Below are 144,179 nucleotides of genomic sequence, written 5' to 3' on the forward strand. Positions count from 1 at the left end.
GGTACATTTATTATTATTATTATTATTATTATTATTATTATTATTATTATTATTATTATTATTATTATATGTAAACCTTAATCAATGACAAATTCTTAGGTGCTCTAAACTTTTGCACAGTAATAATTTATGTTGGGATACATGCCAATAAATAAATAACAATTATAGTTATTATTATTATTGATATGAATAATAATAATACTTTTCTGTACATGCAGGCATACGTATAATTGTACAAAGACTCTGAAAATCTTAAATAAACTGTATTTTGCTCGAGATTTTACATTCCAACTGACAGGTGGAGTGAATCAGGGAAAGGGAAATTATATTTCTGTTGCATTGTATTTAGTGCCGTAAGACTGTTGCACAATCCACATTCATCTGAGAATATTATTTTTCCATACCCTGCATTTAAGAACTTAAGAACATGAGACAGTGTCCAATCGAGAGGAGGCCATTCGCCCCATCGTGCTCGTTTGGTGTCCATTAATAACTAAGTGATCAAGGATCCTATCCAGTCTGTTTTTGAATGTTCCCAAATTGTCTCTTCAGCCACATCGCTGGGGAGTTTGTTCAGATTGTGACGCCTCTCTGTGTGAAGAAGTGTCTCCTGTTTTCTGTCTTGAATGCCTTGAAGCCCAATTTCCATTTGTGTCCCCGGGTGCGTGTGTCCCTGCTGATCTGGAAAAGCTCCTCTGGTTTGATGTGGTCGATGCCCTTCATGATTTTGAAGACTTGGATCAAGTCCCCACGTAGTCTCCTCTGTTCCAGGGTGAAAAGGTTCAGTTCCTCAGTCTCTCAGTAGGACATTCCCTTCAGACCTGGAATAAGTCTGGTTGCTCTCCTCTGAACTGCCTCTAGAGCAGCGATATCTTTCTTGAAGTGTGGAGCCCAGAACTGTCCACAGTATCCAGATGAGCTCTAACTAGTGCATTGTACAGTCTGAACATCACTGCCCTTGTTCTCAATTCTACACTTTTGACAATATACCCTAACATCCTGTTTGCCTTTTTTATTGCTTCCCCACATTGTTTGGATGGAGAAAGTGAGGAGTCCACGTAGACTCCTAGGTCTTTCTCATGCGTTACTTCAACTAGTTCTGTTCCTCCCATAGTGTAATTATAGTGGACATTTCTGTTACCTGCATGTAATACCTTGCACTTGTCCACATTGAATTTCATCTGCCAGGTGTCGGCCCACAACTGAATATTATCTAAGTCCCTCTGAATAGCCTGTGCTTCTGAGATTGTATCTGCTGAGCCACCTATTTACATACTTTGTCAGTTTTACCCTAAATTAAAGAGACAGTTCCAGGGTTTTTCAGTTTTTTTTTTTCACTTTTTCACCCCTAACAACATTACACAAACTTTCTTCACCTTTTGAATGGAAGGTACGAGATAAGGCCCAGATCAGTGTGAGCATTCCTGCACACAATCCTATCCTCTTATCACTCATGTTTTAAACCTCCTTCACAATGCATAGTAAGTATGTAAGATGTTTAATTATTTGTTCAACTTTTGCTACACAGTAGATTTACATGTTTCTCAGCATAGCCTACATGTTTCTTAGTTTTAAATGAGAGAGGTGGGAAATATTATGTCATATGTCATATTTTTTGTTGTACTTCAAATTCAGCCAAACTGTCCTAATAATAATAATAATAATAATAATAATAATAATAATAATAATAATAATAATAATTAAAAATACGTAATTGAAGCACCATTGCACAACAATGAAAGTATTTCTAAGCATTGCAATGAAAAAGAAAGTGTAGAAGAAATGTACATTGTTTTTTTTCAATCTTCTTTGGTACAGTAACATTTCATTCTACACAGTTTTAATGAAAAAACAAAAACTAACACACAAAGCATTTCTTAAACCATCATCAGCTGTCTAACACAATCAGTTTTTCCTGTGGGTGTCTGGGATACAGGCAGAGGTATGAAAACTGAAAGCACAGGAGTGAGCGATGTGCCCTGCTTTGTTCTGTTAGCTATTTAAGGGAGCTATTCTTCCGGCCCTAAAGCACACAGTAATTGTGTACCCAAACACCACGTTTAACCTGGAATGGGGCAATCCTTTGTTGTATCCTTACTAAAGCAAACACACTTCATAAAACTATCCAAAACAGGTTGTGTTGATGATTCTGCTTGTTGTTTGCTTGATCAAAAGCTACATTCTTGGGCTTTGTGTACATACCATTTTTTGTTTGCTTTTTTAGATCTTTAATCTTACATATGTCCAAAATGAATCATGCCGCACGTGCCATTTTGACTCGAGCTCGATGCCTGAACACACGTCACTCTTTGAACGAATTCCAGCACCCATATCACATAAGTGATCTATAGCATGATTCACCGGAAAACTGGCAACACTTCGAGGGCCTTTGGATCTTGTAATTTGTTCTCTACCTAAACCATTAAGTGATTTTGTATACTGTACTTACAGGTCCATAAATATTTGGACAGTGACACAATTGTCATCATTCTGGCTCTGTATGCCACAATGAATTTGAAAGGAAACAGTGGAGACTTTCATCTTTAATTTGAGGGCAGTTACTGTACATCCAGATTGAGTGAACGGTGTAGGAATTACACCCATTTTTATGTATGTTCCCCCCAATTTTAGGCGCTCAAAAGTATTTGGACAAACTAAGATAATCATTAATTAAATTGAGAGTTTCAATGCTTGGTTGCGAATCGTTTGCAGTCAATGACGGCCTGAAGTCTGAACCCATAGACATCAGCAGATGCTGGGTTTCTTCCCTGGTGATGCTCTGCCAGGCCTGCACTGCAGTGTCTTTAATTCTTGCTTGTTGTTGGGGGGGATTGTTTCCTTTCAAATCCATTGTAGTGGTGTACAGAGCCAAAAAGATGACAATTGTGTCACTGTCCAAATCATTATGGACCTAACTGTACAATACCTATAATATATAATATCTTCATCGTTTACTGACTCTTCAAGAGTTCAGACAACCTTAATAGACGTATGTAGAAGGTGGAATGGACCAAGGAAATGCTGCAAAGGTCGTGTCTGGGGGGAGGAGGAAGGCAAAGCAAAAATGCCGGGAAAGTGTTATTTGTTGTTGGATGCCATTGCTGGTCTTGTCTCTAAATCTGTATGTTTGTTGCTGGATTCTTAGTCAGGTGGAATTCAAGCACTAGATAGCGATTGTCCTCCCTCTGACCTTACAACTCATTAGTTGTGGTGACACATTATATGATCAATAGGAAATATCCATAAATGCACAGCTTTTAAAGTGGAACAAGTTATCCAGACACATCACTGAATCACACACCATAGCATCCTTCAAGATACAGCCAGAGGAAAGCCTTGGATCAATTAACTATTAGCTGGGGTTACCTCCCCCCCTGCAATCTTTCAAATTAGGATCTCAGCTACCATTCCCCTTAAGACGCCCTGATCTTCAAACAAGGTTTTGTAACAGGATTCTGGTGGAGAAAAGCACGTCCCAGTGTTTCCCAGCATTTGACCAGAACACCAATACACTTATCTGAAAGACTGTATGATATATCCTCAAATCCATAACCTTCAACTCTGGGACCAATGAAAATGTTGTATTCATCAGTGTATAAAGCAAATATTAAAAGGGGTTTTATTTAGCATATTGTACAATTAAATGAATACTAGGACAATATGAACAGCATTGTTATTTTTATTATATTATGTTTACTATTTCTACTACTACTACTACTACTACTACTACTACTACTAGGTTTGTCACCTAATGGGTAAGGCAAAGAACTTGTCAGTCAGTGACTCGCTTTGCATTTTACTTCAGCTTGCTTCATTTGCATACGAATACAGAGGAACCAGCCCATTACACCCAAAACGGCACAGCACACTTTCACAGCTACAATTACGCCCCGTATCTGACGTTAATTAATTATGTTTTATATATATATATATATATATATATATATATATATATATATATATATATATATATAATAAATGCACTTGTTACAATTCGTTTGCAAAGCATTTTATTCTGTCTGTATTTTGTCCAAATATATGTAAAACACAGCATTCGATTTCATATATAACAAACATCAATATGCAATCATTATAATTATTATTGTTGTTATTTAAACACATGTATTACTACATGTATACTTCACACCACTGGTAGTATTGGGTTGTGTGTCTATTAGTCGTGCATGGAAGACGTGTCGGATCTGAGGAGGCGACACCAGTAGCGGAGGCTCCCGCTGAGGAGCGCAGCAGACAGGGCGGCGTGTCCCAGGAGGCGCAGCGGCACAGCGGGGTGTCACACCGCGGCTCCGCGCTCCGACACCCCGCCCGCCACTCCCCGGCCAGCCCCCTGGATGTGCGCGGCTCCGCCTCCGCGCTCAGAGCCCGACTCCTCGACCTGACCCCCGGAGTGGGTTTGGAGCGCCGGCCCGGACGCGAAGACACAGCGGTGACGGGTCAAGCGTGATCCCGGGATTTAACACACAGCCGCCCTTCACCTTTCCCCGACTGCTCTCCACTGCTGCGGTCTTTGCTCCCCTCAAGGGTAACTCCAGCCCCGGGCGGATAACCAGGTAGGCGAGGGGGCAGATGCGCGGACACAGACACGCACACACTCACACACACAGACAGACAGACAGACAGACAGACAGACACGCACACACTCACACACACAGACAGACAGACAGACAGACAGACAGACTGACACACACTCACACACACAGACAGACAGACAGACACGCACACACTCACACACACAGACAGACAGACAGACAGACAGACTGACACACACTCACACACACAGACAGACAGACTGACACACACTCACACACACAGACAGACAGACTGACACGCACACACTCACACACACAGACAGACAGACAGACACGCACACACTCAGACAGACACACACACACACACAGACAGACACACACAGACACACACACACACTCACAGACAGACAGACAGACACACAGACACACACACACACGCAGTTGTTACTTTGTTTCGTGTGCCTGGCGTTCGGACACCTGCGACTGTGACATTACTGCCCCAAGAGTCTGTGCTTTTAGGCAAACCTGTTGCAGGGCATGAAGCTGTGCGTTTGATGGGGTTTGGTTTGTGTAATGGTTTCATTAAGCCCCGCTGGAGATGCGTGATGCGTGTTGTGTGATGTAAGATGCGTGTTGTGTGATGTATGATGTGTGATGCGTGTTGTGTGATGCGTGTTGTTTCGTGCGGTTTCTCGGTCACCTGATGCGGGTTTGCACGCCCGTGTGTCAGTCAGTACGTCACGCAGGTCTCTCCTCTCCAGAAACACAAGCCCGTCCCGACATAAATATATACATAGTAATCAATATATACATACAGATCGGGTTTCCGCCCCTGCTGGCACTTGTGTTTTGTGGGTGCACCAGGACATACTGATGTCACTTTTTCCTTCTTCTCTATTAATCTGAAACTATTTGAAATACCTGTGTAAGCAGACAGCACTAACATATGCTTTGTGCGTCTCTGCACGGATGTGTGAATCAACTCCCTCAGTACAGTGACTCACACACATACCCTAATAATTGTGATATTTTAGATGATTTATACACTCTTACAAATTATTATTATTATTACTATTAATATTATTAATAATAATATTACTGTTGTTGATGATATTTCAGAGGTCTCTACCTATTATTGAATGAGAGACAGTCATTTGACCTTATTTGACATCGTTGCCGTTTTGATTAATTGTTGATATGAACATTGATAATTTGCTTAAAGCCTCTATTATTTTAATAACTCTTATCAGAAAGTCAGTTATTTGGTTGTCCATTCATTATGTTGAGCAGTACTGCGTGTTGAATGTGGAGAAAATACAGGTTTTCTCCTAGTGGGACAAAGGACAAATGTCAATGCTGGTCATGTCTCTAAATCTGTGTGTTGAGACGTATTTTTGTAAACAGCTGAATCCTCTCCCTGTGTTGCATTGTGGTAATGGAATAAATTGTGTATGTGGTCCCGATCAACTTTAAAGTGCATCTTTTTAAACCGAGGAGCCAACAATGTTATTTTCAGACTTGGATAGAGTCACAAAGTAAAAACCAAAATTAAAACAAAGTAGTAAGATCATATCAGCGGCTCGGCTCATGATGCCTGAGCGGTTTCACTCCAGTGCACTTTGAGACACTGGTGAGGCGCTGTGGGAATGGTTCAGCAAGGTGGATAAATGGGTAAATCCAGTTTTACTAGTTTGGGAGGCTCAGTTTACATACTCAGGCTATGCAGGAGTGCCACTGTGCCAATGAGATTGGCCTCTTGCAGGTGTTCTTGCAGAAACGGTCTGCCAATCAGGAGAGCTGAGGGGAGTTAATCTGTGCCCACAGAAAGGTGTGCATATTTGTGTAACGGAGAGTCAAGAGGGAAAGCAGATTGGTCTTCTGTGCTGAAGGGGGCCTTGAGATCTAGGCTTATCAATCTTTTTGTAAATAAACAAAAATTATACAACATAGCAATAAAACAGATGCTTTTAGATGCATGTATTATTCCACTGGTTAACAGTACATCATGCTGCCACTGTTATAAGTGTGAAGTACAATTATGTTTTATTCAGTTTTATTCAATTACAGATTTGTTTTTGTTTGTTTCTTTTAATGAGAGTATATATTTGAGATATAATACATTCCTTAGTTACACACTGGATGAATGTAATGATTTGTAATTCCTCTTTGTAATGAATATGATGGAGAATGATTAGACACATTTCACTTTGAATTTAAAGTATGGATCTATGAAGTCTAGAGATAAGAAGTGCTTCACAGGAATACCAAGCTGTGAATAGCATTGCAGTGTTGCTCTAGTGAAAATAGTGCATCGTGACAAAGAGAAATGTTTGTGAGAAGAACAAACGTTGTCTGGAGAGTAGAGGCTGCGGGCAGCGGAGTAACGTGCTCTCGGTGGGATGATGCCACTGTGCCACTGTGCTCCTTATTGTTTCTATAGGAACAGCTCCGAGCTTCCCCGCTGATGCACAGTTTTCCCTTTCAATTAATTAACATCATCTCCCACTTAAAAATAATATGTTTCTATTAACGTACCCACAAAATATTGTGGTTCGGGTTATGATACAGAGGTAAAGTTTGTAAACTGTTTGGTATTTGTTTTTATGTCAAGAAGGGGATTGATTAATTTGAAATTAATGGCATGTTATTATTAGACAATGTGGCATTAATATGATGATTACAATAAAATGAGAAGTGTTTTCTTGGGAATATTGATGTAAAATCAAAATATAACTAGTATATGTCTGCTTATGTTTATTAATAGTATTTCATGTTTAATTTATTCTATTATTATTTATTTCATATTCTACATTGAGGTTTCTTAATTGCAGGTTTGCACTAGTATACAATGATCGCGTGTATGAAATAGTCCAGCATGCTTGACTGAGAGATCATCCCGCTTTCACTAGTGGAACCGACACAGCGCGACTTTGCATGGGGCGTGGTGGGAGATTATGTCTGATGCCGTTCTCAGCAGTAATCTGAGGTGAGCTGAGTCTGCCAGAACTCGTTTATAATGCTCATGATATCACTTAACAACCCCGGGGCTGGATGGTAATCAAATACACTCTTATTCTAAATAACATTAAAATGAAAAGAAGAGAGAGCAAAAAAACACAACAGTACTTTTAATGAGAAATCGATCATTATAAAAGCTAGTTATTTTTTGAAGCATATGTAGATATAAACTCAGCTCATTCCCTAAACATATTTTTAGGCTTTCTGACTTTCCTTAGAGTTGCTCTATGAGTTGACTCAGTTCCCTACTGTAACCCTCTTGTGTATACATTGTGTCTTCCAGATGTGTGCGCACGTTCGCGTGTTTACGTGCTTTAAAAGAATAATAATCTGATTCAGAAGCAGTCTTCTAAGGATAGGGTAGGGAAGCCCACCTTGTCTTAGAGGTACTCCGCACGGTGGCCGAGCTGTGGGCCGGACGGGGTCGGGATTCTGAAGGCCGTTCATGTGATTATAGCAACAGCATGTGATTTTACAGTAAAACTGAACCAGAAGAAAGGCTTATTTATCTCAGTTTGTGTAGTATCTCGCTAGCTAGTTTTCTTCCTCAGGACATGGATTTGCCTCTGTGGAAACCTGTGGTTTGCATGTGATCTGTCCAACATCTCTAGGGTTATAATTATTATTGGATGTGATATTAAGAGTGTTAATATTAAAATTACAATAATAACCTCAAGCCATAACAAACCTGCAAAACCTTCAAACGTCAAAACGTCATATCGTTGTGAATTTGTGGGAAAATAAAAAGTAATGCAACTATTTAGACGGCAATCCAAGCAAGTGTCCACTATCCACTTTCAAAGATATTATACTTGACCTACATGTGCTTTACAAAGTGTTTGAAAAGTCATACAAAGTGCCCATATCACTCCCAGGGCAGGGCAATATTGATAACATCGAGAAGGCCCCGAACTCAGTCCCACCTAGAGGGCTTTCAATAAGAACGGGAACTGTGAGAAGACAAAAGGAAGGCCACGTTCACATCCCCCAGCATTCCTGTTATAAAGAGGACATTAAAGCGCTTGGCAGAGCTCCGTGCTGGGGGGGGGCGTGAGCGAGTGAATTGAGCCTTTCAACGGCTGTGCTCTTGGGTGCCCCCCCTCCCCGGGGCTGCCGTCGGTGGAGGCACCAGGCTGTGCAGAGTGTGTAAAGTGTCCCAGCGAAGCTCGGTCTCAGGGTGGAGGAGGATGAAGGTCAGAGCAGGGAGGTCTGCAGGGCCCGGGCCCAGCTGGGAGGAAGAAAGAGCCAGTGCCCAGCGGCAGTGGCTGCCGGGGTGGGGCGGTCTGTTTCGGGTTCTCACAGCCCCCAGCCTTGACAGTCTCCCTGCCCAAATGCCACGGCTGAAGATTGGGCCTTAAACATGCAGACCCCGTGTCTCTCTCAGTGGGTGTTGTACTCACTCAGGTCAGGGTCTGAAGAGGAGCAGTGGTTGCAAAATAACATTAAAAGGACAACATGCCAGTTTCCTCGTTCTTTCACCCCCTCCCAGAAAACACCTTGTGAAACGCTGCAGCATTGATCAGCGTGCAAAAGACATTATTTGCAGCAATTCAGACTGCCTATCGCTTCTCTAGCACAGCCACGGTCCTGGAGTACACCTTTCCTGTCCTCGTTAAAGACACACTGTTACTTCAGTGAATAATTTACCAAACACCTTCACCTTTTAAACAGCTGACAAATACTAAAACGGTCACATTTGAGCTCCGTTCAGTGTCTAGTTTGGAACAAAAACCCAGAAGACACCGGGCTGCTCCAGAACCAGGCTTGAGAACCGCTGTCCACAAAGTATCTCCTGCAGATTCTCTGCTGGGTAAAGTAAACGCGCTCATTGTTGATCTTTACAACACACAAAATGTTGGTGTGTATTATTAATTTCTGAGGCAGGGCAATTGACCTGAGTGACTCAATGTCTTTTTCAGAAAAGTGAGAACAGATACACCTGAATTGGACTTTGGGTCTGTCTTTATGGCAAATGGGACACATCGAAAATAATGCACACATTTACACGATAACAGGGATTAGCGTTGAACATAAATTGGAGTGTGCTTCTTTAGTATTTAAGTAAAACTGAAAAAGCTTAAAGAATATTGATAGACAGTGTGTGTTTGTTAAGGGTTAGTTTTACATTCCCCCACATTTACTTTTCTTGTTTAGATATGTTTTTTCTTCTCAATAGTCTTAATAAGTAGCCTACATCATTTCTGAGAAATAATAAAAAGCCTAAAAGTATGAAAGGGATGTAATAATAATAATAATAAGATAATTCTGTTCAAAATCTGGATTTAAACAATTCAGCTTATTTAGTGAAAGTGCCTAAAATAAAAATAATTCAGTACAGCAGATCGAAGCAGATTTGTGATGCTAGTTTTTGAACTTTGTAAAAAGCGTTTAACTTCAGTACAGCATTAGCAGCATCTGCACAGAAGGAAGAGCGCAGCATCATGTCCCCGGGGCATTCAGGAGACAAACATCTTCAAGAAGCAGATCATTATGTGGAGTACTCATGGGAAAGGCCATTGTTTTAAGAGCTTTAACAGCCTCACCTCGACAGGTACTATAACAAGCTTCAGTCACTTTGGTGTCGCCCGCTCTTTCCCCACAATAGAATGAACCGATTGTTCCAGGTACATTGTTCTGAAGCCCATTGTGCTTTGTGACCCAATATCCGTCTTGTTTAATTAACAGCAAATATACACTTTACACAGGGTACCCACGCATCCTGGAAAACATTGAAATTCATTGACTGTTTTTCCAGTCATGGAGAACTCGTGGAAAATGTGAAAATCTGTCGAATGTCTTGGAAATATTTGAAAGGTCATGGAAAATGGTGAAGTTAGGATACAAAAACATATTTAGCTGGTGTTTCCTTTCATCTCCTAAGTAAGCAAATTGAAAAGCGGCACACATGGCAACATTAAAGTATGTGGTACGTTCACAGCAGTTCATTTGTTTTTTGAAATGCTCCACCCAGATAGCTGTTGTGAATGGTGGGCTGTGATGTCAATCACAACATAAGAACATAAGAAAGTGTCCAAACAAGACGAGGCCATTCACCCCATCGTGTTCCTATCCAGTCTATTTTTAAATGTTCCCAAATTGTCTCTTCAGCCACATCGCTGGGGAGTTTGTTCAGATTGTGACGCCTCTCTGTGTGAAGAAGTGTCTCCTGTTTTCTGTCTCGAATGCCTTGAAGCCCAATTTCCATTTGTGTCCCGGGTGCGTGTGTCCCTGCTGATCTGGAAAAGCTCCTCTGGTTTGATGTGGTCCATGCCTTTCATGATTTTGAAAACTTGGATCAAGTCCCCACGTAGTCTCCTCTGTTCCAGGGTGAAAAGGTTCAGGTCCTCAGTCTCTCAGTAGGACATTCCCTTCAGACCTGGAATAAGTCTGGTTGCTCTCCTCTGAACTGCCTCTAGAGCAGCGATATCTTTCTTGAAGTGTGGAGCCCAGAACTGTCCACAGTATCCAGATGAGCTCTAACTAGTGCATTGTACAGTCTGAACATCACGGCCCTTGTTCTCAATTCTACACTTTTGACAATATACCCTAGCATTGTGTTTGCCTTTTTTATTGCTTCCCCACATTGTTTGGATGGAGAAAGTGAGGAGTCCACATAGACTCCTAGGTCTTTCTCATGCGTTACTTCATCTAGTTCTATTCCTCCCATAGTGTAATTATAGTGGACATTTTTGTTACCTGCATGTATTATCTTGCACTTGTCTACATTGAATTTCATCTGCCAGGTGTCGCCCACAACTGAATATTATCTAAGTCCCTCTGAATAGCCTGTGCTGCCGAGATTGTATCTGCTGAGCCGCCTATTTTAGTATCATCTGCAAATGTGACAAGTTTGTAATTTCCCAGAGGCCCTAGTACGGCATTTCACCCACATGAACAGACCCCAATGGTGTCTTGTTTCCCAGTGTCATTCTCCAGTTTAAATCAATTAAATCAAGCCTCTATTTTGCTGATCATCCGTGCCTCCCTCTTTATAAATATATATATTTTTTCTCACTGAATAAACATTTCAAATTGTACATATGCAAAATGTAGTCAGGTAATTTATGTTGATGTTATTGATTAATTTGGGGTTCACAACAGGAGACTTTCTTTCACCTAGAAACTCCTACATCAGCGGTGGAAATGAAGATGCATATTTCCAGCAGCGCACAAATGGAGAGTTGTGCATCCTCAACCGTCTCAATCACAGAGCTGCAACAAAATACATCTCTGTGACGAGCACCAGACCCCGAGTCTAGTTTGCTGCATAATGTCAGTTGATGTGTGATTTTTCGCTGGACGTGTCCCATAGTGATGTGTGGTTGGGAAGCAAAGATTGAGCCCTAGACTGATAGAGACTTCACTTCAGTTGTGTTTTGTTATCCCTCCTATGTGAGTGTCGTTCTCTTCCTTGTGCTGGTACTTTGTGAATGTGTCCCTGAATCCGTGCGTCAAGCTGACAACACGCTGTTCCCTCTGCTCTGTACAGAGACGAGCTGCACTTATTGATTTGTGTAATGAAGCAACCTCGATTTCACCCTCGCCTGATTGTTTTTTGCAAGAGTGTAACAAATTGTTTGATTCGCGCATTTCAGGGCTCCGATTTTATTAAAAAATATGGGGTACACCCTATGTGGGCTCACCCCGGTCGCTAATCCCTGGCTATGCAACTGATAGTAGCTTATACTAAATGATTTTATAAATTGATTTATAACTTAAAGTCAAGTTCAACCACTACAAACAAGCATCATCATAAACATCATGTATTCACAATAGAGTTGTTGAAAAATAAACCTAATTAATATATTGTTTAAAAAGCTAAAATTCATATTTTAGCATTTTGAATTCCTGTAAAATGTCCCTGGAAGTTAAAATAATCCTCAGGCATGCAAACTTTGCAAGTAGGCTTTTTGTTTAAAATTGATAATGTAGACTGCATGATTAAATTGTATATTTTTTAATTGATATTTTGCTAAATTATTATTATAGTTGCAGGAGTGTGCTGACAACAATCTTTATTATTGTTCAATTGAATTATGGTTCTTTGTTTAAATACACAATTTTCAATCTACTATTGTCTAGCAAATGTAAAACTTTAGAAAATTGACTGATTATACAAGGAAACAATATTACGTAGTTACTGTAGGAAAAAAAAATATGTAGTTGCCGGTGCGAGCTTTTGAGATATTCTGGGTGAATGTTTGAACTGACAGGTGGTAACTTTAATTGTTAAAAAACATCTTTAGTTCAGTTTAATTTACAAAAGATATCTTAGCCAAAATGAGAGGATTTAGGTTTTATTTTATAATTGTTTCAGAAAACCTCAGTGGACCTCTTAATGCTTTAGTGAATGAAGTGGGTCCTTACCTCAGAACAAGCTTACCTCTACTTGTGGGTCGGCCTATACTGTAGTTTGATAATTGATATTTCAGCAAAAGGCAGCGATCAAATCATAATTGTGACATTGTTTAAGTTACTGTATTTGTTGCAGGTCTGTGTGTGGGTGTCAAGTCAGTCAGTCAGTCCTTATTATACTGCCAGTCAACAACCAAAGGAATATAGTTGGGGAATAAAAACAATGGTTTTCTATGCTGGTGGTAGATGAGGGGGGCATTATAATGGTGGACGGTATAGCGAGCAAGCACTGTATATCCATACGCCAGTCATGCAAAATGTCCTTGAAAAGCCCTGGAAAATTATTTCCTAATAAGAGTGGGAACCCTGTTACACTCAGCGTTCATTATCCCAGTATTGCTTTTAATATTTGATTCATTCGATTATCTCTTCAGTCGAGCACAATCAAATGATCTTCCAGGTCTAAACAATGACATCACCACCAGACTCGCCTCAGTTTGTACACTTATGTTTCTAAGAATAATTATGACGCATTTTACATGGTTCCAGTTAAAAGGAATACAAAAATACGGTTTCAGTGGAGTAGAAATGATCAAATACATAAGTTTTACTTGGAAACTAAATAGGGTTTCCAGTTAATTTGATGTTTGTCAGTTCAAACAGATCACAGGGAGAAGTCTTCTTGGTTCTCACTTTACAGGTGTATGTGAGACGTTTCAGAGCTGACACGAGACGACGTGCATTGTTTGCACCACCCCGCCTGTTCGCTGCACTTACAACTGGAACAGCTTTTCTTGAAAAACTTGTTGCCACCCTCTGTAGTTTCTGTTGTGATGAAATCAAAACTGTTTTGACTGGTTTTGACCGCACACAAATATACACTCACCTAAAGGATTATTAGGAACACCTGTTCAATTTCTCATTAATGCAATTATCTAACCAACCAATCACATGGCAGTTGCTTCAATGCATTTAGGGGTGTGGTCCTGGTCAAGACAATCTCCTGAACTCCAAACTGAATGTCTGAATGGGAAAGAAAGGTGGTTTAAGCAATTTTGAGCGTGGCATGGTTGTTGGTGCCAGACGGGCCGGTCTGAGTATTTCACAATCTGCTCAGTTACTGGGATTTTCACGCACAACCATTTCTAGGGTTTACAAAGAATGGTGTGAAAAGGGAAAAACATCCAGTATGCGGCAGTCCTGTGGGCGAAAATGCCTTGTTGATGCTAGAGGTCAGAGGAGAATGGGCCGACTGATTCAAGCTGATAGAAGAGCAACTTTGACTGAAATAACCACTCGTTACAACCGAGGTATGCAGCAAAGCATTTGTGAAGCCACAACACGTACAACCTTGAGGCGGATGGGCTACAACAGCAGAAGACCCCACCGGGTACCACTCATCTCCACTACAAATAGGAAAAAGAGGCTACAATTTGCACAAGCTCACCAAAATTGGACAGTTGAAGACTGGAAAAATGTTGCCTGGTCTGATGAGTCTCGATTTCTGTTGAGACATTCAGATGGTAGAGTCAGAATTTGGAGTAAACAGAATGAGAACATGGATCCATCATGCCTTGTTACCACTGTGCAGGCTGGTGGTGGTGGTGTAATGGTGTGGGGGATGTTTTCTTGGCACACTTTAGGCCCCTTCGTGCCAATTGGGCATCGTTTAAATGCCACGGCCTACCTGAGCATTGTTTCTGACCATGTCCATCCCTTTATGACCACCATGTACCCATCCTCTGATGGCTACTTCCAGCAGGATAATGCACCAGGTCACAAAGGTGGAATCATTTCAAATTGGTTTCTTGAACATGACAATGAGTTCACTGTACTAAACTGGCCCCCACAGTCACCAGATCTCAACCCAATAGAGCATCTTTGGGATGTGGTGGAACGGGAGCTTCGTGCCCTGGATGTGCATCCCACAAATCTCCATCGACTGCAAGATGCTATCCTATCAATATGGGCCAACATTTCTAAAGAATGCTTTCAGCACCTTGTTGAATCAATGCCACGTAGAATTAAGGCAGTTCTGAAGGCGAAAGGGGGTCAAACACAGTATTAGTATGGTGTTCCTAATAATCCTTTAGGTGAGTGTATATATATCAGTGCCTATAGAAAGTCTACACCACCTTAAAACCTGGAATTAAAATGCATTAAAATAGTTTTTTTCTGTATGTTTATTTCAATTATCTACACACCCTCCCCTACAACTTCCAGTAGAAAAATGGCTCAGGTGTCAAAAATCCCACACACAAAGTTAAGTGGCCTCCACCTGTGTTACAGTGTAGTGATTCACATGATTTCAGGGTAAATTCAGCAGTTCCTGTAGTTCCTCTGCTGGGTCGTGCATTTCAAAGCAAAGACTCAACCATGAGCACCAAGGATCTTTCAAATGAACTGTGGGACAAAGTTGTTGAAAGGCACAGATCAGGGGATGGGTATTAACAAATATCATAGGTTGAATATCCCTTAGAGCACGGCCTAGACTCTTATTAAGATGTGGAAGGTGTTTGGCACCACCAAGACCCTGCCTAGATCAGGGTGTCCCTCCAAACTGGATGACCGAGCAAGAGGGAGACTGATCAGAGAGGCACCAAGAGGCCAATGGCAACTTTGCAAGACCTACAAGATTTGATGGCCAAGACTGGTCTTGTGTGCACAATGTCCCAGGCACTTCACAGGCACCTGTATGATAGCATGGCAAGAAAGAAGCCATTACCCAAAGCCCACCTTGAATCCCATTTGAAGCTTGCAATAAAAAGGTTCGGGAGATTCTGTAGCTATGTGGTAAAGTTTTGTGCTCCGACAAATTAAAATGGACTTAAATGTAAATCTAGGAATGCAGAGTTGGTAGAGACAGATCCCATTAGACTCACAGCTGTAATTGCTGTAAATGTGTGTTCTTATACTTCTATATATACAGTAATCTTGCAACATGATACCACAACATTGCAAACAACCAAATAATTGAAGGCCAGACGGACAAAACTAATCATTAATCCTTCGAAGAACGTTCTGTGTCACAAACCGATTTACTAAACATAATGACCAATGATAAAATATCCCAACAGAGTAGCACCGATTACACAGATGTAAGAGTCAATGCAGGCCTTTATCTATAACATGACATGTAGGAGGAGACGGTGTCATCACATCGTCTTACAATCGTCATTTAGCTAGTGTGAGGTCTATAGTTGTGGTGCGTCATTACAGTATAACTACATGAAGTATGAAGGTGTCGTTTTTTAATGCATTGCTGCTGTGTCATCAATATTTGATTCAATGTTTTACATCACGGTCCTGTTTTGTCATGAGGCAATTTAAATAAATATATTTGACATTGTACATTTTCTTCCAGGATGTATACTGATTTCTGTACTGTCAATATGTATGACGGCCATTGCAAATAGGAATGCGGGCCCTCGAGGATCCTTTTAAATTGCTCACAGATATGTCTTAACAGGAGGTAAGACTTGTCAATGTTATTTGACAAACAAGATGCGTCCCAAAACCCAGCGCACACCTTCATTTTGATATCATCAAAAACGTAAAAGCCTAAGACGACGTTTGATTTGTCTACTGTGTGAGGTTATGTGGATCAAGCATTAAAACGCTAAAATACTTGAAAAAGCAGGTGCAAATCATTTCAACTGAGTGCGTCGGAGGCCTGGCCTCCATGAAGCAATATCTGTCTGATGATGAGCATTGCGGAGGATCTGAGTGCGTGCCTGGATAACGGTCACCACACCTCGCTGCCCAGTGGATATATTTTGCACTGTGTCTTGACTGCTGTTTGTCTAGTTATGACTTTGATGGGTATTATTTAGTTGTGTTGTTCAGGATGTTATCATTGGGTCAAGGATATTTGGCTTTTGACTGCGCTAATAGGCTGTCTTCTGAACTGTTCACTTCAATCGGACTGGACTTCGCTTGGACATGAGACTTCATATTGAGTTTTTCACGAGGTTGATAACTCTCATCTAAGGTAGGGGGTGTGATACTTACTGGGGTCTGTGTTATATGTTATTTATGCATTGATAAACTTGATCAATTGACTGTTCCATGATTTTCCACACAGAGTTGCCTATTCACAATTGTGTCTTTATGTCCCATTAAACCGTAAATGATGTTGTAAAGCAGTTATCAGCTACAATCAGTCATAGCTGAATAACTCATTAAGTTGTATAACTTGTTACTGTTTAAACTTTGATAAAGAAGGTCTGACACCATGTTTTACCATCTGAATTGTAAGAATTATTACTCGATTTCTTAGCAGACACCCTTATCTAGGAGCAATCTAGGTAAAGTACCTTGCTCAAGGGTACAACAGCAGTGTCCCACACCCACAACCCTCCACTCCAGAGTCCAGAGCCTTAACCACTATTCCACACTGCTGCCCATAATACATATAATCATGTGATACAGATGTGCGTTTCCTTATTAGAATATTATTATTACATTATAATTGTATCTTCTAATCTAATAAGGTAAAATACATCTGTGTCACAATAGCATATGGGGACTGTTTATGTTTTGTAAGCAAAATGTCATTACAGCATGTTTTTTGTTTATACATGTACACTCACACACACTGGTAGATGCATATTGGTATATGTTTTCCTGTGCTGTTAATATATGCATTCTACACTGGGCTCAGTCGCTTTTGTTCAAGTCCAATTCGAATGACTAAATTCAAATCACATTTCTAGTTCCCTTTCCAGAAATAAAACTCGGAATTGCCCCCAGCTCTGATACACACACACACACACACACACACACACACACACACACACACACACACACACACACACATACATGTTGGTGCCACTATCATTATGAGGACTTTCCATAGACATAATGATTTTTATACTGTACAAACTATAGATTCTATCCCCTAACCTTAAACCTAACCCTCATTAAAAACTTTCTGCATTTTTACATTTTCACAAAAACATAATTTAGTATGTTTTTTAAGCGATTTGAATTATGGGGACATTGGTAATGTCCTCATAAACCACAGTTTTTGCATAATAACCTTGTAATTACCAGTTTGTAACCTTAAAAAAGTCCTCGTAAACCACATAAACCCGCCCACACACACACACACACACACACTGGCATACTAACACACTGACACACGCACACACACTGACATACTAACACACTGACACACGCACACACACTGACATACTAACACACTGACACACGCACACACACTGACATACTAACACACTGACTCACACAGGTGTGAAACCTTGCTTTACTCTTTCTCTTTTCCCCCGTGTTCACTCCACAGCCATGAAGTTCAGCCCCGCCTTCGCTGCTGCCTTCCTGTGGCACGTTGCTGCTAGCCTGACCTGGGCTGCCAAAATCGTGATTGTGCCTCCTATCATGTTCGAGAGCCACCTGTACATATTTAAGACTGTGGCGGCCGCTCTGCACCGGGAGGGCCACGACACCGTGTTCCTGGTGTCCGAGGGCCGGGACGTGCCCCCATCCGAACACTACCGCCTGCAGCGCTACCCGGGCATCTTCAACAGCACCTCCGCGGACAACTTCCTGCAGTCTAAGATGAAGAACATCTTCTCCGGCCGCCTGACCGCCCTGGAGCTCTTTGATATCCTGGAGCACTACTCCCGGAACTGTGACGTCATGGTGGGCAGCGAGGCCGTCATGTCCCGGCTGCGGGAGGAGCGCTTCGACCTGCTGCTGGTCGACCCCAACGAGATGTGCGGCTTTGTGATCGCGCACCTGCTGGGCGTGCGGTACGCCGTGTTCAGCACCGGGCTCTGGTACCCGGCCGAGGTCGGGGCGCCGGCACCTCTGGTCTATGTCCCTGAGTTCAACTCCCTCCTGACAGACAGGATGACTCTCTTCCAAAGGATTACAAACACGGCCGTGTACGTGGTCTCGCGCTTCGGCGTGCAGTTCCTGGTACTACCCAAGTACGACCGGATAATGCAGAAGCACCACATACAGCCCGAGGTGTCCATGCACGACCTGGTGCAGGGGAGCCGCCTGTGGATGCTGTGCACCGACATGGCATTGGAGTTTCCCCGGCCCACCCTACCGCATGTGGTGTACGTTGGGGGGATCCTGACTAAACCTCCGAGCCCGCTCCCTGATGTAAGGTTTGACACTTTTTGTTTTGTTTGACTGTTGTGTGGGTTTCTGTATGTTTTCCTGTTGATGGCAACTCCATCAGTTTATGGCAGGGTTTGATGTTGTTGTACGTCTAAATAGGTGCTCCCCAGTGCAGTGATTGGTCAGGAATGGACGGTCATTAGAAGCAGAAAATGGCACAGAATGGAAGAAAATGAATCGAAGGAGGGGGCGTAGTTGTTCCCTGATTATTCCATCACGTATGGTGCAGCCCCTTGAGAAATCTCAACCCACACCATTAAATGTAAAGGGCTACGTGTCATCTGTCAAAGAGCACCATGTCAAATAGTTCATGTCTTTACGCTTTACGTCTTTAGACTTTCTTGCAATTGAAGAAAAAAGTCAGCATCCAAGTCAATATTTTGGACGTCTGAGTGATGCAAAGAGTTATGTGTGGGGGATTGAAAGTCCATGCTACCTGTTTCCTAAATATAATACACTGCATCAAATACTGTGTTGACATAATTAACTTTCTTTCCTGTGAGAGAGTACCGAGTACAGGTGACATGTATCAGGAACTGGCAGTTGAACATTATTCAGATTCCTTCAGGAGAAGAGGCCTTGTTTGCCCTTCTGAAACATTGCACACATGGACCACAAACCCTGACCTTTCTGTGGCATTTTGAAATTTGCATGGATGTAGTTTGCAGTACAAACCGAAATGTCAAACTATTTATTTGAGACGTTGGCTAACTTAAGGAGAGGGTGTGACCATGGTCGACCTCATGGCATTTCTATGCATTTACATCTTGATCTGATTTAACCCAATCATAAATTTGTGTTGGTATATATGGAGTATAGTTTTCGGATCTGCAAACTGCAGTTGACACAGACTAATGTACCGGCACATTAATATTTGAGAAGGGCTTGCTGCAGTGTAAACTGTATGTTTTAAATCAGTCATCAATTATAGTTTTCTCTGCTGTTCTCTCCTACCTTCTTTTCCAAATTGGACATGTCTAATTATGTGGGTTTTTATCTGATTTCGAGCTCCTTTTCATCTCAAGCAGTGGTCCTTGGATGGTCCTTTATACCAAATGTGTATTCATGTTTGAATGGCAAGTCTTTTCATTCATAAAATCGCATCGCCCCACTGGAGCTGCGGAGAGCACTCTGCCTAACGTGCTGTCCACTAAGGGAACTGCTTTCCTGTGGCATGTACTTATAAATATATAAATAATAAGAAATTATAATTTAATTAAATCCTTTAATTGGGCTTTTACATACAGGGAAAAGCCACCAGTGTAATCTGCAACCAGCATGAAAAGCCTGCTGACAATTCCATGAGTAACACTCATGGAGTGCTTCTTCAAATGATGCAAATATTTAAGACTTTAAAAGACAGTGCAGGGGTTAAACTTTGTCCCATCGGGCCTCTGATTGAACTGGACGCACTTTTGTGAACATCCCAGGCAACAGGCACGGGCCTCACTCTGCTCCCTCAAACCCCGTCTCGTGGAGATATCATTCTGCTCCCTTACATTTGGGATTTAACTACCAAATTGCAGTGATCTCTATTCAGGATTCGAGGGATTAATGACCATTTTGTGAATCTCCACTGACAAGCTCATGAGCTCACGAACAGCGCTGTCCTGGATGAAATGATGAGTGTAAGGTAATTCACAATAGTGATTACTTGCTCTTCTGCTGAAACCGGTCTTGTTTGTTTAGATTTGACTTCTTGACTAGACTTGTTGTAAATCGCTGATGATCCTAAATACTGATATTGTTGAAAAGCCCACGGCTCTTGTCTCAGATGACCACACATCGCATAATGGTCAAGACAAGTGGGTTATTGGGGAATGTGGGGGGCGATATCCACGACACAGCTTTGGATGCCAAAATCCAAATCAAGTATTGTAAGATCCGTAGGCATTATGCAGCTTCCTCTTAAATGTGATCATTGTTTATTTTGTGCAGCGGACACAGGGGCCAGTGTCCTGTGCCAGTCCTCAGTGCCAGCCGCGCCGTTGCTTTACCACTGCAGCTGTACACTCGATAACATTCACTCAAATTAGCCTTTTTTTTTCCTCTTCCTTTTTTAAGGCAGTAAAGCTATGCAGGGCATTAATGCTGCATGTTGCTGTTGTACCCAGTGGCTGAAAGGATGAAGCGTTTGTATATTAATTCAAATTCTAATAAATAAGTACAGGCACACTTTTTACAGAGCGGCTGAATCATTTAAGGAGCTGAACGAAGTAACCGTTGCAGGTATGCAAGATGGTATCATGACATGGCAGTGAAACAGAGACAGCCACGACATCACCACACAGACCGTATGAGCGAAAGCCATTTGCAGCACAGTGCCATAACCACGCCGACTATAACAGCACGGAGACGAACAGCACCCTGCCATCCCAGCCCTGGATTTTACAATGCGGAAAAAAACAGCGCTTGACATAAACAGCTCAGTGCCAAAACAGTGCCAACAATAACATTGCCTGTCCAGTAAAGAGCATTGCTGTCTCAGCGCACTCACCCTGTTACGAACCAACAGCTATGCACCCCCACAGTATCGGTAGGCTACAGTTACCGGCTTTAGTCTGTATACCTGATCCACCTTTGCTTGGTTTATTTTAGGCATTCCAATATGTGACTTATTTAAATAGTTTCTGAAGTGTAACCACCACCTCATGGTTCTCCCAAGGGCATGAAAAATTGATGGTTTTTCAAAGTGATATCCTGTGCTCCACTGGGCTTGATAAGAACATGCAATGATTAAACTGTTGGCAAACAGTTTATTTTATGTATCCTGTTCCTTGAAAAACAGTGCATGGGATTGCATATTTACCTGTTTTGTTGTTTATTTGCCTGTGCAAATAACTAATACTTCTATGCATTATTTTATGCAGACAACATTTGCACTTCTGTGCCAGGTTAATTTCTCTCTTCATCTATTCATATCACTCTTTCTTCTGAGTGTTGCATTAGATTGATATGAAGCTGCTGTGTATAATGTATCACCAGGTTGTATTGGTATCGGTGCGATATCTGTTTTTGTAAGATTTAATCCCGCGGGCGGTGTCTTCTTTCTGTCAGGTGTTAATGTTGCACGTATTAGCAGATCCTTTTGTCAGAACCACTCAGAATATTTACACAAATTTAATAATACACAATAACTTTGCTGGAAGTTGAAGTTTAATTTAAAGTTATCCTTTAAATAAAAGCAAGCGTTTAGTTTTTGATGAACAGGCATGTTAACATTTCGATCTGGTCAAGGTCTGTTTCTCAGTAATAAGTCTTTTTTCCTCCTTCACTTTCAGGATTTTCTGTCGTGGGCCAACAGAGCCGAGGAGAACGGGTTTGTGCTCGTGTCGTTTGGTGCCGGTGTCAAGTACTTGTCTGACGATATCGCGAGGAAACTGGCTGGAGCTCTGGGCCGACTTCCTCAGAAGGTGATATGGAGGTGAGTGTTGCAGGTCTGACTTTGTTTGGCAGGGCAGCATAAATGACATCCATTCCCACTGTTATGTTCATGGCGAGTGTGTGTGTGTGTGTGTGTGTGTGTGTGTGTGTGTGTGTGTGTGCTTAGTACCTGTCCCCTTGGCCAAAGATTTAAAGGTAGGCAAATATGTATCAAAAGGAAGATTAGAAATGTGGAAACTCCCTAAATACATTATTATTAAGTCTTTATTTATTGATTTAATTATTATTAATTTAATGACTTTTTCACAAGCGTAATATTTGAAACAACAACATTCGTATCCTACACTTGTCCTGATACTGTATTTGTACAAATACACGCTAATATACATAAAAACATCCATTGCTAGTTTCACAAAGGCCATCTGCGAATAAGGTCAAGACGAGGCATATGTTTTATTGAATGTCTAAGACTGATCTCGGTGCACAGCATGCATCCTGAGATCCTGAATTAAAGCGTGACTCGCAGAAGGAGTACTTCTCATTCACTCACAGTTCTTCAGCAGGTTTATTCTCCTCTTCATGCCACAGACAATAGTAATATTACAAAATCAAATCAAATGATTAACGACTGGCTGCTATCTCAAAGGTAGATTCCAGTTAATATCCTATGACTGTTGAATTCAGGTCCATCTTATTTCTATATATTTAATCTCACTCTTGGCTTTGAATTCTTAATCCTGTCAAGTATCGTATGTAATTGCGCACAGTGTGGAAAAGTCTGAAATGCATAGCCGGATGGGCAATGTTTGCAAGTTAGAAGAAAATGAAATGAAAAATAGGCGTATCATTTATGCCCCATACTTACATCATTGAAAGAGGACGTCTACAAAGGTTGCATTGTTGCTGGACAGTTATTTAAAAGAGATGCATCCATTGAGTCCTAACTGTCCTCAAAGAGATACCTATCTAGAAGTGAATTAGGCCAGGGAAACAGAGACTCTTTGATTCCTGACCAATGGGGTGCGTAGCAGGTGCTGCGATTGAAGAGAACAGGAAGTGTGTCTGTAGTCCGCCCCCGGACACGCAGTGCTGTGTCAAGCTTGTGCGGCTGTCACAGATAACGGCACACACACAACCAGGGCAATGATGCTCCCCTCACACCTCCTCCAAGTCTGTCCTTTTACTTCACTGTCACTGGCAAAGGAATCAGGGAAATGTAAACAATGACACATAATATAAACAGACAAATATAAGATCTGTAAAATATGAGTGGGTAACAAGGTAAAACAAACCGTATCAGATCAATCAAGAAAATCAGTCAGAGCCTGATTGTTAGTTACCAAAACCTGGGCCTCCAATCAATCTCGCAGCATGAGGTCAGTGAGGTATGGTTCCCTGCTCCCGTCCAAGTCTGATATCTATACAATATCACTTGATACACCGATCAGCCATAACATTATGACCACCTGCCTAATATTGTGTAGATCCCCCTTTTGCCACCAAAACAGCCCTGACCCGTCGAGGCATGGACTCCACTAGACCTCTGAAGGTGTGCTGTGGGATCTGGCACCAAGACGTTAGCAGCAGATCCTTTAAGTCCTGTAAGTTGCGAGGTGGGGCATCCATGGATCGGACTTGTTTGTCCAGCACATCCCACAGATGCTCGATTGGACTGAGATCTGGGGAATTTGGAGGCCAAGTCAACACCTTGAACTCGTGACTCATCAGACCAGGCCACCTTCTTCCATTGCTCCGTGGTCCAGTTCTGATGCTCACGTGCCCATTGTAGGCGCTTTCGGCAGTGGACAGGGGTCAGCATGGGCACCCTGACTGGTCTGCGTCTACGCAGCCCCATACGCAACAAACTGCGATGCACTGTGTGTTCTGACACCTTTCTATCAGAACCAGCATTCACTTTTTCAGCAATTTGAGCTACAGTAGCTCGTCTGTTGGATCGGACCACACGGGCCAGCCTTCGCTCCCCACGTGCATCAGTGAGCCTTGGTCGCCCATGACCCTGTCGCCGGTTCACCGCTTTTCCTTCCTTGGACACTTTTGATAGGTACTGACCACTGCAGACCGGGAACAGCCCACAAGAGCTGCAGTTTTGGAGATGCTCTGACCCAGTCGTCTAGCCATCACAATTTGGCCCTTGTCAAAGTCGCTCAGATCCTTACGCTGCCCATTTTTCCTGCTTCTAACACATCAACTTTGAGGACAAAATGTTCACTTGCTGCCTAATATATCCCATCCACTGACAGGTGCCAAGATAATGGGATTATCAGTGTTATTCACTTCACCTGTCAGTGGGCAGAATGTTATGGCTGGTCGGTGTATAGATCACTTTTTGAATACATCTATTGACGGCTCGGGCGCATTCTCAGACATCCTAATGGATCTTATTGAATCAAGGCTTTGGCATTGTATTCAGGGGAAAAAAAAGGCGTATTATAAAAAGTGGAGTCCTGGATTTTGTTTAGTGTGTTACTGTATATTGGGTTGTGCAGTTATCGTCATTGTTATTGTCTTCTATGTTGGCATAGACTACAGCCAACAGTAGTCTGTGTCCTGTTCACAAAGAAACCGTTCATTCGAGAGCTGTCACTGGGCCTCTGTGCCTTCCTCTACACTACAATGTTGCCTGTATTGAGTTTCATTCTTCAAAGATCAATATAGATTTCAAACTTTTATCTATCTGTATCAAGTCTGTTGTGTTTATATATATCAGACTTCCTGTTTGGCACCCCATTATATTTATAAAGAAATCTACTCAGTCGGACCAGTTGAATGTGTGTTACTTAGATCTTTTCTGTGTTTAGTTTAAAAAATGCTGTTGATGGCAGGTGAGGAAAAGCAGACGTGAAGCTGTTGCTTTATTGGAAACCAACATGGTCCTCGTCCCTTCAGAAGTTCATGGCAATGCCCCCGGCTGGCCGTTTTGACCATGTAAAGTGGAGAATAAAAAATTCAAATGACTGTATCCACCAAACAAAGTGGTGCATAATGTAGCCTGAAACCTGGGCTCTGACTCCTGCATGAATCCATGCTGACCTCACACGACCCTTCACAGCTCTGTTTGTTCATGAACACACAGGTCATAGGTTGTGTGGGTAAAAGAATTAAAAAAATCAATGGACATCTCTACCTGTGTTGAAATAGCTGTCGCTCAACCCTGGACTGTTTATTGACCATCTTCTCATGGGGCAATTCAGTTCAGATGTTCTGTTGAGGAAGTGTATAGGCAGACCATACAGTGAGGGAAAAAAGTATTTGATCCCCTGCTGATTTTGTACGTTTGTCCACTGACAAAGAAATGATCAGTCTATAATTTTAATGGTAGGTGTATTTTAACAGTGAGAGACAGAATAACAACAAAAAAATCCAGAAAAACGCATTTCAAAAAAGTTATAAATTGATTTGCATGTTAATGAAGGAAATAAGTATTTGATCCCCTATCAATCAGCAAGATTTCTGGCTGCCAGGTGTCTTTTATATAGGTAATGAGCTGAGATTAGGAGCACTCTCTTAAAGGGAGAAGAAGCAATCAATCAATCAGATTCCAAACTCTCCACCATGGCCAAGACCAAAGAGCTGTCCAAGGATGTCAGGGACAAGATTGTAGACCTACACAAGGCTGGAATGGGCTACAAGACCATCGCCAAGCAGCTGGATGAGAAGGTGACAACAGTTGGTGCGATTATTCGCAAATGGAAGAAACACAAAATAACTGTCAGTCTCCCTCAGTCTGGGGCTCCATGCAAGATCTCACCTCGTGGAGTTTCAATGATCATGAGAACGGTGAGGAATCAGCCCAGAACTACACGGGAGGATCTTGTTAATGATCTCAAGGCAGCTGGGACCATAGTCACCAAGAAAACAATTGGTAAGACACTACGCCCGCAAGGTCCCCCTGCTCAAGAAAGCACATGTACAGGCCCGTCTGAAGTTTGCCAATGAACATCTGAATGATTCAGAGGAGAACTGGGTGAAAGTGTTGTGGTCAAATCGAGCTCTTTGGCATCAACTCAACTCGCTGTGTTTGGAGGAGGAGGAATGACCCCAAGAACACCATCCCCACCGTCAAATATGGAGGTGGAAACATTATGCTTTGGGGGTGTTTTTCTGCTAAGGGGACAGGACAACTGCACCGCATCAAAGGGACGATGGACGGGGCCATGTACCGTCAAATCTTGGGTGAGAACCGCCTTCCCTCAGCCAGGGCATTGAAAATGGGTCGTGGATGGGTATTCCAGCATGACAATGACCCAAAACACACAGCCAAGGCAACAAAGGAGTGGCTCAAGAAGGAGCACATTAAGGTCCTGGAGTGGCCTAGCCAGTCTCCAGACCTTAATCCCATAGAAAATCTGTGGAGGGAGCTGAAGGTTCGAGTTGCCAAACGTCAGCCTCGAAACCTTAATGACTTGGAGAGGATCTGCAAAGAGGAGTGGGACAAAATCCCTCCTGAGATGTGTGCAAACCTGGTGGCCAACTACAAGAAACGTCTGACCTCTGTGATTGCCAACAAGGGTTTTGCCACCAAGTACTAAGTCGAAGGGGTCAAATACTTATTTCCTTCATTAACATGCAAATCAATTTATAACTTTTTTGAAATGCGTTTTTCTGGATTTTTTTGTTGTTATTCTGTCTCTCACTGTTAAAATACACCTACCATTAAAATTATAGACTGATCATTTCTTTGTCAGTGGGCGAACGTCCAAAATCAGCAGGGGATCAAATACTTTTTTCCCTCACTGTATAGGTCTGTTAAGTGTGACGTGCTACCTTAAACACCCACCTGGAAACGTCCACAAATATATATTGTGTGTCGTGTCCATTCAAACCGACCCATCAGTTCTCAGATCGACCCGTTGGATGTGGTTTTGAGGTTCCACAATTATACTTAACACATATTTTGAATTCATGGTAAATGTCAATAAAAACATCAACAAATAAATGGCAAGTGTAATCACAGCAGTCACCATCACATCACGGTTACTCTGCCAACCAGAACGCATCCCGTTTTTAAGCTCTTGTGTTTCAAAGTTCAGGTTAATCATTAACGATCTACAAACAGCCTTACACTTATTTTTAACAATGCCCTGATTTAAGGGTTAACTTGTTTTTATGATCATCATTGTATAATTGGTATTTGTACACATTTTGTTGACATGATATGAACCTTGCATCTTAGGTTATCATTGTAGACAAAAATGAAAGTTTAGACAGAGCCAACCTCCTTGGGCTGGAAGTTGTTCTCCTCAATAAATGGCTTTTTCGTGTTTGCCTCCCTGGGTGCTGTCTATATGAGCCGAGGACTGTCTCCGCAGTGTCTCAGGGCAGCAGCTGCCCCTTCTGAGTCTGACCACGACCGAAAAAATAAGCGTGTGTGAATTGTCTCATTGTTTCATTCTGCACTGAATGTTGTCTTTGTTATAGCGGGAAGGATAATGTATGCAGGAGAAATGTCTCATCGGCCTCTGTCAAGGGATGCTCGTCTCCACTGCTGTGCTTTTAAGGCATGGGAAGTCATTTTTGTTCACAATTTTGCAATACTTCTTGTCGCAGAAACCATATGCCTTCCACAGCTAAAGGAACGGCCAACTGTAGCCCCTTGAGATGGGAAGTAACTCTGGAAAATTAAACCAACGCAATGAAAACAGCTCAGTACTGAATTATGAGCCATTTATGTTGTAGCCACATACATATATACATCCTTTTGGTTCATTCTTTACACATTTTACATGTTTCATTGTCTTTTAAATAATATCTCACAGATTCATACCAATTTACTTATATATTTATTTATATTCCTATCTGTCTATATTTGTTCCTGTACTGGAAGAAGCCGTTTTTTGAAAATAAATGGATGGATGATTTATTTACTGATTTAAATCACGTTGTGTCTTTAGGTTTTCTGGCATCACACCCAGTAATTTGGGAAACAACACTAAACTGGTGGAGTGGATGCCTCAAAATGACCTTCTGGGTAAGTATGTTTTTTCAAACTAGTGTTTGCGGGTTTTTTCTCAGTTCTTTGTTCTTTTTGTTCAAAGCGGTATTATATGAGTTCAAAAGCACCTCAGCTGATTAGGAGATTTCATTTTAACGTGCCCTGGATGAGTCCCATTGACAGACCAGACACCGTATTCACAGTGTGCCAATATCTAAAGGATAACAAGCAAGACGAACAATACCAGGAATGGGCACTGAGTCACTGAGTACATGCTAGTGCTGTTACGTGGAACTGCACGCTGCACATACAGAGCTACATTTCATATTCCCGCAATGAGGATGAGGATGGAGATGTTTTGTCCATGCCTGTTGTTGAAACTACCCCCCAAATTTGTATTGTAGTTCTTCACAAAGTCACATTTTATGTCTGTAACCCTGGTTAAAACAAGGTAACATATGTACACATTTAAATGTATCCAAACAGTATTTAAAATGCCAAGTTATCGAATCAATGACATCAGTCAACCCTGCACATTTTACACAATATAACAGTTCAAATTTACAAAACGTGGTCACAAAACGTAATAGCTTAATTAAGCATCTGTTTCTCAAGTCTTTGCAGAGCAGCATAGAGAGCAAGATATTCCACTAGTCACAAATCACAGGTTGTGGCTTTTAGTCCATTAAAAGTGAATACATCACCCATTACATTCACTCCCATTAATGGTTAGCTACGAGTGACATAATGAGTGGAATAAAGCCGTGCCCATTTGGGCTTCAAGAGTACTTTGTGACTAAAATAAAATCTTGTGTGCATTAACAGCCCTCAATTGGATGCTTTGTTTTTTTACGCCTCCAGCTAAATATACCAACTGTGCTTGTGTTCACCTTACGTTCACGGTAAACAGTATTACCCAGTTGCCAACTTTGCTGGTCTTTATGAATCCGTGTGCCCGGGCCCAGAGGGACTGGCATGGTTCCTGTGTTTTATGTGTATTTACGTGTTGCAAATTAAGTTTTGGATGTTAGATATATGAGATTTTTCCAGTCATATATGCAACTTTTAACATTTTAAAACTGTAAACTCGCCTCACAATGCCGGATGTATGCTTTTTCAGGGTTTGGGGATGTGTCGTGTCAGAACCACCCGGATACTGGAAACTCAGTGGAAAAACGACAGGAGCGCCGGATTTGTCTTCCCCACGGCAACACTAGTCATTATCGTGTCATTATTGTGTCATTATAGTGGTGGCGCATCATGGTCTCACCCCTTGTCCGTAGATAACATGAAGTGTTGCTGTGTGCCCGGCTGGGGGTAAAACATGGAAGACCGTTATTCTTTTCTCCTTTGCAACAGCAGAGGAGAATCGTTTGCTGCGGATAAAGTATAGTGTACAATTCAACATTCATAAAGAGAAAAATATAGGCAATCTGCAGTGATCACTGTTCGCTGTGGTGCCGTGTGGTTTTGCACTTTTGGTTCTGCCGGTCTGGCGAGGAGGTCTCAGGCTTGGCCGGGGCCGCATGGAGGGAATTAGACCGTTCACACCCACTGCCCCGTGTGCCTGGGGGGCACAAACTCTATGGAGACACATTGTTCTCAGCCTGTTCCTTTCCTCTTTGTCTGTTTCTCAGCTCTTGTGTTCCGAGACTCGTGTGTGTCTCGAGTGCCGTCCACGCCTGGGTTTGCTATTGTTGTGCTGCAGTTTGTTACCTGCCCCCCCCCGCCCATTTCACCGCATATAAAGGATATCTAGGGGCCAGGCTTTTGTAGAGGAAACAAAAATATGGTTATGTGAGACTCACCGGTGGCACATTCCAGGACAAACCTCCACCCGATACCAGGATGGGTTCCTGTGGCCTGGATCCTGCTGGCATATAATCCTGGCTATGGTCTTGTAGGCTCCCAGGGGGCAATGCTCAACTGTCTGTGGGTACTACACAGCAGGGCGATCCTCAGTCATGCTCACCAGCATTCTCCTGTGGCCTGATTACCCTTCACACCTCGGAGATATATACCTCATGCCCCCCTCCCTTTCACTTTATAACGCGCTGCCCGGGGTCCAAAGCATCACATCGCGGTATAAGCGGAAACAACGGTATCAATTCTGGCATTTTTTTGGCATTCAAATTTCCTACATCTACTCAATTCGAATTAGAATTATGGGCGATAATTGCACAACTGAATTGTAAGCACAATCACACTCTATTATATGCAATAGCATTCTTTAAAACTTTTTATTGATACAATATACCATTATGTCTTTTCAAAAACAAACAAAGCACTATATAAACCCCATAAACACATTGTGTTGCAAACAAGACCCTATATGTCAACAAACAATAAACTAATAAACTTGTCTTCACCTCGAGATAATAGCAACTTACCAACCTTTTTTAGTAGATTTTGACAGAAGACAGGATTACAAATTGATCCTAAAATGCCTTCACAATTTATCTCTGATGGAGTTGTCAGACTCGTGACTTATTGAACTTGAGCACCTGTGTCCTAAAACCAGGCCTCAGCTCTGCTCTCACTGGAAGAAGAGGAGGCAGATGGGACCCAGGTGTCATTTCAAGGGTGTGATCAAGCGACTTTCCATTTTGGTTTATTGGTTGTATCTTTGTGTTTAAGGTCACTCAAACATCAGAGCCTTTCTCAGCCATGGAGGCCTCAATAGTATTTACGAGGCGATGTACCACGGCATCCCTGTGGTGGGCATCCCCCTGTTCGGAGACCACTACGACACCATGACCCGGGTGGAGGCAAAAGGCATGGGCATCATGCTGGAATGGAAGAAGATGTCCGAGGACGACCTGTACGAAGCCATGGTTAAAGTGATAACAGACGGGAGGTGAGGAGTGCGTCCGTACGGGAGCGGGCAGAGCAGAGACACACAGATAGATAGGAGCCACACACCTGCGCTAACAGCACAGCTGTAAAAAGTGTTTTATGTCACTCAAAATGATTTTGACATGGGAGAGATCTTCAGCAGCTCATTCTCTTCTGAAGCATCATACAGAAGTGTCCAAGGCATGAGTTTATTTACCTGGCACCTGAGGTTTAGAGCGCGCTCTCGCTCTCTCTCCCTGTTAGAAAAAGCTCTCTGATGCCCTCTTGTGGTTTATGTATAAATAATATAGGATTGAAATAATAATGGCAACAGACTACAATTGTAATGTCCGCTAAGAACACTTGCCAGTAGAGTAGTTTGAGAAATGAATATGAATGTAAAAGTGAATCATTTGTTGCAAGTACATGTACATCAGTGTGTTTATATAAAAACATAGCCTGAAAATAGTGGTGTACAGACCTTAATGTGTTCACAAAGATCTGTTCTGGATCTGGGTAATCCATGCGTTATAGCCATGGTTCTGAAACAGTGTCTGCGTGTGTTTGTGTACCTTGTGGCCAGGCTGCCGTGCACAGTATTGCCCGTGGTGGTGGGGTTTACCGTAACATTTCCATTTATTTCCCTGTTCTCCTGCTGTCCCTCAGGTTCAGGCAGCGTGCTCAGGTGCTGTCCAATATCCACAAGGACCAACCCGGACACCCCATCAGCCGCGCGGTCTACTGGATCAATTACATCCTCCGGCACGACGGCGCGGACCACCTGCGCTCCGCCGTCTACGAGGTCCCTTTCTACCAGTACTTTTTGCTCGACGTGGCAGCAGTGCTGACCCTCGCCATCCTCGCCATCCTCTACACCGTGTACCGGATAGCGAGACTGATCACGGCCAGGATGTGTCCCGCCTCGGTGGCGCTTAAGGCCAACGGACACTGTTACAACGGGATCCCCAACGGGAAGCACAAAAGGAACGGCCACATCAAGCACGACAAGAAGGTAAAATAGGAGCGTTCGCAGGCGCTCCGCTGGTGTGAAACTCAATGCAAGGGACAGCATCCGACATCTGTCATGCACTCGTAACAAAGCTGGTGTTTAAAGGGGTGGAGAAAAGTGAAGGTTAAAGAGGAAAGGAAAACAGTGATTCGGAGGCCAAAATCCATATCTAAAAATCACTCATTCAACTTTTTTCCTTCAGAACACCTTTTCCTGTAGAAAACCCGACTTGTTGCGGCCGAGGCGAACAGGCGAGGTGTCTAACGAATGTCGACTCTGTCCTTGAAACTGAGATTTAATAAATTAATTTAAATTATCTTTTTTTTTTTTTTTAAGTGATACTTTATAACATTAAACTACTGTACTGCTGAACATCAGGTAAATATTTAAAACAGAAAACCAAATCTCTTCTATTTATTACTATTCCACTAATGTCCTTTAAAATATGTTGTTTTGGTTTGAGAAGCACACTCCCCCCCGCCCCACCTGCATCTGTTAGTTTGTTTTATTTTTTCACTTTTTAAAACCCAAAAGGCCTTCCTTTAAATATATACCTGCTCCCAACCCCCTGACACACAGGTGCATTGTGGGTGTTCACGTGTTCTTGCAGCTACTAGGAGCCAACGACACTTGAATACATGGGATCCAACGAGAGAATCCACACTTTGCAGTAGCTGTAAAAATAGTGTTTTGCTACAGTTTTACACTGCATTTGTTAGAAGAAGAGTAAACCATCAATGAAATAGACGAGTGGTGTCTTACTGTGCACCACAGACGCAGCAATTTTACCTCATGTTTAAAACGATGCTACAAGTAGTTTAGGGGAAGATACGTTCGATAAAACTGTTCTAATCGTAGTAAATAACAAATGTCTCAGTCTGCATTGGGAACTGTCAATGTCTACCTTGTATGTGTCTGTTTTATAGAGTGAAAACTAGCAATAGTTAATCATTGACATTTCATTTTAACTTATTGCATTTTTGTAATTGCTACAGTTGTTTAAAACTGTCAGTTTTTAACATATTTTCATGCGGTTATATAAGAATGGCTCTGCTGTTGTCCAGTACTTTGGCGTCAAGTTTCAGACGTTAAAGGAAAAAAGGACATTTTGAGAGATTACTTTCTTATACTTTTCAAGTTTCTTCTTTTGTATTGTGTCCCAGGTTGTTTGATGTACGCATGCTTTGCTTGACTTCATATCCCAATTATAGGTATGTGAATAAGTAAAATGCCCAATTTGTGCTGTGAACATACTCATATGTAAAGAATATCAGTCATAATAATAGACAAAATAGTTACTATTTTCATGTCAGTATGTTATATACACCAACTTTAAAAGCTGCATCTTTACAAAAGCCATTTTAAATTATATAAACATAGAATCTAAGTAAAAGTAATATTTTATATTTATATAAATATATATATGTGTGTATGTATGTATATATATATATATATATATATACATATACACACACATATAGATATAGACATATATATTTATGTATGTAAATTACATTTTTACAGTTAAAGAAAACTTGAATATGAAAGGAAAACAAATCTGAAGTCTCTTTAGAAATGATTGTGTGCAAGTGTGTGTGTGTTATATTGTGTTAAACTAGGTTCGTTTCTGTCCTTAAGCTGCTTATGAATATAAAATCATGCCTAATTAATACTTATTAAAATGTACACAAAAATGTCTTAAATAAATACATATGAAAAGAAAGATAAGAAAACAGTGAAGAAGCAACATTGACAAGGTTATGTTTATATAAAATATCTTATCAATAAAGTCTTATGAATAAATACTATTTTAACCATTTAGAAATAAATCAATTGGGATTAATAAATCTGTGGAAATAAATATATATGTTTTATGCAGTGATAATGCAGGGCAGCTTTATGTGTACGTTCCTGCCACTCCTGGGTGACAGTTCTGGTTCTGGATTCGGTCTAGAGTGATTGTAATCGGTGCCGAATAACTCTCAGCTGGTGGCTGGAGGCGGGTCAGATTGTTCCTTCGTGTCTGAGGGCTTCAATGCTAAGTACACATCTGACTCGAGGAAAACCGAAAAACGTCGAGTATTTTACAGATTCACCGTCACCAAGCTGCCTTGCTCAAAGAGGAAAAAGACCAAGTGAATTTTCCAGAACCACCCTCAGCAAAACATCTGGAGCCGAATGCACATTTTGCCGGGCGGTTTGTGGGTCATCAGGCACTGATCGATGCGCTTACATCAAGTGTTTTTTATTTGCTTAGTTTCAATTTAAACAATGTTTGTATTATATTCGCTTTCAGCTGCTCAGTTTGTGGTTTGATATTGGACATATTTCTGCTATCAGTCGGTCTAAACCGCTTGCGATGGCATGCGACTCTTCCTGCTTCCACATTCCTGAGGCTCACCTTCAGTACAATATCTCAGCTCCTCTTTCACAGGCGCTCACGCCCCCACGGCAGTCCCGTGGGTGCACGTGAACTCTCATCTCCCGGGCACAGGACACGGCTCTTGAACCTGGTGCGGGGCCTGACACCGCTGTGTCACAGAGCGACGGGGATGAATCGTCTTCTGTGCTCTGAAATGCTTTAACGCACACGGAGTGATCACAGGACTCCAGATGAGCGCTGGAGATTCCCCAGATTGAGTTAAGATCAATCGATTCATCCTGCGCTGCAACCGGGCATGACAGAGCCAGTATTGGGGGTCAGTAACGGTGAACTGTGATTGTAGCCCCCACAAATTGGGCATCCCAGAGTCGGCACATACTTGATGAATTGCCTGACCCAGACACAAACAGACCGCCCAGTAAAATGTGCTTTACACTCAGCTTGTGGCTCTGCTATACAACACTGTGCTGTCAAACGTATCTCCCTGAAACCCTTGTTACTGTCAATTGTTAACCCATTGGCTGCTGCTCTCCGCCTGCTCTGTGCGCTGTGTGTGACATCCTGGGCAGATTGAGTGGAGGCATGAAAATACTGATCTGGATCAATGAAAGATGCAGCATGTTTATTTATATCTCTGTGATTATTTATTTTTTATAGAGAAAAGTGTTGTTTGTTGCGTTCGTAAAGGGCATAAAGCCCACAGAAGAGATCATAACAGAAAATCCCATGAAGGTTAGCTACTGAAGTTGTCCTCTCTGCTCTGCGTTTTAAAATCGCTCGTATCCCAACCAGCTTTGAAGGTGTGGACCGTGTGCAACCACCTGCTTGATGTCTCGTGTGGTGTATGTAGAAATGTCATGTCTTTGCCAACATTTTGTGTTGATTTTGTGTCTTTAAGTCATTAGAACCATAAATCATCTTGGCACAGAAGCTAGTGGTCTTGCTGTCGTCAGTTTCCCTTTTCAGATGAGGTTTGCGAAGGCTTGCCTGCCAGAGTGTCACACACATTGTGAATGTCCTGAAAAAAGCTCTTCTGTGGTTCAGGCCCAGCTGTCACTTTTCAATTTGCATAAGTGGTTCTGTGGTTTGGTTTTGGCTCCAAACTGATGAAAGGTGCGATAGATAGAGCGGCTGTGTTGTGTTTCAGTCAGAACCAAAATAATGTTGTGTTGTTGTTTTTTCTGTTTTTGTCATCTTGAATAAGCTTAATAAATGTTTCCTCTTCATAGGATTTCAAACCCTGGGACACTTTTTATTTTCCGACTTTTTAATTTTGTTTTTAATGCAGCTGATTTCCTTTGACTTTTTAAACGTTTAAATGTTTAAAAGTGTTTACTTTTAGTTATTGCACTAAATCTTATAGAGACTATTTATGTGGTATTATAATACATGACTGACACGAGCTACGGGCCATACCGAATAAACTTTAATTGTGCTAAGTCAACACCTGCTTTTTCTGATCTACAAAAGCCTAACAAACATATATGTGTGTGTGTCTGTGTTAATCAACAAAACTGGAAGAAATACTATGGTAGAAAATACCATTTTATATCGATCTGTCTATCTGTATGTATGTATGTATGTATGTATGTATGTATGTATGTATATATGGTGTTTTTCATCTATTCAAAAAGGGGTGGTCAACTTAACATGCTTTTAAAGTTTTACGAACATGGCCCTAAGCCTCTTTAATAAACTGAGGGGAAGCAATAATATACATACCTGTAAAAAAACAAATGACAAAACAGAAACACACTTGTGGCCTTGTCTTTGTAATATCATCTCACTATGAGCCTTGTTCAAACTAAATCTGCAACAGCAACAACAAAAAAGACTTACTGTCGATACTTGAATAAGTGCATTTGAATTGAATCGCGCTTGCAGATGCATGTAGGCTATGAACAGAGAGATGAGCAATACAATAAATAAAATCTTGTGTACGAATGTGTCCTGGTTGATGTTTTTTTTTCTTATAACTTCAGTATTAATCATTCAAAGGGGTGAGCAGTTACAATGGTGCTACAAACAGCGCTTAAGAGCATAAGAAGTTGCCTTCTCTCTTCTCTGTACCATGTGACCACAGATGCCTGTCCGTCGCTCGGCTACACTGTTTCTTCCAGACAGCAATAGTCAGATAATCAAAGAAAGGAAGCAAACCAACATCCGGTCCATAGCGCTTGCTGTGGCCGAGCTGTGAGCTGAGCAGTGCCACCGCAGCGCCACCTCGTGGTCCCCAACGCCAAGCTGTCACACAAATCGGACTGTTGAATCGATTTCATGGGTGCTGGCTTTGGATTTCTTTTTCTTTTTCTTTTTCTAATTGGTATCTGTTGATGTTTGTTCAGACTGTAAATATAATATGTAATAATTATAATGCTTATAATAAAGAAAAATAACTAATGCTTAATAAACATTTACATATTTTGTTTGCATTTGTGTTGATATTCTGCTTTATTGATTCTGTGGCATTTGGCTGGCCCTGTTACTGTTGCATTCTGGGATGTGGAGGGATAGAGGAATGGCATAATACTGTCAATCAAAATACAGAATCCCATCTGTAGGCCTATATATACATGAAGATTTGAATATCAGGCAAAGTTAATACCTGATTTCGCTAATGGGGGGCGGGGGGGCAAGGGAATGTCACGCATGACTTTTAGAACATAAATCAACATCAATGGGTATTTAAAAAAAAAATACATTGGGTGCTGTTTTTTCATGTTTAAACCTACATGAGTTATGGATTGGTTCTTGGTTCTTGTGCCATAACCTCCTGCTGTGTCTATCCATGACAGAGCTCTAGGGCTGTGATGTGTCTATATCAGCGTCAGCACCGGACCCTAGAAAGAGCTCGTTTAATGAGCAGGGCGTTGCGATGCAGGACTTCCCTGAGACAGCGAGGGGATGAGATACTGCAGCCCCCCGTCCCACAGGACTGTGTTGTGTGACACAGATGCTGCACAAACCAGACCGTGTTTTCTGCGTTACAGAAGGACACTGGAGCGACTGATGGTTCTGACCGAAGAAACGGCGGCAAGAGATTGGTTTATTTCCCCATGTTCTGGTAGGAGTATCAAAGTGTCTTTCAATTATGTAATTTTAGCAACTTTTATGTAACCTTCACCACACACATGGTCTGCTGTCACCCAAACTCATCATGGTGTAAACAGCAATAGTTGAAGAAAAAATAGGTCTCAAGCCCCAACCAAATTAACTGTAAAATGCTTCACCATAGTAATCATTATTTTTACATAAAGCATAACCAACATGAATGCTATAGCTTTGATATTTCTGGTTATTCAAACCAAAACAGTCAATTTGTCTATGCCACGTCCCTGGTCATGTGACAGAGGGAAACCTATTTGTGTAACCTGCAACACAATAAATAGTTGGAAACTAAATTGTACTTTATGTTAAATGTCATGTTTATTCATTTTTATACTTAATTAGACTCTTGTTAGAAACTAAAGCATGTAAAAAAAAACGAATGTACTTAAAAAAAAAAAAGACCACAGAATCAGATTTGGGTCATTTGACATTTTAGTTTCCAGTGGATTCTCAACAAAACAAAAACAAAGTCTGCCAGACAAGATAGGCCTAGAAAACACCCAAATCTACACACAGTACATTCACCTGTAGCGTCACAAGCTTGGGTTTATGAAATAAGACACTAATCTGTGCTCCCGATATAACTAACTAAAGCCTGGCTTCCACAGGGGAGGGATGGATGTCTCTGCTTCAGTCCACACCAGGTTGTCATTTATTCTGCCAAGTAAAGGAAATGTGTCTTCACTCTAAAACAAAGAACATTTAAATTGAGCAAATAAAATTCAAGAAAATGTTTATAAAAAGTTTTCATATATATAGAATTAATAAATGATCTATGTTCATGTATTTATTGGGAGAGTGAGAGAGAAGGAAAGATATATATATGTATATATGTACACATACTGTATAAATATACATGTGGTATTTTAGGTTACCAGGGCTGGGATTAAATAACGTTGACCCGCTAATAAAGCTGCAAAACGATGATCAGTGCGGCTTTGTTTTTTGTAAAATGCTACTTTCATCATAAATGTAACTGCTTTGGTGGGCAGGTTTGTGTTTGGTCATCAGCTGTGGGTCACAGTTTTGATTTAATCCAGCCCCACATGCTGAATAAATGATACTGTATGCACAGATCCCTGGATTACAAGCCATCCATTTTCTCAATCAGAATCAGAGCATTAGAAAATGATCCCTAAAGCACAGTTCTCTCGGTCCAAATCGGGTCGTTTTACCTGTGCGCCCCTGTGTTCGTTTGATTTCAGCCAGCGAATACAGACTGTCATCATTCGTGTCAAACACCTTGAGTTCGGCCTCCCCCGGCGCCTGCTGCTTGAGCACCCGAGCGATTTCTTGGTAGGATAATGAGCCGTCTTTGTTTTCATCCGCTTGGTGAAAAAATAACTGCAGGTCTGCAGAAAGGTCAAATGAAAAGATGCTGGAGTATGACATTCATACTATTTCAGATCATAAGGTGTGTTGTTCGTCATTAACACACTAAACAAACACATATACACTGTGTGTGTGTTTTATTTACAGAATAATTCATTTAGTTATCACATTACTGTCCGTGTGTGTATTTTTTCATCACAATGATTATGTATTAAAAATCTGTTGGAGTTTGTATGAGTGGTTTCAACAGCTGAGCAACTGACCAGGGATATCGTTACGCATTGTGGAGATCAAATCTATTTACTCCCTGGCTTAACTCTTTTTAAACCTTTTTTATCAACTCATGAGATATTTGTGTGTGTCATCCTTACGCCTGTGATTTATAATAAGTTCGAGTCAAAGTTAATAACAGGACTTTCCAGTCTGCTGCTAATAATCAGATTTTACATTTCTAAACACAGATACCATCTCTGCACAGGATGGCATTCGTACACAAGACAGGAGGGGGATGTGTGCCATGCTGCTCTGTGACTGGCTGGTTCCTCGCAGGTGAGTTTCAGCGTGTTGAATAAACATGGCCAGGCTGGTGCGTGTGATCTCATCAGTGCAGGCAGCAGGTGACCGTGCTGCTGTTAAACCGGACTGTAAGGTACGGTGTGTAGCAGCTCATGCAGACTTTTCTTTCATACCTGACACTGTCTGTCTCAGAGGTCTTTCCAGGATGTTGTTGTTGTGCTTGCCAGAGGCGGTGGGCTGCACTTTCAGGTCCGTCAGTAAAATCCCATCGGGTGAAGGTTCTGTATCTGAAAGAAAACACATCATTTGCTACATGCTACATTTATTCTGTGATACATCCCCGTAATGCCCGAAGCATCTTGTGCCGAATGGTTTGATTCACTACTGCCTTTTATGTTCTTAAAATGTGTTTTGTAGTGCAGGACTTACATTCCTGAACTTGGTCGTATAATCTCCAGTATAACATGTTACACTTGTACTTAAAGGAAAATACCTGTAAAAACAACAACAGAGAATCACGCATAACAACATACTGTAGGGAAAATAAAAAACAGAAGTGTATGTATTCACATTCATGTATAACCTGTAGTTGCCTCCTGCCCAGCTCTTGAAGTGCTTAAGCAGTGCTGCCTACAGTACCAGATTATCAAATAAGGGGACACACACAGCGCCGGTGGTCTACCTGCAGCGGGCCGCTCGGGAGCTGGGGTGAGGGTGGCGCGCAGCTCCGTGGTGTTGGGGTAGCTGTGTGCCAGGCCCATCTCCTCCCCAAGGGTCTGGATCTGAGCGAAGGCGCTGTCCAATTCCTGCGGAGGACAAGCCGGCGTCTCCTCACTGCAGCAGGTAATGAATACTGCACCGACCGGGGAGGAGAAGTAACCGGATACCAGCAGACGACTGACAGCACTCCTGATATAAAATGTGCGATGTATACCTGTGCTCTTAGCTACATGAGCCTCTGGAGCGCCACTATTGAGGGGACAGCATCGTTATGAAATGTATTGGTTTCATTCATAACCTGTGCACTGAATATACAAGTATATATTTTCATTTATTGGAAACTGAATTGATTAATGTTAGGTTTGTGAAATATAAATACAAACGCACTCACGCACATATCTCTCATTTTATTAAAGTAATAACTGTCTTTCAAAGTTTAACCCTTAAAAATCCAGTGTGATGCATATGTCACATTTACCAGGCTTGATAAAAGTATACTGTCCTAATTTACCATGCCTCTGTGTATGCAACATAAGCCACGTTGGGTTGCTAAGGGTTAATCTTTGCCTTCTGAGCCAAATTATAAAACCTGTAAATCAATGTGTCAGTAACGTTATCAAACCACAGAGCCATTTAACACCCTCAGTTTATGGCTGTGGCATTTTATACTAACCATGTGGTCTAATCTCAATGATGTAGAGATTTTTGTATTTGTTGCTGATACTTAATAAAGTTATTATTAATTAAGTGTTAAGCAATCTAACCTAAAACAGAATTGCCATATAAACATTATTATTTTATTTCACTATTCAGCTTACAAAGTGCTCTGGGTTGTCTGACCAGGCAAACCTGCATTGTCTAATAAACCCCATGCTAAGGGCCGTTAATTGAGCTCCAGCCATGTCATCCCTCTCTGTGCCGGTGAGTTAAGACTCGTAACTAAATACCAGACTGTTGCTCTCCTGTGTGGAGTTAATAATTGAAGGGCCAGTGTGCCGATAGCTATGTGTCTTTTGTAATCTTTATTCACTATCGTCATGGTCTAGTTTATTCTTCTTTCTTTCTCTCTCTCTTCCTATTAGAATAAAATACAGTACCTTGTTCATTCTGATTTCAAGATTCGCAACCATCCCCGACAGGCTGGACAACTCAGCCCTCATTTCTTCAAATTCAGCAGAACGGGGGCTCTGTGCATTAGAAAGACATGGTGAAAGATGTATAAGGTAACAGGCCTCAGGATTGAACAGGATGCACCTGGCCATTTTATTGAAGTCCCATGTGTGAGATCACTGAAGAAGTGACTGGATGTGCTTATTGAATCAGTACCTTATTGTAGCTACCAAACAAATATATAATTGGTCAGCTGGTCTGCAATTGTGAGGCTGGTTGGACGTGCTGCCAAATTCTCTAAAACGACGTTGGAAATGGCATATGGTAGAGAAATGAACTTTCAATTCTCTGGCAGCAGCTCTGGTGGACATTCAGCAGCCAATCACACGCTCCCTCAAAACCTGAGACCTCTGTGGCATTGAGTACTGTGACCTGCAGGTCTCTGGACAGACGTTCGCTCAGGGACCCCAGTCTGCGCGTTGCGTTCGTCAGGGCCTTCTCCAAATGCATCACATCTCCTCTCAGAGACACGAAATTAGCTGAAGCGGTTCGGTTGATTTCAAGAACAAAATCAAAGAGGGGGGATGCGTCCTGTAAAATAACATTCAATCAAACAAACAAATCCAGTTTTTGCTTTTTTTCAAAACATGTTTTTCCCAGCAAACAACTTGTGGTGTCCATGCATATCCTACTATAGAAATAATCAAACAAACACAGAGATGTTTGCTCTCCAAACTTAGCCAGGCTTCAATTTGTTAGGAAAATGACACCATAATCAGACAATACAATAAGCATAACTCACAGTGACAGTGTGAAAAGCACATTAATACATAACGTGCTTGGAATCATGTGCCGCCTACATCCTTCAGAAGTGTTACAGGCTGTGTGTGTGTGCATGTGTGCATGTGTGTGTGTGTGTGTGTGCGTGTGTGTGTGTGTGGTCTTTGTGGTTCAGTAGCTGGAACTACACTTCCCAGAAGGCCTTGCATTTCCTTTAGATGGCCAACAATTAAAGACAGGTTTAACAAGACACACTGTTCCACAGCTGGAAAAAAATCAACAATGTGTGTGTACAGTATGTAGGGTGGGGCTGCCTTGACCTGGATCTGTGTGTCGCATTTGGCAGTGCTGCTGGTGGGGGAAGTCTTAAAAGTCTTGAGTTGGGGGGTCTTACCTGTGTCCGAGACGCATCGAGGCCCACGTCGTGTTTCAGTTTCTCATAGCTAGACTTCAGGGAGATGACGTACTGATTGATCCGCACGAGGTTGGAATCCATGTTTGCCAGGTTCTGCACGATGTTACAAAAGTGTGTTTTTGTTTTCGTTCAATTCAAGATACGCTGTGAAACACACAACTGCACTTTCACACAGAACACGATAAGGACGATTCTTATTCTTAGCATTATAATTGTTTGGCAGGACCGTTTATCCAAGGTTACAATATTAAAACACAGACAGTGAAGGTTCTGCTTATTTGTGGTTTCTCTCTCTTTTACTTAAGAAAATGTACTTTATTTTTGTATAAATCATTTATTTATGTATTCTAAAAGTCCTACCTGCTCATATGCGTCGAATCTGGATTCCTTATGGACGTTCTCCTGATTACACATTTTATCCTGCATCTGTTTCTGCTCAAGGCTGTTGAGCTCGGCTGTAATAGACAAGGAAAACTTATAATAATATATATTGGTCAAAACCATGTCGAGCCGTTTGTGTGAACATTAAAACTCATTGAGATGTTTTCTTGTTCCTGTTAACATCTTTCAAAACTGGGCCTCTCAACAGGCAAGGAAGCAAAGTTTGCCTTATAATGTCATTAACAGTTTTTGTGTTTTGTTTTTCTATTCTGTGGCGCCTGTGGAGCTGCAGTTCAATGTTTGTGATGTTTTCCTGCCGCACGTTTTCCTCTATGCATAATGAAGAGACTGTATTATGTTTTATATTAATAAGAGTATGTAGACCGAGCAAAGTAGATTTATTAAGCTGCCACTAAGGCAGTTGTTCAGGGCATACCCTCTAGACATTCCTGTCAATAATAAAAGGATCAAACGAGAGAGAGAGAGAGAGAGAGAGAGAGAGAGAGAGAGAGAGAGAGAGAGAGAGAGAGAGAGAGAGAGCAGCTGTTTGTTAAAAGTTTGTTTGTGGACTTTGTTAATGATTGAGGGACAGTTGTAAAATATGACCGTTCGACCACACTTCTCGGCAAAATATCAAAGAAAGCCATTAGGTTTGCAGATCCCACATCTCCCCTGGGAAGACGGATCGTAAACGGACTCGGGCTTGCACCTTTTGATTGGATGAACGGCCACAACATTCTACGTCATTTTCTGATACAGCTTTTTATTGTGTGTACAGTTCTCTCCACGTGTCTGTTTGACTAAAGCCTTCAGTTATGTTGACAACCCCATCTAGGCCCTCTGCCATTTGTGCCACATATCTCTGAAACACCTCTGAAGCAGACGTGACCCCAAAGGGCAGAGGGCCTAGATGGGGTTGTCAACAACAAGCTAAGAGCTTTCATTGTCCAATTGGACCTGCCAGAACCCTTTGTTCGCGTCCACCTCTTCAACAGTGAGCAGTGGATAGTGATCCCATTTGCTTGCTTTGTTGAGGTGATCTATACATATCCAGATCTTGCTTGGTTTGACCACTGTAATTCACCCAGTCTGTCGTTCTGTTTGCTTTGCAATCACTCCCATTTGTTTCATTCTGTGTAGCTCCTCTACAGTCTTGTCTTTGAGAGCAACTGCAACCTTTCTCAGGGCGTGCTCAACTGGTGGAACTGTGGAGTCAACTTGGATATGATGGTGTCCTGGTAGGCATCCTTAACCAGATAATAGATCCTCAAAGTCTTTCAATAAGTCATTGCTCAGGACCTTAACATCATATATTCTTCACCTAGTTTTAGACCTGTTACTCTTCTGAGTATGGCTGGCACATCTTCCTCAATGATCTGGAACTCAACTTTGTGTTTCTGTCTTCTATGTATACAGGTAAGTGATATTTAACCCAATGGGGCCATCTGGTGGCCAGAATAGTTAACCAACTTTTCTATCAGCTGAAGTGCGTTAAACACATTACTGTGCACTGGGTGCCAGTGCAGTGGCACAGCATTGTTATTAATCCTCAGTTTCTCAATGCACTTTTCTCTGTCCTCTTCCATCTCTGCAGTGGCCGCAGACTGAACATGTTGTCATTTTGTTCAACTACATGCATGTTTCGTGGTTGTCTTTGCTGGCTCTGTGTCTTTCAGTGTTTTTTATTTTGGCATGATTTACATGTTTGACCAAGCTGTGCATTTTCTGTGCTTCTGTTTATAACCACATCTTTTACAGCTTGCCAGTCTTTACTAAACTTTTTATCATGTTTGACACTTCTTATCTTGTGTACTTAATCTTCAACAGTACTTCAACTGTTTCACCTGATCGGACGTGATTTCACTGGCACAGCACACATCCATGGCTTGTGTTCATGTTAAATTCGCCTCTCTCAGCTGCCTTCTTTCTTGGTTGTCTCTTTTGCCACAAACAATTCTATCCCACCTCTCACACAATGTAATATTGATGAGCCTAACAAGCAGAGCTACAGTTCAATTCACCACTTTTTTCATGATGTTTTCCTGGCGCATGTTCCCACGTCATCACATTTTTCTCTACGGATACTCGTGAGGTACATCACAGCGCTATCTCTTGGTCAAAAGGTGCTGCACAGGGGGGTTCGGATACAGGCGGGGAACGGCGCCCTTCGGACTAAATGGTGAACCACAGGGACAAAAGGGAGGCTGGGATGGCAAAGTTATAAATAGTTGTGTGTTACGGAGTTAATGAATGAGTGGTGTGTGGTGTGTAAAAAGTCTTTACTTCACTTCCAAATCTCAGACTGTAACAGCTTTTCAAGGAATATCCTCTAGAAGACCTAACAACCAATACAAGTCTGCTCTTAGGATTAGGATACATTATTAACATATAATCCCTAATTATGACAATTTTTAAGACATCTAACATCTTTTAAAATGTTTTATTTCACCCAAATACTGAATGTTTACACTGCATATCAGTTTTCCTGTGTTGCAGCCTGAAGCATTAAATAAGCCATTAAATGTATCTGTTTCTTGCTGACAAAGAATACATTTAAACTGATAGGAGTCTCATGTATCCCCTGGTTTTAATGGGAACTTCAGTCACGCAGAAAACACATAAAGCGTCTTTGAAAAGACCAGAAAAGTACAAATCTAGCTCTGTTCGGTGTTCCCGGATTGCATTTCGGCTTGCTCATGTCTTTTGTCTGCCCAAGATACTTCTTCAACTAGGCCTTCCAAAGCATTCTAGCAAAACTGCATTTCTGAGCTGTTTATGAATTATTTTTGCTTAATATATACTATACACTACAAATAACTAATGAGGTTGTTCTGGTTGATGTGTTAGTTAACTGTGGACACTTAAACTGGAGGAAATACATATGAATGGCCCTGTGTAATGTGCTCTTCAGCAGGGGTTATACATTACACCAGTGTTGTAGTCAGTGTTGTATAGACTGTACCTCTCTGCTCCTCCGCCCGCTGCCACGTCTCCAGCTCCTGTATCCTGCTGTGCATCCCCAGCAGCAGAGCTATCAGAGTCACCTGCAGAGTCATCAGCAACACAGCGATGACAGACGCGCACAAGCGGTGACGTGACAGACAGGACTGACCATGTTTTCTCTTCAAATGTCTTTTGTTAAGGGAGCTGGAAAATAATATAATTCAAGTTCTGTTAATAATTAGCTCTCTGAGGGCAGCACCTGGGTTGGGTTTGGAGACAGGAATTGATGTAGGCTGTGCATGTATTGATCTGTCTCCCATCTAGTGATCCAATAAGACTGAAGAAGTATAGCTAATAAACTGCTGAATGGATGGTTTTAAACAATGCAATGCTAATGCTAAAAAAAAAAAAAACCTATTTTAAAATTAAATACCTGGGTATGGGATCACATGTGTTGGCAAAAACAGTTAAGTTATAACCTTTAAAGATTAAGTAATTTAAACATCATATTTTAGAAGGATATCAATGAAGATCTTAAGTTACCCTGGTGTCTGGTCTTCAGACGTCTCCTCGTTATCCTGGTGGTCTTCAAAGTCAGACTCCTCACCCAAGAGCGCACATTCCTCCTTCCTGTCGTTGTTCATTTCCACACTTCAGGGATGCTGTCCTTTTTGTTGTAGTTATTTATATTGTTTTTGTGTCCTTTGTTTCCTAGAAATGTTTTTACCCTGTGAACAAAGTGATCTGGTGTGCGTCCTGCTCTGAGAGTTGCGATACCTTTCTGAAACAAATCTGACTGACTGGGCAGTCCTGAGGCCACCTCCTCCTTGTGCCAGTGAACCCAAACAAATGAGCCCTGATAAGAGACGCCTCGAAGTAAAATGAGTCTTTCTGAGGAGAAGAAATTGACACCACTGTAGATTTCTAAAACGTACTGATGAATGACACCATCTTACTGTAGCAGACTCGGAGAACCCCAAATGTATGAGCAGCCAACGCATCAGAGACTCAACTACTTTATATAAAAACAGAATATATTGAACTTGAGCCTGACCGATATAGGTTTTTTTGGTCCCATACTGATACTAATAATTGGGAAGCTAAATTTCCCAATTACCAATCGCTGATATTTACTTATTTTTGTTAGCATGCAAAACATACATTTTCTAAGAAAGTGTCCAATCGAGAGGAGGCCATTCACCCCATCGTGCTCGTTTGGTGTCCATTAATAACTAAGTGATCAAGGATCCTATCCAGTCTGTTTTTGAATGTTCCCAAATTGTCTCTTCAGCCACATCGCTGGGGAGTTTGTTCAGATTGTGACGCCTCTCTGTGTGAAGACCTTTAACCTGCCTTACTAAGCCCACAATGTGTCTACAGAATGGAGCCGCAGTGACAGATACATTGGTGGGAAAAGGAAAGTGAATATCAAACACATAAAGCAGTTGTAATTGTGAGAGCATGGATTGCACTTATGTTGTAAGTCGCCCTGGATAAGTGCGTCTGCCAAGAAAAAATAATAATAAAATAATAAAAAGGGAAATGCAAGAAGAAAGGGACATGTCATGTTCTAAAACTATGTTGAAAGAGAAAGATGAAGATGTGATTGAATTGCAGAAAGAAATTACATGTTTGAGAAAAGAGAGAGAAAGAAATGTGCTGCTGTCTTTGGTGCGAGTCTCAGTGAGAATGATGATGAACTGGGATGACTTAGATCGGAAGGCATGGGAGTATGAGAGGGAGTGTTATGGGGAAAAGGGCAATGCATCGCCTCCTTCATACAAGCCTCTCTGTCGACCCGTTTAAAGGGCTCCAATAGAAACCAGGATTAAAACAGAAAAGGGGGATGCAGATGAAGCAGACAGTAAGGTGAAGACTAGCATACATCGTCCATTCACATCAGGAGAATTACACACTCTCCTAAAAGATTTAACAAAATTGAAACCAGCCCACTGTAATGTGGACTTTTGGGAACAGTTAGAGGAAATTAAGGAAATATATATAATGCACTTAAAAGATGTACATGTCACAGTGAAAGCTAAATGCCCAAATTACATATGGGAAAGTATTAATGTGGCGTTTAGAAATGGTTCATGGGCTAAGGGAGTGTCCGAAGGGAATTTCGATAATAAATACAAGGAGTTTAGGGCAGCAAAAAAGGATGCCCTGGGCTCGGGCAATGGAAATTGGGGGGCTATAATGGAAGTGAAACAGCGCTCAGGTGAAACTCCTCATGAGTTGTTGAAAGGAAATTCAAAGCATTCAAAGAATATTCAGGGCACCCAGATCCTAAGCGCAGTGATGCAATTGTTTTGAAAATGCTTGAAAATGGTTTCGGTAAACCCCACACTGACATACGAGGCTGCTTTGCAGTGGGCAACCGAGGTCAGCACAAAAGCAGGAAAAATGGGCAGTGTAAGGATCTGAGCGACTTTGACAAGGGCCAAATTGTGATGGCTAGATGACTGGGTCAGAGCATCTCCAAAACTGCATCTCTTGTGGGCTGTTCCCAGTCTGCAGTGGTCAATACCTATCAAAAGTGTCCAAGGAAGGAAAAGCGGTGAACCGGCGACAGGGTCATGGGCGGCCAAGTCTCACTGATGCACGTGGGGAGCGAAGGCTGGCCCATGTGGTCCGATTCAACAGACGAGCTACTGCTGCTCAAACTGCTGAAAAAGTGAATGCTGGTTCTGATAGAAAGGTGTCAGAACACACAGTGCATCGCAGTTTGTTGCGTATGGGGCTGCGTAGCTGCAGACCAGTCAGGGTGCCCATGCTGACCCCTGTCCACTGCCGAATGCACCTACAATGGGCACATTAGCATCAGAACTGGATCACGGAGCAATGGAAGAAGGTGGCCTGGTCTGATTAATCACGAGTTCAAGGTGTTGACTTGGCCTCCAAATTCCCCAGATCTCAATCCAATCGAGCATCTGTGGGATGTGCTGGACAAACAAGTCCGATCCATGGAGGCCCCACCTCGCAACTTACAGGACTTAAAGGATCTGCTGCTGACGTCTTGGTGCCAGATACCACAGCACACCTTCAGAGGTCTAGTGGAGTCCATGCCTCGACGGGTCAGGGCTGTTTTGGCAGCAAAAAGGGGACCTACACAATATTAGGCAGGTGGTCATAATGTTATGGCTGATCGGTGTAAATAGGAAAAATAAGCAATATGGAAACAAAAATTAGTCAATAAAAACACTAAGCTCACTCTAAACATTTTCGATGGCGCTTCTCTCTCTCTCTCTCTCTCTCTCTCAAATGCGATTATACAGCGCTTTCAGCACAGCGTACGTGCCACGGCACCTTGCAGGCGCACGCCTCGGCCTGTCTCAAACTGTTGGACACATCAAACATATTAGTTGACTTAAGTTCCCCTTAATTTATTCATTAAACTAGAACCCCTGACCATATCATCAAGGTAATACTAAATAAGTAAAATAATAAATGCCTTTTTGTGTCTGTATTTTATGTGGAGCTGAAATTAAACACAAACTCAGTTATACTGCATTATCTATCCATCTTTGAAACCGCTTGTCCTGGTGAGGGTCACAGGAAAGCCAGAGCCGATCCCGGCAGGAATGCACCCAGGACGGGACGCCAGTACTGCATTATTATTATTTATTTAGTCACATCATTTGTATAAACTGAAGCAACCTTGTAGAGCCCCCAGCTCTCCCGGGTCCCCATGCTGGAAACAGTAGCCACAACAGTGTTACTGTTAGATATCTAGAAAACATATATAGAGAGTCCAAACAAGCACTAGTTGTGTCGGCCAGATTGAATTGAAACAATATTGTTGCGGAGATATCCACTGTCTTTCACTTCCTTCTAACCCTTTAAAGAGTCGGACTGGTGACTGATGAGTGTTTAATGTCTAGTAGCCCACTTTAGTGCCTATAACTATTCTTCCTCATTGTGCCTATGCTTTGTTTTAGCAAGAGTTTCTGGTGGCTACCGTGATATGGAGGTGGAGGTCAGAGGAGCTTGTGTTGTTGGCCTGTGTGCCCCAGGGGACTGCAGTGTCAGCCCAGGAGGAGACATCCAGTGAGGAGGAACTGAAGCAAACGAGGTGAGGCGTGAAAAGCATGTTTAATAGTACTGTTGCACTGTGTTTCGGGCAGGAGGTCATCTTAGCCTTTCATCTGCGCCACTTTGCCAGTGTTTGTCCCAGCTCCCAGCTGTTTGTCCCAGTATAACCGTTCACAGACTTCAAATTCAGGAGAAAGATGAATTGCTGGCTTCAGCCAGGGGGGACCTGGAGGACATGAGGAATGACTTCAATGCTCTGGAACAGGAACTAAGCAGTCTGACTGAGAGGCTGGATGAGAGCAGGCAGCAATAGAGGTATCCAGGCCGCCAGTGCCAGGGGAGCACGAAGGGATGATGGGGCTGAAGTGGGAAGAGACTCTAGCATTGACACTGGGCTTCTCAGGACTTCCACAGTGATATGTAGTGTTAAATGATATTGAGTCCCACCCCCACACTCTTTAGATCAGTGGTTCTCAAACTTTTTTAACCCAGGAACCCCTTTGCTGCCCAGATTTTGGCTGAGGATCCCCAAAATTTGTGAGAGCGGGGGTGGAGGGTTTGACAGTGAAATTTCATGAGAGCATGGTGGGGGTAAAGATTGTGAATGTGAAGATGCTGCTGCCTTCAAGAACAATTCCACTCTGAATCGGCAAAGATGTTCTGTAAAAGCTTAAACCTGTGACGAAGTTTAAACAAGCATCCTCTATCCTCTGGTCGAACAGAGGACCAGCCATCAGTCCCAACTCCAACACCTCACTGCAGAGCTGCAGGAAGAGAGAGAGAACTCCAGGATTGTGGAAGACTTGCGCTTCATCATTTACAACCAGAAGAAGGCTCTTGAGGCCAAGAGACAGAGGTGTGAGGAACTCCTCTCTCAGAAGAAAAATCAGCCTGAGAAGATGGCTGATAAGGCCCAGATTCTGGTGAAGATCTGTGAAGCCTGTAGTGAAAGTATGAAAAAAGGAAAGAAAAAAAGCCCTGTATGTAAGAACATGAGAAAGAATCCAATCGACTATCCAGAGTCCAGATAGGGTTCCCACTCAATTCAGGTTTCCCTTTTCCATGACTTTCCACCATAATTTCCATTATTTTCCAGGAAAAATTAAAGTTCAAACTGAAAATGTTCTATATCGCAAGACATTGTCCTGTTTGACATATTCAGTCAATGCTGAAAAATAACTCACAGTGTGCAAAATAGGTCAGTGTGCATAATCATCATATTAACTGCTGCCATCACTAAAGGTCTACATAAACCGCTCAGGTCAGGTGCGTGTTACTGAGCTGATGCCAATACTAATCTCGCCCTGCCAGACCACTTCAGCAGGACAGTAGGGGTCAGTCCATGTCAAATGATTTGCACCCTCCTCACCTCAGAGCCATGCAATTCATTTTATAGTCACAAACAAATATGGTAAGCACTCCTGCAATATTATGTTGTAGAAAGAAAAATAACCTCAGAGAAATTAAATGAGTTAACGTTTAGCAAAAAATATATGGAAGGTGTATATTTGTTTAGGATGTATTTTGGTTCACTTTATGCCTTTTCTTTACAGACATTTAAAGTAACTTGAAAAACAAAGAAACAACATGTACGTTGTACGCATTTCCAGAAGTCCAACTGTCATACATGGGTTTGAACTGCGAGATACATGTTTTATATACATCTGTATCCAATGTCTACGCAATACAAAGTCAATAAAACTACATTTGACTGATAAAGGAAACTACTTTCCAGCAGCTCAAAATAAATGTTGTTTATAAATAGGATGTCAGGAACGTGTTTGAGGTCAGGTTTCTGTAACTGTTGTACATTATATTACATTTGTTTCAAACTGTCTCTGCAAAGCTGCCCTGTTTAAACTGATGTAATGAGATCGAAATGTCAGCCTTTATTCCTGAAATTTGCTAAAGATCTGCTGAAGTCATGAACTGCGTGAGACTGCGATGATTGCAAATACACACCTTAACACCGACAACACACACGACTTTAGCCGCAATAAAGGCGCTAAACACTCGCATTGCAACGTCACTGCGGCAAGCGTTTTCTTTTTAATGTGGAAAGACACAATATTACATCATAGTTATTATGTTTAATATACACACTTCTTATAATGCTTTATTTATCTATTTATTATTATTATTATTATTATTATTATTATTATTATTATTATTATTATTATTGTTACACGTTTATTGTAACGGATGTTGCAGTTTTATATATTATTAATTATTGATCTGTGTATTTGACATAAACATTGAGTTCATTTGGTTTTTAGTTTTTGCTCTTTTTTATTTTTTTATTAATTTGCACCAAAGAAAATGAAAGACAAAAACCGGGCAAAAATATGTGCAAGTGTTTTTATATAAACCATGTTCTACATGTTTTCTAAAAAACGCTATTATTAAACACCGTGCGGTTCTTAATAAATTGCTTATGTATATGAAAATATGTATTAATTATGAGGGTGTATTTATTAAAAGGTTATGATAACTTATTGTTACTTTATTAATAGTTATATTTAATTTATAGCATTACTGTTTGATTCGTACTACACATTATGAGGATGTTTATTTACTATTTATTTATGAAACATGCTGATTTCATGTATATTATTGCCATGCTTTATCTATGTTAGCATTTTAAATTTTATTGCACATTATTATAAAGATATGTTTATTCACTTCATTAAGACTGCTTATGTTTTATTATTGTAATATTCATATTTATTTTATATGCATTATAATAATCAATTAATGTATCAAGATTAAGATTTTTATTATTGCTAATATTATTTTAATTGTTTACTAATATTATTGTTAGTCATTAGTATGTTTAAGATACACACTTCTGCATTCTTTGTATCCTATGGATGTGGCTAGTTTTATATATTATTAATTATTTATATGTGTATTTGACATTTATAAACATTGATTAGGTATAAGTTTGTTTGGTTTTTAGTTTTTGGTTTGTTATTTTATTAATTTGCACCAAAGAAAATGAAAGACAAAAACCTGGTAAAAATATGAAGATTTGTGCAGGTGAAGTGGGAAGCCCTGAAGGACCGATATGAAAACCCCATCCCAAAACATAAATACAATAAAATAATTAAAAATTAAATACAGACTTTCAAATCCATTCTAATATACATTCAGTAAGTAATCGTTTACACAAAATATATACTCTTTAAAATAAAATGAGAAAAAGCAGGTTAGTGTGTGTGATCAATTTGCACCTGAAGGGCCACATTGTGTGACTGAGTAGATGGGTCTCCAGGTCGGGCCCCTGTGTTTGTGTTTGAAGTTCGTGAGGCATAGGAATGTGGAAGTGTGCGTCCTGCCGGCTAACCAGGTAGGCCGGGCTCTTCCTGGGAGGCGGGCCGGAGAGGCACAGATACACAGACAGAGTCTAGCAAGTGCTTCTCCAGAACCAATGGACAGCATCACACAGCGCGTCAGATCTACAGATGCTGCTGGATCACATGAAGGAAATGTCATGCAACCCTTTTTCATTGATTCAGTTCACTGTAAAGATGAAGGGGAGTGTTAGATGGCCTTCCTTGACCCTGCATCCCGAGCCGCCAGACGTCTCTCTGCTTCATCTGCTTGCGTTCTTACGTTTCCTATTGTCTTGTGTTCTGTTCCTCAAACTCATCCCTCCCTCTACCACCCCTCTCCTCTTCCTTCTGTTCTTCCACCCTCCCTCGTGTCTGTAGAACCACATGGAGAAGGAGTTCATCTCGCAGCACGCTAGTGCTTTGTTCTCCTTGATCGATGTGGACGGCAGCGGCACCATCAGCTTCCTCTTTAATATGACAGGGAAATATCTCACAAAGATCTTCCATGAATTTGACGTCTCTGGGAACAATGTTGCTCTTGCCACGCTGGCAGAGGGGTTGGCCAGTACCACACACGCAACTACAGGCAGTTCAGAGTAGCCAGTCAGCCTCAGCAGCCTGTCGCTGGGCTGGGGTGAGACCAGACTCCAGAGAAAACCCAGGCGGACACGGGGAGAACAGGCTGCCCTACACAGGCAGACCCCACAACTGAATTGATCCTGCCTCTGGGGAGCTGTGAAGCAGCATTGCTAACCTATTGATATGTAATTGTTATACTAAACAACAATACCAACAACACAACACAAACAATAGCAAATGTAATAAATCGACAGGTGAAGAGGGGGAGAAGTTAACCATTTTGAAAGATAGAAAAAGCAAAACCAAAACATATTCAATTTTTTTCATTTGTCAGAGGCTGAGCTGCACATAATTCAAATTGTTTGCCCTGGAATGCATAGACAGGCAGGTGGAAGAGGAGAAGAGGATGAAAAAGGTTTAAAGCAAACAGAAGATCCTGAAGCTGAGGGGAGAGCAGCTGACTGAGGGGAAGGCAGGCAGGGAATAGCGATGGGACAGAGAGGAGTGAGACCCGGCTCACAACCGGGGCCTGTGGCGGAAGATGGGGGGGCCTGAAGTTTGACTGATGCTTATGCGTCTCTGTGAACATGCGTGGGCGTCGTACGCAGACGTTCCCATAGGTGTCTGCCACCATACTTACATGTAATTTTGACGCGTGCACTAGGGGGCAGTGCCACATTTACCACATCACAATCTACAGAAACCAAGAAGAAACGCAGAAACGGAAACCCGTTTTCTATGGTTCTTCGTTTGAGTCAAACATAATTTAATGGACCAAAGCGCTTCTGTGCATGAAATACAAATTTCGTGACCTGAAATTAGCAATATCTGTGTTGAACCCATCTTGGAAATAACTGGAAAAGTCGTTGAGATAAAGCAGATAGAAACTTTATTAACAAGCCGGCTTGGAAGCAGCACGTCAGGGAATTCCTTCAGTGAAAACGTAGTTTTTACAAACACGAGTGAAGCTTTATAGGAAGATGATGTAGAATGTTGTGGCCGTTCATCCAGTCAAAAGCTTCAAAAGGTGCAAGCATTGCAAAGTTTGTTGGACACTCTTCCGGAGGGAGGGAGTCATCATGGAAGCAGATGTTTTCCTGTTATGGCATACAAACTGCCCAATCTCACAGTTTTCTTTCACAATGGACAATGAGGTAATCAATCACTATAATGTAACATCTTCAGTGTTGAGGGAAGAACAGGAAATCTACAAACGGATACTAAGCAAAATGGCAGATATCTGTGGACTATACATCCGTGGGTTGTTCTCTAGATAAACAGAAAAGAATTTCAACAGGATGTATCTTTAACAACCACTTTGTTGGTTTTGCTAGCTAGATAAATCCAATCTGCTATTATTTCTAATGCTAACATTAATATAAAACATACAGTTAATATAAAACACTTTCTTCAACTTTCCAATACAGGTTCTTCACCCCCTTCTTCTTCCCAGCATGGACTGTCATCTGGGAAAATATAGATTTATATTTGTGTGAAGGTATATATATATATTTGTGTGTATGTATATGTATATTGCATTGATGCTATAAAACTGCTGAAGACAATTGGAAATGGCACAAACATCCACAGTATTGGTTTTATTTCAAAATGACAAAATCTAATGTTGTGATGATGTTAGACATATGGTATTGTTTTTGTGAGATTAATAATTCATAGTGTAGGATAAATATTCTTAATGGAGAACAATACCCTTGATTTATTTTCAGTGGTTAAATTGGAATGAGGAGTGAGGTAAATTACAGTATGATTATGAAATATCATCCACTGTGACTTCCCATCGAGTCATTTCAGATAGTGTGAGGTTACCTTATCAAAAACGTATGCAATGTATTCATGATGCTCACAAAAAAGCTGTTTCATTCCCAGAACAACAGAATCTGCTTCTGCAGCCATTCGTTTGCTTTTCCTTTTGATTTTTAATCCTCTTTGCATTGTCAGGGTCTGGTACAGGCAGACAGCTGAACTGCGCTGCGGTGCAAACAGAAGCAATGTGTTTAAAGTAGTCAGGGTGTCTGTAAACACTGGGGTGGAAACAGATTTGGGGCACTGGTGCCACTTGTGAAATTCAGTCGACTTCCTGCCGGGAGGACGACTGCTGCTCCCGAGTCGGACGCTGATTCAATCCAGAAGGTCACACTTCCAGCTCAACCTTTGACCCGTGGACTGGACTTCAGAGCAAGGGCAGCTTGATTTCCAAACGGGGGCAAAATAAGAAGGGGGCGGCTGAGAGCTTTCCAAACACCTCCTTGGGGTCATTTCAAAGGGTTTGTATAAAATGTTACCAGTTAAATGCTTTCTGCACACGTGGAAAACCCAGCACTGTGATTAGACTCTAATTCAGGCCTCGATAATCACTTTGCATCCATATTTTTTTGTCTGATCCCCTTTTAAATGTTAATTAAATGAACACATGCCAGGGTTCCTGCGGCTCCTTAAAAAGTCTTAAAATGTCTTAAAATAAAATCCTGGAAATTAAGTTCATAAATTGTCTTAAATTTACCATAAATTTGCTGTAGGTATTACATTTGCAGATGGTGCGTTTAAGGCTGATGGGAAAATTGTCATGCACAGTGGCAGGGTAGGTAAAACGTCTAATTAGCGTGTAAAATTCGGGCATCAATTACAAAGTAATAATTATCTGCGAAACAAGATTCTGCTGAAAAGAGCCATGTGCGGTTTGTTTACATCGCGCACTTCCTGGTTTTAGAAATTCAATGTGCAAAGCACCACATGGTGCTCGAATTGCCCAATGGAGAGGATGTCACTGTGTGTGTCATGTGCCATGGAGATATAAGTGGAAAATGTGCAATAAAGTAAAAAAAACAGAATTCGATTTTTTTTTTTTCAGCAACGGAAAACAGAAGCTGATTAAGATTGCGAGGTCAGCAGAATATATAACAAGACTCCCTGGCATGCCAGGTGCCCTTCTGCCACTTCCTGGAGGCCCAGCTTTGCTCAGTGGCATGTCTGAGGGACTGAATAACTCAGGGAAAACAAAATCTCAATGTCCTCCTGGGTCAGTTTGCAAAAAAGGTGCATTATTTCAGTGTTATGTATATAGTTTATTGAAATACAATGCATATTTCAATACCTAAGGCTTTTAAGAGTATGTTTTAAGTGTCAAAACTGTTCACTATTACTGTGTGGGGTGTCAAATCAATAATAATAATAAAAAAATGAATTCTGTTATTTTTTTATTGCACATTGTTCACTCAAATACTGTCTTATAAGTACATTATACATGAAAAATGCATTTAGCAGAGGTTGTTCTGAAAAAATTGATAGAAAACACTGTGGTTTATAAGCAAAGGCATATTGTGTATCAGCTAGAATGTAAAAGTGGTAAAAACAGGAAAAATTGTCTCAGTCCTCTGAGGGTTAACTCTGAGGGTGCCAGAACCCTGCATACAGTAGATGACATCAATGTTTCGGTGCTTTTATCTCACAGGAGACTCACGAGAGGAGGAGCCGGCCGGTACCTTGGGCTTGTCTCTGGCCTCGTGGCCTTGGCGTTCATCATGACGTGAAGCACATTTATTGCTTTGCTCTGGAACAGTCAAGGAGTTGTCCCATAAATAACAGATTAAACCCTCCGTGCAAGCTAGCAGTAAAATGAGTAAATAAACCAAAAACCAAACCTATATGCCAGTGCTTTTGGATATTGGCAAACAAATTAGTCAAATAGAGTAGCGGAGGCCATGTTTTATTATCATTATTAATATTTTACGGCTCCCGTTCGGACATGGGAATGTCTAAACCATGACCGAAGCAGATAGATTTGTTATAGCTTTCAGAATGATGTATCTTTTTCTATAAAATATAGGGGGAGGGGTTATATAATGCATTTAATTAATCAACAAATTTACAGCTGTCGTCAAATTGACTATTTCATCAAGAAGGATCAGTCCATCTGAGTCCACAGGTGTGAACTTATGGTCTGGTTGGTGGGGCTCCATCTCTTCAGACAGTTGGACTGTTTCATAGTTCGGGCAAGAAAATTAATAATTTTCTCTGAGTTGTGCACTTTCATCAACCCTCCCTCACGCTGATTTCTCTTCAAATATATATGTGTGGGAAAACTGACATGGAAATAAATGTCATCGCACTGGTTTAATTGGTATTTGCCAGATAATGCATTCTTTCAAAGGCCCTCAAAATCTGAATGTCACATGTCATCCCTTTCATACACGCTGCAGCTTTTGGAAAACACGCCTACATTCCCTCTTCAGGATGTTACGAGGGACACAAAGCCTTGTTCAATGTGTTGTTTAAATTCTCTTCTATAGCTAATTCTGTATAAAAGGTGAATTTGTTGTGTTTTGACATCTTTTGAACCCCCCAGTTAAACTGGTGACTGCGGGGGGGAGAGCGCAGGTGACAGAAATCTGCCTCGGGGGAATGGGGGGGATTTCTCAGCCCAGATGCAGGGGCGCCTCGTCAGGTGAACTCAGTACCAAGATAAACTGAGGGAAATAAACCAAACTTTAACCAAACCAAGACGCAAAACACACACATGAATACAAATACACAAATATACTCTGAACACAGCCCAACAAAATGAGTGTTCAAGCTGAGCAGTTGTCAGCTCCCTGTGTCTCTGTCTGGCAGCTCCTCCCTCAGTCAGCTCCACTCACCTCCATTCAAAATGCTTTATTGCCATGATTGACATTAGTGTTGTTGCCACAGCTGTGCACAAAACACCAGAGCAAATATACAATAAAATAACACAATAAAACAGAAAAGTGATGCATTTATGATGGGTTAATACTAAAGGAATAACATTCCCTATAACAAGAGTCTCTCTGTGTCTCTCTGTTTCATCCTGTCTCACGGTGTCTCACTGTCTCTCTCTGCAGTGAAATGCTCCACTTTCTCTCCGATTCCCTCCACTGTCAGTCGCAGTCTCTCCAGTGTCTCTCTGTAACTCTGCAGCTCTCTGGCCTGATCCTCATAGCGCTGCCTGAGCTCCTCAGTGCTGAGCCCCAGTGCTGCTGCAGGGAGCTGTGCCGTCACCACCACCTCCTGCAGGGCCTCTGTGTGTCTCTCTGCCTCGTCTCTGGCCTGTCCCTCATAGCGCCGCCTGAGCTCCTCCATCTCCCTCCTGTGTCTCTCCTCCACCTCTTTCCTCTCCCTCTCCCACTCCTCCCTCAGCACCTCTCTCTCTCTCTCCAGCCTCCCTCTCTGCTCTCGCTCTCTCCTCAGCTCCTCCTCCAGCGCTCTCCTCCTCTCCTCATCCCTCTCCTCCCTCAGCCTCTCCTCCAGCTCTGCTATCCGCTCCTCCAGCGCTCTGATCTTCTCCTCTCGCTGCTGGAGCTCCCCCTCCATCCTGCGGAGGAAGTTGTGCACTTCCTTCTGCTGCTTCTCCCTCAGCACTTCCTCTTCCCTCTGTTTCCTCTCCTCTCTGTCCCTCAGGATCTGCTCTTGCCTCTGTCTGATCCGGGACTCTGCCTCCTGGTACATCTGGCTGCTGTAGTGGCTGCCATTGTTTGCCGCCACCACCTCCTGGATTTTGGCCAGGAGCTGTGTGACCTGAGTGCCGTCGCCCCTGTTCTTGTTGTCCAGAGCGAGGTACCTGTTCCCGCACTTCTCCACCAGCCACCGGAGCTCCTCGCCGCCCGTCTCCACAAACTCCTGGATGCTCTTGCCGTTCAGCTGGTCGGCGTGGGTGAAGAGGAGCACGGTGCGCCCCGCAGCCCCCTCCCCGAAGATTTCCCGCACCCTCTCCAGCATCCTCCTCTCCTCCCCTGTGGATCGGCCCAGCGGGGTCACCAGGAGGAAAGCGTGGGGTCCCGGGGCAGACAGGTTGATACAGAGCCCCATGTCCCGTCTCATGTCCCCCTGAGAGAGAGGCGTGTGGAACCAGTCTGGTGTGTCCACCACAGCCACCCGTCTCCCAGCCACGCGTCCTCTTCTCCTGACGCTCTCCTGTGTCACTGCAGAGCTGCTGGCTTCAGAGGGAAACTCCTCTCGGCCCAGGATGGTGTTTCCTGCCGCGCTCTTCCCAGCCCCAGTCCTCCCCAGCAGCACCAGCCTCAGCTCAGGGGGAATGGGAGGCGCTGGGGCGTCTGGACTGGGAGTCTCTCCTGGGCTTCTCTCTGGAGCGGCACCTCCACTCACTGCAACACAACACAACACACAACACACAGTCAGAGCTGACACGACAACACGGCACAGACACACTGCTGAGATGGGCTGAGTGTGTCACTGCAGTAGAGCGGCAATGAGCCAGACTGGGATACTGTCTGTAGATGAGAGGAAATATCAGGACAACAAACAGAACAACAATGACTGATCACATTAGGAGAGCAGTAATACATACGGTGTCCATTTTAGGACATTATCACGCATCAGTCGTCCTCGAGTCAAGAATCAAGCATCACTCACTCAAGTCTCCGGTATCAGGATCGTTATTCACACTTCCCTCAGTCAGTTGTCACTGCTCCTCCTCACATCTCCTCCTCACGCCTCAGTGCTGTTTTATTTATAGTACAAAATCACTCTTTACCCCCTGATTCAGTTAAGCTTTACATAATAATTACAAAGGGGTCTTAGTGATGCAGTTTGGTCACTGCACTATGGTATGGGAGACCTGGGTTTGAAACTTGTCCCTGATACAAATTATTATTATTTACATTTCTTAATTAGTAAAAACGCATCTTTACTGCAATGAAATGTACTGTGTTAATTTAACAACCTTGTGATTTGCTTAAATTACTGTATTGATTATTCCTTTAAATATTTTAAGAATATGTGTGTCACAGTTCAAAACGCATCCCAGTTCTACACTAGATCACCCTTCTTTCCCAGTCACCTCTCCCAGCTCCCTTCATTCAATTATTCAATCACATCCCTGAAACCCATGTGCACTTCTGTGATCACCCCCTGCTCCCATTCACCCTGCACCTCTCATCCTGTCTCTCTGCTCCACATTTAAACCCTGCGCTCACTCCCAGTCACTGTGAAGTTTTGTCAGTATTGTACTACATCCCCGAGCGTTACTCCCCGTGCCTTGTTATTGCCTTGTTCCCTGGATTCCTTGCCTGACTTCCCGACCACGACTCTGGACTTCCCTCTTGACTCTGTTTGCCTGATCGCACGACCCTTGCCTGTGACCACGTCTCTGCCTTGCCCTTGATTGCCCTGTTCTGCCGGTACCGACCCACGCCTGTCTGACCTCCTCTACCAGCAGCGCAACTGAGTCTCCTGTTCCCGTGCCCGCGGTACGTCACAATGTGATGGAAATCCAAGACTGTGTCCTTTAAAGACAAATAGTAATTGCTCATTTGGATTTTGAAATACCAGTAACTTACAGCAATTGCTCATTATCCTAGGTATTTGCATACCTTTACTCTTATGTAGTGCCCTATTTTAATTGACATGTTATGTCCAGGTGGCAACCCTATAAATTTAAGTATATTGAAAGTAAATAACATTTGTTGGTGTAATTGTATAAAGAAAAATAAAATTAAAATGCAGCCACATAGTGTAAAAAAGGGGGTGTCTCAATTACATATGTTGACATAACGTTATATCTGTTAAATGAGCAATTACTATTTGTCTTTAAAGGATAGTGTTGGATTTCCCTCATGCATTCTTAAACATATATAAATGTTGTAAGTTGTAAGTCGCCCTGGATAAGGGCGTCTGCCAAGAAATAAAATAATAATACAAATAATAATAAAGGGATAATCATTATACTAATTTAAACAAATCTACTACTTTCTACTAATTAAGAAATATACAAAATCATATATTGTATTGGGGATAGTATCCCATATGATAGTGCAGTGACCAAACTGCATCACTAAGACCCGTTTGTTATTATTATGTAAAGCTTAACTGAATCAGTGGTTTAATGCCGATACTTGACTTGAGGACGACTGATGTGTGAGGATGTCCTAAAATGGACACTAAATACAGCATTAATCAGACTCACTGAGGGGAGGGTAGATATCCAGGCTGTTGCTCCTCTTGACAGGCAGAGTGGATTCCTCTGTCTCTTTCTCCAGCTCCTCTTCCTTCAGTGTCTTTCTCATCTTCTCCTTCAGCTCCTCTGCTCTCCTGCTCCACTCCTCCTCCATCTTCTGTTTCAGCTCCTCTTCCCTCTCTATCTCCCTCTCTTTATAATTCTCCTTCTGCTCCTCTTCCCTCTCTCTCTCCTTCTCTTCACACTCCTTTCTGATCTGATCTACCTCTCTCTCTCTCTCCCCTAATCTCTGAGCCATCTCTGCTATCTCTCTATCTCTCTTTTCATCCTTCTTTATAATCTTTTCCTCTCTCTGCTCATATTTCTGTGTCAGGTCTTCTATGTCTCTCTTTCTTTCCTCTCTCTCTCTCTGTTTCATTTCTTCAATTTCTCTCTTTTTCTTTTCCTCCATCTCTTTAATCTCCCAGTGCACCTTTCTCTCTCTCTCCTCAAAATCCCATTTCAGATGATCTATCTCTCTCTGCCTCTCCTCCTCTTTCTCTCTGATTTCCCTCTGTCTTTCTCTCTCCCTCTCCTCCTCTCTCTGTTTTACCTCCTCTCTCTCTCTTTTCATCTCTTCATCCCTCTCTTTAATCTCCTCTTCTATCTCTCTCTCTCTCTTTTCCAATTGCTGTGTGAGGTCTGCTATCTCTCTCTTCCTCTCTTCATCCCTCTGTTTCAGGTTTTCAATCTCTCTCTCCCTTTGTCTACACGCCTTATTTAACTCATTTATCTCTCTCTTCATCTCCTCTTTCTCTCTGATCTCTCTCTCTCTCTTTCTGTCCCTCTCTTCATCCCTCTGTTTCAGATCCTCTTCTATCAGTCTGATCCTCTCTTCAGTCTCTCTGTATATTTGGCTGATGTCAGTAGTGAAGTGCCAGCCCCCGTGTCCTGCCACCATCTCCTCTATCTTGTCCAGCAGCTCTGTGACCTGAGTGCCGTCGCTCCTGTCCCTGTTGTTGAGGACATGATACCTGTTCCCACATTTCTCCACAAGCCGCTGGAGCTCCTCCCCTCCTCTCTCAATGTGCTGCTCAATGGTTGTGTCTCTCAGTTCGTCCCCCCAGGTGAACAGCACTATAGTGTGTCTCCAGACTCTCTCACTGAGGAGCTCCAGGTGTTCCTGCACTGCTCTCCTCTCTGTCTCTGTGAATGAGCTCCCCACAGGAATGGCCAGGAGGAGAGCGTGGGGTCCCGGGGGACACAGAGACACACTGCGCACAATCTCCTGTTTGAGCCGCTCTGGAGTCTCCTGTACAGAATCAGTCCACCTCCAGCCTGGTGTGTCGACCACTGTGACCTGCCTCCCGGCCACTTCACCCTGGCTCTTCTCACTCTGCTCAGTCACTGTCTGTAACACACTCCCAGTCTTAAACGCCTCTCTGCCCAGGATGGTGTTTCCTGATAAACTCTTCCCAGCCCATCTCTCCCCCAGCAGCACAATCGTCAGCTCTGAGAGACGCTGTGTCTCAGGGGAAGCAGTCTGTCTCCCCCCTGTCAGAGAGAAACAACACAGTTTATATCCCTCTTCAGTCTCCATCCCTCCCTCTCCAAAACCTGTTATTAAACTCCTTCTAACTGACATTGTTTTTTCACTTTACTTTTCTCTCCCACACTATTATCCCGATTGTTACAGTGCAGACACACTCCTCCGTCGCCCTCTCTCTCTGCCTTCTCCATTCCTCTCTCCTTCCCCCTCTCTCCCCCTTTCCCTCCCTCCCTGCCTTTCTCCCACTCTCTCCTTCTTCTTCTCATTGTTTTTTCTTTCTCCCATTGTCTTCTCCCTTCCTCATTTGTTCCCCACGTTATTTCTATCCACCCTCCCTCCTGCCCCCTTTCTATGTCCCTCCCTCCCTGCTCTCTTTCTCCTCATCTGCTTCTCTCCCCTCTCATCCTCTCTTTTCTCTGGGTCTCCCCCTCACTTAATTTGTCTCTCTGCCTCTCCATCACCACCCCTCTCTTGACTTCTTCTCTCTAATGTTCTCTTCCTCTCTCTCCCTCCCTCCAGTTCCCAAAACACAGTGACTGTAAAAACACTAATAATGACTCTGTCTCTCCTGTCTCTCTCTGATGACATCACACTAATAACAGTGAGTCTCAGTGACAACAGGCACTAACACGACTGCTGCTGATAATTAATAAAGACACTGTCTCTCGCCCTCTCTCCCTCTCTCCCTCATCCCCTTCTCCCTCTCTCTCCATCCCTCTGTCCCTCTCTCTCCCTCCCTGGAATATGTATATCCCATTACAGCTCTATTCTCTCAGGGTGTGTAATCCAGTGTGTGTGTGTGTGTGTGTGTGTGTGTGTGTGTGTGTGTGTGTGTGTGTGTAGTGTGTGTGTAGTGTGTGTGTAGTGTGTTGCTGGTGTGTTGCTAGTGTATTTCCTACAGTCACTCCAGTCAGACAGTTTGCCCATCAGCTGTGTCTCAGTCCCTCTAATAACTCTCTCAGTGGGACTCAGCGGACACTTTAACTTGGGGACGGGAGGACAGAGGGACAGTCTCTCCTGAGGGACACAGAGGACAGAAACACAGAGCAGCGACTCACCACCAAGGGAGGAGGACCATCTGCTCGCCATCTCTCTTTCTCTCTCACAGCCGCTCCTCTCTCCCTCCAGAGGTCACTGGTCTCTCGTCTCTCTCTCAGTTGCTGTGGTGCTCAGTGTCCACTGTCCCTTCACACACACAGTCCTTAACTGTCCCTTCTGTGGCAAAGGGGCTCCAAGTGTCCAGAGGCTCAGTAATGAGTCCCTGTAGAAACCAGAGGAGCTCAGGTTCAGATCCAGGCGTTTCAGTGGCTCCTCCAGATGTTCAGCCCAGCTGCTGCTGCTCCCTGTCCACAGTGTCTGTGAATGAGAGCACAGCTGGTTACTGGCGGACAGTGCTGGACTGAGCGGTCTGGCTGGGGGGGCTGTGTGGCCAGGCTTTTCTGGTCCCCCCATGCCTGTCTCTGAGGACCCCCAGACACTTGTTTGAGCTCCTGCTCCAGTAGAGAGAGATGCTTCTCCAGCGCTAAACACTGATGTCTATGGTAGCTGTAGGACACAATAGTCCCCAGTGAAGAACAGACCCCAGTCCAGCTCCAGTCCAGCTCCAGTCCAGTCACATTGCTCCTGTAATTAAACACTGATATCTATGGTACCTGTAGGACACAATAGTGTCACAGATGTGACCAAGTCTATTTTTTTGCGCATTTATTGGTATCACTTATTGATTACCACTGCTTTATTGTATATACTGTGTTTTGAGTTTATATCACTTATTGATTGTGTTTTTGTTTGATCAGGGTCTTAATGAGTGACATTTAACATTCACTTTATCCATTCAGTTTCACCGTGCAGATCAGTTGCCTATCTCCCCTGCCATTGGTTAGAGGCGCGATGTCTCTCCTCGTTGGATATTTAGGGGAGGTGAGATGAGACAAGGGAGTTTTTCTATTCTATTTCGGAAGAGGGGCTGTGAGTGCTGCCGGATGGGTTGTCGAAGCACTGTGTGACTAGCGGATCCCAACCATCAACTTTGATCAGTGACAAGAATAGTGACAGGGACAGTGACAGTGACAGGGACAGGGACAGTGGAGAAACCACACTCATGGGAAAGACTTGCAGTTCGGTTTTAATTACTTCTCTGCAGGGAAGTGGGACTCTTTGTTTTAGATCCTTTTAAACGTTTGTCGTTTATATCTTTGTATCCTGTAAGAAAGTGCATAGTGGGATCATTTTACTGTTAATGCGGATCTTTGTGTGTGGATCTCAAGCCACAGTTCAACAGCGTCCTCCCCGGCGTTGTGAGAGTGGAGAGGTGCTGCCCCTGCCTGATGCCAAGAGGGCACAGGACGAGTCTCAGTTTTCATGGGAGCTGGTGTGTGCCCTGTTTAAAAAGCGCCGCGCTTCGGTATTTGTCCTCTCTGTGTTACAGGTGGGAGCCGTGCGGAGTGCAGCACTAGGAGCGAGAGTGGGGCGGATCTCAGACACTTGCTGCTCTGCCGAGCTGTGTGACTCTGGGCTGAAATCAGAGTGGGCTTCTGGGGTCTTAGCGATTTTCACGTTTGTACACATGAGGAGTTGGACTGTTTCTCTTTAAGTGATTTGTTTCTACTGTACAACTGTCTGACGTGAAATCTGACAACATTAAATCTGTGTGGTGGAGGGACTTCTGATAGTGACACTGTGTGTGTGTGTGTGTGTGTGTGTGTGTGTGTCTATATCAGTGTATTCTGTGTCTGTATGTGCAGAGGTGGAAAGAGTACTGAAAAATCCTACTCAAGTAGAAGTACTATTACTTTGATTAAATTATACTCAAGTACAAGTAAAAGTACAGGTTTAAAAAACTACTCAAGTAAAAGTAAAAAGTAGCTCATTTAAAAAGTACTCAGAGTACAAATTACATAGTTATTTTAACAAAGCATTGTCACATGATCTCTAAGCAAACGCTAAGACACATGTATTTACATGCACACACACGTAGGTTTTACTAGCCTTGTGGGGACTTTCTATAGACATAATGATTTTTATACTGTACAAACTACAGATTCTATCCCCTAACCCTAACCTTAAATCTAACCCTCATAAAAAACTTTCTGCATTTTTACATTTTAAAAAAAACATCATATAGTATGTTTTTTAAGCAATTTGACTCATGGGGACTCTAGACAAAGTCCCCACATTTCACAGTTATGGTATATTAACCTAGTAATTTAAAAAAGTACAAATAAGTCCCCATAAATCAAGAAAACCTGTACATACACACACACACACACACACACACACACACACACACACAGAGGTGAGTGACAGATTAAATGAGTGGAGGACATAACGAATGCAGACGCCTCCAAAGAGGTGTACTGCATTAAACCATTAAGCAATTAACATCCCATCATGCTCTGTGGCATGTATACAAATGCTGAGCAGCCCAGCTGACCTCGGTTTTGGATCAAGATGGTAAGAGGAAAGGATCTAAGTGACTGAAAGAGGGGTCATTATTGGGGCACGAATGGCAGGAGTTTCAGTCACAGACGCTCAACTGTTTCGTGTTCTGGGCAAGTGGGCGAGTGCATATGTGGGACACCAAGAGAACGGGACAGGCCTGACTGCTGACCCCTACAGTGAGGGGGTCCGGAGGCTCTGTTGTGTTGTGGGGGGCAACGGTTTGGGACCACTTGTCCCCTTAGAGCAGTGGATCCCAACCCTGGTCCTGGAGGACCCCATACCCTGCTGGTTTTTGTAAAAATCTGCTTAGATTTGACTTTTTAAATTGGGTAATAAAAGAGTTGTTTAAAATAATGAAAAGACTCCAATTTAGGAAATTAGTTCAATTAAGAGTTAAATTAAGTAATTGAGAGCTCGGAGATATGCAGAGATATGTAACAATAAGTCACATTTTTTAATTTAAAAGTTTGTTTTATTATTAATATTATTATTTCTAAATGACTGTAGCGGATATTTAAATAAATAAATACAAATACAATCACAACACCACCTTACCTAGAACACAAGTAAGTGTTGATATAACTTTACTATTAGTTTATTCGGACAGACTAAAACGAATGACAAAACGGAATACCCATAGACTACAATGGGGAAAACAGAAGGACGGCCTATATCTCCAAATCCCACACAGGAATCCTAAAACCCTGAATATACTTTCTTTAAAACAACCTCAGGATTTTAGGATTCCTGTGTGGGATTTGGAGATATAGACCTTCTGTCAGGGCAGTCCGTTTTGTCATGCGTTTAGTCTGTCCCCTGTATTTTACAGAAACAACTCTTTCCAGAAAGCAAATTGCTATTAAGTATGGGTTAGTCATTTCTGATATTGTGTGATATGTTGTCAACATTGCTGAATGATGTATTCATTATGATCATGTGAACATTTACCGTTTCAGAGATCAGTGTCATTTTCCAAAATGAGCGTGATGCTGATTGGCTAAAATGGATATATTGTGTTTTGATATAAATCAGGAAAGTCAAATGGCACCATTTTTTAACATTGGGATTACAAGACATATAAGACATACAAGTTCAGATTAAACTGTGTATAGTATGTGAAAAGGCACCTCTAGGAGTATATCCACAGCATGACCCTGAATTATGTGTGGAACTGGCTTCATTATCACGTTTTGCCAAGAAGCTCTTCAATGTTTGCTCACTATAGGCTGTAACGATTCACACATTTTCCATTCGTTCAAGTTTCGATTGTAGTTGTTCTTTTTCTTCACACTCTTGTCTCCAAATGAATAACCTTTCTGGACACAAATCTAACAATTATTTGAACACTGCCAGCCAGGAAATGAACAGTAAATGAACAGTAAGGGCTTATGAAACCCACTTTATCTTAGCAGACATATACAATTATAAAACAAAGAACCGGTTATAAAGTTAGCATGAAACTGAAATATGACATAGATATAGTATTATGCAATGTGGAAGCGCTTAGAAATGGCTCATGTCTAGTACAGCTGTACATCAGTGCAGTAAACGCGCTTTTCAACACTACAGCGCCTATAATATCAAATAATAAGCATTCATGATCAAACAGGGCTGATCAAACACTGACCCAGAGACATCGAGACTGAACTCCACAGACAGAAACTCGCTGAGCCGATCACAGCAGACAGACAAGAGCTACGGCAGCCGCAAACCTGCTAATGCAATAAATAATGACAATAATATACACATATACTTGTAGAAAATCATGTTTCAGGACTCAACACCAACCCTTACACAATGACTCATTTGTATTACTACGGAGGGTGATCAGTGCCAAAATTAAGATGAACGTGATTATGAAGATGATTATTAACATGATTATGAAGACGAACATGAAGAGGATTATGAACATGAAGATGAACATGAAGAGGATTATGAACATGAAGATGATTATGAACATGAAGATGATTATGAAGATGATTATGAGCACTGGATAGGACAATGAGCGCACTGGTACCGCACACTGGCTCTGATTGACAGAGTTCAATGTTTTGTCACATTAAAAAAAAAAAGAAATACAAGAGACGCTACGAAATGTAGAAGCGCACTGAGAAATGTGAATAGCAAAGACACACAGGAAATAAATATATACATGTTGAAACTGATGAATGAATTAATACATGTTGAAATAACGACCTCAGGGACTCAGGAGATACATCCAATAGCAGGCTCTTAAGTTGAAGGGCAGAAAGGCAAACTATCCAAGAGGGGAAATCCAGAAAGGTTAAACAGGTACAGTCCAGGGTCAGTCGATCGGGCAAACAGGCTAAACAGGGAGATCCTAGAGAGGTGGTCAAAGACGGGAATGCAGGAGTCAAAACACAGGTAAGCTATCAAGGATGAGTGCTCAGAAATGATTCGAGAGAGCATGCAAGACTTCGCAATGACACTGAGAAACAAAGGGGTTTATATACTGTGTTGAGGGGAAGGCTAAGACTGAGTGACAGGTGATAGACCAATGAGAAGAGAGGAAAGACGGAACAAGTGCACATGGGTGGAAGGAATGTTAAGTGACTGATCCGGGAACTGGGAGAGTGAGACACAGGGTTTCATATTCGGGAGAGAGAGACCTCTGGTGGTGAACTGAGGTAAGATCAGGAGAGACCGTGACACAGAGCCAGTGGGTGATAGGCAGGGCGCTTATTGTTCAATCCAGTGCTCATAATCATCTTCATAATCATCTTCATCTTCATAATCATCTTCATGTTCATCTTCATCTTCACAATCATCTTCATGTTCATAATCATGTTCATCTTAATTTTGGCACTGATCAACCTCCATAGTATTACAAAGCCCAGATTGTCCACTATATTGTAGTCAGTATACACTCACCTAAAGGATTATTAGGAACACCATACTAATACTGTGTTTGACCCCCTTTCGCCTTCAGAACTGCCTTCATTCTACGTGGCATTGATTCAACAAGGTGCTGAAAGCATTCTTTAGAAATGTTGGCCCATATTGATAGGATAGCATCTTGCAGTTGATGGAGATTTGTGGGATGCACATCCAGGGCACGAAGCTCCCGTTCCACCACATCCCAAAGATGCTCTATTGGGTTGAGATCTGGTGACTGTGGGGGCCAGTTTAGTACAGTGAACTCATTGTCATGTCCAAGAAACCAATTTGAAATGATTCGACCTTTGTGACATGGCGCATTATCCTGCTGGAAGTAGCCATCAGAGGATGGGTACATGGTGGTCATAAAGAGATGGACATGGTCAGAAACAATGCTCAGGTAGGCCGTGGCATTTAAACGATGCCCAGTTGGCACTAAGGGGCCTAAAGTGTGCCAAGAAAACATCCCCCACACCATTACACCACCACCACCAGCCTGCACAGTGGTAACAAGGCATGATGGATCCATGTTCTCATTCTGTTTACGCCAAATTCTGACTCTACCATCTGAATGTCTCAACAGAAATCGAGTCTCATCAGACCAGGCAACATTTTTCCAGTCTTCAACTGTCCAATTTTGGTGAGCTTGTGCAAATTGTAGCCTCTTTTTCCTATTTGTAGTGGAGATGAGTGGTACCCTGTGGGGTCTTCTGCTGTTGTAGCCCATCCGCCTCAAGGTTGTACGTGTTGTGGTTTAACAAATGCTTTGCTGCATACCTCGGTTGTAACGAGTGGTTATTTCAGTCAAAGTTGCTCTTCTATCAGCTTGAATCAGTCGGCCCATTCTCCTCTGACCTCTAGCATCAACAAGGCATTTTCGCCCACAGGACTGCCGCATACTGGATGTTTTTCCCTTTTTACACCATTCTTTGTAAACCCTAGAAATGGTTGTGTGTGAAAATCCCAGTAACTGAGCAGATTGTGAAATACTCAGACCGGCCCGTCTGGCACCAACAACCATGCCACGCTCAAAATTGCTTAAATCACCTTTCTTTCCCATTCAGACATTCAGTTTGGAGTTCAGGAGATTGTCTTGACCAGGACCACACCCCTAAATGCATTGAAGCAACTGCCATGTGATTGGTTGGTTAGATAATTGCATTAATGAGAAATTGAACAGGTGTTCCTAATAATCCTTTAGGTGAGTGTATATCTATGTATTCTGTGTCTGTATGTGTGTTCCTCTCTCCTCCTGGTCCTGCCTGAAGCCAGAAGAGTGTTCATGGTCACCTCTCTGTCTCTCCTCAGCTCTGACTGTGGACACCTCTCCTCTGAGTGTCTTTATTCACACCTCTGACACACGGTTCCCACTGGGAGTCACTGTAACACCCATCTGTGACTCAGAGCAAGAGATAAAACCCACTTTGTCAGCATGTCAGGTCTGTGGAGAAAGTGAAACTCATTTGCTGTCTATTCTGTCAGAATATAATGTTATATTGATAGAGAACAATAAAACACACCCAGGAGATTAAGACACAGGAGTCTGTTGAGTCCAGAGTTCAGGGCCCCTGTGTCATTCAGGGCTGAATAAAGCAGTGAGTGAAATACAGGTGAGCAGACATGCCTTCTACACTCACCTGCACAAACTGCGTCTCACTCACCCAGACTGCGTCACACGCCTCAGACCTGAACAATACTGACCAGCTGTGTCAGATGTCTTAATCTGTCCACAGCCGCATGTCTGTCCCCTGTCTCTCTGAGCCCCAGTGCACTGAGACTGAGTCATAAGGACACTAACTGTGTGAAGAGCAATAAAACAGGTCCAGAGTCCAGACACCAGTGTCCCAGTCTGTCCCAGTACAGAGATGCGGCTCCAGGTCAGCTGACACTGTAGTCCCAGCAGCCCAGCAGCAGAGTGGCGTCTCAGAAACCCAGTCTGTGTGTGTGTGTGTGAGCAGTCACAGAGAGTGAGGCGTCCTGCACTCACATCCAGAGGGACTGGACAGGATAATAAGAGCCTTATGAGCCTCAGCCTGACAGCGAGAGAGAGGTTTTCTAAAATGTGTTTCTCTGACTAAACACTCCAAACCAGTGACACGGCAGCTGAGAAAGACCCGAGTGTCCCTGCTGCTGTAGAGGATTAGACACCTCTCTGTGTCATGGTTTCCCCCTGTACTTCTCCACCTCGCCACCAGAGGTCATCCCTACCAAGTTCTAATCCAGTCACTTCTCCCAACTCCCTTCAATCATTCAATTAACATTCAGGAAACCCATGTGCCCTTGTTCACTCACCCTCTGCCCCCATTCGCCCTGCACCTCCAAAACCTGGTTTTCTGTTGCACATATAAACCCCTCACTAGCCTTCAGTCTTTGTAAAGTTTTGTCAGTCTCATCTACATCTCTGAGCATTTCTCCCCGTACCGTGAGCATTGCCTTGTTTCCTCAATTCCTCGCCTGACCTCCCGACCACGACTTTGGACCCTCCTCTTTGACTTTGTTTGCCTGACCACCTGACCCTTGCCTGTGACCACGACCACGTCTATGCCTTGCCCTTTATTGCCCTGTCCTGCCGGTATCCGACCCACGCCTGTCTGACCTCCTCTACCACGCACTGCAACTGGGTCCCCTGTTCCCGTGCCCCGCAGTACGTTACACTCCTCCTGGGCTCATATAACACATTATAAACCACACACACCTCTCAATGCACAACACACTGTATAAACCACATGCATCTCACACTGTATAAACCATACACACCCTGTATAACACACTGTATAAACCACACACACCTCACACTGAACAACACACTGTATAACACACTGTATAAACCACACACACACTGTATAACACACTGTATAAACCACACACACCCTGTATAACACACTGTATAAACCACACACACCCTGTATAACACACTGTATAAACCACACACACCCTGTATAACACACTGTATAATCCACACACCCCTCAGCCCTGACCTTGTACGGGCGTCTCAGTTTGCTTCACTCCTCCTGTCCTGTGTCTGGTCTGATAGAGCAGAGAGGTCCCGCTGTGTCCCCTGTGTCCCTCCAGCCTCTCTCTCACATCATGGCCGTCTCTCCTGCACAGACACTGAGTCTCCCTCTGCAGCTGAGCTCCACAGTCCTCTGAGTGATTCTGGCCCCTGGATCTCAGCTCATATTGACACGTCAGACACAGAGGACAGACCCGATCACAGCCCGGCTCGGCCCTCTCTCTCTGGGTCTCTGGGTGTCGGTGTAATGTGGCCCAATGTGAGCAGCAGGCGAGACACACACACAGTGCTGTGTAACACACAGGGCTCAGTACAGGACACAGTCCACAGTCTCAGTGTGTCGGGGGCGTTACTCAGTCCCTCTCACACTCCAGTGCATCTAGCAGGGCAGCATTAATGATTAACAGCAGATAAATCCCACTCCCTCCATCAGTCATATCTGTGGAGAAAGTGAAACTCATTTGCTGTTTGTTCTGTCTGAATATAATGTTATATTGATAGAGAACAATAAAACACACCCAAGAGATTAAGACACAGGAGTCTGTTGAGTCCAGAGTTCAGGGCCCCTGTGTCATTCAGGGCTGAATAAAGCAGTGAGTGAAATACAGGTGAGCAGACATGCCTTCTACACTCACCTGCACAAACTGCGTCTCACTCACCCAGACTGCGTCACACGCCTCAGACCTGAACAATACTGACCAGCTGTGTCAGATGTCTTAATCAGTCCACAGCTGCATGTCTGTCCCCTGTCTCTCTGAGCCCCAGTGCACTGAGACTGAGTGATAAGGACACTAACTGTGTGAAGAGCAATAAAACAGTCCCTCTCAGTCTGGCAGGGCAGCGCTTAATGATTAAGAACATAAGAAAGTTTACAAATGAGAGGAGGCCATTCGACCCATCATGCTCGTTTGGTGTCCATTAATAACTAAGTGATCAAGGATCCTATCCAGTCTGTTTTTGAATGTTCCCAAATTGTCTCTTCAGCCACATCGCTGGGGAGTTTGTTCAGATTGTGACGCCTCTCTGTGTGAAGAAGTGTCTCCTGTTTTCTGTCTTGAATGCCTTGAAGCCCAATTTCCATTTGTGTCCCCGGGTGCGTGTGTCCCTGCTGATCTGGAAAAGCTCCTCTGGTTTGATGTGCTCGATGCCTTTCATGATTTTGAAGACTTGGATCAAGTCCCCACGTAGTCTCCTCTGTTCCAGGGTGAAAAAGTTTAGGTCCTCAGTCTCTCAGTAGGACTTTCCCTTCAGACCTGGAATAAGTCTGGTTGCTCTCCTCTGAACTGCCTCTAGAGCAGCGATATCTTTCTTGAAGTGTGGAGCCCAGAACTGTCCACAGTATCCAGATGAGCTCTAACTAGTGCATTGTACAGTCTGAACATTACTGCCCTTGTTCTCAATTCTACACTTTTGACAATATACCCTAGCATTGTGTTTGCCTTTTTTATTGCTTCCCCACATTGTTTGGATGGAGAAAGTGAGGAGTCCACGTAGACTCCTAGGTCTTTCTCATGGGTAATTATCCCATAGTGTAATTATAGTGGACATTTTTGTTACCTGCGTGTACCCGAGTTCATCAGAATGTGCAAAGTGACAGGAAAGAGCGATTGTCTCCGGAGCCCATAATCTGACCAAGTGCCCTTAAAGACAGAGATTGGTCAGCCGTGAAATTTGATGTAAAAAATAGGATCACCACTTTGAAAAGAAAGAGTCAATAAAAAACAGAATGAATCATTTTGAAGAATAAAGGGGTGTTGGTTAATCACATTTTGTCTGAGAATAAATCAGATGGTTGACAGAACAGGGGGTTAGGATGGAGAAGGGAGTTACAGAGGATCATGGAACGACTTCCATGTGCCTAGGAGTATGTACAGTACCGTTCAAAAGTTTGGGGTCACTTGGAAATGTCCTCGTTTTTGAAAGAAAAGCAAATTGTTTGTCCATTAAAATAACTTCAAATTGATCAGAAATACAGTGTAGACACTGTTAAAATGTTGCAAATGACTATTGTAGCTGGAAACGGCTGATTTGTAATGGGATATCTACATAGGCGTGGAGAGGCCCATTATCAGCATCAGTCCTGTGTGCCAATGGCACATTGTGTTTGATGAAAGCAAAGTCTGAAGGAAAAAAATATTATTTCAATTCAAAATCAATGTCTACCTTTGTCAATGACTATATTTCCAATTCAAACTTATTTCATGTATGTTTTCATGGAAAACAAGGAAATGTCTAAGTGACCCCAAACTTTTGAACGGTAGTGTACTCATCGGGGACACTTGGGAACTATAGTTATGTCTTACGGTCCTTCGATATTATTTTATTATTTTAGTGGGTTACATGCTTTATTTCTGGAAAGACTTGGGAAGGAGTTTTGCCAGATTATTAATGTGGAACCATTATCTCTTCTCAGTGGTACAATATTTTCTTTTGAAACTTAGTTGTATTGCAGTGCTGTGTGTGCACAGATTGGTCTTGTTTGTGCCATCAGTTTAAAAACATGAAAGTTTCTCTGTTGAGCTCTAATGCTACCCTCCTTTAAAGCAGATTGAACACATGTACTCTGCTATAATACAGATCTTATTTTGTATATCAATTACATTTCAGTACATCAGATGTATGTCAGAGAAATAAAAACTGTCAACAACAGGTTAATGTGTGTTTTTATTATATAAAATAATCTTAAAACATGTTTGTTTTGTTCAAGTTTGTAATGTAAACTATCCTGGTGTCTATTTTAACAGTCAATGTGTGAGAACTAGTTTGGTCTGTAGGTTTTGATTTTAATAGATTATGGATATTGACAATAGTCTGCCACTTCAAAGCACATATAAAACAACATTACACATTTAAACACACAAATATTCATTTAAACTGATCTAGTTAATGAATTGCTTGATAAACTCAAACCGATAGAATAGTATTTGATCAGAAATCATTCATAAAAACCTTAATAGGTAAATGTCCCCAGGTTGTAAGCAAAGTCCCTACAATTAACCATAATGTGAGAAGTGTGTGTCATGGTGTCCTCAAATTGGATGTTAGGATTTGTTCCCACAATGCTGTGAAATGTCTGTTTTATAACGACTAAATAAAAACAACTGACACATGGGGATAGTATGGGAATGTGACAGTATGCAGTTCAGTGCTTCCTACTAAGACCTCAGAAAGGTGGCGTCCCCAAATAGCTGTAGCCTGACATGCATCCCCAGTTATCATAAACAAGTGTGTGTGCATGTGTGTGTGTTTGAGAGGGAGAGAGTCTAAGGGTTTGATTTAAGTGTGTATACATGACCGCAGTGTCCAGGCAGTAGATCACTATCCCAGGTTTTATTGTTTTTCCAGATCCTAATAAGTTTCAGCCCTTCTTCCACTTTGCACAGCTTTTTACTAGATTGCAACTTTTTCTTACAGAGATAAAGAATGAAAAGTCAGGCTCAATGGTCTTAAATTTAGAAAAACCTGAATATTCATAATCTCAGTAAATACTACTCCTACTCAAGACATCTTTCTCTGCTGTAACACAGATCTGTGTTGCAGGTTGGACCCAAGTGTGGATAATAACATTGAACACACTAAGGTCTAGGGCTGGTGACAGGCACAGGATGGGCAAGGCTGTAATCATAGTGAACAGGATGAGCGAGAGGTCAGAGCATCGAGCAGACCAACTAGGCAGAAAAACCAGGAATCAAACCTGAAGAGACAGGCAAGAGTGAGTTACACTGGAACAATTGGGGAAAAGAGGCTAGTGTTGATACCAGGGCATAATCAATACTTTGCAAAGAAGTCTGGGAACAGAGGGGTATATATGGTGATGGGAAGGGCAGGAATAATTAAGAACAGGTGCAGAAGATAATTGGATAAATCAAAGGTAAGGTGATGAGGAAAACAGGATAAACGAGAACAGCAGCAACAGCTGGTGGTGAGCCAAGGGATTTCGGGATACAACTGTAACACCTGCATTGTAGAATATATCAAACGTATTATTTAAAGAAAAGATAAATGTAAAGAGTGAATAAATACAATTATGACGTATATTCACACCAAGTGATGTAAATGACATTTAATGTTACTAACTTAAGAAAACCTTAAATATATAAGAAAATATAAATATATAGAAACATGGGAAATTACAATACAACTATTAAAGCAGCATCTGTAATATTAGTAATATTCTTTTAAATAAATATCTATTGTAATCCATCCTTGCAATAAGATTAAATACACTCAATACGTTTTAAACACAAAGCTATGTGTGTGTGTATATTTATATAATTTATACATTAGAATAGCTTGGGGGTTTAGTCTGAAGAGTTTAACGGCCTTAGTTGTATTGACAGTAAGACGTGTTAACAGCCTTCAGCACAACTAACTAGTAACATTCTTACACCAATAAAGATTGAAAACCCCATTTAATTTCCCCACCCCCGACAATAAGTCAATTAAACTAAATCATATTTAAGACATACTGAGTATAAAATGAATTGAAGTACAGAGTTCAGACCAAGGCCAGAGGCAGCAGAACCGCAGAGGCGACAGAGAAAGATAAGCGCAGAGGGAGACACAGTCACACAAGAGTCACAGCGGATCATGTGCAACTCAAGCAGCTCTTTAGTGAGATGAGGAAACACACTGTTGCTGTCTTTTCACCCCAAAACAACCAGCTGCACAACAACAGAGGTGGGATAGAAATAGAGAAACAGAGGGAATGTGGGAGACAGAAAGATGCAGGATTTTACAGCAGCAAAGTTTTTAAAATAAATAAATAACATCTAAATGTAATTAGTAATTAGTATTATCAATGAGTCTATAAGGCTGTTTGATGTGTCTTTCCACCTCTATACAAACACAACGTATTTATTTATTTCACCTACAGGTGGCCTATTTTAGCTTCAAACACATTAAACATGTTTACATATGTCAGTGATCATGTTTATATCAAGGTATCCGCAGAGAGATCTAGCTTAGGCACCTTTATTATTTTCAACCCATAAACATGTTCTGGAAACTAATAACACGTACAATGTTTTCGTGTTTTTCAATGTGTAGATCAATAAATAAATAAATAAATACATACATACATAAATAAATGAGTAAAATACCACAAGGACAGGAATAAAATACAGTATTCTAAGAAGTCAATACAATACATTACAGAGTATCAAATGGTGTAGAAAATACAAATGTTTTCAGGGCAATTTTGAAATGAACTGGTGACAGAATCTGTGATTAAAATTTGGAGGAAATTCCACAGGGAAGGACAACTAAAACTATTCCCACCGAGTGTGACACACTGTGGGATGATTTCCTGCTCTCAAAGTGAGATCAGAGAGTCAGTGATACAGACTGAGAGGAGAGCCAGTGAGATGAGAGTCAGTGATACAGACTGAGAGGAGAGCCAGTGAGATCAGAGTCAGTGATACAGACTGAGAGGAGAGCCAGTGAGATCAGAGTCAGTGATACAGACTGAGAGGAGAGCCAGTGAGATCAGAGAGTCAGTGATACAGACTGAGAGGAGAGCCAGTGAGATCAGAGTCAGTGATACAGACTGAGAGGAGAGCCAGTGAGATCAGAGTCAGTGATACAGACTGAGAGGAGAGCCAGTGAGATCAGAGAGTCAGTGATACAGACTGAGAGGAGAGTCAGTGAGATCAGAGAGTCAGTGATACAGACTGAGAGGAGAGCCAGTGAGATCAGAGAGTCAGTGATACAGACTGAGAGGAGAGCCAGTGAGATCAGAGTCAGTGATACAGACTGAGAGGAGAGCCAGTGAGATCAGAGTCAGTGATACAGACTGAGAGGAGAGCCAGTGAGATCAGAGTCAGTGATACAGACTGAGAGGAGAGCCAGTGAGATCAGAGTCAGTGATACAGACTGAGAGGAGAGCCAGTGAGATCAGAGTCAGTGATACAGACTGAGAGGAGAGCCAGTGAGATCAGAGAGTCAGTGATACAGACTGAGAGGAGAGTCAGTGAGATCAGAGAGTCAGTGATACAGACTGAGAGGAGAGTCAGTGAGATCAGAGAGTCAGTGATACAGACTGAGAGGAGAGCCAGTGAGATCAGAGTCAGTGATACAGACCGAGAGGAGAGCCAGTGAGATCAGAGAGTCAGTGATACAGACTGAGAGGAGAGCCAGTGAGATCAGAGTCAGTGATACAGACTGAGAGGAGAGTCAGTGAGATCAGAGAGTCAGTGATACAGACTGAGAGGAGAGCCAGTGAGATCAGAGAGTCAGTGATACAGACTGAGAGGAGAGCCAGTGAGATCAGAGTCAGTGATACAGACTGAGAGGAGAGCCAGTGAGATCAGAGTCAGTGATACAGACTGAGAGGAGAGCCAGTAAGATCAGAGTCAGTGATACAGACTGATAGGAGAGCCAGTGAGATCAGAGAGTCAGTGATACAGACTGAGAGGAGAGCCAGTGAGATCAGAGAGTCAGTGATACAGACTGAGAGGAGAGCCAGTGAGATCAGAGAGTCAGTGATACAGACTGAGAGGAGAGCCAGTGAGATCAGAGTCAGTGATACAGACTGAGAGGAGAGCCAGTGAGATCAGAGAGTCAGTGATACAGACTGAGAGGAGAGCCAGTGAGATCAGAGAGTCAGTGATACAGACTGAGAGGAGAGCCAGTGAGATCAGAGTCAGTGATACAGACTGAGAGGAGAGCCAGTGAGATCAGAGTCAGTGATACAGACTGAGAGGAGAGCCAGTGAGATCAGAGTCAGTGATACAGACTGAGAGGAGAGCCAGTGAGATCAGAGTCAGTGATACAGACTGAGAGGAGAGCCAGTGAGATCAGAGAGTCAGTGATACAGACTGAGAGGAGAGCCAGTGAGATCAGAGTCAGTGATACAGACTGAGAGGAGAGCCAGTGAGATCAGAGTCAGTGATACAGACTGAGAGGAGAGCCAGTGAGATCAGAGAGTCAGTGATACAGACTGAGAGGAGAGCCAGTGAGATCAGAGTCAGTGATACAGACTGAGAGGAGAGCCAGTGAGATCAGAGAGTCAGTGATACAGACTGAGAGGAGAGCCAGTGAGATCAGAGTCAGTGATACAGACTGAGAGGAGAGCCAGTGAGATCAGAGTCAGTGATACAGACTGAGAGGAGAGCCAGTGAGATCAGAGAGTCAGTGATACAGACTGAGAGGAGAGCCAGTGAGATGAGAGTCAGTGATACAGACTGAGAGGAGAGCCAGTGAGATCAGAGTCAGTGATACAGACTGAGAGGAGAGCCAGTGAGATCAGAGAGTCAGTGATACAGACTGAGTGGAGAGCCAGTGAGATCAGAGTCAGTGATACAGACTGAGAGGAGAGCCAGTGAGATCAGAGTCAGTGATACAGACTGAGAGGAGAGCCAGTGAGATCAGAGAGTCAGTGATACAGACTGAGAGGAGAGCCAGTGAGATCAGAGTCAGTGATACAGACTGAGAGGAGAGCCAGTGAGATCAGAGTCAGTGATACAGACTGAGAGGAGAGTCAGTGAGATCAGAGTCAGTGATACAGACTGAGAGGAGAGCCAGTGAGATCAGAGTCAGTGATACAGACTGAGAGGAGAGCCAGTGAGATCACAGTCAGTGATACAGACTGAGAGGAGAGCCAGTGAGATCAGAGTCACTGAGTCCCAGTGTGATCACAGGAATGGCCAGGAGGAGAGCGTGGGGTTTCGGGGGGGGCAGAGAGACACACTGCGCACAATCTGCATTTGACCCGCTATAAAGTCTACTGTATAGAATCAGTCCACTCCCAGCCTGGTGTGTCGACCACAGTGACCTGCCTCCCAGCCACTTCACCCTGGCTCTTCTCACTCTGCGCAGTCACTGGCCCAGTCAGACTCCCAGTGATGAGCTGCTTTCTGCCCAGGATGGTGTTTCCTGATGAACTCTTCCCAGCCCATCCACTCCTCCCCAGCAGCACAATCCTCAGCTCTGAGAGACGCTGTGTCTCAGGGGAAGCAGTCTGTCTCCCCCCTGTCAGAGAGAAACAACACAGTTTATATCCCTCTTCAGTCCCACTGCCTCTCCCTCCATCCCTCCCTCTCCCACACTCGTTCCCTCCCTGTCTCCCCTCTCTCTCCTCCTCTCCCTTCTTCTCTTACTGATGATGCATTCTCATTACTTCTATATTATTATCTTTCTTACTTTAATATTATTATAATGTGTATGTACAGTATGTCCTGGCTACCAGCGCGTTTCATTCTCAAACACATCCGATTGACAGTTTTGGTGTTGCCCGCCGTCATTCAGAGCCTGTATATACACTCACCTAAAGGATTATTAGGAACACCATACTAATACTGTGTTTGACCCCCTTTCGCCTTCAGAACTGCCTTAATTCTACGTGGCGTTGATTCAACAAGGTGCTGAAAGCATTCTTTAGAAATGTTGGCCCATATTGATAGGATAGCATCTTGCAGTCGATGGAGATTTGTGGGATGCACATCCAGGGCACGAAGCTCCCGTTCCACCACATCCCAAAGATGCTCTATTGGGTTGAGATCTGGTGACTGTGGGGGCCAGTTTAGTACAGTGAACTCATTGTCATGTTCAAGAAACCAATTTGAAATTATTCCACCTTTGTGACCTGGTGCATTATCCTGCTGGAAGTAGCCATCAGAGGATGGGTACATGGTGGTCATAAAGGGATGGACATGGTCAGAAACAATGCTCAGGTAGGCCGTGGCATTTAAACGGTGCCCAATTGGCACTAAGGGGCCTAAAGTGTGCCAAGAAAACATCCCCCACACCATTACACCACCACCACCAGCCTACACAGTGGTAACAAGGCATGATGGATCCATGTTCTCATTCTGTTTACGCCAAATTCGGACTCTACCATCTGAATGTCTCAACAGAAATCGAGACTCATCAGACCAGGCAACATTTTTCCAGTCTTCAACTGTCCAATTTTGGTGAGCTTGTGCAAATTGTAGCCTCATTTTCCTATTTGTAGTGGAGATGAGTGGTACCCGGTGGGGTCTTCTGCTGTTGTAGCCCATCCGCCTCAAGGTTGTACGTGTTGTGGCTTCACAAATGCTTTGCTGCATACCTCGGTTGTAACGAGTGGTTATTTCAGTCAAAGTTGCTCTTCTATCAGCTTGAATCAGTCGGCCCATTCTCCTCTGACCTCTAGCATCAACAAGGCATTTTCACCCACAGGACTGCCGCATACTGGATGTTTTTCCCATTCTTTGTAAACCTTAGAAATGGTTATGCGTGAAAATCCCAGTAACTGAGCAGATTGTGAAATACTCAGACCGGCCCGTCTGGCACCAACAACCATGCCACGCTCAAAATTGCTTAAATCACCTTTCTTTCCCATTCAGACATTCATTTTGGAGTTCAGGAGATTGTCTTGACCAGGACCACACCCCTAAATGCATTGAATCAACTGCCATGTGATTGGTTGGTTGGATAATTGCATTAATGAGAAATTGAACAGGTGTTCCTAATAATCCTTTAGGTGAGTGTATATATAATATATATATATATATATATATATATATATATATATATATATATATATATATATATATATATATAGTGAGGGAAAGAAGTATTTGATCCCCTGCTGATTTTGTACGTTTGCCCACTGACAAAGAAATGATCAGTCTATAATTTTAATGGTAGGTGTATTTTAACAGTGAGAGACAGAATAACAACAAAAAAATCCAGAAAAACGCATTTCAAAAAAGTTATACATTGATTTGCATGTTAATGAGGGAAATAAGTATTTGACCCCTTCGACTTAGTACTTGGTGGCAAAACCCTTGTTGGCAATCACAGAGGTCAGACGTTTCTTGTAGTTGGCCACCAGGTTTGCACACATCTCAGGAGGGATTTTGTCCCACTCCTCTTTGCAGATCCTCTCCAAGTCATTAAGGTTTCGAGGCTGACGTTTGGCACACTCGAACCTTCAGCTCCCTCCACAGATTTTCTATGGGATTAAGGTCTGGAGACTGGCTAGGCCACTCCAGGACCTCAATGTGCTTCTTCTTGAGCCACTCCTTTGTTGCCTTGGCTGTGTGTTTTGGGTCATTGTCATGCTGGAATACCCATCCACGACCCATTTTCAATGCCCTGGCTGAGGGAAGGAGGTTCTCACCCAAGATTTGACGGTACATGGCCCCATCCATTGTCCCTTTGATGCGGTGCAGTTGTCCTGTCCCCTTAGCAGAAAAACACCCCCAAAGCATAATGTTTCCACCTCCATGTTTGACGGTGGGGATGGTGTTCTTGGGGTCATTCCTCCTCCTCCAAACACGGCGAGTTGAGTTGATGCCAAAGAGCTTGATGTTGGTCTCATCTGACCACAACACTTTCACCCAGTTCTCCTCTGAATCATTCAGATGTTCATTGGCAAACTTCAGACGGGCCTGTACATGTGCTTTCTTGAGCAGGGGGACCTTGCGGGCGCTGCAGGATTTCAGTCCTTCACGGCGTAGTGTGTTACCAATTGTTTTCTTGGTGACTATGGTCCCAGCTGCCTTGAGATCATTAACAAGATCCTCCCATGTAGTTCTGGGCTGATTCCTCACCGTTCTCATGATCATTGAAACTCCACGAGGTGAGATCTTGCATGGAGCCCCAGACCGAGGGAGACTGACAGTTATTTTGTTTGTTTGTTTTGACAGTTTCTTCCATTTTGCGAATAATCGCACCAACTGTTGTCACCTTCTCACCAAGCTGCTTGGCGATGGTCTTGTAGCCCATTCCAGTCTTGTGTAGGTCTACAATCTTGTCCCTGACATCCTTGGACAGCTCTTTGGTCTTGGCCATGGTGGAGAGTTTGGAATCTGATTGATTGATTGCTTCTGTGGACAGGTGTCTTTTATACAGGTAACGAGCTGAGATTAGGAGCGCTCCCTTTAAGAGAGTCTCAGCTCGTTACCTGTATAAAAGACACCTGGGAGCCAGAAATCTTGCTGATTGATAGGGGATCAAATACTTATTTCCCTCATTAACATGCAAATCAATTTATAGCTTTTTTGAAATGCGTTTTTCTGGATTTTTTTGTTGTTATTCTGTCTCTCACTGTTAAAATACACCTACCATTAAAATTATAGACTGATCATTTCTTTGTCAGTGGACAAACGTACAAAATACACACACACACACACACACACACACACACAGTACTGTGCAAAAGTTTTAGGTAGGTGTGAAAAAATGCTGTAAAGTAAGAAAGCTTTCAACAATAGACATGTTAATAGATTATATTTATCAATTAACTAAATTGAAAGTGAGTGAACAGATGAAAAATCTACATCAAATCTATATTTGGTGTGACCACCCTTTGCCTTCAAAACAGCATCAATTCTTCTAGGTGCACTTGCACACAGTTTTTGAAGGAACTCGGCAGGTAGGTTGGCCCAAACATCTTGGATAACTAACCACAGTTCTTCTGTGGATTTAGGCAGCCTCAGTTGCTTCTCTCTCTTCATGTAATCCCAGACAGACTCGATGAGGTTGAGATCAGGGCTCTGTGGGGGCCATACCATCAGTTTCAGGACTCCTTGTTCTTCTTTACGCTGAAGATAGTTCTTAATGACTTTGCTGTATGCTTGGGGTCATTGTCATGCTGCAGAATAATTTTGGGGCCAATCAGAAGTCTCCCTGATGATATTGCATGATGGATAAGTATCTTTCTGTACTTCTCAGCATTGAGGAGACCACTAATTCTGACAAAATCCCCAAATCCATTTGCAGAAATGCAGCCCCAAACTTGCAAGGAACCTCCATCATGCTTCACTGTTGCCTGTAGACACTCATTCGTGTACCACTCTCCAGCCCTTCAGCGAACAAACTGCCTTCTGCTACAGCCAAATATGTCACATTTTGACTCATCAGTCCACAGCTGCCATTTTTCTGCACCCCAGTTCCTGTGTTCCTAGTTGAGTCGCTTGGCCTTGTTTCCATGTCGGAGGTATGACTTTTTGGTCGCAAGTCTTCCATGAAGGCCACTTCTGACCAGACTTCTCCAGACAATAGATGGGTGTACCAGGGTCCCCCTGTTTTCTGCCAATTCTGAGCTGATGGCACTGCGGGACATCTTCCGATTGTGAAGGGAAGCAAGCATGATGCGACTCATCTGCTGCAGTAAGTTTCCTTGGATGACTCTCAGAATTAAGCTCAGACTGTAACTAGACTGGGAACAAGACTTAGCAGTGACCTGGGTGAACAAAGAGGTTTATATAGTGAGTTGATGAACTGGGGGAATTGAGGACAGGTGTGCTGATTAATAGAATGATTGGCTGGAATTAACCTGGCTGATGGAAACAAGAGGGTGACCCCTGGTGGTGGACATGACAAACAGTCCTCAACGTTTCCCGTATCTTTGTGCCTCTTCAAACGAGCTTGGACAGCACATCTGGAAACCCCTGCCTGCCTTGAAATGTCTGCCTGGGAGAGACCTTGCTGATGCAGTAGAACTACCTTGTGTCTTGTTGCTGTGATCAGTCTTGCCATGGTGTTTGACTTTTGACAGTAAACTGTCTTCAGCAGCCTCACCTTGTTAGCTGAGTTTGGCTGTTCCTCACCCAGTTTTATTCCTCCTACACAGCTGTTTCTGTTTCAGTTAATGATTGTGTCTCAACCTACATATTGAATTGATGATCATTAGCACCTGTTTGGTATAATTGTTTAATCAGACACCTGACTATATGCCTATAAAATCCCTGACTGTGTGCAAGTGTACCTGAAAGAATTGATGCTGTTTTGAAGGCAAAGGGTGGTCACACCAAATATGGATTTGATGTAGATTTTTCTTCTGTTCACTCACTTTGCATTTAGTTAATTGATAAATATAATCTATTAACATGTCTATTCTTGAAAGCATTCTTACTTTACAGCATTTTTCACATCTGCCTAAAACTTTTGCACAGTACTGTATATAAAGGTATATATCTTTAATGTATTTAATTTTTAACAAATAACTGTAAAATTTGTAAACATTTTACAGTTATTTAGTCTTATTTAATTTAAAACTGCGTTGGCAATACTGACCCTGACTGACATTCCAATAAAGCCAACTTGAATTTGAATGCATTTGTTTTTATTGGACTGCTGTCACTAGGGGTCAAACCTGTTATTCAAGTTCTTTTGACTGACATTGTTGTTTCACTTTCCTTTCGTCTCCCACACTCTTAACCTGTCTGTTACTGTGCAGACACACTCCTCCCTCCCTCTCTCTTTCGCCTCCTCCATTCCCCTCTCTCCCGCCCTCCCTCTCCCACTCTCTCCCTTTCTTCTTGTGATTGATTTTTTTATTTTCCTCCTTTCTCCCATTCTCTTCTCCCTCCCTCATTGGTTCCCCACATTCTCTATATCCCCTCACCCTTTTTCCCCCTCTTTATGTCCCTCCCTCCCTTCTCTCTTTCTCCTCATCTGCTTCTCTCTCCTCTCATCCTCTACTTTCACTGGGTCTCCCCTCCCTTCATTTCTCTCCCCTAGGCTTCTCTCTGGAGCGGCACCTCCACTCACTGCAACACAACACAACACACAACACACAGTCAGAGCCGAGACGACAACACGGCACAGACACACTGCTGAGATGGGCTGAGTGTGTCACTGCAGTAGAGCGGCAATGAGCCAGACTGGGATACTGTCTGTAGATGAGAGGAAATATCAGGACAACAAACAGCACAATAATGACTGATCACATTAGATCAGCTGCTGTGTTGTTAGTGTATTCCCTACAGTCACTCCAGTCACACAGTTTGCCCATCAGCTGTGTCTCAGTCCCTCTAATAACTCTCTCAGTGGGACTCAGCGGACACTTTAACTTGGGGACGGGAGGACAGAGGGACAGTCTCTCCTGAGGGACACAGAAACACAGAGCGGTAACTCACTACCAAGGGAGGAGGACCATCTGCTCACCATCTCTCTGTGTCTCTCTCAGTCACTCTCTCCCTCCAGCGGTCACTGGTCTCTTGTCTCTCTCTCTCTGTCGCTCAGTGTCCACTCTCTCTTCACACACACAGTTCTTATCTGTCCCCTCTGTGGCAAAGGGGCTCCAGGTGTCCAGAGGCTCAGTAATGAGTCCCTGTAGAAACCAGAGGAGCTCAGGGTTCAGATCCAGGCATTTCAGTGGCTCCTCCAGATGTTCAGCCCAGCTGCTGCTGCTCCCTGTCTGCAGTGTCTGTGAATGAGAGCACAGCTGGTTACTGGGGGACAGTGCTGGACTGAGCGGCCTGGCTGGGGGGGCTGTGTGGCCAGGCTTTTCTGGTCCCCCCATGCCTGTCTCTGAGGACCCCCAGACACTTGTTTGAGCTCCTGCTCCAGTAGAGAGATGCTTCTCCAGCGCTAAACACTGATGTCTATGGTAGCTGTAGGACACAATAGTCCCCAGTGAAGAACAGACCCCAGTCCAGCTCCAGTCCAGTCACATTGCTCCTATAATTAAACACTGATATCTATGGTAGCTGTCATAGATATCACAGATGTGACCAAGTCCATTTTTTTGCGCATTTATTGGTATCACTTATTAATTACCACTGCTTTATTGTATATACTGTGTTTTGAGTATATATCACTTATTGTTTGTGTTTTTGTTTGATTATGGTCTTAATGAGTCACATTTAACATGTGCAGATCAGCTGCCTATCTCCCCTGCCATTGGTTAGAGGAGCCGATGTCTCTCCTCGTTGGATATTTAGGGGAGGTGAGATGAGACGAGGGACAGTTTCTTTTCTCTTTTGGAAGAGGGGCTGGGACTGCTGCCAGCCAGGTTGTCGGAGCACTGTGTGACTAGCGGATTGTATTGCTAGAGAGCAATAAAACACATCCTGGAGATTAAGACACAGGAGTCTGTTGAGTCCAGAGTCCAGAGCCCCTGTGTCATTCAGGGCTGAATAAAGCAGTGAGTGAAATACAGGTGAGGAGACATGCCTTCTACACTCACCTGCACAAACTGCGTCTCACTCACCCAGACTGCGTCACACGCCTCAGACCTGAACAATACTGACCAGCTGTGTCAGATGTCTTAATCAGTCCACAGCTGCATGTCTGTCCCCTGTCTCTCTGAGCCCCAGTGCACTGAGACTGAGTCATAAGGACACTAACTGTGTGAAGAGCTATGAAACAGGTCCAGAGTCCAGACACCAGTGTCCCAGTCTGTCCCAGTACAGAGATACGGCTCCAGGTCAGCTGACACTGTAGTCCCAGCAGCCCAGCAGCAGAGTGGCGTCTCAGAAACCCAGTCTGTGTGTGTGTGTGTGAGCAGTCACAGAGAGTGAGGCGTCCTGCACTCACACCAGTACACATGAGCGCAGTGCTGATCCAGAGGGACTGGACTGGATAATAAGAGCCTTATGAGCCTCAGCCTGACAGCGAGAGAGAGGTTTTCTAAAATGTGTTTCTCTGATTAAACACTCCAAACCGGCGACACGGCAGCTAAGAAAGACCCGAGTGTCCCTGCTGCTGTAGAGGATTAGACTCCTCTCTGTGTCATGGTTTCCCCCTGTACTTCTCCATTTCGCCACCAGAGAGCAATAAAACAGTCCCTCTCAGACTCCAGTGCATTGGGCAGGGCAGCGCTTAATGATTAACAGGAGATAATGCTAGTTAGTTAGTGTTTTGTATTCTGTAGTTTATATTTTTACTGAAAATGTACATTACAACATTTATTAATTGAAATTACAAATGGACATTGCAGAAAACAGACGGCTGTAAAATGAGCTGAATTCAGGCAGATTGGTTCAAATGAAATCATTTGAAATACTGAAAAGTGAAAACGGACTTTCCTTCTGTTGCAAGTGGTTTAGGAGAGATGTGCCCTATTATAGGATCACTGCTTCAACTGAGAAAGTGAACATGTCATAGAATGAGTTAATAAAGATAATGTATTGTGACAGAGACATGGAGTCAGCGGCGCCCAGGCTCATCCATATGCTGCTGGGTGTTTTGTCCGTGGTGCTGGGGGGGTGCTGATGGTGTTTTGTCTGTGGAACTGGTTTTATCTTTATCTTATAATCTCTAAAACACAACAATACCTGTGAAGTTTCATATTTTGTCAGTTCAATAGTATATCTGGGAGTTTAATGGGGGGGAGTGGAGCAGCTCTGTGACCTCAGCTCCGGCTCCACAGCGCTCTAATATATATTCCAGTATTTAAAGCCACAATGTGATAAACTGCACCAGACCCTTACTATCTGCACGTCTTACCCCCCCCGATCAGTTTTTAGACTATAGAGTATAGGAAATGTGACATTATGAGGATGGTATTGGCCAGGTGACGAGCAGTGCCTGGTTTCCTCCAGACATGACGCTTGCCATTCAGGCCAAAGAGTTCAATCTTTGTTTCATCAGACCAGAGAATTTTGTTTCTCATGGTCTGAGAGTCCTTCAGGTGCCTTTTGGCAAACTGCAGGCGGGCTGTCATGTGCCTTTTACTGAGGAATGGCTTCCGTCTGGCCACTCTACCATACAGGCCTGATTGGTGGAGTGCTGCAGAGATGGTTGTTCTTCTGGAAGGTTTTCCTCTCTCCACAGAGACACGCTGGAGCTCTGTCAGAGTGACCATCGGGTTCTTGCTCACCTCCCTGACTAAGGCCCTTCTCCCCCGATCGCTCAGTTTGGCCGGGCGGCCAGATCTAGGAAGAGTCCTGGTGGTTCCAAACTTCTTCCATTTACAGATGATGGAGGACATTGTGTTAATTGGGACTTTCAATGCTGCAGACATTTTTCTGTACCCTTCCCCAGACCTGTGCCTCGATACAATCCTGTCTCGGCGGTCTACTGACAATTCCTTGGCCTTCATGGCTTGGTTTGTACTCTGACATGTACTGTTAACTGTGGGACCTTATATAGACAGGTGTGTGCCTTTCCAAATCATGTCCAATCAACTGAATTTACCACAGGTGGACTCCAATCAAGTTGTAGAAACATCTCAAGGATGATCAGTGGAAACAGGATGCACCTGAGCTCAATTTTGAGTGTCATGGCAAAGGCTGTGAATACTTATGTACATGTGCTTTTTTTGTTTTTTATTTTTAATAAATTTGCAAAGATTTCAAACAAGCTTCTTTCACGTTGTCATTATGGGGTATTTTGAGGAAAATAATGAATTTAATCAATTTTGGAATAAGGCTGTAACACAACAAAATGTGGAAAAAGTGAAGCGCTGTGAATACTTTCCGGATGCACTGTATTCACTGTTGTTGCTAAAATAATGAGCAGATCCTGTAGTACAAGGCGCTGCCAACGCATTTGTTGGGTTATTATTCATATTCGTCTCCTGGCAGACGATAAAGGTTTAACCATCTTTACAATACAGCACAAAGTAAAGGCCTGGTGTTGCAGGGCTCTACTTTTTTCCTCAGGAGCACTGTGCCCCTAAATTGAAAAAAAATATGGGCACAATCCAACAATTAGTGGCACATCATCATAAGTGCTTCAAATGTAATGCTAAAATGGAAAACAAATATAACAATGTACAAGACATTGAAATACAGGGCTGTACAGTGGAGCCTGTGGGGGGCAGTGGCTCAATCCACAAAAGGGGCAATTCTAGCCCAGTGGGGGGCAGTCAGGTAATACAGGGCACTTAAACCCCTGCCCCCCTCTGCAGGCCCCTGTGTAAATACACGCACACAGCAGCGCCGCTGCAAACTCACAAACAAACTCACTACACGTTTTCCATCTGTTTTTCCGTTTATGATATGCATTTATATTTTGAATTCAGTGTGTGTGGCACTAGTTTGATCATACAGTGCAATGCGCCCCGGCTGACAACGCACTTCCACAGGCTCTGAGCAGCGCCCTACACATTTAAAGACGTGTCTTAAAAATCACCTTTTGATTGTCTTAAAATAATCTCTTCAGATCTTGTATTGCTTGCTCTCCTTTATTGGCTAAGCTAGCTGCTTGTTTTCTTGCTGGTTTTGTTGTGTCTGTGAATACTGCACTACTGTAAATAAATACAATGTATAATACTAATGTAAAGAAACGGGCGGAGCATTATTGCATGTGTAAGTGTGTTTAATGACGAGGCGCTACGCCAGCTCTGATCGGACATCCAGCCAAGGAGCCGCTGCGACACTGCGGCACGACGCCATTCTGCCGCCTCGTTAATTGCGACAGTCCACACCCAACTACAGTTCCCACATTTGATACCGTAACTACCACCAGTGTAAAACATCGGTATTATCAGGACCACGTCAATGTACTCAAATACTGTTTTCGCACTGTGCGCCCAAACTGCACTTCACACTCGCACGTCGTTCTCACTGGCAGTGAAGGCCAGGCGTCGTGCCGCGTCAGTAGCTCCTCTGTGACTGTGTGTACGGCAGACGCAGCCTCTTTGTGACGTCACAGGGTGTGGCCCGGTGGGCTGCACTCGCGCAGAGCTTCAGCGCCAGTCAGAGGCTCGAGTGTCCCCGGATCAGGATGAAGCTCAAGCCAGGAGTTTTTTTCCATTATCTGGAGCTGGACAGCACTTACAGTCTGCTGACAGTGAGGAGCGCGAACATACTGCTGCAGTATTTCAGGCTGCTGGACGTGCACAACAAGAACACCTTAAATGGTAAGTTAAAAAAGACAATCTACAGCAATAGGACCACCTTCTTGTTCCAATTGAACTATCAGTTCCTGAATTGAACCCTTAAATGAAGTAATTTGATTACATTTGACTCTTTAAATTGTGTAACTGCTAAAAAGTTGGTTCATTATTATTATTATTATTATTATTATTATTAATTATAATAATCCTCACACTTATATAGTGCTGATACTTGTCAGGGGGTCCCACCTCCACCAATGCACAGCACCCCCTGGATGCAGCAGCATCGTGCGCCAGTCTCAGCAGACAGACGGGCCCCAGTGGCATCAGGGACGGGCTTAGGGCCCGCACACCGGGCGAGGGCCTGGGGTTTGTATTGAGCAGTCAGTGACTCGGTTTTACGCAATGAGATCATGAATAAGAGCATAATTAGTGCGCATGTGAAAACACGTGTTGTTCTCTTACAGAAGCTTTATTATTATTATTATTATTATTATTATTATTATTATTATTCCGTTCGTCCTGACTGTTATAACTACAGACACCAGACGTCACACAGAGGCTCATTGTGACGCCGGTCAGGTTGCCGGTCTGGATCGATATTTATTGAGATCTGATCGATTAAAAACACAAACGATTATTGAATGTTGAATGGATTGACTTCGCACACAGACAGGCCACCTGACAGACCGGCAGCCAATCAGCGGTGTTTATGCAAATTACGGCCCAGGCAGTAGCCAATCAGCGGTCACGATTCCCATGGTTCGATTCCTCCTCTGTCTCTGGTATACTCTGCGCCTGCGCGCTGCACTGTGATTTCACTGCGGTCACTATTGATGTCTGTATTAAATACTGTATCATTATAATACTTATTCCACTGCCACCACTAATAATAATCATACTACATTACATGTGTGCATACGGGGCTTTAATACGGATTATTTGTCATGTTATTATTCAGTCTTGTTAACTGCGCTACGAGACTTTATTTTACCTGCTTTAAAGGAGCTTTTGCCAATGATATGATGTGCTCATAGTAATGGTAAGTTTAAAGCACGTCATGAGATAAAGGGTATATCGTTATTTCAATAACAGTTTAAAATAAAGTTCCCACAAAATAGTGCTAAATATGACATTAGACAGCCATTCCTTCACAATCCAGCAGAGGACAGTCGATCAAACAATATAAATAAATGTATGTGTGTGTCTCTGTGTCCCAGTCTGCACTGCCTTAAAGCGCCAGGCCGGTACTAATGGCATTTTAAAGCACATTAAACGTGTTCTCTATAAAGCATGTCCCCTCTGACAATGTCCACTGTATAAGTACTCACGTGTTCATGCATTTAAAACCAGTTTTAAATACGTTTTTGTCATACTTACAAAGCCCATCTTAATAATAATAATAAATCTTACAACTTCATATAGCGCCCTGTAACATTTCACATTAGTTTATAATTGTCAGTAATAAATGCAACCTAAATATATCGATGATAGTATACTGTAGTACCTTGTCATGTACTATAATATAGTATAACAAAAACTACAGTACTACAGTTGTACAACAAATACTATGGTACAGTGTTGTATTCTGTAGTATACTGAATTACTTTGTGATGTATTATCAATATTACTACAGTACAAAAAATAATATATTACACTGTTTTATACCATATTACACTTTTATACTATACTATACTGTAGTATCTTGTACGTACTACACTACTACATGTACAGTGAAACATACAGCTTATTATACTCAAACATACTTTCACATGCAGACAAAGTTTCTCCAGGAACGTTAGCATTCTAGTTTCATTTTATACTTAAAACCCCTACTGTTAGAAATAATGAAAAGGCTTGAGTTAGGCACCACACTGGTTTTCACTGTCCTCTTTGTCCTTCCTCCACTTTCTGACAGATGTCCAGTTCTATCACTTCCTGAGGCATGTGAGTGACCTGAAGAAAAGAGAGATAATGCTGATCTTTGAGATGTTGGACCGCAACGCCTCCGGCGAGATCGGCTTCAATGAGTTCTACATGCTCGTGTGCATCCTGCTGGCTAACCAGGTAGGCCGGGCTCTTCCTGGGAGGCGGGCCGGAGAGGCACAGATACACAGAGTCCAGCAAGTGCTTCTCCAGAACCAATGGACAGCATCACACAGGTCTACAGATGCTGCTGGATCACATGAAGGAAATGTCATGCAACCCTATTTCATTGATTCAGTTCACTGTAAAGATGAAGGGGGGTGTTCGATGGCCTTCCTTGGCCCTGCATCCCGAGCCGCCAGACGTCTCTCTGCTTCATCTGCTTGCGTTCTTACGTTTCCTATTGTCTTGTGTTCTGTTACTCAAACTCACCCCTCCCTCTTCCACCCCTCTCCTCTTCCTTCTGTTCTTCCACCCTCCCTCGTGTCTGTAGAACCACATGGAGAAGGAATTCATATCACGGCATGCTTGTGCTATGTTCTCATTGATCGATGTGGATGGCAGCGGCGCCATCAGCCCGGCCGAGTTCCAGGCCATCAGCTTCCTCTTTAATATGAAAGGGGAGGACCTGAATAAGATCTTCCACGAATTTGATGTATCTGGGGACAAGGTAGGACTCGCCACGCTGGCATAGGGGTTGGCCAGTACCACACACACACACACACACACACACACACACACACACACACACACACACACACACACACACACACACACCTACCTGTCTCTCAAACACAAACAATCACACACACCCACGCAACTAAAGGCATTTCAGAGTAGCCAATCAGCCTCAGCAGGCTGTCGTTGGGTTGTGGGGGGATTCAGACATCAGAGAAACCCAGGCGGACACGGGGAGAACAGGCTGCTCCCCACATGCAGACCCCAAATCTCAGAATTGATTCCGGCTACAGGGAGCTAGCTGTGAAATAGCACTGCTAACCTATTGATATATAATTATTATAATAAACACCAGCACAACCCAAACAGTAGCAAATTAAATACATCGACAGGTGAAGAGGGGATGAAATTAACCCTTTTGAAAGATAGAAAATGCAAAACCAAAACATCATATTCAGTTTTCTTTCATTTGTCAGATGCTGAGCTACACCGAGTTCAAGCTGTTTGCCCTGGAATGCATTGACATGCAGGAGGACACAGCAAAGAAGACTCCAACTTTGTTGAATCGCTTTCTGACGGTCTGCAAGGGAGCCTTTTGTTGAGCTAAACCCCTTGAGAACCTGCCCCTGCACCCGCTCCCTATGGTCTACCTGTTTGACACACCTGTTGAGTGTCAGGGAACAGGTGTGTCAAACAGGTAGACCGTGCGGAGCGGGTGCAGGGGTGCAAGCTGGAGCGGGTACTAGCTGCGTCCAGCTTCCCCCTCACTCACCCCTCTCCAATCTGAGCACAAGCACACGGATGGAGAGGGGTGAGTGAGGGGGAAGCTGGACGCACAGAGACACCACAGTACAAGACAAGGATACTGAAGACACAGTGCACTTGGCTAACCGGTGCTGGAACTGAGCGAGGGAGGTCCTGGCAGGACCCCTGGCATGGTGTGGAGCTGGTGAAGTGGACTGAAGACTTTGGAAAGTCTTCAGTCTGAAATATACTGGCTTATTTGATAATTACTCTTGTTTACACACACCTATGATGGAAATGGCAACAATCTTATAAGCAGGCAAAAATGCGATGGGAAACTTGTTCTTTAAGAATGTGTTCTGGGGATTCAAGTCTTATTCCTTCTGTCATAATAAGTTTATGTACAGTATGTACAAATTAAAGATGAAAGTCTCCACTGAAAGCACATCTTGATTGTTTCCTTTCAAATCCATTGTGGCGTACAGAGCCAGAATGATGACAGTTGTGTCACTATCCAGATATTTATGGACCTAACTGTATGTTCTTTTCTGTTGTAATGTAGATTTAAGAAAGGTTACAAAATATTTCTCCACATTCCATCCAGTTAGTTCGATTTTTTAAATATTGTCTGTGTTTGTGTTCATGGTTCTGCATTGTAAGGCGAGCCGACACCTGGGGGGTGGGGATTGTACATAGTTGCCCAATTAGTCGCCCAATTCATCTATTTCATCTGCGTCCTACATAGATCTATAATATGGGAAAGAAACACAAACAAATCACCAGCAAAAATCCATATTGTCAACCAGTACTTTCCCAGGAGAGAAGTCAGTGCTGTCTCTCTGTCCTTCTCTCCCGGCGCACACACATTCAGACACTGAAGTGCTTCATTAGAGGAGAAACAACAAGTGTTCCAGTGCTATCGTTTCAATATTCATAATTTATTGAACGAACTTCATTATATTCTCACTCTTGAACTTTCAATGTTGTTAATGTTTTAGATATTGGTATACCTGTACTGATATATATATATTAAAATAATGTGCTTATTAATTTGTTTGTTTGTGTATGTATGTACGTATATATACTAAATAAACTGGTAATGGTTAGAGATGTAAATAATAGTTATTTAATTGTAATAAACATTTATTTTGTGTGATTCCCCCTAGTGTTCAATCTTATTTATTATTTAATATACTATCAATACAGTTTAACACGTGTATAATAACTAACCGACTCGATTCAGCTATTTAAAGTTATATAGTTTGCCGTCTCTGGGGACGAGGTAGGACTCAACATGCTGGCAGAGGGGTTGGCGAGTAACACACACGCACACGCACATGCACAGACACAGAGACACACGCACGCACGCAACTACAGACATTTCAGAGTAGCCAATCGGCCTCAGCAGCCTGTCGTTGGGTTGTAGGGGGAGCCGGACCCCAGAGAAGACCCAGGCGGACACGGGGAGAACAGGCTGCTCCACACAGCAGACCCCATGAGCTCCTGCCTTCAGGGAGCTGTGAAGCAGCATCACTAACCTATTGATATATAATTATTATAATGAACAACAATACCAACAACACAACACCAACAATAGCAAATTAATCCATCGACAGGTAAAGAGTACAGTATATTTGCGTGGGCATGTATTGATAGGCACCGTGAGACGAAGAAGGACGAGGGAATAAAGAAAATTGACGATCCTTAGGCTCCGGTCCAGTGACCCCAGCTAGGACTAGATATTTTAACAAATTATTATTTTGTAATCAGTATTTAACGGTATAATGCAGACCATAATGGCAACAACAACAGGCCTTGGGACATAACAATTGTGCTTTTAATTTCAATCTTGTGATAAGGGTGTGCTTGGGGTGGGTTAAAATGCATGTTGCAAATGTGCTGCATGGGGTTTCACAGGGTCTTAAGAACATGAGAAAGTGTCCAATCGTGTCCATTAATAACTAATTTTTTTTCTCTTGATATTTTTTGCATACTTCTATTAAACCATTTGGGCCAATGTTTTTTGGTCTTGTTTTGTACAAATTTCTCTTGAGCCTCAAGTAGTATATCATTTTTAAAGAATGCCTCAAAGCTAACCATATTGTGATCACAATTTGCCATTGGTTCTCTAGCTACTGTCCCCCTGACTCTATCTTGGTCATTTGAAAAGATCAAGTCAATACATGCGCTCTCTCTGGTTGGTTCCCTGACAAATTGAGTTAGAAAGCAGTCATTTACCATCTCAACCATTTCGATTTCTGCTTCTGTAGTCCCCACTGGGCTTTCCCAGTCTATGTTTGGGAAATTGAAATCCCCCATTATAACAGCCACATCCTTGCTACATGCAGTCCTGATTACACTGTACAATGCAGTATCTTGCTGAATATCTGAGTTTGGTGCCCTGTAACACACTCCTACCGCTAATCCTCCAGATCTCTTGTTCAAAAGTTTCACCCACAAAGATTCTGTTCCGTTACTGGGATCTAATTTGAGTTCTTCTGCCTCAATGTCTGACATATAAAACATATAATGCTACCCCACCCCCTCTTTGATTTTGCCTGTCCCTCCTAAACTGTGTGTATCCTTTCAACTTGTATTCATCCCCATCATTTTCTGTAAGCCATGTTTCTGTCACTCCTACAACATCATAGTCACACGCCAGCACTGTGGCTTCTAGGTCAAACATCTTGTTCCTTATACTCCTGGCATTGAGGTACAAACACTTCAGGACTTTCCTACTAGCAGTTTCCCTTGGTTTTCTATCATTAGTGGAACATCTTCTTGATCAATATAGTCTGTGTGTGTATTGACCCATTTAGCCACTGGGTGTCAGTCTTGCACTTCAGTAATGTGTAAAATATTTGCATCTGATTTAGTGAGGAAAACAAACAGGTGATGAGAATACGATACTATTATCTGTCTAAGAATGTCAATTAACTTCTTCATTCTGGGCATTATTTCTATTATAATTATCTCTACTTTTCATCCACCCATTTTCAAGGCCACCTGAACCAGTACAGGGTTGCAGTTTATTATTATTATTACTATTTTCTTTTCAGTGTGATTGTTAATAAATATATTATAATGTTTATGTAGGTAACCATGGTTAAAGGCATCAGCCAAATCATTATAATCCAAAATCAACTGTCCCCTGATACAGCACTGTTATAATTTTAGGAAAAGTTTGAAAAGATTACAAGTGTTCATATCAGAGGCACAAGTGCACATGTGCTTCCCCTCTTCTGCTCACCTCTAATAAATGTGTCCAATAAGAGAAGTCTGCTACAGAGGTTTCCAGACATCAGCTGTTCTTTGGCGTGGACATCGATAGCAGTGGAGGGATGATATAGTTCAGTCTTTTGCTATCTCACCCACCAACCACCACTGTTATCACGTTATCAAGACATCTACGAGATGAGAGATGAAGTTATTGTCCCCCTTCTACTTCCCAGCATGGACTACCATCTGGGAATATATAGATTTATATCTGTAAGTAGGTATATTTATATTTGTATGTATGTATATATATTGGATTGATGTAATTAAACTGCTGAAGACAATTGGAAATGGCACAAACAGCCACAGGACTTGTTATATTTCAAAATGACAAAACCTAAAGCTGCATCGCTGTGATGATGTTATACATATTGTATTGTTTTTATGAGATTAATATTCATAGTGTACTAATAATATTCTTAATGGAGGACAATAAAATACTTGATTTATTTTCAGTGGTTAAATTGGAATGAGGAGTGAGGTAAATTACAGTATGATTATGAAATATCATCCACTGTGACTTCCCATCGAGTCATTTCAGATAGTGTGAGGTTACCTTATCAAAAACATAAGCAATGTATTCATGATGCTCACAAAAAAGCTATTTATTGCAATTCTGTTGTTTTGCTTCTGCAGCCATTTGTTTGCTTTCCTTGCGTTTATTTTTAATCCTCTTTGCATTGTCAGGGTCTGGTACAGGCAGACAGCTGAACTGCGCTGCGGTGCAAACAGAAGCAATGTGTTTAAAGTAGTCAGGGTGTCTGTAAACACTGGGGTGGAAACAGATTTGGGGCACTGGTGCCACTTGTGAAATTCAGTCGACTTCCTGCCGGGAGGACGACTGCTGCTCCCGAGTCGGACGCTGATTCAATCCAGAGCGTGCCGTGTGCCAGCCAGGTCACACTTCCAGCTCAACCTTTGACCCGTGGACTGGACTTCAGAGCAAGGGCAGCTTGATTTCCAAACGGGGGCAAAATAAGAAGGGGGCGGCTGGGAGCTTTCCAAACACCTCCTTGGGGTCATTTCAAAGGGTTTGTATAAAATGTTACCAGTTAAATGCTTTCTGCACACAACATTGTGATCAGACTCTAATTCAGGCCTCGAGAATCACTTTGTATCCACTTTAGTTTTTCCGATCCCTTTTAAATGTTATCTAAACATTTAGTTTTTTGTCCACTTTATTTAGGACTTATATAATCTGCTCTTTTGTCAAATGTTTCTTGAAACATGCATCACTTGTGGCATGTAGGGTTGACGGTGTCTGCCAATAAATTAACAATAATAATCATTGTGGATGCAGACAAGATCTTTTTGTATGTTGGTTTGCTTTCATTTCCATGCCCAGTCATTAAGAGGATGTGTGACATGCATACAGGCTCACAACTACTCTGGACAAATCACATTTCTCTCCCGTTGTGTTAGCGAAGCAGATCTGAGCAATGGGTCTGTCAGGGAGAGGCATATTTTCCTGGCTGTCAAGACTGCTTGGACTTGATCATGGATATTTCCTTTCCAGCACACAATCCTAGGGAAGTCAGGAACCCAGACAACTCGATGAAATGCAATATATATGCATCTATCTGTATATTTATATGTATATACAGTTCTGTGCAAAAGTTTTAGGCAGGTTTGTGAACATTCGGTAAAGTAAGAGTGCTTTCAAAAATAGACATGTTAATAGATTATATTCATCAATTAACTATTTGCAAAGTGAGTGAACAGAAGAAAAATCTACATCAAATCCATATTTGGTGTGACCACCCTTTGCCTTCAAAACAGCATCAATTCTTCTAGGTACAGATTTGGGTTTTGGTTTATTAACTCATTTCATTGCTAACATGCACAGAGGGCTTCATCTGTTATTTATGGGACAACTCCTCGACTGTTCCAGAGCAAAGCAATAAATGTGCTTCGCGTCATGATGAACGCCAAGGCCACGAGGCCAGAGACAAGCCCAAGGTACCGGCCGGCTCCTCCTCCTGTGAATCTCCCGTGAAATAAATGCACCGAAACAATGATGTCACATTTGTAAGTTAAATACTATTTATATAACCGGCGCTTTTGGATATCGACACACAAATTAGTCAAATAGAATAGAGGAGGTCATTTTCTATTATCATTATTAAATTAAAAAAATACACTATGGGAGGAATAGAACTAGATGAAGTAACGCATGAGAAAGACCTAGGAGTCTATGTGGACTCCTCACTTTCTCCATCCAAACAATGTGGGGAAGCAATAAAAAAGGCAAACACAATGCTAGGGTATATTGTCAAAAGTGTAGAATTGAGAACAAGGGCAGTGATGTTCAGACTGTACAATGCACTAGTTAGACTCATCTGGATACTGTGGACAGTTCTGGGCTCCACACTTCAAGAAAGATATCGCTGCTCTAGAGGCAGTTCAGAGGAGAGCAACCAGACTTATTCCAGGTCTGAAGGGAAAGTCCTACTGAGAGACTGAGGACCTGAACCTTTTCACCCTGGAACAGAGGAGACTACGTGGGGACTTGATCCAAGTCTTCAAAATCATGAAAGGCATCGACCACATCAAACCAGAGGAGCTTTTCCAGATCAGCAGGGACACACGGACCCGGGGACACAAATGGAAATTGGGCTTCAAGGCATTCGAGACAGAAAACAGGAGACACTTCTTCACACAGAGAGGCGTCACAATCTGAACAAACTCCCCAGCGATGTGTCTGAAGAGACAATTTGGGAACATTCAAAAACAGACTGGATAGGATCCTTGATCACTTAGTTATTAATGGACACCAAACGAGCTCGATGGGGCAAATGGCCTCCTCTCGATTGTAAACTTTCTTATGTTGCACTTTCATCAGCCCTCCCTCGCACTGATTTCTCATCAAATACATTTTGGGGAAAACTGACAAGGAAATAAATGTCAGCGCATTGTGGAATGCTAATGATAATGCTTCAGCACGTTGACGGTTTAATTGGTATTTGCCACATAATGCATTCTTTCAAAGGCCCTCAAAATCTGAATGTCACATGTCATCCCTTTCATACACGCTGATGCAGCTTTTAGAAAACACGCCTACAACATTCCCTCCTCAGGACGTTACGAGGGACACAAAGCCTTGTTCAATGCCTCCCATAAATTCTCTTCTATAGCTACATACATGCGAATAAAAGCTGAATTTGTTGTATTTTGACATCTTTTGAATTCCCCCCCGCTTGTGGAATGTTTTTGAAAAGCAATTAAACTTCAACTCTTTCTTCCAGCGCATATGAAAAAAAGAGAAAAAAAGGCCAATGCTCAAGTGCAGGAACACAAAGAACGAGAGGAACGTCAGATTGTGTTATCTGCTTGAGAAGACTGCTGCTGTCATCCGTTTGTTCACATATAAGTACCTGCAGGAGCCGAGGACTGTTGTGGAAATCTATTGGGTTTGACAAAGGTCACTGATCTGAAAAACAACTTTTCTTTTTCCTAACAGCAAATATGTATGGTCATATCAATATGTCATATCAGCTTCAACCTTTTCAAGACTTTCTTTCCCCCAGCAGGCCTTTAAACACTCAGAATGTTCAAATTATACATACATGTGCGTGTCTCAGTACATGAATGCCCCGCAGTGAGTCCGAACACCTTCTATGTGGCTGTAATACTAGTTATACTTTTTGGATTAAACTGCCTAAAAAAACTGATTTCTGCCAGTGTCTATTATTATTATTATAATTATCATCATCATCATCAAAAGTACAATTAACTTTACCTAACATTTCCATCAAGGTGCTTTGTAGGTTTTACATTTCAAGGCTAGTAAAGATAAACGCATATTCCAATTCAAGATAGCTTTCAACTCTATTGAGATACTATGCCTAAGTGTAATCCAGGAAAACAGATGGTTATATTTGTTGCCACTTTTCTTATCGGTGTTAACCAGCCAACAAAGTGAAGAGAATAACATAGATTTAGGAGCAGAGATAAACTACAATGCCAGTGCTAATAATAATAATAATAATAATAATAATAATAATAATAATAATAATATGTACAATTAATATGTCAATGTAATGGCTTTGTTACATATAGTCACTATTTAACCTTGTCAGGAATTCTAATTCACATCATTGTGATGAATTGAGACTGCGATGAACTAAAGGCCAGGTAACGTAAACATCTGATATATCCGATTCATATTACAGCACAGACACAGTACTACACCAGACCAAGCACTTAAACCCTCGTTTCGGCAACAAGGTCAATGAGAACAGAGTCAAGTCTATAACAAATAGTATCTCCAGTTCCACGAAATCCAACGCAGCGAATCCATATAGTCTCGTGGTTTGCGGAGACGGTGGGAGAGCCACACTCCGCACCGAACACCCCATCCATCACAGACATATTTAATATTTCCTATGGGCATATCATCCCTCAGCATGTCTGAACGGAAGTCAGACATGCTGAGGGAAAGGTCACCTTTTAATGATCACTGCAGGCATCTCCAACTACAGATCCCAACTGCTATTAGGACGTGTCTGTACCTTGTCATGCATGCTCCTCCGTGTGTTAGTCAAACCTGAATCCAGGCCTGTTTAGCGACATCATACTGATGTAAAATCCCCTATTCAAGGAAGGTTTAATTTTATAATGTTGCACTAATGTATGTAAAACTTTGATCAGTGAAATGTTTCTTGAATTGAACACTGATATGGTCATGAACAAGTTAAATCCCTTTTCCAGTAATCGAGCTCCACAAACACGCATCTGCTTTTGTTTACAGACGGCTAATTCCCTTTCAAATCTCACCTTGGGAGCAGCGGCTTAAAAAAAGAGAAAAAAAAGAAAGAAATGAGTTTTCTAGAGACTAATGAAAAGAAATAAGAAAGTTCTACAAACATAATTAAGTGCTACGTGGCATTTAAACAAGACCTAAGTAATAACCGAGTCTTTCAGGGAAACTAATTGTTGCATCAAAGCTACCCAGACAATCTATTGTGTAGCTTTGTATGAGGCGTCACAATGTAGTATAGGAAAAACAAAAAACAGTTGCTTGTAATCTCAACCAACTGCCATCCTCACCACCACAACTCTGTTTGCTGCACAATAAAGTCACAGATTGCTTCACTACAGTCATTACATTAGTGCATCTGAAGTGTCTGATCAAATTCTGAATCTAACGAAAGGCTCAACATTATGAAAAAAAAGCTTTTATGACTGCTCAATTGCTTTCAGACACTAACCATTTTCTTTATTGTATTTATTGATTGATTGATTGATTTCCAACTTCCCGAAAGGTGTATGTTTTCTATTTAATGGAAATATATTATTTGGAAATGGTTTTATTTATGTATGTATATATGTGTTTGGTTTTCTGACCCACGAAACGGTTCTGATGTTCTGATGTAAACATTTATTCTGCGTGTTGTGAGGGCTGATTTACTGTTCCAATTTTATCACACTTGACCTGAGCTTCATCCATAACACTGATTGGATGCTGCTATCGAAGTCACTGACCTTTTGACAGCATTTGAACTGCCTTCATTCAGAAAATATATATTTGAACAATAAAAGTTAATGTGGGTCTATTTCTAGATTGTGGTCATTATGATTTGATTGGATCATTTTCAATGTGAAGTCTATACTATATGCTTTCTAAGTATAAGTAATGTGTGTTACCTAGAACACCTGTATACAAATTAAAATAGTACCCAGTGCCTGTTGAGGATCACGGAAAGAAGTTAATATCTATTGTCCATAATCTGGGAATGTGATTTAGACGTTTGAAGCTGAAGTGCCGAAAGAAACATTGGTCACGTTAATCAGAGTGACTCAGAGGAAACAAACGCGCAGAGAAAACTGTGTTCCTGCTGTGCCACGAGAAACATTTGTCACAAACCACGAGGCTTCGCCCAATCCGAATCCTTGAGGCCAAGTGCTTATTCAATCTCCATCTGGAAGAAAGAGTGGGCCATCAGTAAGTATCGTTTTACAGGAAACAAATGAGCTCGGGTCATTAACCCTCCCACCGCGATGAGTCAGAGGAGTGATACTGCAGTGTGACTGGTGGCCACAACTTGCCAAAATCGAGTCTAATCTAAACTAGTAAACAAATCCCTCGCTACACAAATAAACTAATGAAAACAAACATGACACACACACACTCAGCAACCAATCCAATCCAAAATGCTTAATCAAAGTCCATAATCCAAAAGCAAAAGGTCACACTCAGTGGTGTAGCCAGGAATTTGTGGAGCGGGGGCCAAAATCAGGGCGAAGTGAAATGAGGTAATAACGGCGGGGGGTCTGGGGGTCCATAAAGTTTTGAAAATGGAGACCAGAAATGCATGATACTGCGCCATTTTGAAGTACAAAAACTGAGCTTAAAATCTCCATGAAAGCAGGCAGATTTTGACTCATCAAACATATCTTTGCTTCCCAACCACTCATCACTATGGGACATGTCCGGAGAGAAAAACCACACATCAACCGACATTGAGCACACGGAATGAGCGCTCCTCTGTCATAACTGGCATAGTTGCCCAAATCTGAAAAAGAGCTTCCAGAACTGGATAGGCACCGAACTTCATTGCAACCAAGATAGCATCGAGGACCCGCTTTGGTCACATATCAACTGGCTGTCGCCCAGCATGCCTTCCAGCACATCATCAAAGCAGGGACCGTGATAGGAGACCTTTGAAGCTAGTTGTTTAACTCAGAAACTTTTTGATTTCCGAAAAATGTTTAACTTAATTGTTCAATGAAGACTGCCGTCCTGCTACCCCCTCCTTTCAGTTAAAATGTTTAATCTTTTTAAAACAGAATTAAATGTCATAAAATATCATTCTCCTCATATACACATAGAGAAAATCACCACTTGAAGATGCACTGCTTCCCCTGTTATTGCACAAGTATTAACAGGCAGGCCCTGTCAGTAACCTTAAAGTACACACTCAAAACTAACAAAACTAACAAATACACCCCAAGGTACTATTGTACACAGACTTTTAGCTAGCACTGAGGAAAATAATCTAATTTGGAAAACTGATGAACATTGGGAGAAGAGGACAAAATCGCCTACATTTTATTCAATTAAATAGTATGGGACCGCCTAAGTTCAAATGTGTCTCTCTTATGGGGGTCCTTTAACTCTTATGGACCCCCACAGCCCCTCATCAATTCGAAGACTGGTCACACTACACACATTTTAGCCCGATTTTAGACCGATTTGGTACTACTGACAAACCTGCACTGACCGTGTAGTGTGAGTCGGTCTGTGATCTGTGTCCAGGTCCATGTGTCGGAGATCCCCACGACAAAGGATTTCAGAGTCGGTAAGTGTGTGACCCCCTGTTCTTCTGCGATCGTGCAGTGTGACTCCTCCACAACATCAAAGACACACATTTGGTGAAAGCCGGTTGTTAAGTGTGAGCTGCCCACCGTTAACAAAAGCGGGATGGATTGCAAAAGTTGTATAGTGTGTGCCTAGCATTAATTACCCATTCTTAGTCCGGTTCTGTTGTTTTGTTCTGACTCAACATCACATTCACTCCTCCCTCTCTCCAACAAACAAGGAGTGCCAACTTCCTGCTTATATGCAGGAGTCCGGCCAACCAGGGAAGTCCTGTGGGTCAGCTGCTTCCACAGAATCAACCATCCCAGAGGCTTCTGTGGGATGTAGTGCCATTCAGAGCAGCCATTTCATGCCCTGCCAACACTGTGCCACATGTCTACATGCTTTCTATACAAAAAACAACCTGAAATGAACACAGTGCTTACATCGACAGAAGAGATGCAATATTGGGATGCATTAGTACTATAACATGAAGACGACCAGATTAAGTGTTATTTCAAAGAAACTAATAAACCTGCTCTGACACGGCGCTGTGAAGGAAACCGCAAATAATGGCGCTCTGATCCAGAGGCTCCCGTGCTGCTGTCGTGTGGTTCCTTCGCAGGCCGTTGAGTTTTACAAATAGAGAGTGGAACTAAAGTAATCAGCATTGAGCGTATTGATCTGCACGATTACAGGGGGAGGGTTTGACTGTAACCTTCACACACTGCGGTGAGCTGGAGACGGATCAGCCATAGAGAGAGCGAGAGCAAATGGGGAAGGGGAAATAAAAGACAAATGTCATACTTGGAGTTTTAACTGCCATGTTTTTATCTGAAATGACTGAGATGCTCTTGGGGAGACATATGGCTGATGCATAGCATTAGTCTAAATATACACATCACACACGTAACCATGAGAAACAGCAAACCATCACACTGTTTCATGTTGTCTTCGTTAACGGTAAGGTAATCTCTCTAGATTTGAGTAAAGGTCAAACTGCAATAGTAATCACACTCTAAATTGTGGCCTTATAGTGCCTCACGTATGTTCCCCCCCTCCCCCAGAACTCTAGCCCCCAAATAATAAAACTATACGCTTTGTATATTAGATCTGAGGTTTCTCCTCGCCTGAAAGAAACTATTTTACAGCTGAATTAGCAGCTATTTTGTCACAGGATAAACCAATACGGGCCGTGTAATGTTGTGTTGAGGATAATGAAAAAAATATTTTAGAGGAAGTAATTTTCCGAAACTCAAGTCATGCGTGTGATTTCACATGTTTTTGCCCCAGTGAGTAAGTCAGTAAATTTTCCTTGTGTTGCACTCCATTGCACTCAATCAAACAGCGGCATTGAGGCTGGGGTTACTATAAAAGCAAATGATGTGCTTTTATACAAATTAATTTCAAATGGTTCACGGAATCTCAAATATGGACATTCTCTAGGCCTCGATCAGCGTGTTTATCGGCATCATCATCATTATTATTTTCAGAGGCAGTCCATTTGAAATGAGTTCTCACCAGCGTTTTGCTATAATGTACCTTAACATCGCGAATCTAGAAAAATGCTGAGAACGGAGACTCGATTCACAACGACTGGTAACTGAGACAGCTCAGGGCCTGTGGCTGGGGAAAATATAGTTGTAAGAGTCTTAATGATGACATAGACTTGTACGTGACTCCATGCACCATTATAGCACACCAATTATAATTATTAGCCCTAACAATAGTAACATCTCCAGTCCCAGTCACACTTAAAATGATCTGAAACCTGTCTCTGTTATCCCAGCAGAAACACACCCATAACTTTCACTGAATTAAAAGTGTACTGGTGACTTTAGCGTTACGCATGAGAGAGTATTGTAACTGAATTGCAGTTGATCAGTTATACGAATTACAAACTGTGTGCTACCCACTGGTTTACATCGAACTGCATCCCTCTGTCTAGAGCAAAACTGCAACCAAAGTGAAGCCCAGATCTACAGCTACAGTAAGTTGTGGGTTTGAGGCATGGGTTTAGGGTTCACTTGACATTCATGTCTGAGAACTGAGGTGTGGGCCGTACCTCCGTTAGAATTGGCTTTAAGGGATGAACGCATGTGTGAAATGACCAAGAAACCTAACACACTTGAAATAACACTGGCAGACACGCGAGAACAGGCGCATGAAACCCCCCACATTACAGGCCTTTTCCATGACCGACTAACCGCATTAAACTAAATCATTTATGTTACAGGCAGGAAGCGCAGTGTGTATTCGAGTTAATCTGAGAATGATTAAAGAAACAAATATATGCCTTTTCACGATTCACTCTTGTAAACCTTAACATGATAAGAGGAGAGAGAGAAAAAAGCTTTTGTCTGAATGACATTATTTGAAACCAATAGAAAGCAAAGGTGTAAATGCACATCTAATGGAAGTGGATTCATATAACATCGCATTTTGCAATGATGGACACCCATTCTTCATTGATGAATGTATGAATCCCATAATAATAATAACTCCAAATATGCCAGTACCAATGCACTCATGTTGCATTATTCACAGACTTTACATCGCCTATAAAGACAGTAATAAATAATTGGTTTCACATTGAATACACTTTACAATAGAAACGTATACTTGATTCATTAAAATGTACTTGCATAAGAACCTTAACAACTTGTTTCACTTGAGAGGATTGGCTTTGTATTATTCTGCAGAAGGATAACATTCCCCATTAACAAGCACAAGATAAGCAACGGTTATTTATTCATTCACCCTCTTAATACAGTGATTGATTGCATAAATATTAATAAAGGCCCTTAACGGATTATTTGTTTTTGTTTGTGTTGTTAGGACAGAAAAACATTTCATAAGAAGATGCAGGAAAACATTTTTTTTAACATTGACAACCGCTTCAATTCGCGCTGCTTATGTTTCACCCGCGTCTTATCCATCACAACGAACTCACAAACAACAGCAGTGTGGAAAATCAATCGCACAAAAAGAGGTTAATTTTTGTGTCTCGATTTTGAAGTCACTGATGCTAATATATTCAGTGATGTTCTGTCCAACCACTTAATCCGTCTCTCCAATTTACTTTTTATTCACAGCTCTTAGGTCAGCCATGAACTTGCAGAAAGTAGGCTTTGTACTTTGGCTAATGAGTATTTTGCATTAAAAGGTATTTATCTTTTCACAAAATCACTGGACAGTCATTCGTGAGCAACACGGGTCATCCCGGACAAAAAGTTCTGAGGAATTCGTCTCTTCAAGGACTGCAAAACACACCAACCTTCCCAAAGCGCTTCTCAACCCCTGTCATCAATCACATCTCTGACGCACGCCAAGCCACACGATGCCAACTTGCAAATGTCAAGTGTTTTGGAGATAAAACATACAAATATAAAAGGACAATACAAATTCCAGCCGTTATGAATCAATCAATTCAAATGCCTACACTCCAGTGAGAGGGGATTAAGCATTTATTCAGTCAGGGTGACAGATTCAACTTAAAGAGTTCAGTCTGCGAGAGTGTTGGACTGGAACTAAAATATAGTGGCAAATCTCGGAATGAAGCGCATTTCCATTTTCCCTTTGGGGGGTTGTTAGGAGAACGGAGAGAGACAGTCTTTAATGAATAAGAAATCAGTCTGGACAGATGGACTGCGAAGACTTCTTACAGATGGGTTGTCTTAATGAAGCAGAATTTCTAATCAGATCTCTGACCGTATTACCATCTCATCCTGCCCTGAAAGAAATGTCACCGCGCAATCCTTTACGTATTTGTTTCTCGGAAATGGATTTGCTTTCTCTCTTCTTATTTTTCATGTTGAGCCTCCCTGCAGCCCCAGAACCCAACTTGACTTCATAATAATGTTACAGCTTTAGCCGTTAATAAGTTAACTAATTAATATAAAATGGATGATAAATGACAATCTATACAAACATTATTCATGGATCTATTAACTCATATTCAAGTACCCATGTTATAATATGTCTGTTGTCATATGTAAATAATGTATATATGTTCTGAGGAAGACTTGATTGAACTGGCCGTCTATTATTGCATTCCTAAAGAATAATTAATTTATGGGCATTTATAGCTAAAGCTGTCATGTTTTTAAAGGTTGTTATTCATCATCTATTAATCTCTTATAGATTGATTATTAACTGCTATAGATGTAAGCTAATTACAAAGCTGAAACTATTATTTGAAGGAATACCTAGGGATCATTTTGAATGATCATCAAACGGTTATTTTGTGGCCAGTTTGAAAGGGATAGAGACCTTCGGGACAATTAACACGTGACTGTTATGACTGGGTAGATTTGAAGAGGAATTGCTGCTCCAGTTGCTTGCAGAATAGAAAAAAAAGAAACAGAACCCAAAACAAAGGGTTTCCAAAACCAAATTTTCACACGAGGACATTTCTAACAAACATATTACAAGGGTGTTATCAGATCAAGAGCCTGGAAACAAGAGACAAAGGGAATCGATGAACGTTTGTGGAACATCTTGTAAAATTGATTAACAAGACTGGCAACACTTTGAATCTACACTGTATACGTTCTTTATGAATAATATATCAATGACTAATAGCTATTTGAAGAATGAGTCAATTAATTAATCAACGTGTATAAGTATGTTGCTTCAAACAATCATTAATATCCAAACAGATGAAGATGGGAGAAATATGAATGTGATTTTATGGCAAATACATACCACACTCACACCCCAATGAGTTAATTTCCCTCCCTGTAAATGGCAGTTTTATTACGAGGAATTACTTTGTCACAATCATATAGTTTCTGTTCAGTTCATCATTTAAGATTCAGATGAGTGTGAATCGAATATGCATCTGACTTTTAATCAGGCGACCCGTGAGGCAGTGAATATCAGAATAATGACTCTAGATAATCGTTTTGATTGGTTTGAGGTGTCTGTTCACAGTATATTTGTTTAAGATTCTGTATTTTCACAGAATAAATACAAATATGATTCACTTATTAATGTGCATGCATATTAAACAATAATAATGGGAAAATAACAGTGTCTGTTCTCAAACACTATAGCACTAGGTAGATGGGAAAGGTGGCTAAGCATTTTATTTTAATTTGTGTCTCTACATTACATTGTGATTTTAAAAGAAATCTCTTTATGAAAACTTGCTGATGCAATTATAAATCTGCAGACAGGTTAAATTGTGTATGAATTATTCAAGATTTGAAGCAATACTCATCAGCTCTCTGAATTACTTACATCCAATATAGGCAAACAAAATATTGACTAAATGACATTGGCCGAAAGCAATTATCAATTTCTCTGCCTGGCAGCAACGTGGCTTTCACTCAAGAACATGAATGATGTTCAGCGAATGCCACAGCATGAAGGTGGACAGTGAGCGACCTGTGGATGTGTATTTATAAATGAACAGAAAGTGGTGTTTAAGTTAATTTTATTATTTATTGGGAGTGTATTTTCAGAGCGAATGATTCGTCTATTTTTAATACAATGCATTTATAAAATATGAACTCTTCACAGGATAATGTTTTCATATATGTGTGGGAGTTACTGGACAGTTTCTGACAGGGCAATTAATACATTTTCATACAAACAACAGCGGTGTAGCTCAGTTGACGCCAAACTGAGGAAAGCAATGAGTTAACTGAAGTTTTACTAAATATCTAACGTGCTTTTTTGTGTCCCAGACCACAGTGTCACAATGTTGTGAGTCAGGCTGTAAGGAGTAACACACCAACTTGTTCCCTGTCAGCCCAGTGATTGGCAGTTTCAGGTCAAGTGGATGACATGGGATTTGTTCCCCATCCAGCATAAATATTGCTGTTGAACCAAATGACTTGTGTAACACACTTTACAGGTACAGATGTCACTTTGAGTCCTGGAATACGTCAACTGAGAGATGACATTTCTGCCCTTTACACATATATTTATATGATTTGTCACCACCCACCCCTCACACACGCACGCACCCACACATCCAGTATATGGAGTTGGAAAGTATTCACTCCTGTTATTTGAAAGATTGTTATTCTGTGATTGATTTAGTTAAATATATCACTAGTTAGACTATACTCTTGTTTTAAACCACGGTAGTTTTTATTTGGAAAGCCACTGTCACACCATACTTTACAGTTTTCTTCTTATCATTATTATAATTAATAATAATAAAACACCTCCTACTGAACTACAATATAATCACACCAAATAATCTGCAACACATTTTCTATATATACTAATACTGTGTTGTGATACCTACAATAAATATGTGATTTTTACCGGAAAATTCACTATATCTTTAACTATAAATCATTTTATGTCTTCACTAGAGCTTTGAGTTGAGTTGAGTTGAGTTGATTTCCTATCTAGTTTTTTACCCGCCCGAACATTTTCTTCTTTATGTGGTGAATTAATTAAAATATCTTCCAGAGTGCGATACAGACCATGGCTGTAAGCTGTATGAAGCTAATCTTCAAACGCTAGTATTACGTCATCAGGTCTGCAGTTCTGCCAAGATCAATAATTGAAATGACTTGTTTAAAAGCTGCCCACACAGTCATCACGTTCAGTTGCAAGCTGTTCTGTGGCCGGGCTCCAAAGCTCCTAATGACATCAAAGACCATAAATATTCGTCAAGCAGGTTAACAAACCTGCTTTCTGCATATTGCCCAAACCGAGGGGAATACACAAACACAAGCATCTCCGCAGAGGGAGTTTTGTTCGACACATCGGATCTCTGCTCAAGTAAGAGATGCAAAATCAAACAGGCGTATCAATTTCTGGCAGCATCAACACAATAAACAAACAAATAAATAAATGCCTTAACGTGTAATAAATTACAGCTAATCTCTGCAAACTGACGTGTGGAAACAACTGGTAACTACAAAGAGCTTTACTGGAGTTCAGGGAAAAGTCATGGTAGGAAACCAGACGCAATATCAACTATCGGCACAGTAATTGTTTTCCTTAGAGTTCTTCCTGAGTTGTTATTGTTCTGTTTTAATCAAACCCTAACTTTAAAAACACCCCCTTTCCTTTCTGAAGATAATGCAATTTAATATGTTTGCTTTATCGTAATGAATTGTTCTTACAAGTTGTGTGACAGTGATATTATGAAAATAGTTTATTAAAGATAACAACAACAACAACAATACAACAGCAACACAGATGGAAATTGGGCTTCAAGGCATTCAAGACAGAAAACAGGAGACACTTCTTCACACAGAGAGGCGTCACAATCTGAACAAACTCCCCAGCGATGTGGCTGAAGAGACAATTTGGGAACATTCAAAAACAGACTGGATAGGATCCTTGATCACTTAGTTATTAATGGACACCAAACGAGCACCATGGGGCAAATGGGCTCCTCTCGACTGGACACTTTCTTATGTTCTTATGTACTACTACTACTACCACCACTACTACTAATATTTTTTTACTGGAAACCTAGGAAAAGGAGCCTAGCAAACACCTGATTCCTTTGATATACATTTTAGAGGCAACATAAGGATATGATCAAGCACTGAGCATAAGTCTCCATTAAGGCCGAACAGTAATCTCTGCTAAGCACTCCTTAAAGATTGACTTAATGACCCATGTAATGCATTCCTCAAGATAATGTGAAGATGAATTTTGAAAACATCGAAAAGCACCAGGAAAAGAGACCCTTTCCATTAAGGCTGACCACGAGCCAGAAAGCACTGTCATTATCCGTCATCTCAACCGACGGGCTAAAGCCGAATAACAGCTTCTGTCTGGAGGCCTTCTCAGGCAGACGTTATGTTTGGTGCGGTGCTCCTCAATCCATTACTGCTGCGGAGCATTTGCATGTGTGTGTTAGTGCCAGAAGAGGTGCGTCTGTTATCATGACTTCCATGGGCGGCGATCGATGCACCAATTGAGTAACACGCGAGATGCCCACCGAGCTGCTTTGCACATCCACGCGTCTCTGCCCGCCATTGTGACTGCCCTTCAGTTTGCTCCGGTCCACTCATCTTCTCTCCTAAACTCGAGACAGAGAGGTTCACTTCTTGAAAAAAGCAGAGAGAGAACAGGTTTTATATAGGCCTTAAGAAAGAAAAGAAATCTCAACATCGTTCATTAATGGTTGTGAGTGATTTCGCTCTGCTGGGGGATGCATCGCTGTCACTGCAGTATTTTCATTTCCATTTCATTGAAATATCCGGCCTCAGTTTAATTAGGGTTGACGCTGATCAGTGTGAGATTTTAATAAACGCGAAACCTATAATTCAAGCCTATTGATTGCTTTAAAATATGTGAATAGCCCAGCTGATTAATAACAGGGTCTGAGCTGTGTAGAGGAGAGATGGGAAACAGTGTGAATGGTATGTTTTTTTTCTTTTAAAGAGCTGAGAGTTCAGCCTTTCTTTGGACACATTGAGAAGGGCCTACTTTCGTACAGACTACACACCATTGTGTCGGCCAGCACCACATGAGCAGAATACCACTGTGACCAAATCAAAACTCTGATCTTTTCGCAAAACTTGCAGATGTCAGACCTGAACCCAGTGGTGTTTTCCTTTTTGTCTCCCAGGCCACTTTCTCCTACGCCTGCATAAAAACATGACACTTGTTCGCAACTTCTGATTCGCTATAGTATGAATGTGAAAATTAGCAGGTTCATCGGGAGAGAGTCCTGTGTAGTATTTCCTGAGCATTTTTGTTTTCGTGTTTTTACAAACGTCCATCACTCTTGCATGCCTTTACCTTCAGCCTGGATAATTAAAATGAGATTTCCACAGCTCTCAATATGCCTGTTAGTCCCAATATGTCTGGTTGTCTCTTGTCAGCAGCAAATGTATGCATTGCAATAGTGCGTGTGGGGCGCAATGGTATATTCTAACCCAATGTGAGATTCCAGCAGACTAACAAAAACTTTGCACAGACTTTAAACAGTGCTAACGCTCTGTCTTCAGATTTCAAGTGTGAACTGAGTTTGTCACAGATTTGTTAATATATATATATACACTCTACAGCTCTCAAAAATCTTTTCACATCTGTGTTTTAGCTCTTATCAGCGCTGTGTTTGAATTCAACACCTTTTGAAGCCTCCGCTATCGGTATTCTTTCCAATTCCTTCCCCTGCACCGGCACAGAAAAGCAAGCAAAACAAAGTAAATACAACTCTTGTAGCGACGCAGATGAACACACAGACCCACACTCGAGATAATAAAAATACATCATGATACTAGATTTGTCTTTTCCTCACATCAAGGCTCCGTTTCGTCTGCTTAGCTTCGACTTGACTCCAGAACCCCTTGAATTAAGTTTGGGACCAAAGAGAGAAGAGATTGAGATCCTGACACACTTCTTCTATTCAGCTCTGTCATCATCTATCTCTAGTATCTCCTTTCATATGCCAGGTGTGTTTATTTCCAGCGGAACAATTCAAGCACGATCAAAACGTGATCACTCCTTCTTGGCAGGCATTATACCAATTATCCCATAATGATCATATCAAACCCTGCTCCTTTTCCCCCGTTCCTCGTTGATATTTATCCAGCCTGAGAAACATCTCTCCTCTCCTTCTCTCAGTTGTTAGAATACCAGGTACCTTAAACACTTTCTGTATGATTTGAAAGGAGGAGAGGCAGAGTAAACACAGTACGGGTCCTGTGGGAGTTCGCATCCTGCCAGGCATTGTGCACTTGCATCAGGGACAGAGGGAAAGAGCCAGACAAAGCACATTGTCCTATATGTTGTTCGAAGCTTAACAGATGGTGAACCTGCATTTTGAGTGATTTACCTGTGCTGTAAGATGCTTACATTTTGAAATCATGTTTTTGTCAGGTTTTTGTCAGCCTTTCTCCAGGCAATCAAGCTCTCCAGGAAGTTTTAGTTATATGTGAAGATCGCCAGGCAAAACAGGTGTTTATTCCAAGTGTTGTCCTGGGCATAAAATCGAATAAAAAGTACTGTTCTCCTAAACTGGTCCTCAAGGGCCAGAAATCGCATTCCACCTGAGTTCCCAATTAGTTAATTGAACTAATTATTCCTGACGAACATCTAGTTTACAAGCCAGACTTGCCCGTTTAACCCATCATGCACAGCAATATAAGACCTGCATCCAGTCTAGTTTTGAATGATCCTAAGTATTTGGATTCAATAGTACAGCTCGGAGTTTGTATTAGACCACACCCACTCAATGCTGTGGGAGAGTTAACACTTTTTGCTTTCAAATACCATTTAAAGTAGGTTTCCCTTTGTCCTTGGATCATGATATCATGATATATGGAGATATATCAATTTGCCTTTTGTGCTTTTGGTAGGTATCTTGAAGTCTTACTCATTTTTCCAGTTAGACATCTATGTCTTGATACATGTCTCTGAACACACAATTTCAGTGCTTTCTCTAATGATTTTTGTTTACGATGCCACAGGGCAAAATCATGTCTTAATTCTCATTGGAATCTGACCAATCTGCCACAATAACAAGATCCACGTTTCTCTCCAGAAGAATATCTGGCAACACTTTATGTTAAGTTTGATCATTGTCAGTATTTTTATGGTGTGGTTACGCATTGCTGCGATGTCAGATGTGCAGTTAAACGTGTTAGCAATGCGAACTAATGTGACAATAGAGAAAGTTACAAATTACCCAAGTAGTAACTATAAGCATCTATAAATGCAGTGTAAATGATTTCTCAGTACTTGCACAGAGAAATATCCAATTAACATTAAGTGGTATTGAATTCACTGATATTGCTAAAGACTTCTGGATTATATAATGTCTGTATTATTTGCATATTATTAGCAGTGACATTTTTGTAAAATACATCAGAAAAAGTCATAGTTCTTTCTTAAGGTAAAGAAAGCTGGAGTCTCCAGGATGTACTGAAGTTTCATTTTCACACAGATAAAGGTGGCGTAGCTAGCACTGGGATCTCAGCAACTTTATCTAGGTGTTAGTTTTCCACTGCTTGTCATATGCTACTTCACTTCCCTCCTTAGGTACGAAAACAGGCTAAAAATATCACACTTTCTTAGGCGAGAATCATTACACAAATCTCAGGAGGCTAATTACTCTGACTCCAGTTCCAAAGCAATCAAAAATAACAAAGCATTTGCTTGAGTCTTGACAACTGGAAGTAAGCAAATGCGAGTTTACAGTTACCTTCCACCGCGCAAATGGATAAGAAAGTCTGAATATATACAAATGTGCTTCAGAATCCCTCCATCATGAAAGGGTTGATTTAAACCCCATGAGCTTATGTACAATAGCAATACCTTTCGGGACCTACATTGTGTATCTGTTTTTTTGACTGAACAAGCCCACGGTTCGAGAGCAGTTATTAATGATGAATTGATTCTGGGAACGCATCACCCACAATGCATCTCTGTGAAGTGATCTGTGTGGAGTCGTGTTGCTCGCTACTCGTTACCTCTGAACGTCACTTCCCGCTGAAGTGTATCTGCATTTCAAAGGGTCTCTGGGGGAATTGTCTTTATTGATGATGATGACAGGAAACAAAATGGGTCACGTTTGAACCATTCCCTGTAACAGCACAGCCTGGATGCTAAACAGGTGTTTGCTGGAATATTTTGTTTGTACACAAGACTGCATTTATACTGTGACATGCATAGTGTTGGAGTGTGTTCAGGAAAATGCAATTGGCAAATAATCGGTGTGTTATCACGGCATGCTGCTCTACACCATCCCAAGCAAACGACCAGTTTTTGACTAATTTCAATTACTTTGTTTTGTCTGTCAGGTATACACGGCACAAACAAGTTCAGTGCATAACTCCAATCTAGTAAAGTATTTCAAATATGCTGTATCAGTGAATATCCATATCTTGTCATTCGGATATTGATGCTGTACAGAAACAAAAGAAAGGAAGATCCAGTGATGTTAATTGGCACGAGTTCCTGGGGTTTATATCTACCCTGTAACGAACGACATCAAGATGCAAGCATGTAGACCAATCCACAATCTTTTCAAAATATATAATAGAAATACCATAATGGATCAAAATTGGGCAATCAGAGTCACCAAATAATATTAAAAAATCAGGTCATCCCAGCGTGTGACATGACGCTAAATTGCTTTTGGTTATTGAACCTCAAAATTCAAATCATTATTGTGTCCTGAATTTTAGTGACTGAGGACCTCTTCTCTACATAGCTAACTGCAAGAACCCAATCGGCTGTTTTTTAATCATTATCTTAGTCCACGTCTTTCTTTCTCTCTCCTTTGGTAATCAGGTGTAGGTCTTAGAGCTCCAAAGCCACAGGGAATCCATTCATTTAATCTGGAACAGGGGCAGGAAAAACAGAAAACAGACAGAAAGACGAACACTGATATGATCTATTTTCTATTTTCTCTAACAAACAATGTCCTTATGTTCCTGTCCACTGTTTCATTATACAACATGACACGGGCAAAATACCTTCTGAAGATTTATTTACATGAGAATGTGATTTGATTACCGCAAGCAGCCACCCTTTATTAATGAGCTCCAGATAAACATTAAAGGGAAGGTGAAACTAATCAAACGCAGACAGAAATGCAATTATTGTAAGCTCAAGTGTGCATTTTGGCCATTCTTTAGTGGCTTCTAATGAGCTCCAGTCAGTGCTTGTGCCCCCCCACCCTCACCCCTACCCCTTGAATAGAAAATTATTTTACAACAGCTTAAGGCAACTGATAACATGCTTTGCCATTCAATGAATTCCCAAGAATACAAAGTGGCGGAAAAAAAGCTTCAGTTTTTGTAATTAGATTAATACTTCATTACGTTTTTCATGCACTGCCGAAAAGAATTGTATTTAATATGTTAGTACTTTACTGAAGCACTGAGCCTACATTGTATGTTGTCCTTTGTGTCAAAATGCAATTATTATTTCCCTTATATTTGTGCACATAAGAACATAAGAAAGTGTCCAATCGAGAGGAGGCCGTTTGTCCCATCGTGCTCGTTTGGTGTCGATTAATAACTCAGTCATCAAGGATCCTATCCAGTCTGTTTTTGAATGTTCCCAAATCGTCTCTTCAGCCACATCGCTGGGGAGTTTGTTCAGATTGTGACGCCTCTCTGTGTGAAGAAGTGTCTCCTGTTTTCTGTCTTGAATGCCTTGAAGCCCAATTTCCATTTGTGTCCCCGGGTGCGTGTGTCCCTGCTGATCTGGAAAAGCTCCTCTGGTTTGATGTGGTCGATGCCTTTCATGATTTTGAAGACTTGGATCAAGTCCCCACGTAGTCTCCTCTGTTCCAGGGTGAAAAGGTTCAGTTCCTCAGTCTCTCAGTAGGAAATTCCCAGCAAAGTGGTGCATAGAAAAGAGGATTTCCCATGAACAATTTAACACAAAGGCTAAACTAAAAGCATCCAGAGATCACACTCCTCAGTACAACTTTAGTTTAGCATTTTATTGTTATTATTTGGTACCACACACACTCACAGGAGCCCCATGCAAAATGTGTTTATTATAAACTAAATAATAAATCCCTATTATTTCCTTCCTAGTACTACATAATATCTTATATATAATCCTGTAAACATTATTCCCATCCCAGGATGAACTAGTCTTTCGAAGAGGAAGTTACGATCGTTTGTGTGTGTGTGTGACCCAGGTGAAATTCAAAAGCAAAAGCACTGTTCAGTTCCCCGTGAGGGAAGCTGTGCTGCACAAATCAAACAGATTCATTATAACTTCTTGCAGCTTGTAGAGAAGCTACAGTCTTGGTTATATTGACCTGTGCACCTGCGAACACTAAAAACAGGGTTTATCAGCACAGCCAACTCAGGTAAGAACACACAGACATTCGTTCGCGGCTCTGACCCAAAGAGGTGTCGATGACCTGATATTCAAGTCACACTCTTTTTTTTTTCCTCTCCTCACCACCCTCACAGTTCTCTCCTTCGCAGTGACACCTGATTGCCGTCACCTCTTTCAGGAGAAATCCACTAATGATTAACCTGCCGAAGTGTGAGTCATTGGCGGGTTTATCACAATGTCTAAATAACGCTGGAGCACAGACAATTACAATCAACATCAACAGCCTTCATTTAGTGCATGATAGGTTTTAAGTGCTCACCTTATCCCCCCCTTGTCGGCATATGTGGCTTTTATCTGCTGACTGGAATAAGATGTTTTATTAATAGGCAATCACACAATACTTCCTAGTTAATATCATGCCTTTCTCTTTCATGGAATACCAAGTGCAGATAAGTCTTAGTTTGGGTAGTATTTAGTCTTACTATGGTAATATCCAGGCTTGTGTTTTACATGATTTGTCAGGAGTGTTCAGGCTTTAGTCTGACATTGTTTTTCTTTTCTTTTCTTCTTCAACTGCCTTTTTTTATATACCTCCAGAGCTGCTGTCATCCTCTCACAAGCAAACAAATCATTCCCACCCTCACTGTCATCTCGTCGGTCTAAAGTGTCCAGATGCCGGTGGTGAAAATAACTCCAAGTGTGGACACTTCAGAAGGGAAGAGTGAAAGAAACACGACAGAGAGAGTACAGGAAGGAAAATAAATGAATAATAATCATGAAAACGTCTCAGATCTGAAGTGTTGTGAGAGAATCCAAATATCACCTTTTCAGGGATGTCTTTCAGTGAGAGATTCAGTCTTCCTCACTGAGAGTACTGGGCTAGGGAGGCTAGATTTGCCTGGGGGGTTCAGATCTTCAAGCCCCCCGTGTCTGGCCTGGCTCCCGCAGGGCTGGGGGCTTCAGTCACAGCTCAGACGCTGCCTGCTGGGCGTGTAATAAAGTGTATCGTTTCCTATCACACATGTAGGAATGACAAAGTCCGCAGTAGGTAGAAGCAGCAGTAACAACCTGGCTGTAAATATTACTACAGACAATACTGATACTTTAGATACTATTAAGTTTTGTGTTTATTCACTTAATTTGTGAATAAAAGTTATTCTGTTCACCTTCATGAGAGAGGTCTCTGTTGGACTCTTTCCAATCCATATTCCTCGCCCATGTTACAATACTGTGTCATGCATGTTGCTTTGCGTTTTTCCGTTGTGTGTCCTGGTCTCTATTTTGTTCTGTGCCTTTTCTTTACAGTGGTTTCACCTCGCTTTGTCTCCTGGCTTCCGATGTCGTATCTCTCTGTGATTTCCCGTGTTACTATGCTTGTGTACACGCTGCTGTGGATTCACCGTGGTGTTTCTCAGTCGACTTCTATTCATTGCTATTAAACATTTTTAAAAGACTCTTGATGTCACCGTCCTGAAAAATGCAAGCTTTTAGTGCTGGGTTAATTAAGTTAATGACTACAATTTGGATGATATTAAGTGCAGGTCTTGAAAAATGGAGAGTCAGCGATTCATTGACGTACATTGGAAGCACTAACCCGTACAGATGTTTTTACTTATGTATTTATTTAAAATGATGAATGAATTCTTTGGTCTAGTATGCATTATATTTACATTGAATTATCCAGAACACAATGTACATGCAGAACTAAGGCACACATTTTAAATAGGCCATTTATTAGACTAAATACCTTTTAAAGGCGTGAGGGGCTTGTGCTGCACTATCACTGTCTTGATATTGAAGACAACGGAGGGGTCATTTGACCAAGCGATCAAGGCAGAAATAGTGACTTGCGTAATTGCAGTTTCATCGGAAGCTCCTTCAAGGGAACTCCAGTCCTTGATAACTGAAAGGTATTTATTGCAAATCATCTCTGAAGCACCGAAATCGAAACACGACTTGCTTAATGAACGAGGATTGAAAGGTTTCCTAGTCTTTGTGAATCGCTGACCTTGAAAAGCGGCCGCTGCACGACCTTGTCTGAACGCAGGAGTCGTGTCTGCAGAGGTGATGGGGTCTGGGTCAATGAAAACTTGCCAATATTATAATTCAGCTGGCGGGGAGTTCATTAAAACATTATGCAAGAAATGGACGCAATCATATTTTTACCTGTGTATGGCAGCTTCATTAGGGCTGCCAGCTCTCAACGCTGAGTCGAAACTGGACCGCCGTTATTTGATGATGAAAGACCAAACGCCAATATATTTCCGTCCGTGCCGTCAGTTCTCACTGTAAGATGGATGGGGTCCATACATGGTGGGGCTCTGTTTTTAAATGTTGCATGTAAACGAATTAATTAACAGTGAAGAAACAAACAGGATGATGAAGTGCTTGGGTTGGGAAGGACACCATTTAAATTGCAATTAGATTACACAGAAATGCACCTGTTGGGGCAATTAAATCATTCAGCACACTGCTTTTTCAGCTGCAATACAGAGAGGTTCATGGATGTCAAGCACTCTTAATCGCATTTGTAAACAACAACAACAACAGGCATTTAAAGTCAGGAATAAACCAACATTCAGTATTTGTAGGATTCAGTGTTATTTAGCCTGTTAAAAAAACACATTCGGCAAAGTGTATTTTCATATTATGTCCCTACTTTCAATACTGTATATTTTGCATATGATACCATTAGTATTACAGGGGGTAGTGGGATGTTAATGCAGAAGTGTTTTTCTGTTTTGTTTCTTGCAGACAAGTATCTGACATTAAAAAGCTAATAAATGGGATAGCTGGAAGTATTGTGTAAGGCCAAGTAATTAAGGAGTTTTTACTATTTAATATAAAGTATTCTATGATCAATAATACCAGTATAATGTGATTAGTTGTTTACTGAAGTGAATGATTTATAGGCCTGGCTGGTCAGTCCTTATATTTATCATTGACAAAAAGATGGAGATAAAATCAATACTATCGCCTGCTCTAAGACTACTTGTGTCTTCGCAAGCTCTGGGCAATATTTTACAGCAGAAAGGCAGATATACTGAACGTTCGCAATTTACGATGCATGGAATTAAAGAGAAGAGCTGATCATTGTTTTGACATGAAGTTTTAACTTTAATTTCAAATGATATGCAGTCGTGTCATGATCTTTAAAGGAACAGTAGGGTTGTACAAATGGAGAACAAAGGATCTCTAGAAAGGAAATATGATCAGCAGCCACTAATTAGTAACCATTTACTAAGAATGTGTGTGGGCACATAACAATTGTGCAAGAAATATATTAATTTTTAGCATTGATTTAAGGTAAATATTTCTCAGTGAATATGACTATATATGTTTATTTACATTGCTTTATATATCACACTTCAGTCATTGTTTATCTGCTCCAGAATTGTAATTAGAACATAAGAACATGAGAAAGTGTCCAATCGAGAGGAGCCCATTCCCCCCATCCTGCTCGTTTGGTGTCCATTAATAACTAAGTGATCAAGGATCCTATCCAGTCTGTTTTTGAATGTTCCCACATTGTCTCTTCAGCCACATCGCTGGGGAGTTTGTTCAGATTGTGACGCCTCTCTGTGTGAAGAAGTGTCTCCTGTTTTCTGACTCGAATGTCTTGAAGCCCAATTTCCATTTGTGTCCCCGGGTGCGTGTGTCCCTGATCTGGAAAAGCTCCTCTGGTTTGATGTGGTCGATGCCTTTCATGATTTTGAAGACTTGGATCAAGTCCCCACGTAGTCTCCTCTGTTCCAGGGTGAAAAGGTTCAGGTCCTCAGTCTCTCAGTAGGACTTTCCCTTCAGACCTGGAATAAGTCTGGTTGCTCTCCTCTGAACTGCCTAGAGCAGCGATATCTTTCTGAATTGAACACAATATAACTCTAAGTGTAACTCAGACACAGTAGACCTTGTTTAACTGACCCCGACACTAATGTCTGATGTCACAGAAACTATGACATTCTTTTTGGTTGTTAGTTTTTGGTTGCAGAATCGATGCTGTAATGGCCTGCTAAAACAAGCACTGTAACAACAAAGCCCAATGATTTATCTACCAATTTGCAGACACTATTGACCCATCACCAGAAACTCTATGCTAGTATATACATATGATTGCCTGTTGTGGTGCCAAATGCCAAAGACCTGTCTCTTCATAGCTGGAATCATTTAGCTGAATAAATACTGCACAGTAAAACACACTTAATTATCACTGGTGACTGCCCACAGTTTGTTGAAACTATATTCAGCCTAGAAAAGACTGTAAAGAGTGCAGTTGCACACAGGTCTGTGAAAGCTTGGTGGAAAGACCCACCCATGTTAACTTAAAATCAATCAGCTGGAATCTCTAGAGTGTTAAAAAAACTCCTTCTAGAATTGTTAGTCTCCGCAGATCCCAGTTTGCTCACTGATCCTGACCACCACGTCCACATGTTTATTATACAGACTTTGAGTCGACCACACACAGACCTGAGACTGTTCTTAAACAAGCCACTGTCAGACGTATTGGGTTTTGTGGTTAATCCAGCTTTCAGAAGTTTAAATGCACAGAAAATGCTTTCATTAGGATAAAAAGAATAATTGTGTTTCAATATCAGCCACGGACAGCCATGTATTATTAGTTGTGACAGTCAATTTCCATGGCTTTCAAAAGAAGTGGACTCACATATCAAATACTTGCTTTTATATCCTCATTTTTCAACACCTATAAACCTTTTCTTCAGCAAAAACTAAAATCTGACAAAATAAACAACCTGGTCCGCACATATGTATTTGTTTCCTGTTGCTTGTCCTCCGTTTAAGGACACATTATAAGTCACATTAATCACATGGCTTTCCTGGGGTGAATGTATAGAGTTTACCACTTTTAAAAGTTTTCATTCCGGTTGATGGTCATGAATACATGATTGCTTAGTGAGTGAAAAATGCGCGCTGGCATTAAAACAACACAAGCAGAGTCACGTAGGAGGAGATGAAATTTAGATGAAAATAGCTTGTGATTTATGAAAGTGATATTTCACTTTATAGGCATTCATTCAGCGTGCGTGCATGTCTCAGCGCCAGCAAGTATATTATTTGCTAATACAAACATAACTGCGTATGCGTAGAGAATGCAGAATGACAAAGAACGAACACACCCGTGTGTGCTGCATAGTAATGTATTAATTATTACACAGAACAATGCAAATCATACCTCATTTTCCCGTTTATTTGTGTCTCTTGCTGACATTTATCATACGGAACGAATGAAAGACATATATCATCAGGGAACATAATGGCAAACAAGACAACACGCGGGTATTTCATTAATCAACACTAATATATAGATTGGTGCATTTATTAATATAATGGGGAGGCGTACAGCTGTAATTGAAAGTATTCACACCCTTCCTTGGAGCCATCCATTCTGTTTATGCAATATTGCTCCTGAAACGATCCTCACTCATCGGTGAGGCCTTCACAGAGCCGGTTGAGTCACGGTGATTCAGCCCGGAGACGAGAGTGAAGGCCCCAGTCGACCGAGGCAAGGGCACGGATAGGGTTTGGGTTGGATGCCAGCTCTGGCCTTCTGAGTGTACAGGGTCATTGGGAGCAGCTTTCCCAGAGTAGTGACTAGAGAACGGCGTTGCAGAAAGCGGTACTGTGACACAGCTGGTGGTGACGATCTCACAGCGGACTGTTCTCATTCCTCACCCTGCCGAGACGCTGCCCACGTCTTTATTACTGCCAGGGCGTTTGGCAGCACCTCAAAGACGAGCGTGAATGCTAAATGCTGCTTCCCTTCTCCCTTTTATTGGCAGCACCTGAAATTTTATGAGTAAAGGATGCAATCAGGTCTCTATAAAATTTTATCTGACTACCTATTGACAACGGTGATCAGGAGGCATCTGAGCCATCGCTACCGATGCTATCTCACTCATTGCTTTCCCCATTACATCCTGTTTTAGTTATCCCTCGCTTTTCCTGAGTAAACGCTTTGATCTTATTGGCTCAGGCCTCTCCGTGACAGTTTCTCCTGCTCTCAGTGTTTTCAGAGAGGCTGCTCACTGCCCGGGTTTCCTCCGAAAACATTAATTTTGTTCTAAAGGGTGCTGAATAATTGTCGCAGCCCTGTCGAGTTTAGGAGCTGTGGCGATACTCGGGCGCCCACGCTCAATTGTCCCCATCCATGTGCCGAGTAAGGAATGTGCCACTTCGAATCTCGTGGACTTCCTTCTTAGGTGCAGCTGGAAAAGGAAAAAGAAAACAAACACAGGTAACTGGGAACTCAATTCTGATTGCATTATGCCGGTCCTGTCGGGTGTAAATCTTTTTAATGCTTGCCAATTGTAATTCTATCAGCAAGTACGACGGCAGTGTGAAATATTAGGCTTCTATCTGAAGTGCCTCCCCTCCCCAGCCACTTTATTCCGGTGCTGAGATTCACATCCATTTTTCTCCACGCACGTTACCATCAACCGACTTTTCTTTGCAATTATTGTCATTCCACATCCCGAGGAAGGATTACTGTCCCATGAAGTCAGTTTAAATCTGCTGTTCAATCAATGTCATCGGGAAATTTGAGATTCCAGATTTGTCGGCATTTGATGGATGTTCCTCTTTCAACCATCTGTAGTACATCATTTAGTACGTTCTGTGAAAATACATTAAAATGTGCTTTTGGGTTTGTAGATGTACCTCAGATACATACTGGACACTTTTATATTATTTTTCTTATTATTTGTTGTGCCCTAAGCTGACAATAGTAGGATGTCTTTTGCACAGAAAACATTATTTCCTGGAAATGTTATTATTATGATTATTGTTGTGAAGAGAATTTTGAAGTATAAGAGAAAAAACATGTAAGGAAATCATTTTAAATTACATATTTGTTGAAGCACTGCTCTGTGGTCATTACAATGATCTGTTCTTTATCTTCAATGTTACCATTTTCATACAATGAACGTCTTTTTCTGTTCCTTCTAATGTATACAATTGTAAACAGGAGTGGGAGAATTAAAGAAAGCATATTTCTTCCAAATACCATCTGTCAATAGAGTTTAAAGGTGGGAAAAACAACAGAGGAGGATGATATGAAATTGCCAAGAGACATCTGGTGATAACACAATCTGCTGCCATGAAAACTTTGTATGCTGACCCCCAAGCGCAGAGGAAACCACTGTGAGAACATGTTTTATTTCCACTCTGCTTTTAAATGTAGATTACTGATTTTCTCATTCTCTGTTTAAATGACACCGACTATGCCTTCGCTTTTCTCTTTCCTCCATCATTTATTGTTCTGCTAATGGTATAGTCAATTTCCCTTCATTAGAAAAAGGTCTGACCATACATTAAACTTAATGAACAACAGTAAAATCATTCGTCACCAGAAATGCACTTTAAGAAAACACGTTAAGGGGTTTTATCAGTGAATTCATTTCCGATGCTTGTTTCATTTTTTTTCCCCTATCCAAGCCCAGAATCGTGCAATGTGTTTGTCGTTTGTAAATGTCAGGATTACAGGAGAGAGGTATAAAGTGAGATTACTAGAAACATGTTCAAATAAGTACCTGTTCCAATCTCTGGCACTCGGAGTGGATGAGGAATGTTTCTAAGCTTCGTGCCTGATTTGGAAGCCAGTCTCAACACAATTGTCAGCAACGGACAACGGTTGTGTTTTGGAAAAGGCAATGTATGGCTGGCTTGCATAAGACTTGTCTCGTCATGACATAAGCCTTGTTCAAGTACCTTACGGTGTCTTTTAATCACATTGTTCACATTTATTTGAAATGTTTTTGCACAACTAACTCACGTTATCAAGTTACCTGTATCTACTCACATCGCTTCTTGTTAAAATCTGTTCATAGGTCTTGGGCACCTATAGACTCATCACACATTATTGAGCAGCCTTGTTCCATAGCCATCAATCTTGTGATTTTATAATTTTGCATAGCAGCTTCACACAGCTTTATGAAAAGATATTGATTTCTCAGTGATTCACACAGCTCAACATTTTGCAAAGGGATTTTTAGTGCAGAAACATCCCTCTGTGAATTCACATTACTGTATTCCAGTCATTGTTTTCCTTAATTTATTTCATGAAATGACATTCCAATGACAATATCTAACTTTATTTTATGATTATTGTGATATTAAATATCACTTTAAGTATTTCAGGAGCTATATGAAAACTCACTGCAGGGTTTTGCTAAAACAGCAAGTTTCAGTTATAAGATGCATCTCTTACAGAAGGACAGCGATCGCCTGGTGCAAAATTGGGAATGCTTTATAATCAGCCATCTAAAATAACAAGCTATTAAATTACTAAATGGACTCGGACAACAGAATTCACAGATCGACAATCCCGCACAACGATGGTCTCTTGTTGCTTGCAAATTGCAGTCGTGTGAAGTTGAACCACTTCGGCGCACCCTCTTTAGATCAACGTGTTGTTGTGGAGCTCAAGTCCTATCAGGGAAGTTCAGGCTTGAAACTCGTCCTCCTAGAGATGACATTCGCAGATGTCCCTACACAATATGTGCTGTTTTTCTCTCCGAGGACACATTCCTTCAGAGAGCCCGCCATTGATTTCCTGGCACCGGCTGCGCGCGTCGCCATTAGAGGCACTTGACGGAGCTGCCAGGCGGACGGGGGAGTCAGGTGCTCCATTCGCCTCCTTAATGATCACCGACTGTAAAGGGCTCTCTTTAACGATGACAGATGCTTCCAGACAGCCTTCCCAGCTCCACGCCGCAGTCTGCCAGGATGTGAAAAAGCCTGTGTGGAGACGCTGCTAAAGGTCATTTGTTTCATTGCACAAAATCTGCGCTTGTGGTCACCCTGCTGTTCTTGGCCACCGAGCAACAGGATGAAGAATTTGTCATTAGACGTTTATGGTCAAAACTCCCATCTCAGCACATATGGTCCATCTACCTGGGTAGAGAAGACACAGAAAAAAAAACACTGCGGCCCTCAATGTCATCTTGAGGAGAACGATAAAGATGGGTCCCATCCATCCCTCCCTGGCGGCACGCAGGAGACGTGGGAACAGGAGAACGTTACATTTGAAGCTTAAAAGGGAACAGGGGATTAAATCTTGATAATATTCAATTTTTTCAATGTGATTTTCTCAATAGGAAGTTGATTGCAAAGTAATTTCAAAGGGATTATATCAAACGCATCATGTGTCCACGTTCTGCACTTTTAACAGTGCGAATTAATTTCTGCAGAGCTTAAGAATAACTTGGTGACCAACTGATCTCAACCTCCCTTGTGTGATTTTCCCTTAAAAAGCAATGCCTGATAATTAACCCATGCCATGCCACCAGTTTGTCAAAATAAATCAAATATATTTCTGTTCAGTTCCATTCTGGATTATTAAAGATATTCAGATCATCAGCTGTACAGTGATTGGCTGCAGCTCCCATGATCTTCAAAAACGCATACTTGTGTATTAATCTAGCATGATAAATGTAGTATTTTAAAGTAAACCAATGGTGCGTGAAAATACCTCAGTGTTGCCAAGTAGTATTCATCTCGATTAAACAATAACAAGTCACCACTGTCATTACTGATAACTACTTAGACTAGAAAACATCATTAGTCCTCGTTAATGGTTTCTATTTCCCTTTGCGAGTCGCATTTTTTAGTTTTGTTTTGTACTTCTATGCAAATATGCTGTTTTGTTACTTTTGGTTTTGTGGAAAGACTTCCTTCCGCTCATTATCATTAGTCTGCAGGAGCAGCGCCGGGAGAGCGTTATTATCGATGCACCCTGGTGAAAATAAAATCTCTCGCTGCAAAATGTGACAGGTTTCCTAATACTGAGGAGCGCCATTAAAGAATATATCTTCTGCTTTGACAAGTGTAGCAAAAGGCAGCCATCTGGATGAGTAACAAGAGAATAACACGGCCCTGAGAGCAATTGCATTACATCCAAAACGTGAAATAATTACACCTTCTCCGTAGGTGCTTCATTCCCATGCACAGGTCAGTACAAATAAAAAAATACAGACATATATTTTTAGAGAAGGCAGATACGAATTTCCTGAAGCATAAAATCCCCTTTGCTTTAGAGTTAACGATATGGAAGTGCAAGAAAGTTTCTGCCTCGAGAGAGCAAGCAAATATTCGAAAGGCTGTAAATACACATGGCAGGTGTTAAATGTGTATTCTGATGGCTTCCCTTGTATCGTGTGGTTTTGAGTGGGATGGATTTGTTTAATTAAGGAAAAACATTGTAAACGATCATTAGATACTCGATGTCGAGCAGTAGACCCTTATTTTAACCGCATTGGTGGTGATGGTCAACGGTCCACGCTGTTAACTAGCCCACCTCGAATGCACCTTTAAATGACACGTCATGTCTGTGCACTTGATTGCTGTCTGGCTTTAGATGCACTTGACAATTACCTCAGCAGTCATGAATGTATGGCATAGCTCTGGGGATGGAGTCCAGATCTTACCAGCCATAATGACAAAGGAAACAGTCCGCACCTTGCCATGAAAATGCCAGTGTTGTTGAGACTTTCTTCTTTCAAAGCAAATGAGCCACAGCGGTACCAGCCACCTGCCAAACGTGGCATCTGCCCCTGGTGTCCAGTGGTCCTTTAAAGGGCTGCAATAAAAAGAAACCCAACTTGCAGATATTTTACATTTTCAAAAGGCATTTTGTGCCAAAAATGACCTCTCTCTCATATAATAATGATTTCTAGGAGTTTGTTCAGAAAGTTTACCAGTTACTAGACAAAGTTAACAATATCACAGTGTCCTCAGCAATACACATGCAGCGCGTCTGGCAAAATACAATATATTTTCAGCCACTATCTATCCCTATTTATTAACCGCTGTGATTGTTCATACTTCCCTATTTATTTGCTTGTAATAAACTTTCCTTCTTTCTGACCTATAACCCTGTTTCCTTTCCGATTGCAATTAAAGGAGCGGCTGTATTTTTATTTTAATATGTCCTCTGGAAGAGGTCAAAGGACACACCATATGTCTCAGTGCATGAGAAAAGATTGACATTTCACTCTGGAAGAGAAAGGCTCATGAGGATGTTGACGCTGCAGACAAAACAAGCTATAGTTAACAAAACATATACAGCAACTTGTGTTGGTATAATGCTGTTTAATTTTGTTTTTTCTTCCTAGTACTTATTCTATTGCAGGAATGATTTGTTTCACATCTGCATCACTACATAGTGTTTTATTAAATTTACCTCATCTGAATCTTTATATACATGATATCTCAGCTAATTTCAAAAAATATATTACAACGTATGCACTTGGTACACCGCCTGCAGCCACTGATTTCAGAGCAACACAAAACAAAAGTCCTAACAGCATTGTCGTCTTTGTGTAGACGAATACAGTCGAACATTTGCCTGTGTAAAGACACAAACCTGTAAAACACACACATTCAACAGGGAGAAATGGAACGATCTTCAACACATTGTTAAATTGTAATATAACATAGATAAGTAAATAAATACTTCAAAGGAAGCACATTCATTAATTTAACTTAGATAAACCGACAAACGTCCAAGTTTTATCTCGCCTATCACCAGCCGTGTGACTATTATACAATGGCTGTAACAGCAAAACAGATAATTTTATTGTAATTGCTCATTATTAGTATGAAAACCAAATCACACAAATTAAATAAATAAAGAACCCCAAACACAGCCCATCAACAGCATTAAAAGATAATATGCTGATTATTTGTACTTTTATGCTGCAAGTCTAATTGGTTGCATTAATTAAAGTAACCTTTGGTTTTGCTACAATCATCAGTAAATTAATTCATTATTTGTAATTCAGACTCCTTCCAATGCAGAACCCCTGCATTGTAATTAAAATAAATATCTGAGTGTAGTTTAAATATTTCAGGCTATGAGTAGATTTTTACAAAATGAGGTGCATAAGGTGAATAATAGTACAATTAAAGAAAAAATGGAATAATGGAAATTAATCAAATACAACCACGATTCTCTCTAATTATTGCTATCCGTGTGCATTGTTAATATAGGATTGATAGACTCACAGCGTGTTTTACGAATGCACAGGTGTGTTATGGCTGTTGTGTATTTACCAGGCTGGAAGATGGCGCGACACTTCGCTTCAATGCATTTAGACAACTGATGGACTTCAGGAGTGCTGCCTTTTTGGTTCCTTAAATGCCTTTTCATAATTGATATACATAATTTACAGATACATTTTCTGTCACTTTCATGTAAACCCGCTAAAAAGACAATCTTTCAGACATGGTTCTTGCTCCAAAAGCCATTAGATTTGATTTATGAGGAGCATTTTAGAAGCCTCTCATCTGTCAAACCCATTGGAGGTTTGTCTCTTTGAAACTGTGAGACAAAACTGAGATGTGGTGGGATTGTTAACTTTTTGCAGTAAGAAGATTTTGGGAATCGTCCAAATGTCTTCTGGTAACCCAGAAACAAACTGCACAACAATCAAACTTCTCACAATTTTTTTTACCTATCCGTTACTTCTTTCACAACATTGTACTTTCGAGACCACTTTTTTAAACAAATCTACAAGAGAAACATTTCAAGGAGTCCTTCAATTCTGAGCTTCACAACACTGATACTCAGCCCTGATAGCAGTAATTCTCTGTGAAACTACAGTAGACACTGGGCGAACCTAGTACACAAACACAAGGACATTTTCTTTTTTCTTTTTATTGAAAAACGTTTCCAGAAGCTTCCAGAAACACATTGAACAAGTGGAATTGGCTGAAGCTCCATTGAGTTTTACATAGAAAAGGCAATAATTCTCCCAATATGGGCATGTGTGTGTGTGGGGCTTAATGCTACAGCTAATTTATATTTTGGACGTTTTCATGTTCATTCAGGGCTACCAATCCCATTTTTATTTGTCTATCTAATCAGCGAAGACATGTCTGGCTTGTTTAATTTGACTGGGGAGTCTTCTAACCCTCTACCTCAGCGCCCGGGAAACTATACTTTATTAACATTGTTATCTGGTTGCTCCGGGCTTGATGTGGATTGGAGTGAGACAGGCTCTGAGGTAGGCAGAGGATGCTCAGGTAGAGTTAAACAGGAGGTACTTTTATTCACTATCAATATAAACAAACTCAAGACCCCGGCATGACAATAATAAGTTTGTCCCTTGGGGTCCATTCCACATCTGACCAGCTTGGCTTTGCTCTTTGAATGCATCCATCCCACTGACTTTTTAAAGTTCAAGTTCTTCATGCTACATTATAATTTTCTGGAGATCCTGCGTTTAGCGTTCATGCCCCAAATTATGGAATTCTCTTCCCTTTGAGATTAGAGAGGCTAATTCCCAACTGATGTCTTTTAATATGAATTGTGCACTATCAATAAACATTTATGATGTTAAAGATGTCTCTCTGTCTCTCACACACACACACACTTTCAAATTGATGTAAGAGCTGTTAGTTGTCCCAGCAGTAAATTGCTTCACCCTGTAATTTGATTTCCTTGTAAAAGGTAGAAGGGAAACTTTGCTTAACCAGTTACTAGATTCCCACAGTATAAGTTAAATTATACTGAACACTTGAGGTTTAAATGATTTTGAAAGGGTAATAAAGTTCTCTCATAAGCTGTCTAGCAAAGCCTGAACATATTAATACATAATTGTACATCTTTACTGAGCAGACGTTGACGAAAGGAATAACATTAAAATCTGTTTATGTTCATGTGCACTTTCCAAAAAAAACTTCAATTGAGCTGGAATTGAAAGCTTTCCCTCAAACTATTTTATAACATAAATTGGAAAGCAATAAAAGCGCAATCAACTGTGAAGTGGAACAAAGGGTCACTGATGGGAAAAAGCAATGGGTTTGTATTTTATAATACTGTTTTATTTTTTGCATGGTTTGTTTTGTAAAGTTTCTTCCTCGCTTTGATTTAACATATAGCTGTGCAGTTCATGATCAGTATTCGTAATGCTTAGTTAGGATTGAGCCAGTTAATTATTATTTTCATGTCCAGATTCCATGTTAATAGAGTCTTAATACACTATTATTAACCAGGTCATATATCAGAAATATGAAACGCTCACGAGTCAGAGCTGAAAATCTAAGTTCATGACATTCTTGCTCCATTAACTAACAGCTATAAGCCACATAATGAATCGGCCTCCTATTTTCCTGCCTTCGTTTCTCTTCCTCCCGGGGAAGTCCCATCCGCTCCAGGCCGCCGTTTGCCGTTTATCGTGATCGCTCCGGATCTGAGTGGCTTTATTTCAGGGGGAAAAGAAAGGCAGTCATGAATTGGTTAAGAAATAAATAGTCAGAGAAATTACTTTCTAGAAGCCGGCGGACGTCAAGTAAAAATAGAGAGGCTGCAAAAGGCATCAACGCAGCTACGACTCAGAGATTGGCGGCGGATCGTCGAGCACGCACTGCAGACGGCTCTAAGCAGGCTTTCCTGTGTGTGTGTGCATTGATTTCAGTTTAAATCAGGGCCGGGTCACCCATTACTAATATGTTTGAGTGACTAGGCAATACTTTCTAAATAGAATCCAGGCTACGAGAGCTTACCTTGAACTAATACTTTAAAAGGACATTGCATCACCATGTCTACCCAGATAAAGAGAGAAGGGATTTGTTTTGTGATGTGCCCTCTTCTTACTGCATGCTTTTGTCTATATGCAGCTTTGTTTCTGTTATTAAAAGATGTCAATTAAAATATTCAGTTTGTCTTAAGGGTCATAATAAGTGATTTTCCTTCAGAGAGTATTCTGACAGAGAGTCGAGTTGGGGATATAGGAAGTTCCCTCTCTTCCAGCAATAATCTCTCATATTAAAGCAAGAGGACACTTGTCTTTCCACCACTAGAGGTAGTAAGAACCCCTTCCTTCACCAAATCAGTAAACCTTCCTCTTCGGGGAGCGCTGAGAAAACCTCTGATCTGATTACAGTCATTGTAGCATTGCGTCTGGCTCAGCCTCTTCGATGGGAACGCGGATGTTGCCAAATGTGCTTGATATTTAAATTCTAAATCTCATTAGTTTTTTTCTTGTTTTTAGATCTCTATTAACTGCCTATGAAAGCAGTTTTATACTCAATCAGGATTGATTTAGGCGCTCGGAAAACAAAAGGTAGCAGGCAGGGAAGATCTTAACACAATATAGAATTGGCTGGATGCAATTAAACACCGCGCTTAGTCCCACTTTGGGGGATTGTGCCGGCGGGTTGATACGAGGCTAGATAGAGCGAGTGTTGGGATAATGTACCTGAGGAATAAATGACAGTGTCTTTGCCACACAGTCTATTAAAGTCAAGTATCGGTGAGATCTAAAGTGTCACTTATGCAGTTTGTCGAGGCTTTACTGGATGAAAAAGTCAAAAGTAAAACTGTGCCCGGTAGAAAGCAACCACTGAATTCCCATTCCCAACACACAGGGTGTCTCTGGGCATATGGACCCTTTTAGTCTTATTTACGTCCCTTCCATAGAAGGACTGTATTCATTTGGTGAGCCCCAACATTGTGAGCATCCACAGATTAACCCTTAGTAACCAGCAGAAAGCATAGTCTAAACCATAGTCCTCAAGTCATGCCTGCCAGTAAAGCTCTGGCCCTGACAGTGAGCCACTCACTATGTCTGCGGCCCCAGCAAAAAGATACGCAGATTTGACCATTTTTCCACTTCAACTAGTCTCTCATGCATTTCTTTCTGTGTGTCTGTGAATTCAGGAACCTTACTGACAGGTTGCAGCGCTTCGTTTTCTTTGCACATACTATTGCACCCAGAGTAGTCTGTGTATGTTTTCTTCAATGGCGTTTTCTTTGTATATTTCACTTTAAACTTTGCAAGTGTTGCTCATTTCTGGATTTTCTTTCTTCCAGATGATTTCTATGTTCTTATATATCATTATTTTGCTCAGAAATGTTAGCATTAATTGGACTTTAATCACCGATAATGTGAATTAACTTAATTGCAGTATCAACTATAAAAACTGTAAATAGTAAAACTGATGAGGGGTTGATCATTCTAACTATGCAATCAACACTTTCCACAATGCAAAACACAAGACTATTATCATTAATATTATAAGCAGTAGTAGTCATCGTCAAATATATATATATATATATATAAATATATATATATATGATTAACACTGTGGATAAAACTAATTTCCCCAATCCAGACTCCCTTCACCTGCTAAAGAATCTAATCATCAGGAGGATTTATGTTCAATTTGCATTAATCCCCCCACCCCCGCCCCTCATACTCAGGATGCAGAAATAACTCACAGCTAATATTTGGGATTATGTGGAGCTAAAGCCTGGTCTTTTCTCAGCGTGTTTTTGAGATGATATTGGACAATTTTAAAGCGATGTTAAGGCTACAGAGACATCCCAATAGCAAAGCTTGGGAGTTGACCAGCTGACCACTACACTCCTCTCTGGCAACCTTGTGTGTGGGTGTGGTTTGGTCGCATCTTGGTTCTGACAGAGACAAATGTTGCACAAAGGTCTCACGGAATCATTCATGTTGTCCGATTCTTGCACAGCAACATTGTCTGCACATCTGGAACTACACCTTTTTGATTTTGTCATTTGGGAATGTAGTACTGTAGTAAATGTGTCCATTTATAAAGTTCTAGAACATCTTGACAACACCCTCTGGAGTCGACAGTTTTCTGTTGCCACAACATCACTTAGTTCTGTGTTCAGTGTACCGCAATGTTGCCACAACATTATTTGCTTAGCTGCGATGGCATCTGTGTGGGGCACTATATTTAGGAGCTCTGGATACCTGACCAATGGGTCATATGTTCAAATCCGAGTCGGGACTTTGCTTCAATCAACCCAACTGTCTTCAGTGGGTTCGTTCCATTGTCAGCTGGGTCTGACATGCAATCCTCACTAGTAATTATTGCTTCCACAAAGGGAAAGAAAGTGGGAAACGACAGTAAAGGTTGCAGACAATTCAATCAGTGATGTGGTGGAGAGTTAATGAATGGAAAGGCAACAGCATGAGGCTTGTGGCACTGGTTATTAAATCAATAATAATAAAAACAAGTTATTTACAAGGTGGTGTAACTTATTAGAGAGTATATGATGTAGGAGACGATTTAAAATCCATGAAATCAACTAAATCTGCACTTAATTTCATGGAGTCTGCCTCTTCCTAGTTTTCTCCAGTCGGGTCAAAATGGAAGGTAATCAGAGCATCCTTGCCCGGCTCTGCCAAGGACGCCACTTTCCCGAGAGTCAGCACAAACTGCTTAGAGCACCATTACCTCCTTGGGTTACTTCTTATGGCTTCCATAAAGTACTTTCTTTATTATTTATTTATTATGCTCATTTTTTTCTTTTTCCTGAGTGCTGCCATTCTATCACAGGGATGCAGATGTGGAGCCATTGAGGAAGACACAGTGTTAATGTCTTGAAATAAGTCTCAGATTAACTTTCTCCCTGTGAGCTGGGGTTTACTGCCCCCTTTCTTATGTGATTGATGAAAGATGCATTTAAACCTGCATTATTTTACTTATTTTTGCCTCTTCTTCTTCCACTTCTTCTCCTTCTCTTTCTGAGGAGGTTATGAATATGAGCAATGCAAATAAAGAGCTCTTGTAGACTGGGTCATAAAAATGCTCGATGTCTCGAATGCTGTTGTTACCTTTATAGTGCCATTGTTGTAAATGCTTAATGCATACGGGAATGTGCTGAAATATTAATGCTTTTTGAATGAATATTTAATACAGCAATTCATAAGTTAATGTGTACAGTTGACCTTGTCTCTTACGGTCATCTTAAAGTGTTGTTGATCTGGAGGTATTAAACCGGCTCTTCAATCAGACCCAGACCAACTGAGGTTGTGCCGGGTGACGAAGAGTGTGGAAAGAAAGGTGATATAAACTTCCTACTGCTGTGCCCTTATTTGCTATATAAGTATAGGCGATACTGTAATGAATGAGCAAGTGTAATCATAATGAATGCTCAAAAAAAAAAATTCTACACCTATTCGACATTTATTATTTTTATTTCCTTTGTTCGACAGTAATGAAGCAACACTAGCTACTTGTTATATGGTACCCAACTGCATATAATCATTGGGCCAATTGAGGCTGAAGCTTCATGCTTGAGGGGCCCCCAACCAGCTCAGAAATCAGCCTTATCCATTAGTTTTGTTAATATCTGGCGCTGTATTCCTCTGCATGAAAAGTCACATTAATGACATTTGCTGTTCTTTTACATATAGTGGCTCTCAAAAGTATTTACCCCCTTGGACATGTTACAACATGAAGTCAGAATGTATTTAATTCTTCTTTGCAAAATTGCTCAAGCTCCATCAAGTTGGATGGGGACCTTTGGTGAACAGCAATTTTCAACTCTTTCCACATATTCTCAATGGGATTGAGGTCTGGGCTTTAGCTGGGCCACTGAGGACATTGACCATTTAGTTTTTAAGCCATTCCAGTGTGGCATTGGCTGTATGGTTGGGGTCATTGTCCTGCTGGAAGATTAATCTTCTCCCAAGTTCCAGGTCTCTTGCAGACTCCAGCAGGTTTTATTCCAGGATTTCTCTGTACTTTGCTGCATCCATTTGTCTCTTTATCTTTACAAGGTTTCCAGGCCCTGGTGCAGAGAAACATCCCCATAGCATGATGTTGCCACCAGCATGCTTCACGGTAGGGATGGTGTTCTCGGGATGATGGAAGACTGTAACTCCTTTAGAGTTGCCCTAGGCCTCTTGGTGGCCTCCCTGACTAGTGCCCTTCTCTCCCAGTTTTTGAGGACGGCCTGATCTAGGCAGATTCACAGTTGTGCCATATTCTTTGCGTGTCTTCATGATATAGTTTTTGTTAGGAATTGTACTAACCAACTGTGGAACCTCCCAGAGACAGGTGTAGTTAACCTGAAATCATGTGACACATCTTCAATGGACTCCACTCAACTAATTACGTGACTTCTAAAGACAGTTGGTTTCACCAGCTCAATCAGGTGTGTCACAGCAGAGGGGGTGATTTTTGTATTTGTAATTAATTTAGAACAATTTGCTAATTATATTTTTCACTTTGACATTATGGCCATTTTCTGTGTTGATCATTGGCAAAAACTCCTGAAATGAAATTAAATGTGGAAAAGTCCAAGGGGAGTGAACACTTTTGAGAGCCAATGTAGATGTGAGCTGTCAAAAAGACAATACCTGGCTGAGAGTCAACAATCAATACATCGCTAAAACATGCATGAAAGAAAAAGAAAAAACATGAAATCCAGTTAACAAATTCCAGCGTTACATAAGAAGAAAAACCTCCCTGTGGGATAAGAAAATTATGATAAGGATTTATGTTAAGAAAAAAGTGTTCAGCTTTGCAACATACTCAGCACTTTTCCAACTTAATTTAGTAAAAATCATCTCACCTCAAAAACTTCACTGCATTCAAATGAGATTTCTGCTGGAAGGGTTTGTATTCGCTTACCCAGTCCTTTAACATAATACATCTAAACCAGATTTTTCAGAAATTGCTCATTGTAATATAATGAACTCCCCTGTAATTGATGCTCGCTATGTGTAGCAGCTCCAGTTATCCCCTGTCACCGGCTGTCACAGGGGGATCGGGGAACAACTTCCCCAGTGTGTGTTTGGGTTCTGAGGGCCAAACGATTCAAGACGATACAGTCGGTGAAGTAAAACAAGGTTAAAATCTGTTATTAGAATATAATTTAGTCTCTTCACCAAGCTGCTGTTTCCTGCCTTCAGTCTCTTCTCTCCCTCCTTCTGTTCCTCCTCGGCAGGTCAATGAATCGTGTCTTCCCTCAGAGATCAGTCTGGCTCTGTCTCCTCTCTTCTCCACAGTAGTGGAATTTACTGCCTGCTCAGTGTCTCACCTTTCAACATCTCCTGAAGACACATCCGATTAGAGTAAAGAAGACTATGTGGGGACTTGATTCGAGTCTTCAAAATCATGAAAGGCATCGACCACATCAATCCAGAGGAGCTTTTCCAGATCAGCAGGGACACACGCACCCGGGGACACAAATGGAAATTGGGCTTCAAGGCATTCAAGACAGAAAACTGGAGACACTTCTTCACACAGAGAGGCGTCACAATCTGAACAAACTCCCCAGTGATGTGGCTGAAGAGACAATTTGGGATCATTCAAAAACAGACTGGATAGGATCCTTGATCACTTAGTTATTAATGGACACCAAACGAGCACGATGGGACAAACGGCCTCCTCTCGATTGGACACTGTCTTATGTTCTTTTGTTCTAGAGTACACACTGTCATGTGTATATGTGTTTTCCAGTGAAGTCATTACCCTCATGTCCACTGTGTCCACTGGGTGTCCTGTTTCTAAGCTGCGTCTAAAATGTCCACACTTACGTCACATCCGTCTCGGTTATAATTTCTCTTTTGAGAAGTATGTGAAGTATTCATTTCTGAGAGCGTTGATTTTGAGCACCTTCTTTTATGTTGTGTGTGCTCCTTTCACGAGTACATCCGTCAGAATCCCTTTGCTGTAATAACAGATTACCGCTGAGAGAGTGTGTGTACTTATTTAATGTGGCAAATGGCTCCCGCGGAGAACCGACAAACCTTGACATTTTCAGTGAACAAATCATGAACAACAGCTCGAGAGCCCATATACTTACCTTGAAGGTTTCCATACAACTTCCACGGGCTGAATTGTAAGGCATGCGCTAATGGTTCAGGTATCTAATTACCCACCGTACTCAAATGATATCCAATTATACTCTATTGAAGAAAAAGAATAATTCTGATTAAGGGCATACACAGTCACTTTCAATGACGCTGATGACTCTTTGCAGGAAAAATGAGAAGGGTGAAAGGATTGCATAATGAAGTGTGGGCTTCTACCAGCGCTTTAAGGTCTTCTGTCCACAAAGTTCACAAGTACATTGAATCTTCCAAGACTCCAGTGATTTGGTAATGATCTCAGCTGAAGTTTCTGAAGTGGATCTTCAAATCCATTCAATTTGTAGAATATTCTTTGCTGCCTTGTTTTAGATATTTTTACGTTACAATTTTTAACCCCTCTTTGACTGAAACGCACAACTGGGCCAACTCAGATACACGGCTCAAACCAAAGGCCAGTGATGGATGATGAAGTATGATGCTATTAAATCAGAACAGAACTTCCTTTTAATATCTGCCCTCCCCGGGGAGTAAGAGAGACGGCTTCAGATATGCGTACGCTGTGTCTTTCATCAATATGAAGCGAGTCCTTTGGGTTCTGGCCATGTGACGCTCCTGCGCCGGGATGGGGAAGGTAATGCAATAATGACATCATGGCTTTGTAACCGTTAATGTTCTCAGGCAGCAGGTCTGCCGAGGATTGGGATTCGCCTGCGTTTCAATGTACTTCCCTACCTGTGTAGGAAGATCTGATAAAATGTCTGTTACACAAATCCAACTATCAAATGTGGAAGCACAAATGGTTTCCACAGACTAGGCCTTGAAGACTGGGATGAACGACGATTATTTATTAATTCATGTCTTTATTTACATATTTATTTGATTGTTTGTGGGTTTGTTTGTAATACAGTATCATTTATAAATATTTAAACAGGTTGATTTGGAATAGGAAGCCATATTTAATTGTACACGTGGGGTACGGCACACCTTGCACTAAGCCTGAGAAGTCTTTTATTAGAAGGCTTTATTAATTCAGCATTTAAATTGATTCAGGAACTTAAATAGGATGGAGCTGAATACCCTTCATAATAATTTTAAGTAGAAATTCTGTGTTTTCTAAATACAGAAAAAAAACATAGTTTTTGCTTGTTTTCTTAAATACTTTTTAGAAAGTTATATCTTGATATGATTCATCATCTTCTGCTCTGAAGAGCTGGAAACACCTGTGGTGAGTTAATGTTAAGCCTGTGGTTCAAAATGTGCTATAAAAAGAACATATAATAATAATTTAAAAAATGATTCTGACTCTTGCAGTTTATAACTTTCAACATTACAGATATTCTGTGTGTTAGGTCTCTCTAGTGTTGTCCTTGTACCTTTGCGTAGCTTTTCACTTTTTTTAAAAACAATGGTGTCATTTTTATTGACATCAAATCTGTGGTTTTAGTAATATTGATGTTGGTTGGATAAGAGGATGTTCTTCCAGCGACAACTATGTTATCATTTTTATAATGAATATTGCATTTGATATGATAATACACAGTTCAGATTGGACCGTGTGTTGTGCTGACTGCAGTGCCTTGCAAAAGCATTCAGACCCCTCCTATTTTGAAATATTATAAAATGATGCGCACACAATTTTTATAACTTAACATTTCATTAAAAACTTGATTATTATTATGTATATTGGGTAACACTTTACAATAGGTCTCCTTAGTACACTGTATTAACATAATAGGTACTACATCTTAGTTACTCATAAGAACAGTGTAATTAAGCATTTGTTAACATGTACCTAGTATGTAAATCCATAAAGAATACAAGCTATTTCTCACAAGTCCCCTGACTGCCAGGACATATGGGTGCCCGAAGCCCAAACAGCGGAGCTCTGCACGGCTGTAAGGGGAACTAATACAGCTCTCAGTGCTAAGCACACACAACCCCACAGGCCCACAGCCCAGCCTCTCGTCCCTGTGTTGGGAAGCCACCTATGCCTTGTGGTGTAGAATAACTAAAACACATAGGCCGTGTAGCAGGAATGGGCTCGGTGCCAGTGTCATTTCCTCAGTGTTGTCATTCGAGGCACGTAGACTAAAGGTGTGGTACAAAGTGGTCTCGGGGACATTTCAGCCCAAGGCACGGCTTAGCTTAACTTGAGTTCAGTTCTACAAGAGGCACAGTCAGTACTTAGTCTAGAACATAAGAACATAAGACAGTGTCCAGTCGAGAGGAGCCCATTCGCCCCATCGTGCTCGTTTGGTGTCCATTAATAACTCAGTGATCAAGGATCCTATCCAGTCTGTTTCTGAATGTTCCCAAATTGTCTCTTCAGCCACATCGCTGGGGAGTTTGTTCAGATTGTGACGCCTCTGTGTGTGAAGAAGTGTCTCCTGTTTTCTGTCTTGAATGCCTTGAAGCCCAATTTCCATTTGTGTCCCCGGGTGCGTGTGTCCCTGCTGATCTGGAAAAGCTCCTCTGGTTTGATGTGGTCGATGCCCTTCATGATTTTGAAGACTTGGATTAAGTCCTCACGTAGTCTCCTCTGTTCCAGGGTGAAAAGGTTCAGTTCCTCAGTCTCTCTGAGTAGGACATTTTCTTCAAACCGTATGATTTACTGTACCACATAAATGTTGTTCATTGATGTATTGTTGTTCATTCTATTGTATCTTTATAAATACCAGAAATACAGAGGGACAAAGCATTGAAAAAGGAAGCAGGGAGGGTATATTTCCAGATTTTTGTGTAGTGGTCTTGTGGGCATGTGATATGGGGCCTATTGGAAAGGTTTCCTTTGAGAGAACAAAAACACAAATAATAACTTCCCATTACATATTGATCTTGGGCAGGAGTGCTGATGACTGTACGCAGGCAGCTGTATGTATTATTTTGGTACCAGCCATGCACAATATGAGAGAGACTATCAAAAAGCACCTCCCTGCTGCTGCTCCTTGACTGGCTTCCTTCAGAAAGAATAAATAACTAAAAAAGAAAAGCCCTTCTGTTTCAGGTTTTAAAATCACAGGGTCTGCTTGATTGTCAGTGTATGTGATATTCAGCAGATTATGAATAGATAGCTACAGAGAAACACTAATGGAAATTAGATAGGACATATAGGAGATATTATAAGACAGCCCTCAATTATAACAAACACGGGAGCAAACAATACTCACTCCACCACAAAGTGTATAATCAAACTAGAGTGACGCGGACAGACGCTGGCATCTTACCATGCATCTTACTTAAATCTCCACTGATGCCTTTTCTTCCTCGTGGTTTGGGACCAGATCACATCAAGACTTGAGCTTTGATATACATGCCGATGTCAGCTAACGAGTCCAGGGAGGAGCCTTGCAAAATACCACAACAGAAGTCTTAGTGAAAGGAGCTCAGAAATCAAAACTATACGGGCTCATCCAAATTTTTACTATTTATTGGACTCTACGGTGATTGATTATGTCTTTGTGGAAAGAGATCTTTTAATGGAAAGATATCCAAGAACAAACAAAAGAGTGTGACGTGACTGACAGAATGAAGATGTTATTACCTGTATTCTCAGGTGAGCCACAGACGGTGGTTTGATACTCATACAGATATATATTTATTTGATTTAAAGGTATACATGATGTTTGCATCATGCAGGAAATGAATCAACATGCACCCTGACAGGTTAGCCCATCTCTTGCGCGAACGCTATATTTAGCACGACGTCTCCTTCCTCCTGTAAGTGGAGTCAGCAGACAAGCCTCCCGACGTGTGCCCTGTTGTCACTCCTGTCTCTGTGTCTGCCAATCCGGCTGCCTGCATGCATCTGTTAGCCTCCGAGACAATGCACGGCGAACCTGTTACATGACCGCCATACAGTGTGCGGGAAATATCCATAGATTATGTACATCTTCGGGTCTACAAAAATAGTCTCAGTGTGGACAGTAATGCAGGGTGTGTTTCGCTCTTTATGTTTAACATGAAAAGCCCACTGTGGGATTTGAGTTCCTTCACCTCCTTTTCAATCAGTATTCGTCGTAGGAACTCGTTTGGGCTGAAACATCCCATGAAGAATACGAATGAGCAGTTAAGGTGCAATATTGATTTTATGAAATCCAACCTTTAATCTGTTAATTAAAATCAATTAATGCAGTAGGGACTTATTTCTGCATTAATAATGTGTTAATAAATATAATAAAATGTGTGTTTTGGCGGGGAATATGTGTGTGTACAATGTGGTTCATATGCACTACAGATGAACGTTTGGGAGCAAATACAAATCTTTTTCTCTCTTCTCCCTGGATGACAAATTCCTTTTCCACGCTATTATGATGATTTTGTTTCAGTCCGCATGGTTTATATGTGTGGGGTAATACAGGATGCACTGTGTTGTGCTCTCCATATCAGGAAATATATCCCTTCCTGCTCTCCTGGAACTGAGGCACACGCTCGCAACGCCTCTAGAGAGACAACCCGTCCAACCTAAACTTGTCAGGATAAACTGTGCAAGTGTTTAAAATCCGGTATGATTTCTCCTTCTCCGACAACACTATGGTTTGGAGTGACTTATTAATATTCATATGCTACATTGTATCTAAGGGCTCGACCGAATCAAGACTTTGAAATACCCGTGAATCGCAGAGGCATGCACTTCCATCTTTTATGGGGAAAATTGTCTCATCCTTGCGTATTAGCATACTCCAAACATGTTTTCTTTTACT

The 144,179-nt window shown here is 41.8% G+C and overlaps 4 protein-coding genes and 1 long non-coding RNA gene across 5 annotated transcripts; 2 read left to right on the plus strand and 3 right to left on the minus strand.

The window, feature by feature from the left end:
• The first annotated feature begins 4,383 nt into the window (after positions 1-4,383).
• Positions 4,384-37,069, plus strand: ugt8 (UDP glycosyltransferase 8). Its single transcript, XM_066718065.1, has 6 exons — positions 4,384-4,571; positions 18,226-19,055; positions 22,355-22,497; positions 28,370-28,446; positions 31,048-31,267; positions 31,912-37,069. The coding sequence occupies exons 2-6, from the start codon at positions 18,228-18,230 to the stop codon at positions 32,264-32,266; spliced, it is 1,623 nt and encodes a 540-aa protein (XP_066574162.1). The 5' UTR covers positions 4,384-4,571; positions 18,226-18,227; the 3' UTR covers positions 32,267-37,069.
• A 1,069-nt stretch (positions 37,070-38,138) lies between these two features.
• On the minus strand, positions 38,139-41,485 carry LOC136763970 (EF-hand calcium-binding domain-containing protein 14). Its single transcript, XM_066717808.1, has 5 exons — positions 41,411-41,485; positions 40,276-40,399; positions 39,767-39,880; positions 38,921-39,097; positions 38,139-38,431 (listed from the first exon to the last, which is right to left on the minus strand). The coding sequence occupies exons 1-5, from the start codon at positions 41,471-41,473 to the stop codon at positions 38,427-38,429; spliced, it is 483 nt and encodes a 160-aa protein (XP_066573905.1). The 5' UTR covers positions 41,474-41,485; the 3' UTR covers positions 38,139-38,426.
• Positions 41,486-41,861: 376 nt separating this feature from the next.
• Positions 41,862-43,072, minus strand: LOC136763971 (uncharacterized). Its single transcript, XR_010821122.1, has 3 exons — positions 42,979-43,072; positions 42,598-42,711; positions 41,862-42,014 (listed from the first exon to the last, which is right to left on the minus strand). It is a non-coding gene; the product is annotated as an uncharacterized LOC136763971 (long non-coding RNA).
• Positions 43,073-58,547: 15,475 nt separating this feature from the next.
• Positions 58,548-73,039, minus strand: LOC136764213 (GTPase IMAP family member 8). The gene is made up of 4 exons (XM_066718066.1): positions 72,685-73,039; positions 64,426-64,723; positions 61,849-63,372; positions 58,548-60,028 (listed from the first exon to the last, which is right to left on the minus strand). The coding sequence occupies exons 2-4, from the start codon at positions 64,454-64,456 to the stop codon at positions 58,740-58,742; spliced, it is 2,844 nt and encodes a 947-aa protein (XP_066574163.1). The 5' UTR covers positions 64,457-64,723; positions 72,685-73,039; the 3' UTR covers positions 58,548-58,739.
• An 18,054-nt stretch (positions 73,040-91,093) lies between these two features.
• Positions 91,094-94,506, plus strand: LOC136763972 (EF-hand calcium-binding domain-containing protein 9-like). Its single transcript, XM_066717809.1, has 4 exons — positions 91,094-91,242; positions 93,137-93,285; positions 93,638-93,814; positions 94,299-94,506. The coding sequence occupies exons 1-4, from the start codon at positions 91,107-91,109 to the stop codon at positions 94,422-94,424; spliced, it is 588 nt and encodes a 195-aa protein (XP_066573906.1). The 5' UTR covers positions 91,094-91,106; the 3' UTR covers positions 94,425-94,506.
• The last annotated feature ends 49,673 nt before the right edge of the window (positions 94,507-144,179 follow it).

This window comes from Amia ocellicauda, chromosome 12, assembly GCF_036373705.1.
Source record: "Amia ocellicauda isolate fAmiCal2 chromosome 12, fAmiCal2.hap1, whole genome shotgun sequence".
In the NCBI taxonomy this organism is placed as follows: Eukaryota; Metazoa; Chordata; class Actinopteri; order Amiiformes; family Amiidae; genus Amia; species Amia ocellicauda.

What these genes read in the sequence shown, in the direction of transcription:
- LOC136763972 (XM_066717809.1), top strand. Translation starts at nt 91,107, where the DNA reads ATGAAGCTCAAGCCAGGAGTTTTTTTCCATTATCTGGAGCTGGACAGC. An exon ending in GCATCCTGCTGGCTAACCAG is followed by an intron (nt 93,286 to 93,637) that starts GTAGGCCGGGCT and finishes TCGTGTCTGTAG; the next exon opens with AACCACATGGAGAAGGAATT. An exon ending in TTGATGTATCTGGGGACAAG is followed by an intron (nt 93,815 to 94,298) that starts GTAGGACTCGCC and finishes TTCATTTGTCAG; the next exon opens with ATGCTGAGCTACACCGAGTT.
- ugt8 (XM_066718065.1), top strand. Translation starts at nt 18,228, where the DNA reads ATGAAGTTCAGCCCCGCCTTCGCTGCTGCCTTCCTGTGGCACGTTGCT. An exon ending in CCTCAGAAGGTGATATGGAG is followed by an intron (nt 22,498 to 28,369) that starts GTGAGTGTTGCA and finishes TTGTGTCTTTAG; the next exon opens with GTTTTCTGGCATCACACCCA. An exon ending in GCCTCAAAATGACCTTCTGG is followed by an intron (nt 28,447 to 31,047) that starts GTAAGTATGTTT and finishes TTTGTGTTTAAG; the next exon opens with GTCACTCAAACATCAGAGCC.
- LOC136763970 (XM_066717808.1), bottom strand. Translation starts at nt 41,473, where the DNA reads ATGAGGGCTGAGTTGTCCAGCCTGTCGGGGATGGTTGCGAATCTTGAA. An exon ending in TTGAAATCAGAATGAACAAG is followed by an intron (nt 40,400 to 41,410) that starts GTACTGTATTTT and finishes TGTCCTCCGCAG; the next exon opens with GAATTGGACAGCGCCTTCGC. An exon ending in TCTGAGACAGACAGTGTCAG is followed by an intron (nt 39,098 to 39,766) that starts GTATGAAAGAAA and finishes ACCTTTCTGCAG; the next exon opens with ACCTGCAGTTATTTTTTCAC.
- LOC136764213 (XM_066718066.1), bottom strand. Translation starts at nt 64,456, where the DNA reads ATGGCGAGCAGATGGTCCTCCTCCCTTGGTG. An exon ending in ATGGTCCTCCTCCCTTGGTG is followed by an intron (nt 63,373 to 64,425) that starts GTGAGTCGCTGC and finishes TCTCTCTGACAG; the next exon opens with GGGGGAGACAGACTGCTTCC. An exon ending in GGATATCTACCCTCCCCTCA is followed by an intron (nt 60,029 to 61,848) that starts GTGAGTCTGATT and finishes GTTGTGTTGCAG; the next exon opens with TGAGTGGAGGTGCCGCTCCA.